Source organism: Dermacentor silvarum, chromosome 4 (assembly GCF_013339745.2).
Source record: "Dermacentor silvarum isolate Dsil-2018 chromosome 4, BIME_Dsil_1.4, whole genome shotgun sequence".
NCBI lineage: Eukaryota > Metazoa > Arthropoda > Arachnida > Ixodida > Ixodidae > Dermacentor > Dermacentor silvarum.
This window is the reverse complement of record NC_051157.2, coordinates 150,307,717-150,451,895: the sequence shown is the minus strand read 5'-3', so window position 1 is coordinate 150,451,895 and position 144,179 is coordinate 150,307,717. Positions and strand designations below refer to the sequence as shown.

Sequence of the window (144,179 nt, the reverse complement as noted above, 5' to 3'; positions counted from 1 at the left end):
AAGGCGGGCAAACATTGACAAACTCTTCAGGGACACTCTCCGCCTTGCCAAAGACCGCCCTCTGATAATCATGGGCGATTTCAACACTCAGAACACGCTATGGGGGTATCAGAGGCAGGACTGGAAGGGTCTCCAGCTAGAAACACTAATGGAACAGAGTCACCTCACACTGATCACAGACCCGAACACTCCGACGAGGGAAGGGAACAGCGTAACACGCGACACCACTCCCGACCTCACCTTCATCACACAAACCACGCGAGCCGAATGGCTCAACACACTCGAAAACTTAGGCAGCGATCACTACATACTGAACATAACGCTACAAACCGGACGCCTACGCAGGCAGATCGGCACAGCCAAAATCACTGACTGGCGAAAAATTAGGGAAGCCCAAGAACAGGACACAGACACAATCACGAACCTGGAAGACTGGTGCGACAACCTCCGTCGACAGAAACAACACCATACAAAGGAAATTGCCAGAACGGAAGAGACCCCAGAAGTGGATCCCCACCTACTACACCTGTGGGACGCCAAACGAGGTCTCACCCGCCGTTAGAAAACACAGAAGTACAACAGGAAACTGAAGACACGCATAGCACAAATAACAGCGGAAGCAGAAGAATATGCCATGCAACTCGCCTCGGCGAACTGGTATCGATTCTGCGACTCCTTCGGTGGCACCCTGGGTACCGCCAAAACTTGGCACATACTCAAAGCCATCCTGGACCCCACCAAAACCAAAGGAGAGGGGCACAAGGCCCTGGAGCGGCTACTACACACCTACCCAGGCAGCCAACAAGACCTCATCGACGCCATCAAGAACAAGTGCTATGGAGATCCAGCTCCCACGCAACCATGTACAACACCATACATGGGACAACCCAACCCACTTTTGGACGAACCCATCACAGAAAACGAGGTGAGAGCGGCCATCGCAGCCACCACCCGTAACACAGCGGCGGGCACGGACCGTATCACGAACGCCATGATCAGAAACCTTAGCGACAAGGCCATCTCCGCGCTCACGGCCTTTCTCAACCAACACTGGGAACAAGGTACGGTGCCGGCGATGTGGAAACATGCACGCATAATCATGATCCCCAAACCGGGGAAGAAATTGGCAATTGAAAATCTGAGACCAATCTCGCTCACATCCTGCCTCGGCAAGGTGTACGAGAAAATCATACACAAGAGACTACAGGGACACTTAGAAGACAACAAGCACCTGCCAGACACCATGTTTGGTTTCCGCGCAGGCTTGTCCACACAAGACGTTTTACTGCAAATCAAGGAAGAAGTCCTCAGCAACGTTCCCCGCAGCGCCGAACATGCCCTCCTAGCAATCGACATCAAAGGAGCTTTCGACAACGTCAGCCACCAAGGAATCCTAGAAGGGCTCGCCAACACCAACTGCGGTGAGCGAACGTACAAGTACGTTCAGAGCTTCCTAAGCCACCGCACGGCAGAGCTGAAGATTGGGGAGATCCAGACTGCAGTATACCACCCTCCCAACAAGGGCACACCACAAGGAGCAGTCATCTCACCCACGCTCTTCAATGTCGCCATGATCGGCCTCGCAAGAAAACTGCAGGACGTAGAAGGCCTCCGCGACGCCTTCTACGCAGACGACATAACACTCTGGACCACAACAGGGTCCCTTATTGAAAAAGAAGAACGGCTGCAAACAGCAGCTGACCTCATCCAAGAATACGTCAGCCAACGGGGACTACAATGCTCGCCCGAGAAATCTGAACTCATACGAGTCTGGCGAGGCCGGGGTAACCACACAGTCCCCACAGACCCAACACGAAAAATCGAGGTACACCTCAACGGGAGCCTCATACTAGAAACGTCATTGCTCAGGGTGCTGGGCATGTGGCTGCAGTCTAACCAGCGTGCTACACACACCCTTACGCTCCTCAAAACCAGTGTCAAGGCGATATCACGCATGATATCCCGTGTAACATCGAAGAATAGAGGCATGAAGGAAGGGGACACACTCCGACTGGTCAAAAGCCTGGTGGTGAGCAGAATCGCATACAGCCTGCCCTACTACCATCTCACACAATCCGAGACGAAACAGGCCGACACGCTCTTGAGGATGGCTTTCAAGACCGCTCTCCGCCTGCCGATGAGTACATCGACTGAGAAATTATTGGCGCTGGGGTTACACAACACCCTCAGCGAACTCACAGAAGCCCTTCACGTCTCACAACAACAGAGACTTGCGCGGACTCACACGGGCCGGCAGGTCCTACAAACTTTGGGCTTCAAAGCCACAACAACACGAACCCAAGAAACCTGCACGATACCTCGTCACGTCCAGGACAGGTATCACATTGCCCCAATACCACGCAACATGGACCCTAACCTACACTCCGGAAGGAGGAAAGCAAGGGCCCAATACATAGAGAAAACATTCAGGTTCGATACCACGGCCCGTTTTACGGACGCCGCTATGTACGGAACGAAGAAAAAGGGCGCAGTGGCAGTGGTATGCGACCGCCGAGGCCACGTCACCTCCAGTGCATCGACCCGCCCCTGCACGATCACGGAAGCGGAAGAACTGGCCATCGCGTTAGCCATCCGCGAAGGTCAACACGCAAGAAAACCACTGACGATCCTCACGGACTCCCAGCAGGCCCGCCGCAACTTACTACAGGGAAGAATCGCAAGACCTGCGGCACAAGTCCTAGCCCAAATACCCAAGGAGGACACTGACGACAACACCATCATAACCATCATTTGGATACCGGGTCACGCTGCCATCACGGGTAACCTGTATGCCGACAGAGCAGCTCGAGAATTTGCATATAACCGAGCACTCATCACGCCGACTGCAGATGACCCTGACCCAGTTGACCCCGAGTATTCAGCAATCCTGAACTACCACAGAGGGAGTCGCTTGCGACATCCCCCACCCCATCGAATACTAAAGACGGAGGATGCCGCTGCCTGGCGTAGGCTCCAGACAGGCACTTACACGAACCTACACATATTACATCGCCTGCACCCCACAGCCTACAGGGACGAATGCCCGTGGTGTGGGGCCACACCAACCCTATACCACATTACGTGGGAGTGCACTCTACACAACATAGAACACCATGACACGAACACCACGAGGGAGCAATAGGAGGCACTGCTGTCGAGCTCGGCCCTCGACGACCAGCTCAAGCTGATCCAGAGAGCAGAGAAGATGGCAAGAGCCAGCGGAGCCCTGGACTAGGGGCCCCGACCATTAGCGATGCCCCATTGGGGCAAGACAAAACTATATTTGAATTAAAGTTTATTTATCTATCGCTTGGCTGCGTGTAGGGTGCGCGCCAGTGTGTTGTGTTGGTTGATTCTGGTGTTCGTCTCGTCGAGGAGATGCTTTAGGAGGTTCCAAGTTCCCCCGTTGAGCTTCTGCCCGTCGATCGAGTTGCACACCTCATCCCATTGCTGTTTAGAGAGGGCTTTGCAGTGTTCCTCTATAGTTCTGTTGATTTCGGCGATCTTTTTTCTGAGCCTGTGGTTGAGCCTTTGTCCCTTCCACCTGGCGAGGAGGGACTGCTTGGCCTCCAACAGGTGAGCCAGACGATTATCCATCTTTTCCACCGGAAGGTCGGTACAAACCTCTTTGGTGGTAGCTTTGATGTCGTTTCTAACCTGCGCCACCCATTTTTCGAGGCTAGGCTTGTTCTCACTCTCCGTTCGCTCTTCCCTAATTTTGCGAAACTTGTCCCAGTCTGTGTACTGGAACATGCGCTGTCTCTTCTGCTCGACCAGCCAATATATAATGGTCGCTACCAAAGTCTACTCCGAGGTTCGTCCACTTGACCACTGCTATGCTCCTGACAAAGGTGAGATCCGGTGTCGCGTCACGGCTCGACGATGTCCCGCATCTGGTGGGGAATGCCGGGTCGGTGACTAGCATCAAGTTTAGGTTTAGAGCCTTACGCCAGAAGTCCTCCCCCTTGTTAGTGTTGTATGGGTAGCCCCAGGTGTGGTAGGGGGCGTTGAAGTCACCAGCTACGATCAAAGGGGAGTCGCGCGCTGGTTGCGTGGCCTTGGTGATTAGATCTTTAAAGCGTTGTCTTGTGTTTTTGGGACTACGGTAGACATTTAGGATGAATATACTTGCGCGGTTTGCTGGGCTGGGGATGATTTCTATCATTATATATTCCACTCTACTTCCGGTCATCCTAAGGTCGTGAGTGATGTGGGTCACCTTGTTGCCAATCAGTACGGCGACCCCCCGTCCTTCTTCGTGCTTCGCTACGGGCCTGTAGCCGGACAGCGTGACGTTAGATGTTAGTGTTTCTTGTATAAGGATAAGATGTGGCTTCTCTGTGTCTGAGCAAATATATTGTTGCAGGGGAGCCCTCTTGGGAAGGAAACCTCTGTAATTCCATTCCCACATCCTGAATGCGGTAGTTTCAGTGGCCATCGTATTGCTGTTGAGTTGCTGTGCTAACCATCATACCGTATTGGTGAAGCAGCGCACTGACAAGGACAAAGTGACAAAGTGGAGAGACACAATAATACATGACACTCGCTGCACTCTCAACTATTTTATTTTAGAACGAACACTTCATCTTTATATACCCGCTCACCCTCCAACGTCAAAGATGTGCAAGGTCAGATTAACAGCACTTTTCCAAAATGTCGCAGTTTCGCCCGAAAGGCGAAGCATCGATTGCGATAGCAAATTAGTAGAGAGCTATTCGGAGTAGGGATAGTAGTTTTATCGGCTGCATAAACTTGGACACATTGGCTTACTAACTGGAATAACAATCGTGGTGTCAGTGCGCACAAGCAAACATGAATAGATCACACTGAATGACCGCAGCCAACGACTGTCAAAACACTGGCAGCAAGCGCAGGTTCACGCGGTCTATCGCTTCAACGTAAACTGAGCGGCGAATGCACAGCGCATACAAAGGTCAGAGCCGTGTGGAGATAAGAGACGGTGCGGGCTACCGGCACCGCCGGGCAAAGCGCCGAGGAGAAGTTGTTGGCAGAGGAGAAGTTGCCCCCCCTCCCCCCCCCCCCCCTTTTCCCGCTGTGTTGCTTTCGGGTGGGAGATATGGCAAGATACGCCTTTGGTGCCAGAGCACAGCGCCGCCTCGCCTCCCTCCCTCCCATACCCCCATGGCCTTTCGCGCGACGGTCGCGTTTGCTTTCCGCCGTGCGTTCGCTCTCCGTGATAGCGCGCGGAGGAGTTCGCCCTCCGTGATAGCGCGCGTCCCCCGCGCGCTTTCGCTCGCGCATACGGCGCGCGGCGACGATTTTATCGCCCTTGAAATCTATACGGATCTGAACCTCACGGCGACGTCGACATCAGACATCCGGTTGAAGTGTCCATATAATTGCTATCGCAGTAAAATATTAGACTATTAGGAAGAATAATCTCAAAACTAAAAATATAAAACTATTAATAAAATAGTATTTAAAAACACACATCATTCACATACTGCGTTTTTTAACGAAAATTATTACTGAAAAAAAAGGTGCCTTCATCAAATAGTCAAGGCCTTCAGCAAGTGCCCCCCCCCCCCCCGAAAAAAATTCCTGGCTACGGGCCTGACATGCATACGTACATACATACATACATGCATACATACATACATACATGCATACACACATACGTACGTACATACATACATACATACATACATACATACATACATACATACATACGACATAACCAATCAAGTTAATCACCAAATTTGACAAACAATGAAAGCAAGCAAGAAAGAAGGAAAAAAACGTACAAAAATAGTTGTATACGTACAAAAATCATCATGGCATCAGGTAAAAATTGGTGTGTACATTGCACGAAATGTGCTCCGTGTGCAATCAAATATACCTCTATTCATGAATTGATAAATATTCAAGAAGGTACGCGCTGGGGCCACCCACTGTCTCACATATCGCCTTGTTTGGTAGTGCGACCCCCTCTCATGCGAATTCGTAATTTCTAACTTTAGTTGAAACTTAAATGTCACGCGTGATCTACGGAATTGTTAGGCAGTTGGGGCGGAAGGGAACGGTAGTTTGTCGGCGGTTGGACAAAAATAAATATTGGATATAACATGTTATTTACATGAAAGAACGGATTACACTTGAAATCGCTTAACACGTGCGCTAAAGCCGGATGACTCCATTTCCGCACGAGGCAGCTGTACTCAATAACGCACGTTAATACCGGTGAGAAACGATGCCTCGCTTTGTATTAATGCTTGGAGCCACGGTCGACGTGCTGTCAGGATGGCCGAGCGGTCTAAGGCGCCAGACTCAAGGTTCTACCTTTCCTCTCATAGAGGATTCTCGAGGCTTCTGGTCCACGAATGTGGGCGTGGGTTCGAATCCCACTTCTGACACATTTTTTAATTTCTGTTTCCATGATGCACATGCGCTTTTTTTTTACACCAAGGAATTTTTCCTCAGTGTGCACAAACAACAATGGCAGAAGTTCGAATCCGGCTTTGAACAATACGTTCCAAGATTTTTTGACCTCCCCTTTTTCTTTCTTTTTCTTTAAAGTATCGTTAACTCCTACAATAACTATAACTTTCTGAAAGGGTTTTTGGATATACAAGGACAAGTAGCCTCACAGACGTATTGTGTATTACTGGAAGACTCTGTTCCCCTCCTTCTCGTTTATCAGCCTTTCAGGTGGTAAGTGGCGTCGTGTCTGTTCGTGTTTTATATGAACACTTCTTTTTTATATCACAGTTATTTACAAATTGTGAACAATTCCTCACAGAAGTGTGTCGTCTTCACGTCATGTCAAGCGCCGCGTTTGTGCAACACACGCGGTAGCCTCCGAGCCTGCCGACGTCGGCTGCTCGCCGCTGCCTCCGTCAACTGCGGCGCTCGGTGTTTCGTTAGTGGAAGACAGGTGGCGCCACCAACGCGCTATCGGTAAATACCCTGCAGGGGCTTTAGCTATCGGTGAATGAATGGGGCTTTAGATGACTTTAGCTAGCGGTAAACTAGTGGGCGGAATGACGAAGTCAAGGTTATCAAAGCGTTGAACCGTTGAACAAGCATGCGAGATAACTCCACTGGCCAAAGTGCTGGCTTGGCAGCTGCACGCCGCAAGTCAGCTCGTTCCCATGTTATCGAGCGCCAGTTTTCTCACGTAAGCAAATATCCAGCGCAAGCTGAGAGTATGACTAGAAAAAAAAATGTCGCAGTTTCGCCCGAAAGGCGAAGCATCGATTGCGATAGCAAATTAGTAGAGAGCTATTCGGAGCAGGGATAGTAGTTTTATCGGCTGCATAAACTTGGACACATTGGCTTACTAACTGAATTAACAATCGTGGTGTCAGCGCGCGCAAGCAAACATGAATAGATCACACTGAGTGACCGCAGCCAACGACTGTCAAAACGCTGGCACAAGCGCAGCTTCGCGCGGTCTATCGCTTCAACGGAAACTGAGCGGCGAGTGTACAGCGCATACAAAGGTCAGAGCCGTGTGGAGATAAGAGACGGTGTGGGCTACCGGCATCGCCGGGCAAAGCGCAGAGGAGAAGTTGTTGGCAAAGGAGAAGCTGCCCCACCCCTCCACCCCTCTTCCCGCTTTGTTGCTTTCGCGTGGGAGATTGAGTGGCAAGATACGCCTTTGGTGCTAGAGTTACTGTATATGCTCCCTACGGGAGCAGAGTTGCGCGTAGGTCCGCCGTCTTGGCTGGCAGGCAACCAAAACTATGTGGCGAAGCCGAACTCTGTTTTTGCAGGCGACATGCCTACCGTGTCGTCGGTCGACCGTGGGTGCTTTTCCATCGCGTGTGGACCGCTTTCCCGTCTAATCTAAAACAAAGCGCATGGAAACAGCTCACTAGATAAAATAGTCAAGAAGAAAAAAGGTGCTGCTGATTTTTAACGCGCGGCGTGAGATGCAGCGCGAATATTATTAGTTGTTTTTTGGACTTGTGCGTTCACCTGTGCAGCTTCTCGGAACTTTCCGCTTTCCGGGCGATTGGTGCAGTTGGGAGCAGAGCACCCGGTAAATAGAGAGGTTTAGCTTGTCCGGTAATTGGGTAAACGCAGGCGGAGCGGGCGTTGGGGCATGTTGGCGGAACCGTAAACGTGAGCGGCCTGTATGGTGATGCCACCTGGTGGCGCAGAGCGCAAACAGACAAAAACAGCTAATATTGCAGTAACAAGGTGTATTTTACTTCGATGCTGGCGTAAGTTTTCGGCAGCAACACGATTACGCCACTGCTCACGTTTACTGCTCCGCCAACACGCCCCAACGCCCGGTCCGCCCGCGTTTACCCGATTACCGGACAAGCTAAACTTGTCTATTGTATCACTCCGATGGAACTGCGATGGAACACCTGTGAGATCTGCTGCGCACGTTGTGTTGTTCCGCAGCTGACACGCACGTAACAGCGAACGCCAAGATAGACCGGATTAGCTTTGAACTTGGCTAGCGTTAACTTGCGTCAATCCAGTTCGCTGCAGCGGCGGCGTCGGAAAATACAAAAAGTTGTCGCAGTTTCACCTGAAAGGTGAAGCATCAATTGCGATAGCAAATTTGTAGAGAGCTATACGGAGTAATGATATTAGCTTTATCAGCTGTATAAACTTGGACATGCAGCAGCACCGGCAACGCGCAGAACTGTTGTCGACGCCGTCGGCGTTTTGCCCGCGTTCGCTCAAAATGCGTGCGGCGTTGGTGAATGTTGCCGGAGCCTCTGATATAAATAGGCACTTGGTGCCGCAGCTAAACGTCGCCTCCCTTCCCTCCCCCTTCCCCCCCTCCCCCACGGCCTCTCGCGCGTCGGAAGAAGGCGCGTTTGCTCTACATATATGGTGATTGTAAAGGAGGAAAGAGACGCCTACTTCTGCAGCCCTTAAGGAAGCACGGCGCAGAACGCGCGTTTGTTCTCCGCCGTGCGTTCACTCCCCGTGAAAGATCGCGTCCCTCGCGCCCTTTCACTCGCACATACAGCGTTCGGCGCCGCGCGGCCACGATTTCATCTCCATTGACGTCATACGGAACCTCACGGCGACGGCGACGCCGACGGCAGAAATCTTCTTTTGAGTGTCCATATAATTGCTATCGCAATAAAAATCTGGCCGGAGCATCAGCTTCTCCTCAGTGCACGGTTGCTTGGAACACACGTGATGGCGTTCGGCCATGGAGGCACGATCGGCGTTTATAAATCAGACGCGCAACTCTGCTACCTTTGGTAGCATATACAGTAACTCTATTTGGTGCCGGAGCACAGCGCCGCCTCGCCTCCCTCCATTCCATACCCCCACGGCCTTTCGCGCGACGGTCGCGTTTGCTTTCCGCCGTGCGTTCGCTCTCCGTGATAGCGCGCGGGGGAGTTCGCCCTCCGTGATAGCGCGCGTCCCCCGCGCGCTTTCGCTCGCGCATACGGCGCGCGGCGACGATTTTATCGCCCTTGGAATCTATACGGAACCTCACGGCGACGGCGACGTCGACGGCAGAAATCTGGTTGAAGTGTCCATATAATTGCTATCGCAATAAAACATATATCCGCGCACACTCGGGCGTCAATGATAGGCAACATATCTTAAACGCTGTGCAATCCTATCCTAATCGTTGTACTCCTAACACATTCCTTTTTACAAATTTAATCTAGTGACCTTCCAAAAAGGCGACATCACTGTGGCTCAGAAGAACAGATGGTTGACTTATACAACTCTCTCTTCTCTTGTAAATGTGAAAGGCTTCCACTAATTCCCTGGTCAGCTGATCCTTATGGTGCGAAAGGATTGTAGTGTCATCGAACAGCGGTGAGCACCCATGCTGTACACAATGCCCTTTAATGGGGGAATAAATGTTGCCCCTTATTAACCTTTTGTGTTCCTCATTGACCTTTAGTGCTGTGCTACCCTTCGGAGGCCCGATCGCCCCCGCGCTGTTACTAGTCGATGCTGTTGCTGGCGGTGTAAGAGCTTTAGGTACCAGCACAGGTACTACCACATTTTCGAAGAAGGATTCAATTTTGCTGATGCGTTGATTAGTGCGCTCCTCCATGGAAGCCATGTTGCTTTGGAAAAGCGAGAACTTTTCATTTATCTCTTTAATGCTGTCACTGTGAGCGTTGAGCATCTCGCGAATCTCCGATTTGGCCCTACCTGATGCTCTTTCTTCCTCATTAGTGATTGCCCTCTTTTTAGCGGGCCTCTCCGTATCGCTTTTTTCAACCATGGGGACTTCCAGAATAGTTCATTGTTGGGCTAGTTGGTTCTGCATAACTGAACAAGTAACTCAGCGCAATATAAAAGAAAGACACAAGCGTCCTAGTTTGTCCCTTTCTTGTGTCTAGCGCTTGTCCTTGTTTGTCCCTTTCTTGTGTCAAGCGCTTGTCCTTGTTTGTCCCTTTCTTGTGTCTGTCTTTTAAATTGCGCTGAGTTACTTGTTCAGTTATCGGGACTTCCATTGGCTGGGGAGAGGCCGGTTGCTTATCTGTATCGTTCTTTTCAGCCATGGTGACTTCCATTGGCTGAGGACCACGTGGCCGGCTGCTTGTCAGCCATGACGGGTTGCCTATTACTGCCCTTCTTAATCTCGGCAACTTCTGTCATGAGTCGAGCTATTGTGTTCTTCATCATCTCGTTTACGCGCTCAAGTTGTGCTAGTCTGTTGTTACCTCTATCATGCTCTGGTGGTGAGCCCCGTGTTACCTTTTCCGGCGTTCCTCAAACTCGGTCGGCCCAGGTCGGGTGGCACTCGGGTCGGCGATCCCTGTAGCAGAACCTCGAGCAGGACTTGAATCGGACTGGACTGCCTCGGCGCCGGGATCCGGATTGACCCCTGGAGCGGGATCTCGTCCTGGTTCTGGAACAAGAGCTCCCTCTGGATTGAGAGCGTCTCCGGGAGCTCCCTTTGGAGCGAGAGCGTCCCCTGGATCGGGAGCGCTCTCTAGGCTCTTGCGGTGGAGGTTGTTGCAACTGATTCTTGATCTCGCTGCAACGGTGACGAAGCCCCATTTCTCGAAGTTTCCACCGTCGCTCTCTTCCATCGTCTCCTTCTGACGACATACGGTATCTGGAATCTCTCCTTACACGTTTTGTCCGCCGTGGGTGTGGGCCCCCGCACAACTCATACTTTGGCGTGCACTGGGGTTGATCGTCCGGGTTGACTGCCCCACATCCCCTGCAGGTGGACTCTTCGGGAGTCGGGCAAGCGTCGGCACGATGGCCGAGCTTGCCGCACGCGTAGCGGATATGGACTTGTTTGCGATTAAGAAAGCACCTCACAAGGATTGGGCCATAGCGCACGAAGTCCGGAACCTTGAGTCCGTCGAAAGCTATGATGATTGTGCCTGTGTTCTTAATTCTCTTGACCGCCAAGGCTAGCGGGTTTCTCTCGTTGGCGATATTGCGATCCAGGTCCGATGGACTGTCGTTGAGGTGGATGTGTCTGATTAGCCCTTTACACGTTGTGTGGGGGGCGGCCTCATATGCACTGACTTCAAACATTCTTCCAGCCCCATCACGTGCCCTGATTCTCGTGTATTTTGAAGCGTTGTCTCGGTTGGGTGTGCTGACCACCATAATGTTTTGTTGTATGTTAGGACAAATGATGTCCGAGTTCATCTGTGTCATGGTAAGACCCGCCGCTTTCACGATCGCCTTACCGATCACGATCGGTCCTGTCTTGGCAATATTCAGCCCTCCGCGGGGTCGTATGATAATTTTGGCATGTTACTTGGACATGGGAGGCATTCGCGACGCCCTGATGATCTTGCTCTTGAGTTTATCTTCATTGTCCTGTGTTATGATTAAGGCGCCGGCATTAGGCCTACTCTCCCATATGCCGCCGCCAGGGCGGTTGGCGGAGTCCACCTTGGCGGACATACGCTTCGAAACTGCCGACTGCCATTCAAATTCTGCCGAAAATTATTCAGGAGGAAGGTCCTCCCCTTCAACCGTCATCAGCATAGTCACTGACATCTCGGAATCGTTGCTGCAGCAACCCTTGGTGGTGCTGATCGGCGCTACGCCGTAAGTCCCTATATAAGAAAAGTACCGCCATCTACTCTTTCCTCCGCCGCCTCCTCTCCTAAAGCGCTTGCTTTTTTCTCTACTTTTTGCTTGCGAAAGCCAAGTCGACGGTGGCGCACCTAGAAAGTCCACGTTGAAGCTTTCAGGCCGGGCGCGCGCCGCCGCCGCTGGCGATTGCGGCTGCGCAGAGGACTTTCAACATGGCTCTGAGGCGGAAAAAAAGAAAATATAAAGAAGTGAAAAGCGCGCGCTATCATCGCCCAATCGGAGATACGGGAGAGAGAGAAGCGGCGTTTATCAAAGGATGGCGGTACTTTTCTTATATAGGGACTTTACTACGCCGGGCTAGGCTTGTCGTTAGGGCCAGCAAGGCGGTGGCGTGGTCCGAGCACAAAAACATTCATAAAATAGAAAAGAGACCACCCAACGGAGAAAGTGTGATATCGATGTGATCTTCTTCCCCTTAGACGTGCGTTGGTACCAACATTTTGGAGATCAATGGAAATCAATAGAAATCAATGGCACGCGAATTTCCGTTTTTTTTGCAACTCGTTTGAACCCGAGTGCACGAACCGGTTCAGAAAGCCCAAACTGGTTCAAAGCGTTTTAATTTTCACTCCGGAGCTGAACCTGAACCGAAACAAAAAGTGTTAACTCGAACGGAACTCGAAAGCGTTTCGGTTCAACACCCTGCATGGTGTCAAATACAGACGTACGATTTCACACAGCGCACAGTACAAGGGCCCGCTGCCTCTTTTATTCAGGTATAAACATGTCGTGAGTGGTGGCAGGAGCTCTAGGTCCAAGAACTACCATGGTCTTCTCGTCAAATATTGCCGCATGCCGAGTCGACAGTGTTTTCGCTCGCTGGTGTTGCATGTAGGATGACAATTAAGTTATCATAGCACCCTAAGGTCAGTGTGCGCTTTTAATTATTGCCTCTCGAAAACACTGCGTAGTAGCTTTCTGTAAGAGCTGCCGAACACACAGAGTGTCATTATCATCATCATCAGCCTATATTAATGTCCACTGCAGGACGAAGGCCTCTCCCTGCGATCTCCAATTACCCCTGTCTTGCGCTAGCGTATTCCAACTTGCGCCTGCGAATTTCCTAACCTCATCATCCCACCTGACTTTCTGCCGTCCTCGACTGCGCTTCCCTTCTCTTGGTATCCATTCTGTAACCCTAATGGTCCACCGGTTATCCATCCTACGCATTACATGGCCTGCCCAGCTCCATTTCTTCCGCTTAATGTCAACTAGAATATCGTCTACCCCCGTTTGTTCTCTGATCCACACCGCTCTCTTCCTGTCTCTTAACGTTACTCCTAGGATTTTTCGTTCCATAGCTCTTTGTGCGGTCCTTAACTTGTTCTCAAGCTTCTTTGTTAACCTCCAAGTTTCTGCCCCATATGTTAGCACCGGTAGTATGCAATGATTGTACACTTTTCTTTTCAACGACAGTGGTAAGCTCCCAGTCAGGATTTGGCAATGCCTGCCGTATGCACTCCAGCCCAATTTTATTCTTCTGTAAATTTCTTTCTCATGATCAGGGTCCCCTGTGAGTAATTGACCTAGATAAACATATTCCTTTACAGACTCTAGAGGCTGACTGGCGATCCTGAATTCTTGTTCCCTTGACAGGCTATTGAGCATTATCTTTGTCTTCTGCATATTCATCTTCAACCCAATTCTTGCACTTTCTCGATTAAGGTCCTCAATCATTTGTTGTAATTCCTCTCCATTGTTGCTCAATAGGACAATGTCATCTGCAAACCGAAGGTTGCTGAGATATTCGCCGTCGATCCTCACTCCTAATCCTTCCCAGTCTAAGAGCTTGAATACTTCTTCTAAGCATGCAATGAATAGCATTGGAGAGATTGTGTCTCCTTGCCTGACCCCTTTCTTGATAGGTATCTTTCTACTTTTCTTGTGGAGAACCAAGGTAGCTGTGGAATCCTTGTAGATATTTGCTAAGATATTCACGTATGCCTCCTCTACTCCTTGATTACGCAATGCCTCTATGACTGCTGGTATCTCTACTGAATCGAATGCCTTTTCATAATCTATGAAAGCCATATAGAGAGCTTGATTGCACTCCGCAGATTTCTCGATTACCTGATTGATGGCATGGATATGGTCCATCGTAGAATATTCCTTCCTGAAACCAGCCTGTTCTCTTGGTTGACTGAAGTCAAGTGTTGTCCTGATTCTATTGGAAATTATCTTGGTGAATATTTTACACAATACTGAAAGCAAGCTAATGGGTCTGTAATTCTTCAATTCTTTAACGTCTCCCTTCTTATGCGTGTACACAGAGTGTACACGCATAATAATGAACAATATAGAAATACGCAACCTTTTGCCCCATTGCGAATGAGAGAGAGTGAGCTATATGCTAGCAAGGGAAGTAGTTGTAGTCCTGATCTATAGTTCCCTTGCCAAAAAGCTGGCTCCAGTGACATTCCTTGTTCAACCACTGTTAATCGTATCCATTTTCCTCTGATCCTTAAGGGTCGTTTATAGTCCGACGTAACGCGATCGCGCGCGCACGCTACGTCACGTTGACGAAGCACCGGCGCAGTCAACGTAACCGGCGGCTTCCGACGCGCCCCGACGGGCCCGGCGCTGAATTGGCTCCTGACCCATTCGCGCGTAGGGCGCGCCGACTGCGTCGACCCACAATGCATTTCGCGCGAAGAAATAAAGGCACCCACGCCCACGGAGAAAGAAGTGCCCACGCCACTTCGCCGATGGTTTAAAGCAGCGCGCGGGCTTGGGATCGTTCTGCGCATGCTCCGAAGATAACAAGCGGCGTAGCGTGGCTTGCCATGAACGACGCTGGCCCGCGCGCCGATAACGTCGGACTATAAACGGGCCTTTAGTATAGACATGTTTTCAGGAACATGAACTCTTCAGGTGGTGTTGGTAGTGTACTACATAATCGAAATCGCAATTTAGTATGTATGACATAGCCCTTACGCTGCCACTGAAGTCTATTCTATATCAATGATGTTGCTGTGTAGCACCATAACGCTACGTTTAGACGTAATTTGCAGTGAAGCACGCCGACACGTGTCAATTTTACTGCAGAGACTCAAAACGCGCCGACCCACCGCAAAGTGTCTCAAAGAATGCTTCGCAGTAATTGATGCCACCTGGTGTAGAATAATCGTCATCAGCCTAATCTATGTACACTGCAGGCCGAAGGCCAGCGGTCTCCAATTACTCCTGTCTTGCGCCTGCAACAACATCCTGCAAATTTCCAAATTTCATCACGCACTTAATTCTTTGCCGCCCTAGACTGCTTGGCATAGAATTTACAACGCTAACCTGGACGCGCCATCAGGTGTGTATGAAAGAACTATGACGTCACAGTTACACACTGATTCCAAACTGTTTTGATTCCAAACTCCTGACGTCAAATTTACGTAACCACCGACGCAAGCATCGGGCGGTGACCCGCAGCGTTGTCTGAACCCAATGAAACACTCTCCTCGTTTATAGTCGGTCACCTTTCTTCGCTTTCAAAACCAATAACATTGTCTAGACTCAGTGCTTTTTCTTATCTAATTGGCTGACAAGAGGCGAGGAGCACGCTCTAGTGGAGAGGGTTTCGATGGAACCGAGCCCAGCACAGTGAAAATAGATAACCGCATGAAGAGGGTGGGGCCGCCTTCTCGGATTGGTCCGCTTCGCCTTACTTAGCTTGCGGTGGCTGGTCGAAAATCGCGGCGGCGTGCAACGGAAGGATAAGAATGCCGCTAAAACGGATCCTCAGCAAGGAAGAGTTGGCAAAGCGATATCGTATGCATGCCGAAAGAGCTCGATAACGTTTTACTGCCACGAAAAAAATGTTTATCGTGCGCAAATAAATACATGCTCACCGGCAGGTGCGAGTAGCGAGGGCCTGAGCGATCGGCGGGCAGCCATCTTCTATTCCTTTCGGAACGGGACAGTCTGTGGCTATTCAGGAAAAATTTTCAGTTTTGTTCGGCATATTAATGCATTTTTTTTGCGTACACGTCACTTTGACGTAGTGAGTTTTCGCGGTGTTGTGAGGTCGCGTGGCAGACAGGCGAAGTGGGCGTAGCCAGAAAACATTGGACCAATAGCAGAGGGCTAATGGTGAAAAGGCGTCGAATCAGGAATTATTATTTTTCTTTTGCGCGGTTTAATCACGCATAATCAGTGTGTACACGTTATATCAGATGGGGAGCTCTCGCGGTTTTCGTGACATCGCGTGACAGACAGGCGAAGTTGGGAGTGGCTCGAAAATGTTTTGACCAATCGTGGAGTCTGTTTGCAGAAATTGGAATCAAAAGTTTGGAATAATTTTACGTTATAGCGGCCCTGCTCGCAACACCAGCTGCGGCGGCGCTGATGCAGGGGCAAGGCGGACGATACGCTGCCGACGACAACGTAGAAAACTCGGAGAGATGGCTAAATAATGCTTCGCAGTAAAAGCATTACCCCGATCGATATCAAAAATAAGCGAGGAAGCAGAGCAAAATAAAATCTGACAAGAAATGTATTTAAAATAAAGCAGACATGAATTAGTCTAATAAAAGTCCGACATTTCGTTAGTACGCATAAGTTGTGGCTGCACGAAGCTCCGCTGTGGAATTGAAGTACCTGCGGCGCCGCTGACTGAGTCGCTATGTCCAAACACTGTAGCCAGCACTATTTCTCACCCGCCGTGGTTGCTTAGTGGCTATGGAAGCACGAGGTCGCGGGATCGAATGCCGGACACGGCGGCCGCATTTCGATGGGGGCGAAATGCAAAAGCGCCCGCGTCCCGTCCGTTGGGCGGACGCGGGCTAAAGATACCTTGGTAGTCAAAATCAATGCGCCGTAGTACACGATTCCATGCACTACGGCGTGTCTTACAATAAAATTGGGGTTTTTGCATGTTAAACCCCAGAATTCAATTTAAGAATCGCACTGATACAAACACCCTTCTTGGTATATGCCAGCTATTGGCCAATAGCAGCCGCGTCTGGGAACCTCCTATATCACGACATGAAGCGTCCAGATAAGAGTGAGGAGCAGGCTTCTGTTGAAAAGAGAGCTTTTGAGAAGAAGGTGACTTCGCGCTTCACTTGCGATCTCCACGCGCCACGCATGTCTGCAGAACTTGGCTATGATGTTGACGGCAGCGTATACGCTATCCGCGGACTCTGTTTCTCTCACCAAGCCCGAGGGGTGGTTTAGGACCCCTTTAATGTAAACTCGGTTTCGGCTCTTCGGGCCGGAGGAAGCAGTGTAATCTTAATGTCCAACAGCGAAAGCCGCATGCTTTGCTTTAGAGTTTCAGATATATTTTTGGTGTCTCTATTCGAAGATCTTTGCCAAATACGCCGTTTCATACACTGTAGTTTCAACAATGTAGTTTCATTGTTTTTCGGTGCCCTTGTGTCGTAGCGTCATTCGCGTGACACATTTTCTAACCTTTCTTTCTTTTCATGTATGATTTATACTTTTAGTCAATATTGACGCCGTAACAACATTACCGTACATAGTATTGACAGCTGGTTTAACAAAGCCATGCATATTTTTGTGGAACTATGATCGAGTAACAGAAATTACCCTCCTTGCAGTCCCGCATTTACCGAACGGGGAAAGCATGGCTAAAGTATGTAGCAAGCATATTGAAATATGTTCTCGCATTTATTTACATCCTATGGCAAGATGCTTCGGTAAGCAAGAATTTTCAAACACCGTTTTAAGTCCAGACTCTTCGCCGCAGGCATTTCTATACATGGTTAGACAAGTTCCTCTCATACCGTCGACTGCAGCTGACTTACTGAGGAGAACCACGCAGTCTTGTCCTGCGAAAAGAAGTGAATATATAACAGTCAGTAAGGGAGAAAAAAAAATTCAGCATTATGATGTTTTGCCATTATTGAAGTAAAAAAATTTCCGCTTTTTCGGAACTACATTTGCGTTTAGTAATACGGTTAGCATTCTTTGCCTACTTCAGCCTTTTTGAACAAGCCTGCCTGCCTGCCTGCCTGCCTATCTATCTATCTATCTATCTATCTATCTATCTATCTATCTATCTATCTATCTATCTATCTATCTATCTATCTATCTATCTATCTATCTATCTATCTATCTATCTATCTATCTATCTATCTATCTATCTATCTATCTATCTATCTATCTATCTATATGCTTCTTGCTTACCGCAGCAGTGGCCTAGCGGTAGAGCATCCGCCTTGTATGCGGGAGGTACCGAGTTGAAATCCCGGTGCCGTCGGGAACCCACCTGTTTTTTCTAATGGGTAGAGATGTTCTCTGGCCTGGCGCTCGGCTCTCGAGGGAAATTACATCTCGAAAGAGGGCCCAATCGAGATTTCAGGAGTTGTCTCTGGGCTCCTCTTGTCCAACCAACCACAGACGGCCTTGTTGAAGAGCATCCGCCGCGGCTGTGGGAGGCAAGTGCTGCCCGCGGGTACCTACCGGTAAAATAGCTACAAGCGCGCTCTCGGCCTGGTGATCGGACATTATTGGACCTCAACGCTTGGAAATGGGTGTTTGTCCTCAACCCGAAGGCGTCCCCACCTCGATAGGTGCATTTGTGGCGCCACATGGGAAACGGCCGCCATGGGAGCAGCCTCAAACATCACTTCTTTCTTTGTGCTCACGAGGGTTTCGACAGGAATTCAGGGCGCAGGCTCCTTTCCCAAGCGTATCACCCTCAAAGCGCTCGTCCGTGTCTCTTCTTGTGTCGTCTGTTTGGCGCTTTAATACTTCAGTATCAGCCCGTGAGGGAAGCCGAACGCGAGGCCGGGGTACGCTTGTGCCCATTTGAAACAGTAGGTGCCCGGTGGCGGTTGGAATCGAACCCACAACCTCCCACAGCCGAGGCGGGCGCTCTACCACTAGGCCACGGCTACCACTAGGTCCTCTTATGCCGACCCAGTGGGCCAAATTGTCTAAAACCTTGGGTATGTGCTCGTAGTTGTGATGACATCGTGGTCGTTCCACTTCGTCATTCCAGCATCGTCATCTGAATTTCCTCCTGCCGCCATCCTCACGCCTTCTACGCCCACTCATAGAGTTGTCTAAAAGCTTTGGCTACTAAGTATGTGGTCATGGTCATGATACCGTCATGGTCGGTGCATCATCGTCATTCCAACTTGGTCATCCGTCTCTCGTCATGCCATCGTCGTCATACAGTCGTCGTCACGCATTCATTGTCACACCGTTGTCGTGATGACGTAGTTGTCGTTCCATCACCTTCATTATAACTTCCTCATCGAACTCTCGTCATGACGCCGTCGCCACACCATCGTCGATGCCGTCATCGCCATAGGGCCTTCGTCATTCTGTCGTAATCATGCTGTCCTCATTCAATCGTGATTATGCCACCATTTTCGCGCGAACGTTGTCAGACAGTCACTGTCACGCATCCGTTGTTATGCCGTAATCGTTATGCTGTCCTGGTCGTGCCGTCATCGTGATTTCGGTTGTCGTCATACTGTCATCCTGACGCCATCGTCGTCATCTCGTCGCCATCATGCCGTCGTCGTGAATCCACCTTTGTCATTCCATCTACATCATTGGTACTTCATAATTACATCGTCGTCACATAGTCATCGTCATGCCGTCATGCTCATAGGCGACCTTGTCAAGCAAGGTGTCACAGCAAAGTGGGCTCACAACGAAGATTGGGTATGCTGCTTAAAACCGAAGTAACGGAAGTTTCAGAATGGCAACTAGTGATTTTAAATTAACACGACTTCATGAATACGGTGTGTCGGTACATTGCTTGAATGCTGATCTCATTACCATCGACAGTCACCAGGAGATGGGCTATGCCGTAACTTATTTGTGATTTGATCTATTGAGCTGCATTTTGATTTTGAAAAATAGAAAAATTGCGTAGCTTGCACTGGTGGTGGTGGTGAACAACTTTTATTTGGTCCTGCAGGGACCTCTCCCGTGGAGGCGGTGAGGTTTTGCCGCAGCGCCGCCTCGCGGGCCTGCTGGACGGCACAAAGCTGGTCGTCAAAGCTGGAGCTGCGCAGAGCGGCGGTCCACCTTGACGGAAGAGTATCGGGTGCAATGACTGTCTTATAGCCTATAACCTCCCATAACATATGATTTATCATGGCCGGGGCCGATTTGCAGATCTCGCATATATTTGTGGTGTATACCTCTGGGAAGATCCTGTTTAAATCGACTGGGTTGGGGTACGAATTCGTCTGTAGCTGGCGCCAAGCGATTGCCTGGGCCCTGTCAAGCTTGGCGTGAGGTGGTGGAAGCCTTTTTCTGGAGCTAGAATACATTTTGGTGATATAATTGTATCTAGTCATACGGTCTTGCTCAGCGCGTCCTCCCCGGCCGATGTTGCCCGAATCCGCATCGTCGGTCATGTCGCGCGCGAGATTGTGCACTACCTCGTTGAGGTTGCGGGGTGTTTCTCCCTCCGAGGTAATGTGTGCGGGGAACCATACCAGAGTGCTCTGGTCTTTGGGTCTATCTAAATCCTTCACAATGTTGTAGGCTGTAGCAGATATCCTGCTTTTGGCGAAAGTGCGGATGACTATTTGAGAGTCGGAGGCGCAATGCTAAAGAGCCAGCGGAGCTGATGGGCACCTAGCTAGTCCTGGCTTTTGGGCTAGGCTAAGCACTACCAATCATCCCCAGCAGACTAAGCTTAAGTAGTCCCAAATATGCTTAGCTACACTTGCCGAGGCTCAGCTTCGCTAGTTCACGGGGGTATGTGCCATTGCGCTTGGACCCTTTCTGCACAACCGCCACGATAGGCCCACATTTTCTGTTCGCATGTTACAGACTAACGCTAGGCTTAAACAGCTCCGCTGTTGAAAAAAAAAATCGCATCGCGCGAAGCCGATGCGAACGGGTGGAGTTCGGCTTCGCGCATCGCGCGAAGCCGAACTCCACCCGTTCATACGGTTTATCTGAAGCGCGGGCATTACTTACACGAGAAATAACAATGTCTAACTATCGGATTAAAATGTTCAGCGAATATCTTTTTAATTATTACGTCCATGGCGCATGCTCCATATGTGAAATTGAAATTGAGCAGTATTGAAGGCATGTCTGCTTAGCAGTAAAGTCACGACATGGGGGCACGGCATCGCACCGATGATGGTGTACTCACTCTTGTTGCTCCTGCAGGCCACTATCACCGAGGTGGTCTTTTCCGCCTTTCTCGAGTGGAAAAAAAAGAACCGCCTGTCGACCAGTTTACGCAAAGGATCCGTCCAGCGTACCAGATGCCGCTTCTGGATGAAAGCCGCTGGCCCACCTGGCAACACGGATCCACTTCCAAAGCGACTGAGGCGACAGGCGGATGATATAAAGAGCCGCTTCCTGCCCTTCACGTTGGGCGCGACATCGCACCGAGGATGGCGTACCCACGCTTGTTGCTCTTGCAGGTCCGTTATTTCAATCGTGCAGCTTCTGTTCAACGTCGCAATTACTGCTTGCTTGTGGTGTCGTGCCCACCATGTCCGAATGACTTGCGTCAACACACAAAAAACTTTTCTCCTGGCATGTGTTGCCTTTTATTTGATCTTTTACTTCTGATTTCGGGTGAGGTGGGATCTAATCCTTGTCCCATGAACAAGGTCGAAGCCGATGCGTTTGCCCCGGCCCTGAACACCATACATAAGCTTGACAATGTCCTTACCGCTCTGTTAACAGAGCTAAAAAGCAGTGCTGAAAAACAGGCTGCTGCTTATGATGAAATTAGGCAACTAAACGCTACAGTGGTGACATTAGAAAATTCTATAGCATCACCGGGCATCGTGGTAACCAGGACGAATGCTGATGCTGTCCGCGTCTTGTCAAACTAAATGACGGCCATTACATCCAAATGAAACGACACGCAAAACAGACTGCGGCATTTTAATCCTGTTTTTTCAACCTAGATTATGATCGCGAGGAGGACTGGGCAGCGTCCGAACAGCACATGATCAAATTTTGCTCAGAAAAGCTGAGTGTTACACTAACAGGCCAGAATTTCGAGCGCGTGCACCGACTTGATAGATTTGTTGCCGGAAAACGAAGGCCTTGTGATAATATATTGCACGCGGGAGTGGCAAACATAAACATATGAAGCCAGCGTGCCGTGCGGTGGCGAAGACGATACTGACTCTTGGCCAGTACCCATGAGTGAGTATGTACTTTAAGGTCGTCATCATCATCATCGACACCAACTGGTGAGCGTCGACAGTGGCACCTCGAAGAGCGTGGCTCGAGAGAGCGTGGCCCGTGGCGTGATCAGTGCGCGAGGTTCGGCGTTCGATGTCGGAGCTTTCTCGCTGGGCGTCCGGCCCATAGGAGCTATCGCCGCCCGCGTCCTTACGTCTGCACCCCAATCAAAGCTGTCACCAGCTGAGAGGCCACCTCGTCCAGTTCTTCCCCTGGACAACTGGTCCAGGAGAGCTAGCGGTCCTGAGCCTGGTTGATCGAGCATTCCGGTGAGCGGTCACAGGGTTACGTCGTCCAGTTCTTCCGCTGGGCAACTGGTCCAGGAGGGCTGGCGGTCCTGAGCCTGGCTGATCGAGCGTTCGGGTGAGCGGCCACAGAGCTACCTCGCCAGCTGTGGACGTGACCTGGTGGGCTGCCGCAGGGTTCTCTGGGGCGCAACCCCGCCATCGGGTAACCGGGCACGCGGAGGCTCCGGTACATCGACTGTGGCGCAGGGCCACCTGAGCTCCACGAGGCGATCTGACCCTGTAGTTAGACCCTGCTGTCCAACCAGCTGTCCGACACTGCTGTCCGGCACCGGTTCCCCGACGTCTCCGACATGGCGACACCTGCTTCTACATGAACTGTAGGCCGACTACCTATATTGTAGGCCGAGTAACCTATATTAGCTGTATATCTTCTAGAACATATTTTGGGGAACTGTTGTATATGTGCTGTTTCAATGTATTACGTGTGTCCATTGTAAGTCTGATGTGTGTTTGTGCTTCTGCGTGCTGCTTCTACCTCTTTCTGGAGGAATCCTGCACCCAATAACATCACAGGCCTGTAATCGCCAAGCTAACTTTCTTCAAAGGTAAAGAGTGCATTTTGTCTTGTGTACCGAAGCTCAAGGGGACAACGTTCTTAGTCTGAGATTTTCCGCCGGCAACTCGGCAGGTCATAGAGAAGCTAATCGAATTCGCGGAATGGGCTCTGCAACCTAAGTCGATGATGGCATCGCTAAGGCTGTCGTCGAGTTAAACAGATATCGCCGTCAAGGCACGTGTGCTAGTTCTCATCTGACGGTAAAGCCAGTTCGTAACATTCCTTTTTTATCAGTGTCATTTGTTAACACAGGTATCCTGATGTTGAGGCGTGATCTCATTTCAAATTATCTCGATGATGCTGACTCCGATGTTATCGTTCTCACTGAGATTTGGCTGTATGCCGCAGTAGCTGACAATAAAATTATTGCTTTAGCAAGTATCTACAATGCATATAGGTGTGATCGCACTAGCAAAAGAGGAGGCAGTGCCTTATTAGGCATAAAGAAAAGCCTTACGTCATTCCTCGTGAGTACTAATTCCGACATTGAAAGTGTCTGGGTTGCCTGCACGGTATTTTCCATCAAGATACTGATCGGCTGCTGTTACCGCCCACCAGATTCCAACAGCCATTGTAATGATCAGTTGTGGAGTAGTATAGACAAGACATCTGAGCTCTTTCTCGCTGGCATTACCTATCTGTTTGGTGACTTCAACTTTCCATTAATTGACTGGGGCAAGCTTTCATCGCCATGCAACATATCGACTGAATTCATTAACTTGACCCTTGACTAGAAGTTCTCCCAAACTGTATCGCAGTGAACCCGTGGCTCTAGCATACTGGACCTTATACTTACAAACAATACTGAAACAGTAGTTAACATCGACCATTGAGATGATTTTAGTGATGATAATTTGCTTAAACTCACCTTAAATATCCATTATCCTGTTTCTAATATTGTTACGCGGAGAATATATATGTATTTACAATATATACAGTTACAAGGCAGTAGCTCAGTGGCCAGGGTAACACCATCTACCGATCTCTGAGACACTTCAACCTCCTCTTCACTCCCAACGTTTGTACACAGCTACACCTTAGCCAGTATAGATGTTCCACTCTATTGGACATTTCATTTAGACCTACCCGGTTCTTGGTCAATCCCCCGGAGTGGGTACGTACCAGTATATCCAAAGGATCTACATCTACAGCGGCACAAACTCGTACGTCACATTAACCCGCGGCGCAAGAAGCATCGTCTCGATGGTTCTTAGGGTGTCGAATCAGTGTGCAAGTTATAGGGCTTTAGCCGCGAAGCGTGCACAATATCAGTTCCTGGTGGGGTAGAAGACTTCGAAGTCACAGGTGATATCTCATTGTGAGGCTGGTGACTTGGCGACGAACTCGGTATGGCCTGACGTATCGCTGCAGCAGTTTTTCGCAAAGGCCGACGCGATGAGAGGGTAACCAAAGCAGGACAAGGGACCCAGGGCTGAAATCGTCCTGACGAAGACTGTCGTAACGGTGCTTTTGAATAGTCTCAGACGCCAGAAGACGGTCACGGGCAGTGCGACGGGCTGTGGCCGCGTGAACAATGGCGTCGTGAGCACAGAACGTGGTAGTGTTGCCATCAGAAGGGAGCCGTGAGTCAAGAGGCAGGAGTGGCTCACGGACATATAGTAGATAGAACGGGGAATAACCAGTAATATTGTGAAGCGGCGAATTGTATGCAAACGTCACGAAAGGTAAGGTGCCGTCCCAATCCCGGTGATCATCAGACGCGTACATGGAGAGCATGTCCGTGAGTGTACGATTGAGACGCTCGGTAAGTCCGTTTGCCTGTAGGTGGTAAGCTGTCGAGAGCTTGTGGAACGTTGAGCAAAAGCGAAGAAGGTCGTCGACAACCTTAGAAAGAAAACAGCGTCCTCTATCAGTGAGTAGCAGACGTGGGGCACCATGATGTAGGATCACTGCATGGAGGAGAAAATCAGCCACATCAGTTGCGCAGCTCGTAGGGAGGGCTCGCGTTATGGCATAACGCGTGGTATATTCCGTCGCAACGGCCACCCACTTGTTGCCAGAGGATGACGTTGGAAAAGGGCCAAGGAGGTCCAGGCCTACGCGGAAAAATGGCTCACTGGGGATATCTATAGGCTGAAGGCGACCAGCAGGAGACAATGGGTGCTTCTTGCGGCGTTGGCAAAGTTCGCAGGCAGCGACGTAGCTTCGAACATAGCGATATAGCACAGGCCAGAGAAATCGTCTGCGCGCACGGTCGTACGTGTGGGAGACCCAAATTACCAGTGGTGGGCACATTGTGTAACTTCGAGAGAATTGTCGAGCGCAGATGCTGGGGAACGTCGAGAAGCAGTTCAGCATCATATGGACATCATATTGCGTCGGTATGACGTCCCGTCCTGGAGAACACACATTTACGGAGAGAAACGTCCTGTTGCTCCGAGGTAAGGCGTTCGGTGATGGATCGCGAATATGGGTCACGACGCTGCTCGTCGGCGATACGTGAGAAGTCGGAGATCGACAAAACGCAGGTACCTGTATCGGTTTCGTTACCGTCGGGTGGGTCGACAGGATAGCGGGAGAGGCAGTCGGCGTCCTTATGTAGCCGCCCAAATTTCTAGGACACGGAAAATGTGTACACTTGCAGGCGCAAAGCCCAGCGGCCAAGACGGCCTGTCAAGTCTCTGAGCGAAGATAGCCAACATAAGGCATGATGATATGTCACGACGTTGAAATGTCGACCGAACAGGTAAGGGTGGAACTTAGCAATGGACCAAACAAGGGCCGAGCATTCACGTTCTGTTGTGTAGTAGTTTCGCTCTGGTACTGAAAGAAGACGGCTAGCATAAACGATCACGCGATTGGTATCTCGCTGTCGTTGGGACAAGACAGCTCCAATGCCAAGGCCGCTTGCATCAGTGCAAACTTCTGTGTAGGCATGCGGATCAAAATGACCCAACACGGGTTGACTGATAAAGCGACGGATAAGAGTTGAAAATGATTCAGCCTGTCGGGCCCCAACGAAAAGTGGTGTCCTTTTTGATGAGGTCTGTGAGAGGACGAGCAATTTCGGCAAAGTTTTGAATAAAGCTCTGAAAATAAGAACACAGCCCTGGGAAACTACGTACATCGGTAGAAGAACGCGGAAGTGTAAACGCACCGACGGCACGAACTTCGTTAGAATCAGGCTGTACGCTAGCAGCGTCAACCAAGTGACAAAGTACTCGTATTTGGTGGCTGCCGAAATGGCATTGAGTTGTAGGCCGGCTCGTCAAAAAACATCAAGGATAGCTGAGAATCAGTGGAAGTCGCTCTCAAACGTCGGTGAAAAAAACGATGACGTCATCAAGGTAGCAGAGGCATGTGGTCCATTTGAATCTGCGAAAAAGAGTACCCATCAGGCGCTAGAAGGTAGCAGGGGCATTACACAGTCCGAAAGGCATCACTTTAAATTGGTAGAGACCATCTGGGGTGATGAAGCAGTGTTTTCGCGATCTCGTTCATCCACAGCGATTTGCCACTAGCGAGAGCGCAAATCAATTGACGAAAAATAACTGGCACCGTGTAAGCAGTCCAGCGCGTCATCAATACGCGGAAGCGAATACACGTCCTTTTTGGTAACCTTAGTGAGGTGACGATAATCAATACAATAATTAGCAGTGGCTTAGCTCGGCTATGCCAGGATATACGCAGCGTGAGCTAAGGTTCAGCTCGTTATTCTTAGCTTTCCTGGTTGTCTAGGATTAGCTTGATTATCATACTTACTGCTGCTTCAATTACACACACACGGTATACGCATTATGTGACACATGTATATTTAGTATTTTTTTGCTCAACGTCTGGCTGCTTCTCTATTGCCACAAAGACGGCTCGGTGGTCAGTGTAGTAACACGCTGCCGTCTCTATGGCTCCAACGCAGTATCTAGAATTGATTGTCTGTCTCTGATACACAATATCAATGGTGGTTCCCTAATGGGTCGTCCGTGCAGTTGGAACACTGGCTAAGTTCATGTTAAACGTGTCCTTCAAAGGAACACCAAGAGAGTCTAGAGCACGATTGAAGTCACCAGCCACCACACACAGTTCACTTGCCGCACGACTAGGTATAGACGTAGCCACTACGTCTATAGTATCTTTAAGTGAATTGTTCGGCGACACGTACACGGTTCTGATGACCACACCACTTTCGTCAAGCTGAACGGCACAGGCTTCACCCTTGGGCACCACTACGTTTGGCAGTTCACTGGCAGCAATCCCATTCCTCACATAGATACAGACTCCCGAGATTCTGGTAGCAACGGAGGCGCACAGCTGGGCACGCACCGGCGCCAGTGCGTCTGCCGCGGCTATGACGTCAGTCTTCTGGAATGCGCAAACCGGTGAGGTGCGCCAGCTGAGCACCGTGTGACGTCACTGCTCCTCGCGCATGCGCAGTACGGCTCTCCAGTAGCCATGCGAAACTGCTCAACCTCGGCCAGTGTAGCTCACGCTACAAAATCTCCAGATATGGTCCTTCTTTTTAAGCAAAACGACAGGTGACACCCATGGACTGCAGGAAGGCTCGATAATATCTTTGGAGAGCATTTTTTCCACCTCCGTATGGATGACCTGGCGTTCAGCCGCTGACACACGGTAGGGCCTCCTGTTTATAGGAGGAGCGTCAAGAGTGTGGATTGGATGGGTGACGACACGGGCTCGAGCTAGCGGGCGATTTCCAAAATCAAAGATGTCTTCATAGGACATCAGAATGTGGCGAAGGGCGTCGGCGTCTGCAGGTCGTAGGTCAGTAGCTATCATTGTAGTAAACTTGTCGTTGGGTGGAGTAAGAGGGGCGGAAGCTGCAGCAGTGTCGAATTGTGGTTCGGGCGTTAGAGCGGCTACTCCAGTCTTCCAAAGGGGTCAGCACAGCGAGAGATATACCCTCAGGAAGCACTTGCAGACACGAACCAATGTTCAGAAGAGGAAGCCACGCTCGATTCTTGACAAGAGTTACAATTGCGTGCTATTTGCGTGCTATTAGTGCTATTTGGCGTGCCAAGAAGACGTCGCAAAGTGGCGATACCACGCAAGGACCACCTCGAAGTGGTGGACAAGGCGACATGAGGACGTAGGTCGCAGCATCAGTTGCAGTCGAGCAAATTCAGTAGAAGTCGGGACTTGTGGTGGTCGCAGTGGCGCACCGACGGGGGGGTTCGGGGGTTGTAACCCCCCCCCCCCCCTGAGGCCAACTTAACCCCCCTCTTTTGTTTAACCCCTTTTCTTTCCTTGCGCATTTGAGTACTGCAACTAAGATGTAAGACGCGCAATCGTCTGCACACTCACAAAAAGCGAATTTTCTTGACAGTTTCCCGTGAAGAAATTGAAATTAGTGCTATATAGATGGTATTGCCAAACTGTCAACCCCCCCCCCCCCCCCCCCTGGCAGAGATCCTGGGTATGCTACTGGGTCGTCGGTCGTGTCGGCAAAGTAATGGGCCAGCTCAAGGCTAAGGGTGCCGGTTGCACAGTCAATAAGTGCTCAGTGGGCAGTCATAAAGTCGATTCCAAGCATCACTTCGTGGGGACACTCGGCCAGTACAGTGAAAAGGGCTAACAGTGTGCGGCCGGCAATGTTAACACGGGCGGCGCACATACCTATCACGGCTGTTGTATTGTCATTAACTATACGGCCGGCAGGCGACTCAGCAGGTGTCAGGACTTTTCGGAGACGGCTGTGAAGATCTGATCGCACACCCGACACCTGAGCACCAGTAGCGATCAGGGTTTTAACGGGTGCACCAACAAAAATTTCAAGAAGGCCCGGTCGAGCAGCAAGGGTCAGCAGACGTTCTGCAGTCTGAGTCGTCAATGCAGCCGGGGGCTGCATTGCTTAGTTTCCCGAGAAGCGGCCCGCGTAGGACGGGGACGAAGGACGTCGAGGTGTAGGCGAACGGTACTGACGGTGTTGCGGCGTATGTTGTCGTGCGTATGGGGACAGTGAGAACTTGGAGCCATAGGCTCAAGTTCGCGACGGATGACCTGTGTCAAGCTTGGCGTTGTTGGCGGGTGAGGCTGGAGGGTCGTTGCAGGAGGAAGTGGCAGTCGTATTCGGAAGTTGTTCGAAGCGTTTTACGATGCGTTTGCTCTTCGCTTGCTCAAAATTTCGGCATTCCTTAATGATGGACTTAACCGTAAAGCAGTTCCTGCAAAGCAGGAGGTTGAACGCATCGTCCGCGATGCCCTTCAAGATGTGTCCAACCCTATCGGCCTCCAGCATGTCCGCGTCCGCTTTACGGCAAAGAGCCAGAACGTATTGAATGTACACGATGTACGATTCGGTTGATGTCTGGGCAGGAGACGTTAGCTCTTGCTTGGCCTCCATTTGACGTCCAACAGGTCCTCCGAAAAGATCGCGTAGCTTTTCCTTGCAGTAGTCCCAGCTTGTAATGTCGGCTTCATGCGTCTCGAACCATACCTTCGCGGTTCCTCACAAGTAAAAGAACAAGTTGACCTGCAAAAGTGTGGCATCCCACTTGTGCTTACCGACGCGCTCATACAACGTGAGCCAGTCTTCGACGTCGACCTTGCCAGTGCCGACGAAGATTCCCGGGTGACGTAGCTGGGTTAGGACTACTTCCGCTGGTGTCTGAGCGGTGGAGGCGGCGTCAGTAGCCATAACAGCGGAACCGATGTGACGCCCGTTGCGAAGATCCAGATCCGGCTTGTGGCGAGATTACCCCGCACGTCTAGCGAAATGTTACGGGGAGAAAATATATGTATTTACAATATATACAGTGACAAGGTTGTAGCTCAGTGGCCAGGGTAACACCATCTACCGATCTCCGAGACACTTCAACCTCCTATTCACCTCCCAACGATCATTTTGTCCACAGCAGCACTAACTCGTACGTGACAATATGTCGCCAAAACTAATGCGCAATCATAATAAAGGCAATTACATCGTCATCACCACCGAACTAAAAACGTTTTAGGTGCATGAGATGCTACCATCATTTTAAGACCGATCAGTTGAAGAAAATTGGTTGATGTTCAAGGAAAAGATGCCCTCGTCAATTGACATATACATTCCCCGCATTAAAATCAGTAATAATATATCGAATCCTTGGTTCACAAAGACCCTTAAGCACATGAATAAAAAGAAAAGAGCAGCTGCGCAAGTACGCCAGGCGCATTAGAATGCCTTCATCGTGCATTGAATACAAAGCCTACCTTGAAACATGTTGCATTGGCCTACGCACAGCAAAGGATAAGTACTTTTCTAACGACCTTCCACAGTTACTCAAGAACAATCCAACAAAGTTTTGGAAAACGATAAGCCCTAGTCAAGGGAGTAAACGCAATTCTGTTAGACGATGATAACGCAATCGCTATTTCTGCGAGTGAGGGATCAACGGTTTTCAATTCATTTTTCACATCCGTGTTCAAAAGTGAGGATAGCTCAAATGTACCCTTTGTATTGATTTCGACTACGATTATATGACACCGATAAACAACATGGTCGAGCCCATTGCTTCGTTAATAAAGAACCTTAAAGTGTCTTGTGGCATGGATGAAATACATTCTAAGATATTAATAAAATACCACTTATATTTGAAGCGTCATCCTGTTTCATATATTCAGGCAGTCCCTAATGTCTGGTACGCATCCCTACGACTGGAAGATAGCAAAAGTTGTACCGATTTACAAAAATGGAAGTGAAAATTCACGTGAAGATTACAGACCTATCTCGCTTACCTGCACTTGCTGCAAAGCGCTCGAACACGTCATTGCTTCGAAAATTTATAATCATCTCGAGTCTAATAGTTTGTCTTTTCGCAATCAACATGGTTTCAGAAAAGACTTTTCGTGCTAGACACAGTTACTCGAATTAACAACAGATATCCACCTTAACATGAATCACTACTTACAGACCGACTGCTTATTCCTTGACTTTTCCAAAGCGTTTGATCGTGTTGCACATTTCCGCCTCATATCGAAACTTTCTGCGTTAAAAGTGACCCCTGTACATTGTCATGACTACGTAACTTGTTGTCTAATCGAGAGCAATTTACCTATGGTAATGACTTAATTCCCCCAAATGTAACGTTAATTCTGGTGTTACGCAAGGGAGCGTCCTTTGGCCTCTGTTGTTTTTATTCTATATAAATGATCTGCCTAACAACGTATCGTCTTGCATACGAATATTCGCCGATGATTGCGTTATCTAAGGTCCAATAACCAACAGTGATGAACATATAGCGCTCCAACGAGACCTAGAGATAGTGAACCAGTGTTGTAATACATGGCTCATACACTAAACGTGCCTAAGTATAAAACAATGTTTTTTACCCGTAAATCCGTTAAATCGCACTTTATCTACCACATACACAATAGCATTATATTCCCGACTGCACAATATAAGTATCTTGGCGTGGACCTTACACCTAACCTAACATCGTCTGAGCACATTACGTGTGTCTCTGCCAATACATCCAAATCATTGGGGTTTTCGCGCCGGAATTTGCGCAGTCTTCCATCTGCATTGCGTAAACTGGCTTATTTAACGTTCGTGCAACGCTAGCTTGAGTACGCGTCTCGCGTTTGGTCACAACATCAGAGATACCTAATTGAAGGGTTGGAAATAATTCAGAATAGGGCAAGCCGTTTCATTACTCCTAACTACAGTGCCCAGTCTAGCATAATGCAGATCAAAGCCAAACTCTCGTTGCAGTCGTTGAATACCCACGGTGATATTACATTGCTGTCATTATTCCATAGATTCATTCACTCTGACGGGTTATTCCTACCATGCTTTAAACACCATGTCTTAACATCGCGCAAATTGCACAATAATTCCAGCTATGCCCGTGTATATGGTGTGACGCAAGCATTTAACTTTTCACCACTGCCTCGCGCTATCGGTCACGGGAATAGCCTTTTGGATAGCATTGCTTTGCTCAGAAATCATGACGCTTCTTGCAGTAATTTTAGCAGACATTTTTCTCGACATTGCGCGAAGTATTTTTTTTTACTGGTTGAGTTTGCACATGGTTACTTATCAACCCGATTACGTTTATATTTTCAATGCATTGTCGCACTTTGATCCTGTGTTATTTTTTTCTTTTTAACATTATGCAATGCAAAGCGTCCCAACGCAATGTGACCTTTGTTTTCTCTTGCTGTTTTAGTGGCACGAGCATCGAGTGACATTCTTGTTTCTTGCGCAGCACTTCCAGTTCACCTCCTGAGACGACCGCGGATGAAATTCAAAATAAATCAGAGAAACATAGTAAAATACTACAGTAGAAAATTCATGAGTTTCAGTATAGATATGATATCAGAGCATAAGTTTAGTTAAAAGTTGAGTTACTGAAGTGTCTGGAATAATTAGAAAAAAAAATCGCAGTTTCTCCCAAAAGGCGAAGCATCAATTGCGATAGCAACTTAGTAGAGAGCTATACGGATTAAGGATAGTAGTTTTATCGGCTGTATAAACTTGGACACATTCGCTTACTAACAAGCATGGTGTCAGCACGCACAGGCAAACATGAATAGATCTCATTCGATGGCCGCACACAACCACTCTCAAAACGCTCGCATGAGCAAGCGCGGCAGCAGCAGCGAGCGAAGGTCCGTGCGGTCTATCGCTTCATCGGAAACTGAGCGGCGAAAGCACAGCGCATACAAAGGTAGGAGCCGTGTGCAGATCGCTTTCAAGATACGCGGCGCGCGACCGCCCGCAGCCGCACAAAGTACAAGTACGCAGTTGCTGACAGAGAAGTCGCCAAACCCCCTCCCTCCCGCGATGCCTTCCCGCTTTCCTCCTTTCGCGTGCGAGATTGACTCTCTAGTTCTCCTTGCGCCTGGTCACAAGATACGCAGTTGCTACGGTACAGTTGGTGCCTCAGCATAACGTCGCCCCCCCCCCCCTCTCTCATCCCCCCACGGCCTTTCGCGCGACGGAAGACGTCACGTTTGCTCTCCGCTGTGCGTTCACCGTCCGTGAAAGCGCGCGTCCCTCGCGTGCTTTCATGCGCACGTACAGCATACGGCTCGTGGCGACGATTTTATCGCCCTTGGACTTTATACAAAAACTCACGGTGACGGCGACGCCGACGGCAGAAATCCGCTTGGAGTGTCCATATAATTGCTGTGGCAATAAAATTAGAAATCACCGGTTCACCTCCTCAGACGACTGGGGACAAAATTCAAAATAAATTAGAATAGAAAAAAGTACTACATTACAAAATTCATGGGTTTCATTATAGATACGATATCAGAGCATAAGTGCTTCCTCCTCACCCTCCCTCGCTCCTTGCCCGCATATCGTGCCAGGGGAAAGACGTTCAATTGCTTGCTTCTCCGAGTTCGGTTCGTACGTTGCGTTCGCCATGGAGGTGGTCGACGAGGAAGCCGTTGGGCCAAGCACAGCCAACCCACAACAAGAAGACCTACAGACGATGGTTCTCTGTGTCGTTCGTTAAGAACAAACACACAGAAAGTTGACCTAAATAACACCCACGCCGAGGTGCGAGTGCCACTAAGAGACACTAAGACGAAGATTAGGGTCGCCTACCGTTTTTTTATGCAATGCTTATCTGTTAATTTCTTTTTTTAACATCTGTCTGGTTTCCGTAATATGCAAATTTACCCTCACCCGATGCCTCTTCATAGGCCTGTCAGATCTTTCTAAATAAAAAAATACATAAATAAAAGACAAGCACCACTGTCGAGATATCCGTCCTTAAAATGTGCCGAAACATTCGGTGGCGTTCCATTACACCGCTTCAGAAAAGACTCTGTTTTGCCAAATTAATTACCCTTTTTGTACAAAATCATCATTTAACGTGTGCTTTTCAATGTATACAATGTAACCACTTTTTTTCTCAAATGTTCCAGTAGTTATTACGTTGCATTGTTCATTTCCGATGTTTATTCTGTTTTGCCAAAATAATTGTTCTTTCTTATAGAAACTTATCGCGTGTGTTTGTTTGCACACTGTACCTACCATTTTTGAAATGTCGTTCCCATTGGTCAATACGTTGATTTTTTCGCTGCGTGACGTACCCCACCCCTTATGTAACACCCCTGAAAAGGGGCCTTTAAGGAAATAAGCTGAACTGAACTGAACTGAACTCTCTAGCAGTTCGGAACGATTTTTAAGGGAACGCTATTGCATTCAAATTAAAACCCAAATAAGAGAGGAAAGCTCATGAAGGTCATTGCTAGAGAACTCGAATATCCCGATTACACGAATTATCTATTTCTGAAACATTATCTTGGTTGTTTCTGATGGTTCGGTATTGGTATCAATATTTCGGGGCTCTCCAGAGACTATATAAGGAAACAGAGAAACTGAGGCGGAAAAGGCTTTGTCTGTTGTGGCATCAAGGTATGTGGTACTGACTGAATTAACTTCGAACTCTTGTTTATTATAAATGTTCGTCATAGCACATCCCCCCAAAGTATTGTATTGAAATCATAATAAAGGGATGAATAAATGTCTGGATTTTTGTACAACCGGCAATTTCTGTCCCAGGTATCAAAGAATCCTTGAGTGTTTTGCAACATTTTCACGGGAAGCATCAAAGTATGAATTTCAAAGAAGTCATTGTTTCCGGAGACAATTGGAAACATAAAACAATTGGCGATTTTTGAATGCAGCACGGTGTACGCCGGCACGGGAAAACATACATCAATAATATTCCTAGCCAATGCCTTGCGGCTTGAGCTAAATAGCTTGGTAAGCTATTGAAAACATGGGTTGAATAAAGTGGCCTCAACTATTTGCTTTTAGAACCTGCGCAAAGTACAATGTTCCATAAAGAAGAATACAAAAGTAGGCTAATGAAATTATATATGCGGATGAAAAACATCACGTAAGAACGGGTAGATAACATCGTGAAAGAATACAAAACGGGGACAAATTTTCGCATAAAAAAATGTGCAGGGCCAGCACCACTCCTGTAAGAGGGAGAAACAAGCTATAGCGTCGCATCAGCGCCCATACAAAGCGCCAGAGGAAGCGGGCTAAAATGGTGTGAAAGAATTGAATATTTTTTCGCGCACAATGAAGGACTTGAAGCCCGTAAATTAGCTAGCCTGTTAAGAGAGCTATTGCAGACGGCACTTCTTGCAAAAATGAATAACTAACTTGCACCGAAGCTAAACATTTCGACAGAATTACCTGTCTGGTTGGGAAAATTGATTGAGACTTAGAGATTGACTCCAACCAAATAAGGAAATTTACTAGCCCGAGGTTTCGGAACCAATTCGGCTCCTTCTTCAGGGGGTATTCTTCGGAGGTGGCGGTGTGCCGCTTTTAAAAAAGTCCGTCGTAACAAAGGAGAGGAAGGAGGAGAGAGCGTAAGGTGCGGAGACACTTGGCAGGGCACCTGCTCTAGACAGACAAAATAGGTGGTGGGGGTGCAGCTGTGCCGACTGTCCAGCGTCGTACATCGGGGAAACCAAAAATCTAAAAGAAAGAATCAGACAACGTGAAAACGACGTCAGAACATTCAACCGAATACGCAGCGCCGTCGCCGAACATTCCGAAGACGCCGACCACAAGATTTCTTTCCAAGAAACCCAAATCTTTCAAACAGAGACAAACTGGCGAAAAAGGCTACTACTCGAGTCTTGGCACATTCAGAACACGGCGGGTAATATAAACCGCGTGAAGGGCATTCTTCCTGCTTTGTATGTTCATGGCCTTGCAGACGCGACGAAGGGAAGAAAGGACCCCCCGCTCTAGGTCAGCAACACCAAATTAACTCGTCCCCCCCCCCCCCCCCCCTGTCCTTCGTCAACGCATTCCCGCGACTAAAGGGCGCCCAGCATCGGTCAACCCAGCCGACCAGCGACGCCGAAGCCCCCCCCCCCCCCCCCCCACATCATACACATCTGACAAACACATCTAAAATACCAGGGTCCGGAATCCCGACAAGCGGCTATTTCAGCAGCTTTTAATTCCTGTCTGCGTATTTTGCACTGTTCCATTTTATTTCTGCTTTTTTGTATAACCACTATCATTGTATATGAATATTGGATCATTATATTTTAACGTACCATTGTGTGAGAAAGAATGCTCAACAAGCTGAAACTGAAAATCGCGAATGACAGCGCGTGGTCTATTAGCTCGAATGTTAGCAAATATGGACAAAATATCTTAATTGAGGAGTGCATGACGTTCAACGGCGTCTTTAATTTTCTAAATTTGTTGTTAGAGTTGCGACAGCGCGTGCGTCACTCGCTATCACGCCACCTGCTTCCTTGACATTAACGCGCTTGTCCTACTTTTGGCATTGGTGTGGCTTATTGTAAATGAAAATGCCTGTTAACGCGCACTTCGTCCTGCTGCGATAGAAAAGAACACGTCAACTTCGTGCAGAAGCAGCTTGTCGTTGTTATGCTGCGAAGAAAGATGACTTCAGGGTGGTGGAGAGGGGGACCTGATAAGAAGCCTGCAGTGTTCATGAGGGAAGAAGAGAAGCAGCATGTGCTACGCCGTAGACGCGAACGTGATCGCGATCTACGGCAAAGCGCGCTGCATATGGCGCTGAGCTTGGATATACTGGGTGTTCATTTTTGAGTATTACGGAATTTTTAGAAATCGCCTGGGGCAGGTAGCATAATTCCTATCATTTAGCTGGGTTATTCGATGAGGCGGACATTACTAGCATGAGAAATCGAAACACATATTCAACGAATGAACAAAAGTTTACTAATTACCTTCTTAGTTATTACTTTACGACTCATATTGCAAATATTGCAATTTACGAATTGTAGCCGGTGAGCTTGTCAGATGTATCCACTTGGAACGAATTTCTAGAGTTTGGAGATATGCGCTATCAAACTCGCCGTGAAAATGCACTGTTGTTCCACTTACTTTTTTAAAACCAAAATGCTGTTTTATACATTGAAGCACAAAAGTGACTGGAACGCCGATGTATTTCGTCCCACACATTGGCAAATAATATCTCGAAACTGGTGTCATCCTGGAAATTCATTTCAAGTGGATGCGTCATTTTAAATTGCAATATGTGTCGTAAAGTAATTAAATGAAGTTCAGTAGTCAATTTTTGTTAATTACTTGAATATGTGTTTCGATTTCTCGTGCTACTAATGTCCGCCTCTTCGAATAACCCAGCTCAACGATAAGAATTATGCTACGAGCCACAGACGATTTTTAAAAATTCTCTATAAGCTCAATTTGGAACACCCTGTATATTATCGTGATCCTCAAGCAGAGATGAGTGAAGAAAATTTGAATATAAATAATTGCCGATTATTTTGAATGTTATGAACAGCTTTCTTAAATTAATTACAGAAAACTACTGAGCTATTCATTCGTGCAGCCTATTTGTTCATTTGTTTCAGTTCACTTGTTCAGCCTATTCATTTCAGGAAGCTGTCAGTTGCTGTCAATTTGTTATCCCTTTATTGATGAGCGTTGCCTACGGGCAATATACTAGAAAAAGATATTCGGCTGAGTTTCGGTATTGACTACGAAGTTTCTGCTAAATGTTTTCGGCCAACACTGAATGACAGGCACCAAGTGTCATTTGTTGTTTTAGAGCAGGAACACTGGACGAGGAAGAAGTTTGGCACGTGATTCACTGTCTTTTGAAAGCAAGTTCACAGGAGACAGGCTGATGCAAGATATCCAGTTGCAGTGGTGTCACACATGTGATGTAAAGTAAATGAAATGTAAACCTATAGTTCACATATGAAATGAGCTGTCTATACAAATTCATAATGAAGCCTCAGGTGGCTTGGGGTGAAGCCAACTACCAGTTTGTTGACTGAGGTTTCCGCCCAATTGATGAAAAAGATTCCGCAAAGTATTCTTTCTTTTCGCTGATTATACTTATCTTCGATGTGTTTTGCACATTCATGTATAAATGAGCAAAATCATATTTTATATACTATATTTATATCGCATCTAAATATGCATATAATTTATGTTTCATATATGTTATATGCTTTGCACATATATACTATATACGTATATGTGCAAAGGGTATTTATGTGCCGTCGTTAAAGGTTTAATCATCGGGAAATTATTTCTGCACGAAAAAAAGCAGAGCAAGAAGGCAGCATGCAGCCCGCTCACTTCAGATGCTCCTTCGACAAAGAGCCAGCGCATATCCTTGCGCCCACTTTACTGTGCAGTGTGGAAGCCTATATCTTAATGTCGATATTTATGTCGGACGCCATTTTCATATTTTATCATATGCTTATCATCTTCATTCCGTGACGCAGTTCATTGTCACCTTTTTATATTGGTTAATCAGTTTTGAATGCATCTTTATGATATGTCTACTGACGATTCGTAACGTAGCACCACTTCTCATTACAATAAACGCAAGCTGTGAGGTCGGAACCGGACTTGCTGAAATCTGTCGCTTAAACATTGTGCTAAGTTTTAGATGCGAGAGCATCTTATGCTCGGGGTAGTGTCCGTTCTGCGGCGTCCGCACCCACACTGCGCATGCGCAACTCTCCCTCATTCTCCTCTCCTACGCAGGTGTGCGCTCTCCTCCTCCCCTCTCCCCTTCTCCGCCACAGGTGCGGCACAGCAAATCATTGCATATAACTCTCTCTCTCTTTAAGGGTACGCCGGTAGGCGGCGCAAGTGTCGCGGCGCAGTATAAAGCGCGCGTTCGCTGTGCTTCCGTCGTTCTCTCTCTGTACAACTATGTGCGAAACGCCATGAACAACGTCAACGTCGGCGCTAGTTGCAGCGGCAGCGCCACCGCCGCGTTGCAGAGGAAGGCTCGGGAAGCCGAACGTAAACGTCAGCGTCGGCAGGTGGACCCCGAACTCGACCCTCTGCAGCAAGACCCATTGACGCTACACTTCACCGACCACAAAGCCATCGTCTTCAAGATACCGCACGCACCGACGCTACGAATCACGTACGATCTCTAAATAAAGACGCAACAACCCCGTACAAACGTCTCCTCTCTTCTCAATAGATTCTCTCACTCTAACTCTCATTGGGTTGTGTTGCCAAGTGAAACGAAACGGAAACTCGATCGCATCCCACCATGGTTGCCCGTAGGGTGAGATGATGTGATTTTTTCCATCTGTCTGTGAAATGACTACGGGAATAAAGACCGTAACGGGCTGTAAGGTGCCTCTTCTTATTTATTCCCAAAATTGGGCTCATACCTGACGTTTGTTGCAATGCTCGGAAGATGGAGCAGCCATAGTAGTTAGAAAATGATAACCTGTATTCCTTATATGCTGTTGAGTCTGCAAGAGATACATCGACATTAAATATAACACTTTCCCGGACAGTCTTTAAGAGCATTTCGGACAGACGTAACCTACGATAAGTATTAAAGTATGGGAGTAGCTGAAACGCATCATGCATAAGTTGTGTCATCATCATCATCAGGCTATATTTTATGTCCACTGCAGGACGAAGGCCTCTCCCTGCGATCTCCAATTACCCCTGTCTTGCGCTAGCGTATTCCAACTTGCGCCTGCAAATTTCCTAACTTCATCATCATGCAGATGAATTTAGGAAATCTGCATAAGTTGTGTACTGAGTGGCAGTTCCAAGGGGGGAGAGGGCGAGGGAGGCGTTGGAGGCAATAGCTGCTGCCCCAAATCGTTTTCGATTGTGTCATGTCACCGTTGCTATTACAACAAATGAGCGCAAGGAGCGCGTCGTTTTCGGAGAAAAGGAGGTATAGAAGTGCTTCCAAGTAGGGAGAGGTTTGCGGAGTGCGTTTGGTCGCAGTTTGGACTGACAAACCATTCATGACGTCGGTGACTGACGAAGAGCGGCGTGAACATTTTTCGCCCATCAAAGACACCTCCTGCGTCGCCCCTGCCGGTTTTGAGTTTTTTGTCGGCATGGAGGGCCTGACGCTGTGCTATATGCTTTGGCCACTTAGGCGTTCCAAGTAAGCAAGGTGCCCTGACTAGTGCAGCAGAACGCAATGCGCGAGGGGCGTGCCTCCCAAGGCACGCCCCTCGCGCATTGCGGATTGCGTTTAACCGGCCGCATCGCGTCGATCAGACGGACATTAGTAGCACGAGAAATCGAAACACATATTCAATGAATTAACAGAAATTCACTAATTAACTTCTGAAGTACTTCACGACACATATTACAATTTAGGAATTGTTCTTTCTGGGGTTTTACGCATCCACTTGGAATGAATTTCTAGAACGACACCAGTTTAGAGATCATGATCATCATCAGCCTATTAACAGCGAAGCTGTTTAAGCCAACCGTAATTTGTGGTGTGTATCAAGAAACTACAAAGGAATAAAATAAAGTTTCTTGCCGAGGCGGGATTCGAACCCGCGTTCCCCCGGTCCCAAGGCGAGCGTCGTAACCGCCATGCTATACAGCCACGCTATGAGAACGTGAATTTATGCGAACCCTATGATTGCGTTAGAGTGTCGTCGTCTTCGTCCACTGCTGGCGCGTTCGTACGCTCGTGCTCTGCGAGGTGAAGAGGTTTTGCGCGCTATGAGAGCGAGAGAGAGCGAGACGTATTCACGGAGCTGGTCTCCTGGAACGCGGTGTCGGTGTTGCAAGCTGCGCTATGCTACGCGCAGTGCCGGCCATAAGTCCGAGGCGCGCGCAAATAAATTATCATCATCATGAGTAATAAGATGAAAAGTTCGCGCGCACTTCCGGAAAATGCTGGGCTATGGTCGCCCAGCTTCGCTGTTTCAAGCGTTGCGCGGCCGAGTGCAAGGTTAAGCGTTGATTTATTTATGTCCACTACAGGACGAAGCCCTCTCCCTGCGATCTCCAATTACCCCTGTCTTGCCCTAACTGATTGCAACTTGCGCCTGCAAATTTCCTAACTTCATCACTCCACGCAGTTTTCTGCCGTCCGCGACTGCGCTTCCCTTCTCTTGGTATCAATTCTGTAACTCTAATGGCCCACCGCTTATCCATTCTACGCATTAGATGGCCTTCCCAGCTTCATTTTTTTCTCTTCATGCCAATTACAATATCGGTTATCCCCGCTTGCTCTCTGATCCACACCGCTACCTTCCTGTCTCTTAACGTTATGCCTAACGTTTTTCATTCCATGGCTCTTTGCGCGGTTGTTAACTTGTTCTGGAGCTTTGCTAGCCTCCAAGTTTCTGCCCCATATGTCAGCACCGGTAGAACGCAGTGATTGTACACTTTTCTTTTCAACGACAGTGGTAACCTCCCAGTCAGGATTTGGCAATGCCTGCCGTATGCACTCCAACCCAATCTTATTCTTCTGTACATTTCCTTCCATGTTTAACTCAACCCTGATCATGAGTTTGGAGATATGCGCCATAAAACTCGCCGTAAAAATGCACTGTTGTTCCACCTACTTTTTTACCAAAATGCTCTTTTATACATGAAGCACAAAACTAACTGGAACACCCATGTATTTCGCCCCACACTTTGGAAAATATCATCTCGAAACGGGTGTCATCCAGGAAATTAATTTCAAGTGGATTCGTCTTGCAAACATACCGGCTGCAATTCGTAAATAGCAATATGTGTCGTAAAGTAATTAATTAAGAAGTTAGTTAGTCATTTTTGTTAATTAATTCAATATGTGTTACGATTTCTCGTGCTACTAATGTCCGCCTCTTCGAATAACCCAGCTGAACAATAAGAATTATGCCATCTGTCACAGGCGATTTTTAAAAATTCCGTAAAGCTTTATTTTGAACACCCTGTATATGCCTAAATACTACAAGATACATTGCATTGTACTGCAGTTTTTTTTTCTGCACGACATTACTTCTTACTCTTGGCTGGTATTACGAGGAAATTATAAGGAAGGTTGACAGCGTTTCGCAGATTGACAATGATCACTCAAACAAACAAAGAAGAGTTGTGTTTTTACCTTGGTCGTCTTTAATTTTCACGCAGTTGGGATTTATACGATCTGTCTGAGAAACTCCGTACGTTTGATCAGTGCATTCGTAAAATGTTCCGTTGAATTCCTTTTCTTTCCTGCTGAAAAATGATAAAATTATGTATTGAAAAAATTAGGGCTGCTCATAGTGTCTACAGCGTTGGATAGTAGAGTTATTTAAAGTGCTATTATGTTTAAAGTGAAATGTACTACCTGTTGTAGAAAAGATTATAGGCCTTGCTTGTGCCAAGTTACTGGTGTGGACAAAACGCCGTAGTTTCGCCCGAAAGGCGAAGCATCGATTGCAATAGAAAATTAGTCGACAACTATACGAAGTAAGAATAGTAGTTTTATCGGCCGTATAAACTTGGGAATATTCGCTTACTAAGTAATGTAACAAGCATTGTCTCAGAGCTCACAGGCATACATGAGCACATCACACTCGATGGCCGCGGACACTCGCTGTCAAAACGCTGCCAATCCTAACCCCAACATGATCCCCCTACCCATCCAACCCCTTAGAGAGCGATGGAAGATCTTGCTGTCCAGCACCGCCCTGGAAGACCAGCTTTGGCTCGTAACCAGGGGCCATGCGGCGAGAGCAGCATATGGATTCCCGTGAAGTGGGAACCACTTCCATCCGGCGCATGCGCTGAAAAGCTCGTGAAATAAAGTTTTTCATTCATTCATTCATTCAAAACGCTTGCATGAGGAAGCGCGGCGGCAGCAGCGGCCGAAGTGACCTTCGTGCGGTCAACCGCTTCTAAGCAAACTCAGCGACGAGAAGACCGCACGCATATGGTATGAGCCGCCTGCAGATCGCTTTCAAGATAAGGCGACTGCGTGCGGCCGCGCAAAGTACGTAGTTGGTGCCGCAGTAGAACGCTGCCCCCCCCCCCCCCCCCCTTCCTCCCGCGTTGCCTTCCAGCGTCCCTACCTGCGCGGACGCGATTGAGCCTCGATCGTCGGTTCCCCATGCACGTGGTCGCAAAATACGCAGCTGCTGTCTGAGAACGACGCCTTCCCACTCCCTCCCATCTCTTCACGGCCTTTCGCGCTACGAAAGACGGCGCGTTTCCTGTGAGCTTCTCGCTCTTGCGCGCGCCAGATTGAGCCGTGATCGTTGGTTCCCCCCTCGCGCGTTTTCACTCGCACATACTGCATACGGCGCGCGGCGACGATTTTATTGCCGTTGTACAATATACGAAACCTCACAGCGACGACGACGGCAGAAATGCGCCTGGAGTGTCCACATAATTGCTATCGCAATAATAAGCGTTATGACAATGCTAGAAACTCGCATGTCGCAATAGGACTGCTTCTTGAGCGTGTGAATTACGAGTATACTTTATAGCATTTTGTTGAATAAGTGTGGGAGTATGCAGTGGCATATCACGCGCAATTAAAATGTATTCTGAAGTAGAATGTCTGCCTTTTAAATCTATAGAGGGTAATCTTATAGTACAAATAACTAGTTGTTTACTGAAAAAAATGAAAGAAAACGAAGGGGAAAAAATCACGGCTGCCCTCCCTACCCGAAGGCCGTCAGTGTTTGGACGAGGGGCGCCCACAGACCTCGAAACAGTTGTAGGGCCCCCTTTCGAGATGTGAGCTGGCACAAATGGGTGAGTACCAGGCTAGAGTTGTCACTGTGGAGGTGGCGCTCAAGCTTGTTGCATTTTTGGTGAGAAAAACAGCGCTAAAAACACGGACAGAAGACAGAACACAGTACGAGCGCTGGCTGCCAACTGTTGCTTTATTGTGCGTGCAAAAATATGTAGCTCGAAATAGGAGGCAGAATGAGGAAAGGAATGAAAAAAAAAAGGTGGGCCGGGGAAGGGGTTTGCATGCCAGTCGCGCTTGGGTCTGAAGGTAAACCTAACAATCACATAATGATTAGTCAAGTAGATATTTGTATTCCTTGTCGGTGAGGACGAGTGAAGGGGAGCTGACGCATAACGCGCCTATGCGCATCATCCTGAAGGTTTAAAAAGTGTCACGTGCTCGAGTCTCTCCATAACGGCGCAGTACCTTAGTGTTATGAAGCACCGGCTTGCACCCGCAAATGGCGCCGTGGATAGCGAGGTTGCTTCCACGCGTTCTTGTTTTTGACTTTATATGCAGTTTTTCAGGCATGGAGTGGCACCTGACACTGGCAAAAAATATTGCCTAGAGCTAGTGGGGCTATACTAGTCCAGTTGCAACGAAATGAGGAAGGCCCAATAAGCTTCAGCAAAGTCACTCCCTTACCAGAAGAAGAATTATCTACCCTGGTCCAATATTCGGCCACTACCTCCCTCATGACTCCTGCAAATAACTCATAGCCCTCAGACCCTAGCGCCTGCGGAGCACCTGACCAAGGCGGCGGTCAGACCTGCGACGCGGTAGAGGGTGCTAAGAATCTCTGAGTCCGGACAGCTCGCCACTGGAAACTGAACCTGACAACGTTCAACACGCGCACCCTCTCGAGTGAGGCTAGTTTAGCAGGACTATTTGAGGAATTGTCGGGCATTTCCTGGGGTATTATTGGCCTTAGTGAGGTTAGAAGAACTGGTGAGGCTTACACAGTGCTCACTAACAGGCCACGTCCTCTGCTACAGAGGTCTTCCAGATAAGAGAGAATCCGGGGTAGGACTTCTAGTCCATAACAACATAGCGGGCAACATTGAAGAATTTTACAGCATTAATGAGAGGGTAGCAGTCGTCGTAATAAAGCTGAATAGGAGGTATAGAATGAAGGTAGTACAAGCCTACGCCCCAACCTCCAGTCATGATGATGAAGAAACAGAAGTTTTATGAAGATGTTGAATTAGCGATGAGAAAGGTGCAAACTCCGTATACTGTAGTCATGGGCGACTGCAATGCAAGAGTGGGGAAAAAGCAGGCTGGTGAGCAAGCAACTGGCCACTACGGCATCGGTTCTATGAACTCGAGGAGAGATGTTGGTAGAATTTGCGGAAAGAAATAGACTTCGAATAATGAATACCTGCTTCAGGAAGCGCAGCAACATGAAGTGGACCTGGAAAAGCCCTAATGCAGAGACAACGAATGAAATAGATTTCATGCTGTCTGCTGATCCCTGCATAGTGGAGGATATAGAAGTGTTAGGTAGGGTAAACGTAGTGACCATAGGTTAGTGAGGTCTAGGATTTCTTTTAATTTGAAGAGAGAAAGAGTAAAATTAGCCAAGAAAAACAGACCAACGTAGACGCAGTAAGGGCAAAAGCAGACCAATTCAGGCTGGTGCTCGCAAACAAATACGCAGCTTTCAAACACGATGAAGAAAACATAGAGCTAATGAATGAAGCCGTAACTAGGCTGATCTCAGAAGGAGCAATTCAAGTGGGAGGTAAAGCACCAAGGCAACCACTAGCTAAGCTCTCCCAAGTAACAAAGGAGCTAATAAAAAAACGACAAAGCATGAAATTGTCAAACTCAATGGATCAATAGAATTCGCTGAACTGTCAAAACTGATCAACAAGAAGAAAGTAAGGGATATTCGAAATTATAACGTGGGAAATATTGAGGAAGCCGTCAAATATGGACGCAGCAAGAAATCAGTTAGAATAGACTTGGCGTAGTACGAGGCAAGGTGTATGCACTGACAGATAAGCAGGGTAATATCATGAGCAATTTCTATGACGTTGTAAAGCATCGAAAGTATTCGTACCACTGTTGTTGAAAAGAAAAGCGTACAATCATTGCATTCTACCGATGCTAACACATGGGACGGAAACTTCTAGGTTAACAAAGAAGCTCGACAACAAGTTAAAGACCGCACAAAGAGCGATGGAACGAAAAGTGTTAAACCTAGCGTTAAGAGACAGGAAGATAGCGGTGTGGATCAGAGAGAAAACGGGGATAGCCGATATTCTAGTTGACATTAAGCGGAAAAAATGGAGCTGGGCAGGCCATGTGATGCGTAGGATGGATAACCGGTGGACCATTAGTGTTACAGAATAGATACCAAAAGAAGGGAAGCGCAGTCGAGGACGGTAGATAATTAGGTGGGGTGATGAAGTTAGGAAATTTGCAGGCGCAAGTTGGAATCAGCTAGCGCAAGACAGGGGTAATTGGAGATCTCAGGGAGAGGCCTTCGGCCTGCAGTGGACATGAATATAGGCTGCTGCTGCTCATACGATGATGATGACGATGCATGTTCCCGCAACTTTTCGTTGAGACACCGTCCGGTCTGGCCGACGTATGTTCTGCCACTTGTGGTGGGGATCTTCGCTGCACTGCACTGGGCGCGAGGTGTGATTCTTACTGCAGGAAGTGTTGTAGGGGTGGCTGGCATTCACTTTCCTGCATAATGAGCCCACCTTGTTGGGGGCCCAGAGTACCACGTCCTGCTGCTTTTTTAGATTCTGTGACAAGCATCCTGCACGAATGGGAAGTTATCCCAAACGTGCACGACGTTTGGAAGTTATCGAAACAGTCGAGCACGTGAAATTTTTGCAACCTTCACGATAATGCTCATAGGCCCGTTATGCCCCTCTTCACTGGTCCTCACCGACAAGGAATACAGATATCTACTTGACTAATCATTATGTGATTGTTAGTTTTACCTTCCGACTCAAGCGCGACTGGCATGTAAACTCCCTCCCCCCCACTTCTCGCTTCTATCCCCCACATTTCTAGCTGTACACTGTTTCATTTTAGCTGCACCAAATTTTTTAAAATTGCCTGTGGCAGATAGCACAATTATAATCCTTGATATAAACTACTCGATGAGGCGGCGATTACTTCCACGAGAAATCAAAACGCCTATTTGAATAATTAGGATTATTAGGCTAAATAACTTTATAATTAATTATTTTACGGCACATCTTTCAATCTACGAATTATAGCCGCTGAATTCGCAAGGCGTATCCACTTGGAACAAATTCTCAGGACTGAACCAGTTTCGAGATATTAATTTTCACAGTGTATGACAAAATGAATGGGCGTTCTGTCGTTAACTTTTTGAGGAAAACGCTGTTTTATGCATTGAATCACGAAGTTAACTCGAACGCCCATGCATTTCGTCGTACACTTTGAAAATTAATATCTCGAAACTGGTTCAGTCCCGAGAATTCGTTCCAAGTGGATACGCCTTGCGAACTCAGCGGCTATGATTCGTAGGTTGAAAGACGTGCCGTAAAATAATAAATGAAAAAGTTAATTAGCCTAATTACGTTAATTATTCAATTAGGCGTTTTGATTTCTCGTGGAACTAATGGCCGCCTCATCGAGTAGTTTATATGAAGGATTATAATTCTGCTATCTGCCACAGACAATTCTTTAAAATTATGGTGCAGCTAAAATGAAACACCCTGTATATTTGTGCACGCAAAATAAAGGAACCGGTGGCAGTCAGCGCTCGTCCTGTGTTCTTCCCTCTCTCCGTGTTTTTAGCGCTGTTTTTTACACCATGGAGGCAAACCAAGGAGCTCGCCTTCAAACCCTTTCATATGTGCAGCTTTTGGTAATAAAACACCGGTAGTTTGATGCACTCTAAATAAAGCCCGTTTCACATCGGGTGATTTTCGTCTTTCTAGAAGTGCATGCGACGGAAATCGCAGTCGCCGGCGTCGAACCCCCATCTGCGACGGCGACCAACCGGTTGGGCGCTCGTCACACTGATTGCTGCGGTGTGATTTATTTATTTATTTTAATTTTGATTACATAATACTGCAGGCCTTGTCAGGCCCAAACAGGAGCGACAATTTAACAACCACAGCAAAATAAAAAAAAATGAAAAAGCAAAACGCACGCCTGACTCAGAAACATATATGCAACGGGGTTATATGGAGAGAAGTAAATAGTTCAATATAACCGCATCAGGCAGAAAGCAAGCATAGATATTGTAAGACGACGCCCGGTACGAAGGCAGAGCCCTTGTATCTCAACGCAGCGCGAGACAGCTTGCGAGCACCAAACCGGTAAGAGATGATGATGGTTATGATGATGGGTATATACAGATGCACACGATGGGGAACTGCACAGTTAGCGCTCACACTAACTTCCCGCCCTCGCGAAAGCGGCCGGTAAGGCAGCGAGTCAGAAATGGCAGGAACGCTGAAGTTACGGCTTCAGGCGAGAGACGTGAACGATTTCGGTGCTGCGGCAACGGTGGTCAGTAGCCGTGCTAACAGGAGTGACGCGATAGTTCAAGGCAGATGTTCTTTCAGCACGGTCTACGGGCCGAGATACCTGTGAAGAAATTTTTTGCAGAGCCCCGGTACTCGAACAAGTGTCCACAGTAACACTTCGTCGCCTGGGCGGAAAGAAATGACACGACGTGTCGCATCACAACGGACTTTCCTCTTGTGCTGAATGGTCGCGGTGTTGGCGCGCGCAATTTCACGGCAGTGGGCGAGGCGGGCGACGCGGGCGGCGAATTCCTCTGATAGAGATGCGGATAGAACAGAAGGCGTGGAGAGAAAGATGGTGTCCAAAACAAATGAAGGTGTACGGCCGTACACGAGGAAAAAGGGGCTGTAGTTTGTTGTGCGTTGAACGGCCGTGTTATAAGCAAACGTGACGAAAGGAAGTATAGTGGTCGGGTTTAACATACATGGAGATCATGTCGGACAAAGTTCGATGGAAACACTCGGTAAGACCATTGGTCTGGTGATGGTACGCAGAGGTGGTCTTATGAATGGTGTTTGAGGCTTGCAGGATGTCAGCAAGAACACGGGAAAGAAATGTCTTGCCATGGTCACTTAGAAGAACACGAGGGGCACCGTGGCGCAAGACAATGGCTTGTAGGACAAACTCGGAGATCTCATAGGCCGCACCAGAAGGAAGAGCTGCTGTCTCAGCATAGTGAGTGAGATGGTCCACGGTGGTGACAATCCATCGGTGACCCGCGGGTGTAAGCGGAAGGGGTCCGTATATATAAGTCGATACCCACGAATTCGAAGGGAACGGACGGGCAATGGTTGTAAAGGGCCGGCGGGAAGAGAGGTCGAACATTTTCGGTGTTGGCATGCGCACACGAACCGACGTACTTGACAACACTAGTGGACAGGCCAGGCCAAAAACAGCGAGTCTTAATGCGGTCGTTGGTTTTGTGAAATCCTAAGTGGCCAGCCATTGCGTCGTCGTGAAACGCTTAGAGAACTTGCAGTCGAAGTGAGCGAGGGACGACTGGGACCCATCGTTGACTGGTAGGGTGGTAAACTTGCCTAAATAGTGATCCATCATGAAGTTTAAACCGTTCAAGGTGTTGTCTTAAGCGGCGGTTGGGAGGACGGGATAAGCCAATGAGTCGGTCGATAATTCTGCGGCAATCTGCGGCAATATGAGACGAGGGCTTCTGTGTGACAGAATGTTTACCGAGGTCACGAACTGTACCGGGGCCATCGTCTTGGTAGGTTGGCTGGGCAGTGCCGAACAAATGGAAGGTGAGGCATGGGCATTTGGTGACAGCGGGCGGCGACACAAAGTGTCAGCATCTTGGTGTTGCCTGCCAGACCGATATGTGACAGTATACTCGTACTCCTGTAAACGCAGCACTCAACGGCAGAAGCGTCCGCACAAATTCTTCAGGGAGGACAACCTACACAAAGAATGATGGTCAGTCACAATTGTGAAATGGCAGCCATATAAATATGGCCGAAAATTTTGTATGGACGATACGATGGCAAGGCATTCTTGTTCAGTGATGGTATAATTTCGCTCAGTAGGAGAAAGAATACGACTCGCGTAGGCCACGACTTGCTCTTCAGACGCGTGGTTCCGCTGCAGCAGGACAGCGCCGATTCCGTTCCCACTGAAGTCAGTGTGTAGGATAGTAGAGGCTGTCGGATCAAAGCGACGAAGTACTTGTCCTGTCGTGAGACATCGCTGGGAAGTCTGAAAGGTAGCTTCACATTCATCCGTCCAGGTTAAGGGTGTGGTCGTGGTCAGAAGTTTACGAAGGGGAGCTGCGATAGTCGCGAAGTCATGTACAAAGTGGCGAAGTACGACGCTAATCCGAGAAAGTTGAGAAGGTCTGTAGATGTAGTTGGTTTTGGGAAATGCAGTACAGCAGCGACCTTGTCGGGATCTAGCTCAATGCCGTGCTTGCTGATGACTTCACCTAATACTTTGATGCTGCGCCTCAAAAATGGACACTTCTTAGTACTGAGCTAGAGACTGGCCTTGGCAAGACAAGTGAAAATGTCGTGCTGGGAGAAGCTGGACGAAAAGATGACAATGTCGTCCAGGTAACAAAGAAAAGTTTTCCATTTTAGGCCGCGCAGTACAGTATCGATCATTCGTTCAAATGTGGCTGGCGCATTGCACAGACCAAAAGGCATTACATTGAACTTGAAAAGGCCATCAGGTGTTGCAAACGTTGTCTTCTCTTTGTCGGGCTCATGCATCAGGATATGCCATTAGCCAGAACGCAAGTCGAGGCTCGAAAAGTGTTCGGCACCTTGTAAGGTACCGAAAGCATCGTCAATACGAGGCATATGATAGACATCCTCACGGGTAATATTGTTTAGTGCCCTATAATCGACGCAAAGGCGTACCGAACCATCCTTTTTTTAAACTAAGGCAACATGAGAAAGCTAAGGGCTTGCTGAAGGCCTTCTAACGTTCCGCGCGAGCATGTAGTGGACTTGGTCTTCTATAACCTTGCGTTCAGCAGACGATACACGGTAAGGGCGGCGACGAATGAGGCGGGATCCGTCTGTTTCGATGCGATGAGCTGTCACGGTTGTTTGACCCAAGCGATCTGAACAAACGTCAAAGCAAGTTTGGTATTTCCTTAAGATGGGCAGCAAGGCATCAGTCTGGGTGGAGCAGACATCTGAACTCACAGTGGCGCCGAGAGCACAGGGTGAACCGTCCGTGGGCGTACACTGTGCGAAGGATGAAACAGGTGAAGCAATGACGACACATACAGGAGCTGTGCCGGTAAGGATGACAACAGTGGACCCCTCCAGCAGACAAGTGGCTCTGATGTGTTGTAGGTGTCAGACTGGCGCAGCCGTGTGAAAAACGCACTACACAAGAGACGATGGCGATTCCCACAAAAATGCAGCGCTGATAAAGGGAAACCACTGCGTCGCCGTCGATATTCTCTCTTTTATCCAACGGTAAGAATGCGGGCTTGGCCGGGAGGAAGGACAGAATCTGTCGCAGTGACAAGGTGGGGCGGCGAGGAATCAGCAACGTCAGAGAGCTCGGTGTGCGTAATCTGTATAAGTGGTTGTTTGCACGAAATGAAAGCAGATTGCAGCTGACAAGAAATCCCAGCCTAAGATGATCGGATGAGCGCACGACGAAAACACAGTAAGCTGTACTCGCATACGATGGCGAATTTCGCCGATGAGCACACGCGCGGTACACTGTCCGGTAAGATAAATCGGATTCTCATTGGCGCCACCTAAGACCGGGCCAATATGCGGAGTTTACACTTTTCGGAGACGGAAGCATAGTGCGCGATGAATAACAGAGATGGCAGATCCAGTGTGTATAAGAACGCCAATGGAAACACCTTCCACACAAACAGCGAGTAAATTTGTCGGGTGAGCAGTAGGAATTGTGATAGTTCGCGAACAAGCAGTTTCTCCCCTGGAAACGGCAGCTTCTAGTTTTCCGAGTGGTTGTCAAGCGAATTGGGCAAGGCAAGGCAGGACGCAAGGGCGATCAAGTAAGGCGGAATGGTGACGGTGAACGACGACGGGGTGAGCGAGAAGACCGGGACATGCCTTGGGACAGCGGAGGTGAGGGCGAGCGATGTGACGAGGATATATAGGGTCCTGGAATGTAGGCGTGAGATCTGGGCACATAGTCTCACTCATAGGCGGAATAGCCACGTCGTTCATCTTGCTGCGCCGGTGGCAGAAACGAGATATATTGACCACGTATGCCACAGTAGAAACATACTGGGCGGGAAGGGCGCCAGGTAGAGTCGTATTGTTGTACGCATAGAATAAGCCCAAACAATAGGCAATAAAACAGTAATAACCTCACTAACACGCCCTAACATCGTAATTTACAGGTATCAGGAAACCATACAGGTTCATTATAATTGACCAAGTTCAATTGTTTTTTTTTGCTCTTTGTGAAGGCGGTTGGTATTTTCGTCCCGTTACCTATTGTACGCCAACATAAAAAATAAGGAAGAAAAAAGAGGAGAGAAGATCTGTCGAAATTGCGCCGAGACCTATTTCGCGTTTTTTACAGCGAAGCTGTTAAGGGCTCAGTCTTCGATGGTCGCGTCCGTATGTAGAAAAACACTCTCATTGGCCGTATGCTGTATGTGCGAGTCGCGCGCTTTCACAGGAAGCGAACGCACGGCGGAGAGCAAACGCGACTTCTTCCGTCACGCGATAAGCCGTGGGGGGACGGGAGGGAGGGAGGGGAGGCGACGTTTAGCTGCGGCACAAAATACGTATCTTGCGTCCGGGCGCAAAGGGAACTGGCGGCTCAATCTCCCACGCAAAAGGAGGACCGCGGGAAGGCAGCGCGGGAGGGAGTGGTGGCGGCTTCTGCTCTGCGAGCAACTTGTACTTTGCGCGGCGTCGGGCAGTCGCGCGCACCGTATCTTGAAAGCGATCTGCAACACGGCTCCTACCTTTGTATGTGTTGTGCTTTCGCCGCTCAATTTCCGTTGAAGCGATAGACCGCATGAACCTTCGCTCGCTGCTGCTGGCGCGCTTGCTCACGCCAGCGTTTTGACAGCGGTTGTGTGCGGTAACACAAACAACGCGCAGAACTGCTGTCGACGGGGGCGGCGTTTTGCCCGCGTTCGCACCGAGCGCGTGCGGCGTTGGTGACGTGTTTATGAAGAATGTGCCAACTTTTGCCGTACACCCTATGGCGGTGTACTGTAGCGACCATAGGGCCATGGTCCCTCTGGTCATTAAATAAATGAAAATCACCGGATCATATATTTTTCTCATTCTTTAATAGTTCAAATAACCAATTACACCATCACATCTTAATAGTCATAATTGGAAATACATAATTCCCACCATAGTACAGCTTCGCCGGTCTTCCATCTCCACCCCAGTGGAAGGGCTGACAGTCTTTGGTTATGGAGGTTGTGGGAAAATGTCTGTCGTTCAACAAATCCGGAAAGTTGCAACTAATTGTGCGCACCCACGGATTGCGCAAGCGATATGTACTGCCAGCACCAACGCGCGAGCAAGGCGCATAAAAACTCGGTCAGATTCAGTTCTGTGATATGTAAGTGTTGGTTGACACGCAAAACGTTGCTGATCAAGCAATGTGTTTTTATGTTTTTTCACGATGGCTTCGAGTGCTGATAATACGTACTTCTGCGTGCCTTTCTGTTATTTACAAGCACTGCTAATTGTAAATACTACGAAGTGTCCCTCACGAGAAGGATGTCATCTTAATCTTCTGATTTGTTGCGTACAAGCTACTCACGACATACGAAAACGCCACAGTTGTAGCGTGGTTTTCCTTTTACGGCCATATGAATTATGTTTAAATATCACGTGCGCGTACGGAGCCATTTAAATAATATGCAACTATGCTCAAATGCTGTATCCAGGGGATATGATATGACAGCATAGTATACGACGTTTCAACGTCGCACTATACGCGCGACAATATTCATTTGCAGTCTGTTCGTGTCGGTTTTCACGGAATAAACTAGGATTCAGCACTAGACTAGTAATAAACAGCATCGTCAATTTGCTTTCGAAGCGGTAATGCGCGATAAGCATCATTTAGGCAGCTTTATCTTTTTTATAATTTTTCTTTCACAAAAACCAATAAACATTCATTGTGTTGCTGACTTTGTATTCTTACTGCACCTGTATTAACCCTCACTTTAAAAGGTAATTGTATATCGCACTTACTTGAGTGCAATGGTTTTCTTTTCTTTATGTGATAGTTATTCTAAAAAAACTACTTCGCACCAAACATCGCTGCCTGTCCTTGCTTCTTTCTCTATAACTCGCGGAAAACACAGGCTACACTGTGTAAAGCAGCCAATCACTTTTTTATAAACATTAGACAATACATTAAATAAAAGCAAATGAAATCGTACCGTGAAGTCAGACGATTGTATCCTTTCCTGCGAATGATCGCATCCTTCCAAGCATGGACGGTTGTTGCACGTCCACAGCTAATCAACTGTTCAGGCGTATCACGAGGCATAAGCCATGCCCAACAAGACAGAAGCAGTGTCTCATGGGTTTGAAATTATATGTATTACTGCATAAACTCATCACCATACCCTGTTATTACTGCCTTTATATTTAAAGTATCATTTAAATAACGTGCAACTTTCATCATATACAAAGATAGCATGATATTTGTGTATCTGAATCTTCTTTTCGTTAGATTGCGAGATGCAGTAGCTTACTGATTCATTCCATGGGGTGATTTAATAGCGTGTGTGTGCAGACTCTACAAAATTCTACTCGGCCTAGCTCACGTGGACTCAGCTTCAGAGGTCGGTCCAAATCTTAGTGAGCTGACTCTTGAGTGAGTTCACCGACCTATGTATACATTACATGGCATTAAAGCTGTGACTTGTGCAGTGCATAAGCAAGCATTGCATTGGAGCCCGTGCCGAATCGGATGAAAACAAGAAAAACTGTGCACATTGCAGTTAGTTTCATATAATTTAACGGACCGTTGCAAGAAAGCATCGCCTCATGTTGATTCCAACAAGCGCAAGGGATTTGCATCACATTTTTCGACAATACTGCTAGTTATCTGGGCCGTTACTGGGTAGCCACAGTTCGTACATTTCAACACAAACTTGAAGAAATGACTGAGGTGCAATATATCAAAAACCTCTTACATCCCTGCAAGTACAACAATCACACACACACACACGTAATACAAACACATGCGCACGATAAGATGTACATGTACAACACATGCGCATGATAAGAATACATGTACAGACGGAGTCCCGCTTAGACTGAGTTGGCCGCCCTCTGTCTGAAAAATAAGAACAGCACAGGCCAAGAGTGCCATACGCTGCAATGAGACTATGCATGAGCATGCTGCTGGCCGAGTGCGCCGTGGGCTATAGGAGAAACATACGTGGAACCAAGCAATTAACGTGAGGTAGCAGCTACGGACGCTGGCGCAATCTGCAGCCGGCCACTCGACAACGTTAGACAAGCGTAATTCCCACTGTCTTCTATTCAGGCGCACGATTATTGTCTATGTCTGGAGCTTTTAACGTGGTCTCCTCATATATTTCACAATGTTTGGATGCTGAAACTTGCCAAGGTAGACAAATTTATAACATTACTGCTCATACAGATAGCACATGCAAAAACTTGGAAATATTGTGAATGCGGAACTTTCATTAAGAACAATATGTAGTATGCTAGCAAAATTCAAGCAGCTTTCTAACAGGAAAAGAAAAAAATTCAAAGCCCTTTCTTAAAAAAAGATGGTTGAATGCGAAGCTTTCTCCCATGCAAACTGAATCAAAGTCAAATCCAAAGCCAACAACCACGCAACGAACCCAAGACATGCTGAGCGACCCGATGCGATGCATATAAGATTTGATTGCCTGTTTAGGATTGTATTTTTCGAACATTGAAGTTGAATGAAGGCAAATTTCGTTAAGTTGCATAACCTTTATATTCGATAATGCAGCCGTTCATTACACGCAAACACTCACGGAGGACTCTACACTTGCACAGTACTGCTTTGGAATGGCTGTTGTATACATAAAGGGTCAGAGGCTTTGCCGTTACCGATACACGGGATCAGCCTTACGGGCACGATCGCGCTCGTGCTTAGGTTCGCCTACGGCAGCCTCTTCTGCCGTGCGCTGCACCCGCGGCCTACCCATGGTGACGGTTGGGAATGCATTGCGTGGCGCACGTAATGCAATGCAGATATATAGAGTCCGTCTGGGTGGCGTGGCGTTGCAGTTACCATTGTTCTCATCGGTACAACTGTGAATGTAAACTGTACTGTTGATCTACGATACGTATGTCGTGCGCCGTTGTTCTATTGTGTGCGCAGATATGCAGTCGTTGTTCTATAGTGTGCGCAGATGCACACATAGTTCCATTGTGTAAGTTGGCTTTCCTGCAGTGCGTTTTAGGCACTCACGGACGAATCAGTGAGACATAGAAAGGCTCGCTTTAATGCAATAGAAAGGCTCGCCTTAAAAAAAAAAATCAGTCTCCCCTGTTTAGAGCATTGCGTTAATGTTGGAAATTCCAGCAGGCCTAAAGCTTTGCTAATAAAATCCGTTCGGGAATACCTAATTAGATTGTACCTTGAGGATTTCGTTGCACTTTGGTTCTTATTGGCTCCTATTAGCGTGTATTAAGGCTGACAAGCTTAACAGGTTGGGATTCTTGCTTTAATTTCTAGTGGAGGAACAATATTATCTGGTCCAGGTGCACATCTGGTGTTTTCAGACCCACTTTAATCAGGTAAGTGATCTGCTGAAGCATGTATAAGCACACGAATGTCAACGAAAATGGCCAATAGTTCCGATAGTTAAAATTGAAGCAAAAACAAGACATCCACCCATAAGGTGAATGTCTGCTTGAGGGATGTCTCGATGTTTCCCTTTAATTGCTTCTCCCCACCTAGCGGGTTTTCGCTGAACTGTTACGTCATTGTTCTGATAACTTCGTACTTTAATTGTGCCTCTACGAATACGAAAATTGTAGCGCTATACGTTTTTATTAAACAAACTATTGCACTCCTAACGACAAATTTCATGTTTTCCCTGGGGCTATGTTGCAGTACTACGTATTGCTGCCTATTGATTTAAGCTTCTTGGTACAGATTCACATCATACTAAGTTGGTACTTGCTGCTGCATGTGGTGCCAGAATATGGCTACGAGAGGGCACTGTTTATGCGCAATTACGAGCAATGTACATAAAACATTTCTTCTGAAGCTGATGCTAAGCACGAGTAGAGTGAGGATCTCTCGGCGCTGATACGATGACTTCGCTGCGGCGGAATTCCGAATACTGACTATGCGATGAGGTTAACTATATTGGCTTGTTGATACGTGATCTTCTAATTTGTTCTAGCGCAGGCAGAAAACAAGACACAACATTGAACGACCAGCTACGAGCGGCTGTGAACGTCCATGTCTTCTGTTGGGAGTCGGGTAGCGTTTATGCCGGTGATCCTTCAGCCAAAGGGATGAGTACGTCCGGGAGTAAGAGCGAGAGAAAAAAGTTTTTTTTCTACGTATTTACAGTGGCTTCAAATATGGAAGCCTACTCCATGGGGGAGCACTTTGAAAGTCTCAGCTCAATACATGTCTGATCACATATCAGAACACGTCAGGACACACCACTGCACCCAAGGTGTCTGCTTATAAAGCAGTAGTGTTTCCTAGTTGACCCGACTAGGGAATCTGATGACCTTGGTGCGGCCAATCAGAGCGGTCGTATTGTTCACAGAACTTCACCTCTGATGTTGCACATTCGAAGCAAGGACGAGGCAATATGGAAACAGGGGATTCACACTCCTTCCACGATAGTCGTCGACTTGGTTTCTATCTCTCAGTGACGTTCGTCTTGCCAGGGTCGGGAGAGCCACCTTCACGCTTGTCCCCGCTTCCACGAAGGGTGGCGGTTGTGGTCGCTTCGTGAGCTTCTTTGTCATTGCGTCCCAGCCGGTGTCGGGCCACGTCGCCAGGTAGGCGGCCGCTGATGAAGGGGGTGGCATTGGGGGAAACACCCAGACGATGCGCACTGACGATTTGGGATGCTTGTTTGCCCGTCAACGTCGGTGTCGGGCACTCTCGCCGTCTGGGCGACGCTTATGAAAGGGCCTGCCTCCATGGAAACAATCTAAGAATGCCCCCGGCCGATTCGGGACGCAACACTCCTCGAACTGAACTTCAGGAACCGCGGTGGCGCACTCCAAAACAAATTTAAGCTTCAAGGCGTCCTTAAGTGACAAAACTCGTGTATTATTTGCTCTTATCAAACATACGTTGTTAATATCATAACGCACAGGCTTGTCGTAACGGCTTATCATGACGCGCAGTTTCGCTTGTCGATGCTGTAGTAGACGCCCGGAAAAGGAATTTGTAGAATCGGGATGGTGTAGTGATATGCTGTAAGAATATAGCCTCAACTGCAGATGCATGATATGCGATCATGCCATTAGTTGGCCGCGCCTATTAAAGCGAAGCTTTCGTCCGTGAGCGCCGAAAACGCACGGCAGGAAAGCCAACTAACACATTGCAACCATCTGCGCACACAATAGAACGGCGCACGACATACCTATCGTACAACACTACAGTTTACATTCGCAGTTGTACTGATAAAAACAATGAGAACTGCAACGCCACGCCACCCAGACGAACTGTATATATCTGCATTACATGACGCGCGTCACGCAATGCATTCCAGACCGTCACCATGGGTAGGCCGCGGGTGCAGCGCACGGCAGAAGAGGCTGCCGCACGTCAACGTAAACGTGAGTGCGATCGTGCACGTAAGGCTGATCCCGTGTATTGGCAACGGCGGAGCCTCTGACTGTCCACCACAGCAATCACAAGGCAATACTGTGCAAGTGCAGAGTCGTCCGTGAAAGGGTGTGTGCGTGTAATCACCGGCTACATGATCTAAAATAAAGGTGATGCAACTTGACGAAATGTGTCTTCATTCAACTTCACGTTAAAAAAAAAAAACAATTCTAAACAAGCAATCAAATCCCATATGTATCGCATCGGGTCGCTCAGCATTTGTTGGGTTCGTTGCGTGGATGTTGGCTTTGGACTTTGACTTTGATTCAGTTTCCATGGGAGAAAGCTGCGCGTTCAGCCATCTTTCTTGAAGAAAGGGGCTTTGATTTTTTAATTTCTTGTCGTTTAATCCTAGCTTTGCTTCTTCTTCATACTCATACTGCGCCGTAAGCTAAATGCGCTGCTATTTCGGTTGCACCCTTATCTTAACGTAGGAACTTTTTGGCTGAGAAATTGCGAATAAACGGCGCAGCTTAGTCAATTCCGCCCCAGACGCGCAAGTGCGCAGTTACGTCACTATTTTAATATTTCACGGCGTTGTTCAGAGCCCGGTCAAAAGTAACACATAGCAAATTGCGCCATAAAAACAACTTTATTGGATACTTTCGAAGACGCTCGACATCTTTCAAGTATAACTTATACCTTAAAACGAAAATTGAAGAAAAATTTATAATTAGAGGTAACTAATAAGCTAATGTTCGCACTTCAAAAGTTGTCTGGGGAACTCAAGAGGACCATGAACGATGTATTGTTAGCGTAATTTGTCTAAAGGCACTATTGCATTCCTAAAGTTCGGTTCAAGTTACATGTGTCACGGTTCGTTCATGGAAAGCGACTTGAAGTAATGTCGCTATCCGTGTTTTCTATTCAAACGAAGGATGAGAGCGTTTGATCTCAGAAGTGAAAGAGGAACGTAAATTTGCATAAAGAAAGCAAAAACATAACACACTAAAACAAAGGATAAAGAAAATAAAGAGCGCTCTACACTGCTTGTAACAAAGACGGTTCTCACAAATTAAAGTCACCGCAGTTCTAATGCTACAGTTGTTAGGCGTGTCCGACTACACAAGCACAGTAGAATGAGAGCGGGGTGCGGCTCACCAACAGTTTGGGGCATATGGTCACGTCGATGAGGAACGCCGAGCCGTCGTCAAAGGAAGGCACTGGTCGCTCCTTGAGCGAACTCCAGTTGTCATGAGAGGGGACCTTCTGCTGGCTCAGGAGGATAGGCAGTCCTGGTTCTGCCTGTAGAATCTGGAAGCTCGAGCCCGTGGCCCGACAGCTCACTGCAGTCACGCGGTGGGACCGTGTCCTAGCTCCGGAGGCTAGGCAGACAAGGTTCTGCCGGTAGGAGTCTGGAAGCTCGGGCCCACGGCCCGACGGCTTACTCCAGCTACTGGCGGACGTTAACTTCGGTGCTCGTTTGCGTCCGAACACAACCACGCCGTTCTCGGGTCTCTTCCACATCTCTTCTTCGTCCTCCCTTTTCGCTTACGTCACCCATCGTGTACGGCCCTTAATGGTCGCTTTCTTTTTAGTATTTGTTTTGACGGTGCGTCAAATTTCACGCGCTTCGCTTCTTCGTCGTCTGCTGCTTGCTCTCGATGTTCTCTTCGCCACACCCATTCGCTGTCAATGTTGTATTCACCGCACTGCTCTCTTTATCTGCTACACTGGCTTCGCGCACTGTCACAAGAGTCCCTGTTTTGAGAAAGTTTGTTTTTCGGAGAAAAAGAAACTGCAGTTCAGTGCGCGACAAGACACTACTTTGTTAAGAAAAACACAGGAGGAAAAAAAACAACCTCCACAGTCGAGTGGTCACGAGGCAACTTTTACAAGATGACATTTTCATAGCCGACTCATGTAATCCGCACCAACATTTTCAGAGCCTTTAATGTGCTCTACCCTAAACGAATATTCTTGTAATGCAAGGCTCCACCGCAACACTCTACTGTTCGAGTGCTTCGCTTTTAAGAGATACTGTAAGGGCTGGTGATCGGTTTGTACCACGAATGAGGTTCCATAAAGGAAGACGTGAAATTTCTCGATCACCCAAACTAATGCCAAACATTCCCGCTCGATTGCGGAGTATCTCTTTTCGCGAGGCTGAAGTTGACGACTGGCATACGACACAGGGTGGAGGAAACCATCATGGTCTTGCATAAGAATAGCGCCTATACAGGAGTCTGAGGCGTCTGAGCGGAGCACATATTCGTTTTCAAGGTCAGGTGCTTTTACAATTGGGCCGGAAGATAGTGCCTTCTTGAGCGATTCAAACGCTTCTTCTCTTTCCCTGTTCCAAGTCGTTTTATGCTTCTCCATCTTCTTGGTCATCTCGGTCAGGGGCTGTGCCTTTTCGTCGTGCTGAATCTCCTCGATACCATCTCCGATTGTTATGGAGTGAGGGCCACAGCTGCCAAGGACCTCGAACGTAGGTAATGGCTTCTCGGACTTCTCTTCCTCGACCACCACAAAAGATGATGTCTGAGGAAACTCTTCTAGCTGCCGTTCTTCATATTTTTTAGCATGTTCATATGAAAAAGCCTTTTGCTGTGTCCCAGGTCAAGCCAATAATCTTAGTCATTCTTCTTTCCTGTGACAAGAAACGGCCCTTTCCACTGCATTAGTAATTTGTTGTTATTTGTGGGAAGCAGAATCAGGGCCCGGTCACCAACTTTGAGTTCTCGCTGTTTGCTGCGGCGGTCATAATACTTCTTTTGTGACTTCTGTGCTCGGCTCAAATTTTGTTGTGCCAGCTCCAACGTCTTCTCCAGACGTTCTCTTAAATCTAGGACGTATCCATATGCCGTCTTGATTTCTTCATTCTCTTGCTCCTGAGTCCAGAGCTCCTTCATTATGCTCAGAGGTCCTCGAATATGTCGGCCATAAATGAGTTCAAACGGCGAAAACCCGGAACTCGCTTGCGGGGCTTCACGATATGCAAACAAAAGAGGTGCAAGCAAGCGATCCCAAGATTTTGGCTGTTCTTGAACCCGCTTCCGCAACATCTGTTTCAAGGTTCCGTTAAACCTCTCGACCATCCCGTTACACATAGGATGATACGGAGTGCAACTAAAATGCTTGATTGCCAACAATTCATTGACTTCCTTCATGAGCTCTGATGTAAAACATGAAGCTTGGTCGCACAGAACTTCGCGTGGGAAGCCAATGCGAGAAAATATCTCGACGAGTCCTTCCGCAACTGTGGCTGAGTCGATTGCTGTCAAAGGCACAGTATCTGGGTAGCGAGTCGCAAAGTCCACAAGGGTAAGTATATATCGATGGCCGCTTGCGGAAGTGGGAGTTAGAGGTCCAATGATGTCAACCGCCACACGTTCAAAAGGGGTGTCAATCAACGGCATCCGTTCCAACGGCACCTTGCCCACCTTGCTTTTTGGCGAAGTCCTTTGACAGGCGTCACAGGATCTGACGTATCTGCGGACTTCTTCTTGTACGCCAGGCCAGTAGAACGCCTCAAGAACGCGATCCGTCGTCTTCTTGATACCCTGGTGTCCAGACATGGCATTCTCATGAGCCAAATGCAACACTTGGCCTCGCAGCGACTTCGGGACTACTGCTTGTTGAAAACTTTTGCCAGGAAATAGAGAGTAGTGTCGATATAAAATCCCTTTCTTGATGACAAACCCAGAGGTTGTTGATCCTTTGCCAACAAATTCCTTGCCCACTCTGGCTCTACATACATCGAGCGTCCCGTCTTTGTCTTGTTCTTCCCGGAAATTCTTATGAGATATTTGCTAAGGGAATTTAGCCGACGGCAATCTTTGCAAGTTCTTCGTGCCTTTTATACCAACTATAAGTGAATTTGGCCGGTTACCGTCGTCCACAGAGTGAACTTCCTTCTTACTGGACTTACTTCGAGAAGAAAATTTCCAGGAGTCATCTGGGTCATTGGCCTCACGCGACCCAGGTACATTTCCCACTATTACATCGTATAGCGGTGTTGTCATACACTTGACAATCAGTGTCCCAGAGAAGTAGGGAGACCTAATTTGCACCTTGGCCTCAGGGACTACAATGCTACTTCCATCCGCCAACCACAAAGTAGCCATAGTACCAGTAAGAGCTTCATCTGGCACGAGTGATCGGCGAACAACCAAAGTATTACTACCGGTGTCCCTTAGGACGCGAACTCTTTGTCCATTGACTTCGCCTGGCAAAACCGGCATGCGACGTGTACTAGATAGCGGTTGCGTCTTCACCGTACCAGTGATGTCCTCATCTTGATTCAAGGCGTCGCAATCGTCAGTGGGTTGCTGCGTACTAGTCTCGTCCTTGGGCAACAACAGACAAGAGGTAGCTGGCCTTGATGTGCTGTTCTTTTTGGTACAACTCTTGGGTTCATGTCCAGTTTTGCGACAGTATGGGCAATATAGTTGCTTTCCCTTATTGCGACAGTCAGAAGCCTTGTGTCCCGTACGCCCACAAACGAAGCATCTGATCTCCACCTTTGAACCCGTGTTATCTCCTTCCGCCTTTAAACTTGTGTTTTCTCCCTTATCTCGAACTATTAGTAAGTTCCGTAGTCTTTTCGCCTCCATGAAAATATCAGCCGCTTCTGCCTTGGTTTGAAGAGTCTTGCAGTTCTTCTGTCGTAAGAAGAGCGCCAGCTGACTGTGACAGTTGACCATCAATTGCTCGGCCACAATTAAGTCACGGACAGAATCAAAGTCCTTCCCTGTCTGGGGCATTTCTATCCAGCGGTCGAAAAAGCTTAGAAGCCTTGTGGCATACTGCCTTCCAGTTTCGTAATCTTGAGGCTTGCTTTTCCGGAATTTCTCCCTGTAGCCTTCAGCCGTGAAACGAAAACTTTGGAGCAATGCCAACTTAACTTTGTCGTACTCCAGAGAGTCATCAGGGGACAATCGTCCAAATACTTTCAGAGCTTTGGCGCTTACGCATAAACTAAGAGCCATTGCCCACTTTTCCCGAGGCCAGTCTTGACCTGTCGCCACCCTCTCGAATCTCTTCAGATAGGCGTCAAGGTCGTCTCGGTCCTCATTGAAAACCGGTATAAAGCTGTGCGGATTCACGACTGAAGACGCACCTCTTTGGAGCCCAGAGTCAACCACTGTTCGCTCCGCGGCACCAGTCTCCGCTACTCTAAGGCGCAGTTGAAGCGTCCGTTCTTCCAATTCCAAGCGTCGCTGACTTGCCTCTCCGCTATGGCCTTCCGTTTCTGCGACTTTAAGGCGCAACTGTAAGTTAGGGCCCTCCAGTTCCAGCTGGTTCTTATTCGCCTCTCTCTCCGCAGCTCGTTCCTCGCGCGCTCGCGCCTCTTGCTCATTGAACCATGCTTGCAGTGCCGGTCCTTCCAACCCCATGCGTTCTGCCAGCGTCATTAACTCTCGCGTGCTCATTTTTTCCTTATGAAAAACAACAACTGTATCAAACGCTCAAGTCCTGTCGCGGACGCCAATTTGTCACGGTTCGTTCATGGAAAGCGACTTGAAGTAATGTCGCTATCCGTGTTTTCTATTCAAACGAAGGATGAGAGCGTTTGATCTCAGAAGTGAAAGAGGAACGTATATTTGCATAAAGAAAGCAAAAACATAACACACCAAAACAAAGGATAAAAAAATAAAGAGCGCTCTACACTGCTTGTAACAAAGACGGTTCTCACAAATTAAAGTCACCGCAGTTCTAATGCTACAGTTGTTAGGCGTGTCCGACTACACAAGTACAGTAGAATGAGAGCGGGGTGCGGCTCACCAACAGTTTGGGGCATATGGTCACGTCGATGAGGAACGCCGAGCCGTCATCAAAGGAAGGCACTGGTCGCTCCTTGAGCGAACTCCAGTTGTCATGAGAGGGGACCTTCTGCTGGCTCAGGAGGTTAGGCAGTCCTGGTTCTGCCTGTAGAATCTGGAAGCTCGAGCCCGTGGCCCGACAGCTCACTGCAGTCACGCGGTGGGACCGTGTCCTAGCGCCGGAGGCTAGGCAGACAAGGTTCTGCCGGTAGGAGTCTGGAAGCTCGGGCCCACGGCCCGACGGCTTACTCCCGCTACCGGCGGACGCTAACTTCGGCGCTCGCTTGCGTCCGAACACCACCACGCCGTTCTCGGGCCTCTTCCACATCTCTTCTTCGTCCTGTCCTTTCGCCTACGTCACCCATCGTGTACGGCCCTTAATGGTCGCTTTCTTTTTAGTATTTTGTTTTGACGGCGCGTCAAATTTCACGCGCGTCGCTTCTTCGTCGTCTGCTGCTTGCTCTCGATGTTCTCTTCGCCGCACCCATTCGCTGTCAATGTTGTCTTCACCGCACTGCTCTCTTTATCTACTACACTGGCTTCGCGCACTGTCACACATGAAACACTGGTTATGTGATAGCAGCGGCTCCACCCAAAGTGTCATGTTTACGCTTTAGAGCACTTCATATAGATGTTACGGAAAAAAAACCACAAATGGTATTTACCGGTACTTACGCTTCACTATCCTTCTTGAACAAGGCTGTCAAGTATACATGTTCATTTGTTAAGCCATGCTGTTTAAAATGAATGCAATGTAGTCCTTCAACGCTCGAGCTTCCATAGCTGAGACCGTACAACACCATTCTTGGTGGGTACTGAAAACCTGAAAGGCAATAATGCATGCAACTGGAGCAGAATATACTAGTAAAACACACGATTCTTTATCGTATTGTAACGAGATAGCAGTTACACGTACACGGACACACACAAGACGAAAATATGAAGTAAAAGAAATGCGCTGATACAACGAACATTTGGAAATATGTGAAGACAGGCTTGCGTAAAGCGATTAAAGAAATTATCTAAAACAGCTCATTTCATTCCAGCATCTTTGGTCTAAGGGAGACTGGTGCGCGCGCATGTCATCTCTCGTTCCCGCGCTATGCAAACTAACAACTCTTATATAACCTTCTATTGCTTCATTTCTTAATTATTATTATTTTAAAGATTATCGCCCACTTTTTGGCCCAACCCTGCTGTGGCTATGTGCCAAAGTATAAAGGCCTTCATCATCAAAACGATGCAATCATATCCAAGAGCTTATTTGGTGTTGGCACGATAGCATTATTTATTTGTTTGTACATACTGCAGCCCCATCGAGCTAGGGCTGGAGAGGGTGTGAAAAGCAGAGGAATGATAAATAATAAATAATAAAGGCAATACGAACAATACAAACCAAAACTATTCAATGGCTGCCAAGAATAAGTTTAAAGGAAGAGAACGAGTAGGACCAAGCAAACAATTCCAGTGTTCAATTACACAGGGAAATAAACTGTATTTAAAAGTGTCCGTACGGGCAAAATAAGGCGCAATGTTTAGGTGATGGTAACTTCTAGTATTAGATGGTTTTGCAGGAGTTAGGTAATTATCTGGAGATATACGGCAAGGTGAGTTAATAATGCAATGCAAAAACTTCTGTGATTCCGTGCGTCGGCGATCTGAGAGCGGTTGTAAGCCTAGGCATAAAAGCGCTGTAGAGGGTGAAAAATCCCTGTCGTACCCACGGCTTATGAAGCGGATCGCTTTTCTTGGATGGCCTCAATCTGAATAATGTCGCATTGTTCGTGCGGATTCCAGACAGGAGAAGCATACTCTAGTATAGGCCTGACTAGCAATTTATACATTAGTAGTTTAGTATCCCTTGGGGCGGTGGTCAATGTGCGGCGCAGATAGGCTAACTTTTTCAATGCCTTTGAGGATATTAAACCTATGTGCTTCGACCAAGAAATACTTGGTGTGAAAACAAGACCAACGTATTTATATTCACTAACGCTCTGAATTGGAGTAATGTTAACTTTGTAAGTGAAAACGGAAGGCGTCGTTTTATTAGTGAAAGTCATAACAATGATTTCACGGATGTTAATAGTCATTTTCCAGGTAGCGCACCAACAGGTAAAATTTGAAAATGACTTTTGAGGCTGTAAATGGCGCTGAAAGCAGGAAACTTTATGGTATAATACACAGTCACCAGCATACAAACGTATATTTGAGGTTATGTGACGAGGCAAATCATTTATAAAGATCAAGAAAATCAACGGACCCAGCACGGAACCATGTGGCACTCCTGAGGACACCTCTGTCACCCTAGAATTAGCTTTGTTAAAGGACACAAATTGAGATCGACCGGAAAGAAAACTAGAAATACAGCTGAGAAGGCGGGGATTATTAAGGATGACGTCAAGTTTATACATCAATTTGGAATGAATCACTCTATCAAATGCCTTTGAAAAGTCAATGAAGATTGTTTCAGTTTGGTTGCCCGTGTCGAGGTTAATACAAATGTCATGTGTAAATTCACTTAGCTGAGTTAATGTGCTGAACTCGCGTCTGAAGCCGTGCTGGACATTAGTTAGTGATTTATGTGACTCAAGGTATTCCATAATGTGTTTGAAATAATGTGCTCTAATATTTTATACGAATGAGAGGTTATAGAAATTGGTCTTTAATTAGATAAAACGTGTTTGTCACCGGTCTTGAATAAAGGAAGAACTTGAGCCATTTTCCAGGATGAGGGTACTATAGAGGGTACTTGCAGGGACTTATATGACAGTGAGGTAGCGACAGGTCCATAATGAGTACCGTACCAAAAACAAGTTAGGAATGCCATCTGGCCCAGCAGACTTCTTAATATCGAGTTTCAATATTAAGTTCAACACACCTTCTTCGGTAATGTTAATTTCATTGATGGATACGTCACTACGAGCAATGGTGTCTGTTTGGATGACGTTGTTGTCACGAGTGAAAACTGACTGTAAATACTGATTAAACGCGTTTGATATATGAAAAGGATCTTTGGTAGAATCATTGTTAATCACCTTAGGAGTAGCCGTCGTATCACGTGGCAAGACAGACGACCAAAATTTACGCGGGTTGGTTTTTAGTAGGTCCTGCAGCTGCACACGAAAGAAGAAATTCTTAGCGCCGTTAATTTTCAGTCTAAGCTCCTCTTTTGCTTAATGAAATTCATCATGGCTGCCCGATTGTTTCAGCGCCTCTTACACCTTAGTCTACTTAGACGACCTGTCAGATGTAATATACCTCGCGTCATCCAGGAAATTTTCACACTTTTCTTCTTTGTTTTGAAAGGAATAAACACTGAATACTTTTTCTAACCAAGCATTCGAAATAAGTTACCAATGCGTTAACATCGCAAGTAGAACTTAGTGCAAGGAATTCTTCAATACCATCAGACAGGGTGTCCACTATTGAAACACCATCAGCGCGTATAAAATCTGGAAATGTAGGGAAAACAAAATTATGCTTAGAAACCGAGAAATTTAAGGAGACAAGAACGGCCTGGTGATCAGAAATTCCCTGAATGACATCACTTCTGTAGCCCTTTGCAACAATGTTAGAACTAATGAAAAACAAATCGAGCAGAGCACCGCATCGTGTAGGTTTATCGGTAATCTGGACAAGGTCGAATAAAAGGGAAAGGGCAACTAGTTCTCTATTTATGGAAGTCTCTTTCACAAGTGTTAAAGTTGGTCAATGAATGCCGGGGCCATTAAAGTCACCCATGCAATTGAGGTTACCCGTATTTAGCTGCTGCTCGTTAATATAGCGACTAAGAGTTAGAACGTGGTCCACAGAGGAACTTGGTGGACGGTAAACGACGCCTATCACGACATGTGCTTTGTCTAGATAAAGCTTAAACCCCACTGATTCTATGTCACCTGGTGGTGACAATCGTGAAAACTTGAGATCCGATCGAAAAAACAACGCAACGCCGCCACCTTTAGAATGACGCCGATCTGCGCGAACCGAAACGTAGCCAGGAGGAGTAACCTCAGAGTCTAGTATATCATCATGCAGCCAAGTCTCTGTGATACCAACCACATGAGGCGAGTGCGCAGAAGTTAAAGACAAAAATTCTGCGAACTTGTTAGTTATGCTCCTGGCATTGAGGTCTAAATTTAAAGATTACAATTGGAATTACGTGCGATTGTGGCCTAGTGGTTAGAAAATCGAGCTTGGGCTCGATGACTATATTGATCTCGTAATTTCATTTTTTACATGCCAAGTGATCCTATTTGGTATGACGGTTGGTTTCGAAGCCGGTTCCCTCAGCACAACAAACTGATGCTCCACCCATTCAACCATGGACTACCGAGAGACCCAAATTGTAGCTATTCGGCAAGACAGCAGCAGCACCCATCCAGCAGCCACAGTCGGGAAAGTCTGAGAGGGTTCGCAAAAAAACGTTCGCTTTAAAAAAAGTCGCAGTTTCGCCCGTAAGGCGAAGCATTGGTTGCGATAGAAAATTAATAGACAACTGTACGTAGTAAAGATAGTAGTTTTATCGGTTGTATAGACTTGTAAGCATAAGCTTACTAACTACATTAACAAGCATGAGGTCATGGGCCCACAAGCAAAGATGAACACATCTCACTCGGTGATCGCGAAAACTCGCTGTCAAAATACTTGGGTGAGGAAGAGCGGCAGCAGCAGCGAGAGAATTGACCTTCGCGCTACCTTTCGCACCAACGCGAGCTAAGCCGTGAAAACACAGCGCGTGGCGGACTCTGTCCTCGTCGCAGATGGCTTTCGAGATAGGGCGGCGCGCGCGGGCAGCCCTTACGCAGCAGCGATGATGATGATGATTATGATTGAATGGCATCCTCTTTGAAACGGGGCGGTGACAAGTAGTCACCAAGCCTGCTTGATCTAATCAGTTATGCTATACATGCTTTTTTATCTAGCAATTATGTGTACATTTCATTAATATTTTTTTTCGTCTCAAGATCTACCTTGTACCGCTACATATGCGTGTTAGAGATCAAATTATGTCTTATTAATGTCTTCCCTGCTTTTTCTCCACCAATACTCCAAACGTCTCTTGCTTATATCAACTGTTGACCGGTTGGTGCCTCCGTCCACTTTAAACCCAAGCACTTCCGGAAGGTGTGCATTACCTACTGTTCTCACTTGGTTAATCCCTTCGCATTCCATTAGGATGTGCTGAGTGGTCTCCGGATCTTTGCTGCAGCATACACATGCCTCACCGTGTTACGAATATTTGCTCCGGTATATTTTGGTCCTTATAGGCAACGGGCGCGAGCCTCAAATATCAAGGCACTGTCCTTACTATTATCGTACATATTTTCCCTTCTAATTTCTTCTTATTCTTGCAGATCTCCATGGTCCTTTTATTGCGATAGCAATTATATGGACACTCTAAAGCGGATTTCTGCCATCGGCGTTGCCGTGAGGTTCCGTATGATGAAATCGACGGCGATGAAATCGTCGTCGCTCGCCGGAATCTGTATGTGCGAGGGAAATGGCGCGAGGGATGCGCGCTTTCACGGGCAGTGAACGCACGGCGGAGAACAAACGCGCGTTCTACGCCGTGCTCCCTGAAGGGCTGAAGAATTAAGCGTCTCTTTCCTCCTTTACAATCCCCATATATGAAGAGCAAATGCGACGACTTCTTCCGACGCGCGAAAGGCCACGGGGGGGGGGGGGGGGGGGGGGAAGGGAAGGGAGGCGACGCTTATCTGCGGCACCAAATGCCTATGTATATGAAAACGTGAGGCAAGAGGGTGGTAAAGACTTCCGACGCTGCTCGACGAGTGTCCCGTTCTGATCTCGTTGAAAACCTACGAGCCGCCCCCAGAGACACAGGCAACAGTCACCAACGCCGCGCGCGTTTAATGCGAACGCGGGCAACACGCCGACGGCATCAACAACACTTCTGCGTTTGTCCAAGTCCAAGTTTGCCCAATGTCCGAGTTTATACAGCTGATAAAACTACTATCCTTACTCCGTACAGCTCTCTACTAATTTGCTATTGCAATTGATGCTTCCCCTTTCGGGTGAAACTGCGACAACTTTTTTGTTTCCATTCTTAGCATCCAATTCACTCTCTCTATTTCTCTCACTTTCTTTTTGATGACTCCTGGTTGACTATTTACAGTTTAAATTGGGCTGTACTTGGTTGCCACCTTTCTTGACCTCTTGCTCCATTCTGTGTTGACGCTTTTCACGTACAGATACTTGTACGCTTTAGCCGCCCATTTATTTTCATCCATGTTTCTAAGTCTTTCTTCAAAAATAATTTTGCTCAGTGCTTCTCTGACTTCAAAAGAGGCCCGACCCAGCTGTCGGAGTAGAACGCGCCGCCCCTTCCCGGAGTCTTGCGCGCGACGGAAAATGGCGCGCCTCCTCCCTGCCTTCCTCCCTTGCGCGCGTTAGGTTGAGCCGCCATCGTCGGTTCACCCTTGCACGCTTTCCCTTGCACATACAGCATACGGAGCGCGGCAACGATGTTATCACTCTTGGACTTTACATGGAACCTCATGGCGACGGCGACGAAAGAAATGTGCCTGGAGTGTACATATAATTGCTATCGCATTAAAACAAACGTAACTGTGTATTGGATTAACTTGTTACAAGTAAGTAAAGCAACACTCATATATGAGCATGCAGGGTAGGTGATTATCGAATTGAATCCAAATGCAGTTCTGTTACCTAGTTGTACATCAACCATCATTTGCATGGTTCACTATGAATGCTATTAGCATTCCTTGGGAACTTCCCCCAGTTCGCGTGCTATCTATCTATCTATCTATCTATCTATCTATCTATCTATCTATCTATCTATCTATCTATCTATCTATCTATCTATCTATCTATCTATCTATCTATCTATCTATCTATCTATCTATCTATCTATCTATCTATCTATCTATCTATCTATCTATCTATCTATCTATGCTTGAATGCATGCATGCATGCCCGCACCTGACGTTTTTCTTGCCAACCCGGTTTATGGCTATCGTGGTGAAATGGGTATCATCGGGCTGGTGTGCTGAGGGAACCGGGTTCGAAACCTATCACTGGAACAACTTGGGTCGCTGGGTATGTAACACTAGGTACGCATCCCTTTTACGCCAAATAGTGTCACAGGGTAATTGCCAACGGGCATGTGACGCTCTTCAATTAAACTCTTTGACGCCAACTTGAATCACCAGGTATGTAGCGCTAGGTAGGTGCTTCTGTTTCATTAACTTCTTTGACGCCAACTTTGCTCAATAGGTATGTGCCCCTGGGTACGTGCTATTCAATAGGTAGGTGTTACTCACAAAGCAAAGTGAGCAGAGGATTTCAGGGCAAAGTCGACATAGGAGCTTACCCTCCAGAAGCTCCAATTTCTAGTTTTCCGGCTGGGTGTCGGCGGGAGTGAACGGCGAAGAGGAGCGACGGGGCTGGGGCGAAGGAGACTGGCGACATCGGGGCGACGGCGATCGGCCGTAGCGACGATTCGGAGCAGGGGCGTCAGTGGCAGCACATGATCCTGGCGAGTGTCATAGGGAGCAGTAAGTCCGGAGTTACGGAGATAAGCACTGCCCTATGTTGGTCATGAGTTGCGGCAGGGACGAGCGATGTGGCCAATGCGGCAGCTGGGGAAGCATAAGGGCGTGTCGCCAGAGGTGCGTCATTCAGAGTGGTTGCGCGATGCGGTGAGAATAAATTGTCTGGCATGAGGAGGACCACGAGAAAAGTGCTGCACGCATGTGGGTCGATGAGCACCCAAAGTTAAAACCCATGACCCATGCTTTCAAGTTCCTGTCGGACAGAAGCTTGCAATCGTGGCTAGTGATGGATCCGTAGGCGTCGCGGAGAAGCATGGCGAATAGGCGGCCTCGAGCTCGCGGCGAATTTTGTGAGTTATGCTGTCACATGTGATTGGCAAACGGGGATGGTCCTTACAAGTCAAAGCAGCAGCGGAAATTGGCAGCCGCGTGACGTGGGGCGCGATATGCCGTCTCTTAGCTTGTGCGAAGCGGCGAAATTCTTTGATGATGGTGTCAATAGTAGAGAGGTCGGCAAAAACATGCAACTTGAAGGCGTATTCTGCGATACTCTTTAATATGCGCGCCACTTTGCCTGTTTCTGACTTTGCAAAAGCAGACACAGCTTGGCGAGTGGTGTGGTAACATAACTATAAAACAGCGCCAGGGTAGCAGGTAGCGGAAAGAGACAAGACGGTGCGCTGACTCTCAACTGCAGATTATTTAAGAAAAGCAAAATATTGTCGCGACTCACTGGAGACAAGGCCGGAGAGCCGTATCTAATCGAGACAATTAGAACAAGACTCAGTTCAGGCTTCTTCTCTACCACCTCGCTCGCACTCTCGAGGTCGTCGTCTTCGTCGTCAGCGTGGTTGGGCACAGATATATGGACGCGGCATTCGCCCCCCTCCAGAAGGAGCATTTCCCCGATGCTAGGCGGGTAGCACCCGGTATCCAGCAAACCAGGACGTGTCCACGTCATTCAGAAAAATAGGGTTTCATGCGCACCAAGTGCAATGTCTCAGGCAGGTCCTGACGGCGCCTCGAGCAGGATGAGCTGGCAGGAACGACTTCATAACTGACTTCGCTAAGGCGTCGTAGAACCTTGTACGGTCCGAAGTACGGGTGTAGAAGTTTCTCTGAGAGGCCTCGGCGGCGTACTGGAATCTAAACCGAGAATCTTTGGCCAGACTGGTAGACGACGCATCGATGGTGTTGATTGTAACGTCGGACATCACTGTCTTGCTGGCTAGTTATGCAAACACGCGCGAGCTGTCTTGCTTCTTCGGTGCGCTCAGTAAAATCTGCGGCGTCAGTCTCTGAATCACTGGAATCATGAGGCAGCATAGCACTCTGCATTGTAGTCACTTCTCGACCGTGGAGGAGACTGAATGGCGTCTATTCTCGTTGTTCTTTACCGAGCCGTAATACAAGCAAACGTTACGTCGGATAATATTTTGTCCCAGTTCTTGTGTTCCACATCGACATACATACACACATTGTCTGCGAGAATACTTTGGAGGTGCTCCGTAAGCCAATTGCTTTGCGGGTGATAGGCTGTCGTCCTTCCGTGCGCTGTGCCACTGAGCGTGAGTACAGTTCGCAAAAGTTCAGCCGTGAACGTGGTTCCCCTGTCGGTTACGATGACCGCTGGAGCACCGTGCCTCAGGACGACGTTTTCGGTGAAGAATTGTGCGGCCTCGGCTGCTGTGCTGTTGGGAAGTGCCTTAGTTTCCGCATATTGCGTCAGTTAGTCTGTCGCACCTATGATCCACTTATTTCCGGCAGCAGATATTAGGAATGCTCCCAAAAGGTCCATCCCAATTTGTGCAAACGGCGTTTGCGGCACTGGAACGGTATGTAATAATCGGGCAGGTTTCGCAGGTGGCACTTTTCGTCGCTGGTACTCATGGCACGTTGGAACGTAGTGCTTCACCTGTGCGGCGCTAGCCGTGGCCAATAGTACTTCTCTTGCATCCGTTCTAATGCTCTTGTGCAGCCTAGGCGGCCTGAGGTGGCGTAATCGTGACAGGCTTGCAAGATTTCATTGCGGAGAGTTTTAGGGACAACTAGTAGATACCTCTTCCCTTTTGAAGACAAGTATTGTGGCCTTCTGAGAGATCAATTAGTGAAGCGAGCTCCTGGTCCTCTCGCTGTTGTTGAGAAATGGTGGCCGTCTCACCAACTCCTAAAAAGCCTATGGATTTGTTATCATCTTCACCTGACGAATGGATCGGCGATCTGGAAAGAAAATCAGCATCTAAGTGCTGCCTTCCCGATTTGTAAACCATTGTTATGTCGTACTCTTGAAGCCGGCTTCCGCGTGCCAATCGTGCAGATAGATCTCTCACGTTGGTCGACCAACAGAGAGAATGGTGGTCAATTATCACTTGAAATGGGCAGCCGTATATGTACGGGCGGAACTTGGTAACTGCCCATTCATTCTCTTTGGTGGAGAAGTTCGACTCTGCACGTGACAATGTTCTACTCACGTAAGCAATGACTATCTCAGCGCCATCTAGCAGCTGAAGAAGGACGGCGTCTAGACCCACGTTGCTGGCATCGGTGTGGATCATTGTCGGCGCATCCACGTCAAAGTGGGCAAGAACAGGCGGAGTTTGTAGATCATGCTGCAACTCGTTAAATGCCGCTGCCTGCTCCTCGCCCCTCACAAATGTGACGTCTTCTCTTGTTAGGCAGGTGAGCGGTGACGCAATGTGTGCAAAACCCACAATAAATCGCCGGCAATATTTGCAGAGGCCCAGGAAGCGTCTAACTGCCTTCTTGTCCGTAGGCCTTGAAAACTTTGCGACGGCTACGATTTTGTCAGGATCAGGTCTGACACCTTTGTGACTTACAACGTGACCCAAAAAACTGTAGTTGGGTCAAACACCAGTGACCAAACACCGCATCATTATGCAGGACACAGTCTTCCACGGAGGACACAGCAAGTCTTTCACTTCATAGAACCCATCAGGCCTCGCAAAAGCAGTCTTTTCGTGATCCCACTTTAGACAATTAGAACAAGGCTCAGTTCAGGCATCTTCTTCTCCAGCATCTCGCTCGCACTCTCGAGGTCGTCGTCTTCGTCGTCAGCATGGTTGGGCACAGATATATGGACGCGGCAATATAAACCTTTCAAAAACGACACTTGGCAGACCGATAACATGAACGGCATATCAAAACAAAAAAGTAGAAAACAGGACAAGAAAGAAACAAAAGAAACGAAAAAGGAGCATCTGCTACATTCTCGCGCCTCCTAATCTTGTAGTTCATGTGACCATATGAATTCCTCTTTACATTGCCCTTACTCATGGCCCTTTTTACAGCGAAGCTGTATATAGCCAGGGTTCTATGCACTTTAGTTCTACGTCAGGAAAAAATCAGCAGCCCCTCCGCTGTCGAGGAAATGGGGGTAAGGGAAACTTCTCGTGTTTTTCTTCGGCATTCCTCGGAACGAATACACTGACGGGTACCACGTTGTGCTCGAACCACAACCGGTCACACGCACTGCAGCTGGTTCCGAAGTTCCGGTTCAGAAACTCGCGTTGAAACCTGGCCGTCGCACCAAGGAAGTTGAAGCTAGCGTTGCCGAGGCGTGCACCACCGTTGTCGGGTTCCTGCAGGGCAAGATGACGCTGACGTTTCGCCTAGGCTTCGGAAGCCCTCCCGCTAGAATCGGCACGTCGACGACGAGCCCTTTCCCGAGTGAGTTCGCGACGTCGTTGGTCAAACGGAGCCAGCTCTTAGGTGAAACACACCACGTAAGGCCTTCCCATCCGGTGCCGAAACTGATTTGAGGCGAGGTAAGTCCGGCGGCGCGCTTGCCAACCTTCTTTCCTTCCCTTTACCTCCCCGTAACATACCAAACGAGTCTGATTGGTCGCGCACGTCACGTGATCCGTTGCCGGCGCAGCTTTCCCCGCACCTGCTCTTTCGTTCTTTCCTTCTTTCTTTCTTGTCCCTGGCTCATACGGGCATATCCAATGCGCGTATTCGCTACACGTAAGTTTTTGCGTGACTACAACGCCACCAAAACTTTAGCCAATGCAAACTTCGCTTGAAAATGTGGGCTGATCCTGGTGATTATGCTGAAAGGATCCAAGCGCAATGTCACATACCCCTGGGGCCTCCGGGTGGTGGGCTCCAGGACCTGTAACGCACCCTGGAGCTAACCTTTTCATACCTGGGACCCAAAGGCGTCTCAGGCACAAGGGTTAGAACAGAAGGAGAAAATAAACATTATTATAAAGAATGGGCATGCAGTTTGGTTTTGGTGGCCTTAGGTGGCGGCTCGAATTCATTTTACTCGGGCGGCATCTTCAGCTTGCCGGACGGCCTAGAACTGGTCTTCCAGCTCCGAACTTTTGAGGGCCGCCTCTCAGCGGCGGCGACGCCGACGGAGAAGGTCCTCGGCGGCCCCAGCGGCCGGGACAATGGCGGGACAGAGTGAGCTCGAGGCTTCCTTTAGACTAGTAACGCCTGCCGTTATGGGCGCGCAGGAACGGCGACGGTTTCAGTACCGTTGTTACCGGCACATTCCCAGAGCATGTGTCGCAGCGCTGTGCTGTGTCTGCACGCTTTACAGGCATCGGTCGGGTATAAGCTCGGGTAACAGTGGCGTAAGACGGCCGGGCTAGTGTGTGTTTGTAGTAAGCATAAGGTTACGGCCTCGTTCCTGTTTTATTTAATGTGTGGTGGCGGGAATTTCCGTCTTTCGAGTCTGTGGTGTTGGGTGAGGCCTCAGAATGTGGTCAGGCAATCGGCCCAGGACTTGTAGGAGGCCCGTCGAGGCCTTGTTAGGAGATGGAAGCGCTAAAAACATAACCGCAAACTGAGACTACGTATATCTGAACTCACGGCAACCGCACAATTTTATGCTGGGGAGCTCATCCGTCACAACTGGCGACAACTATGCAACAAGTTGCAGGGCACCATTTGCACGGCCAAAACATGGTCGCTACTACGGAATCTTCTTGACCCCACGCAATGCAAAGCAGTCAGTCAGCAAACAATTCAACGTCTCCTCCACAACGATCAGGGTTCTGACGACGACATCCTGGAAAAGTTGAGGGTGTGGTACATAGGAGATTTCAAACCCACACAGGGACAACCTCCCACGTACAGCGGAGGCGACAACCACGACCTGGACAAGCCGATCACCATCTCTGAGGTGCAACAAGCAATCCATGCACTCAGACGAAACACCACCCCAGGCAAGGACAAAATAAATAACAAGGTCCTGCGCAATCTGGATGACGGCACCATTCAATCCCTTACTGACCTATTTAATCATCATTGGGAGGCGGGTACTCTACCAGCGGATAGGAAGCACGCGGACATCATCCTCATTCCAAAGCCAGGCAAACCCTCCAGCTTAGAAAATCTTAGACCAATATCACTGACTTCATGCCTATAGGTAAGCTTCTGGAGCACGCCACTCTGCACCAACTTCAACCTTACCTAGAATCGAGTGACTTGCTGCCCGAAGCGATGTTCGGATTCCAGCCCCACCTTTCTACCCATGACGTTCTCCTTCAACTGAAGGAACAAGTCCTTGAACACATTTCACCACACAACACCGGAGTGATCTTAGCACTAGACCTTAAAGGCGCTTTCGACAATGTGGCTCACAATACCATCGTTACAAACCTAAGTCTTACCAATTGTGGTCGTAATACTTACAACTACGTACGCGCCTTTCTAACCAACCGCACGGCCACAGTAGGCATTGGCTCACTCAGAACCCTGACGTTACCTACTCGCAACAAAGGAACCCCACAAGGTGCCGTTCTATCACCCACCCTTTTCAACATTGCTATGATGAAGCTAACTGATAAACTCAATGCAATACCAGGAATCAGGCACTCAATGTACGCTGATGATATCACTATCTGGACCACCACTGGTTCTGAAGGAGAAAAATAAGACGCACTCCAACAAGCGACTGACGTCGTGCAACATTATGCAAGAAGCAGCGGTCTCCGATGCTCCCCCGAGAAGTCGGAACTATTAGTCGTTCGACAGAAATCCCATAGAAAACTCAATGAAATACCCCAAATTACACTCACCCTCGACGGCAAAGAAATACCCACAGTAAATCGCGTCCGCGTCCTCGGCCTCCACATACAACAGGACGGTGGAGGCGCCTACACCATTCAACGTCTCAAGCAGACCACTTTCCAAGTCATGCGAATGGTCAACCGCATCACCACCAAACAACACGGCCTGAAAGAAGATGACGTGACCCAGCTGGTCCAGGCCATGATAATCAGCCGCATCGCCTACGCTGCCTGGTACCTTCCCCTCACTCCCAAGGAGAAAGATAAACTAGACATACTTCTGCGGAAAGCATACAAGCAAGCGCTCGGCCTACCACCAGGAACAGCCACACCCAAGCTCGAAGCCCTAGGAGTCCATAACACAGTAAGATAAATGATAGACGCCCACTTCACAAGCCAACAAGAACGCCTAGCCCTCACACCAACAGGCAAGAAGCTCCTAGCGCGCCTAGGCTACCCAACACAGGGCCGAGGCCACGAAAAATCAATTTATCTGGCCCCCAACATCCGGGAGCATATCAAGGTAGCCGCCATCCCCAGAAGCATGCACCCGTAACATCATGCCGGTCGTCGCAAAGCTCGCGCAAAGACTCTTCAAACAAGATACGGTAACCTCCCCACTATGCTATACGCAGATGCCGCGCAGTACCCCCGAAAAGCAGCCATGGCAGTCAGCGTTATCGACCATAACCTTCAAGAGGTGGTCTCGATGACGGTCCGCACTGCCAACGCCCTCGAAGCGGAGGAGACAGCCATCGCCTTAGCCATCACGTCTAGTCAAACCAAAGAACACGTTACAATTATTACCGATTCCCAAGCAGCTTGCCGTAGCTATGCCAGAGGCAGAATATCTTCCATCGCCGCCCGACTCCTCAAACAAGCCTCTCAATTACCCGACGTTGAAATAGTATGGACTCCAGGACATGAGTCCCTCCGTGGAAATCAGCGTGCGCACGTTGTAGCCCGAGCTCATGCCACGCGGGCGCCACAAGAGAGGGATACGGCCGCATCTATGGAGCCTGTACCTTTACAATACAACGCCATATTAGAACACCACAGATTGAACAGACGACAACACCCACCCACACACAAGACCCTCTCACACGAAGACGCAGTAGCACGGCGACAATTACAAACCAACACATACACCCATTTAAGCAGGTTACACGCAATACACACTGCACTGTACTCGTACAAATGCCCCCTTTGTAACGACTACGCTTCCCTATATCACACCACATGGGCATGCCCCAAAATACAGGTAGCCCCGCATATACCCAACCCCACACCCGAGCAATGGGAGGCCGTGCTGACTAGCTCGCACCCTCATGACCAGCAACAACTGGTGCGGCGGGCCCGGGAGAAAGGAAGAGCCGCAGGTGCCCTGGACTGAGGGCACCTCCCAACACATTCAGGAAGACGCCTGCTTGTTTTTTTTCCTTTAATAAATGTTTTTACTCCTCCTCCTCTCCAGGACCATTGTGAATCTTGTTGCTGCGTGTCTATTGTAATGTCTCGTTCTTACCCTCTGCCGGATCGAGGGTAAGAATAGAATGATTTTTATTTATGCTAATGACAAAACACCATAACTATTGGGTTATAAAACCAAGGAAAGAACCAAATAAAAGTGTATACAATAAAATCCCAACAGAATGTCTAAAGAACTGTAGTTAGTAGTGTTAGTAATTTACCGTAAAATGTTAAAACTGTAGATATGTAAACACTGTAGTGGTTCGAATCTACGATCGGATCTTAGCTCAAACGGCCGACCCGCATGAATTTCTAATAAAAAATTGGCCGTATACCTGCTTCCTTCACTGCAACTGACGTCGAAAGACGATAGTCTTCTGCCGCCCCTGATACGTAACACCCTCGCTACTCCCCCCCCCCACCCCTCACGCTCTTCCACTCCCCTCTAACTCCTCCGCTGATGGATGAAATGGAGGTTTTGCTGAATTCAATTCCAGTTTCCCGCGTTCTCGCTGCTCTCGCGCCATCTGTTGAGACCTTTTATTACTGTTGGCTGAAAGCCGGATGCAGAGCCGTGGCTTCAACCGGCTTCTTTTAACGCGTAGCGTGTCTTCAACACCATTTATAACGCTTTGATTTTACATTTACTAACGCAAAAACCAGTGCAATGTGTATTCTTAATTAAATGAACGCTGCGGATCACGGTTATGTACGTATACTTCGCCTTAAATAGGCCTCAGGTTTCCTTTGCGCTGTATAGTGTTGACGTGTATGACCCCGTGCCACCAGTGCTAGTAGCTTGGTTGGTTTTGGCCGGGCAGTTGAATCTAGTAACAGACAGATTAGGTTTTTCGCGTTTATGTAGCCCACGAAAGACCATACCAGAAAGGGGTGACAGACAGACAGACAGACAGACAGACAGATCAAATTTTCAGCGAGTCAACGAGTCTTCTGTCAAGTGAACGAGTCTTCTGTCAAGTCTCATCTTGGACCCTGGACCCGGCTGTGCTCGGACCTCCTTTGCACTACCCTCGGGATCGGCCCACCCCGGGTGTCTCGCTGGGTTACTGGCAGACTACCTGGTCTGTGGTGCTGACGTGGACCTTACTGGAGAGTCTCGCTGAGTTTCTGGCGGACTATCTGGTTGAGATCACGGATCCTACAGTGGTGCTGACGTGGACCTTCCTGGCCGGTCTGCTGGTGGTCTGCCTTGCTGTGATCACGGGTGCTGCCGAGTACCACCTGCTCGGTTGCACTGCACTCCAGGGGTCTTCCCTGGGGGCTTCAGCGAAGCGGCTGATGAACCTGGCACTGTCCGGGTCTTCATTGGCGCTTCCAGCAACTGCTAAAATCCTACAAGCCTGCCGAAGAGTCAGTTCCCTTCACTGATTCCTGGCTCCACCAGAGTGCAGCAGCGCTCAGCGCCAGCTGCACACAACTAGTGCTACCAGTTCCTGTAACTCCGAGGCAACGAAGCCAGCGACCGCGCGGCAACGTCCTCATCACTATGGATAACATGAGTGAGACACCCACAAGGGAAAATTGTTTCCTTTTTATTGTACCTGATGGCGACATTTCGATTGATGATTTGATTGATGCAGTTGAAGCCACAGCTGGGGACGACAGCGTACTGGCACTGCAACACATGGGAGGTTCCAAGTTTCTAGTATGTACAAGAAACTCAAGTCAGGCAACGAGACTAATGGTCGCAGAAGGTTTCCGGGTGAATCATGTGAAAGTGCCAGTAGAAGCTGTCGGCCCGCCTGTCACTTTTGTTAATGTATACCGATTTCCGGTATACTTGCCTGCCGACACCCTGTCATATGCGTTGCAACCTTATGGCAAAGTTAAAAGTGTTGCTTTCGCGAAGGTAGCAAATAGAAACAATAAGTTGAATGGAGTAAGAGTTGTCCGCATTGAAATGGCTAAGCCCATACCCAATTTCCTTACGATTCAAGGAAATAGGGTGATGTGCGAATACCGCGGCATGCGTCGTGTTTGTGCGAGATGCGGTAACGATAGCCATATGGCGACTTCGTGTACCGCCCCCTACTGCAAGCGTTGCGGTGTGTTTGGACATGAGGAAACCGGGTGTGACGAGGAATGTAGAAAGTGTGGCGGACGCCATGGTACCAAGGCGTGCTTTCGCGGAAAAACATACGCGAAATCGTACGCTGGTGCTGCATGGCAACAACCACTTGCAGAACAGTCACCAGTGGGAAACACGCAATTAGACAAAGATTTTCCCCCATTGCCGTCACTACCAAAAATGCAAGTGCTTCAGCCCCGTGTTTCAAAGTCACCAATCAAAACTCATAATTACTGGGATGGTGAGGTCTCAGTACAGAACGAAGATAGCAGTGAAGAAGCATCAAACAAGGCTACAAAAGAGTCCAGTACAAGCGAACTGTCGTCTGCATCCTACACAGAGAATGCGGACACATCTGATACCGCGGTGTCTAAGGAATGTCCCTTAGTAAACATGTCTGAGACCTCCTCCCGTGACACAGACAACAGCGTATCAAAAAACGCAGTTGAAAAAAAAAACAAACGAAGAGGACACACCTGAGTCACTTTGCCCAGACAAGCAACAAAAAAAAAAAACCCAACAAAATCGGCATTGATTTCCAGCAGTGAAACTTCTAACGGTGAAGCAAGGCAGGTGATGCCCCCCCCCCCCCCCAAAAGATAACCCGAGAAACGTTGATCAAACTGATCCTAAACGAAACACAGCGGTGAGTGAAGATGGACCATTCAATAATGAAACACCCCAAGGGGTTCAATCATCTGGAAAGCAAAGGCACCGCTCAAGATCCAGAAGGAAAGGAGAAAGAAGAGGAGCAAAATCATCAAAAGAACGCAGTAGCCCAAACACGCTTCGGCGACCAAAAGATTAAACGACCAGCAGTGATGGTGATACCAATCAAAAGCAATAAAAAAAAACAAAGAAAACATTCACCGTCGCCTGACTCGTCGGCTAGTGACATGGAAGTCACAGATGCGCGAGCAGGAGCAAAGGGTGGAAGCCCTTTACTCTAAACATATCATTCAAATGATAAAAATATAGAGTGTGGGGAGCAAGTGAGAGAAGCCTTTTACCCTAAAATTAAGATCTCTAAGGTTAAAATTACAACTCTTGCGTACAATAATTGTGACTGTATTAAATGTAATTCTCACTTCAAATGATAGTTGAAAGACTCCATTGCATGTCTTTTAATGTTAGGGGTTTCCGAAATCCAGAGAAACAGAAACAATTGATTAGTTTAGCCCGAGAAAAGGAAATTGATATTATTTTCTTACAAGAAACAAACTTCCGCACGCCACAAGATGTGGCCATTTTTAAGGAAACCAATGGGGTAGAAGGCTTCTTTTCACTAACGAGCAATAGATCATGCGGTACAGGCGTTATTTTCGTCTCAAACCGATACCGGAAAGGGGCATTTTGTACCTACGACTCTGATGGCAGGATAACATGTGTGGATACATTCTTAGGTGGCCGGAAAGTGCGATTTATTAATGTGTATGCCCCTGTAACAAGGAGTTCAACTAACGAGTATTTTAAAAATTTATGGAATTACATGCCTAAAAAACCACCTTGCGTGGTGGTTGGAGATTTCAACTGCGTCCTGGACAGCAATCGAGACATTCGCGGACCAGGACAGGGGAAATCAAACTACCACGCGAGAGAATTAAAAAAATTGTTAACATACTACAATATGTCAGATGCATGGTTATGGTTGCATAGTAACACAATTGAATACACGCGTTCATGCGGAAAAACAAAAAGCAGACTTGACAGAGCTTATATGTCTCCTTGTCTTCTAACAGAGCTGGAGGAAATACAGACTATGAGCGGCCCAGAAGGAACGAAAACTTTTAGTGCCCATAAAGCGGTTATTTTTACACTAAAAGGAAGAGAAGGACCAACCCACACCCCAAGAATTTGGCGTATGGATGCATCAATATTACATGACCAAACAGCATGCGAAGACATAAAAATGAAACTAAAGAAAAGTTTAGACAATAATAACACAAATGAAAACTGGGATGATCTAAAAGAAGAATGGAAAGAAATCCTAATAGAAGCTGGGAAAAACATGAAAAGAAGAAACACTAAGATCCTGAATGAAATATTACGTAGAATACGTATAATAGAACGAGGAGGAGAACAGACTTACTGCATACAAGAATACCTCGAGTGTTTACGTGCCAAATATAAACATCACTTGAGAGAGATAAGACAAAACGGAAAACGTCACACAGAATCACAGCAATGTGATCAAATGAACTTAAGTGAACCAGTTCATGAACTAAAAAAAGACACCGAAGGAAAGAGAAGAATAGAAGCAATACGGACAGAAAAAGGTGAAATCACCACAAATGAAGAATCTATTAAGGAAGTATTCCTTGATCACTTTCAAAAAGTATTACAAGGAATCAACACCATACAAGATAGCAATGCAACCAGATTATTTGAAAACCTTCCACAAGTACAACGAGAAGACCACGATCAACTTGGTGCCCCTGCCACCAAAGAAGAAGTATTTCAAACAATCAAGAAAATGACGCGAGAAACAGCACCAGGACCAGACGGTATTTTGACAGGATTCTGCCTTACCTTTTTCGACATAATCGGACAAAGACTAGTAAAAATGATAAACAATTTTATCATTCAAAAGAAGAAACCTCCTTCTTTCGCAAATGGAAGAATTATTCTACTAGCTAAACCAAACAATGACCCACTAGATGTGAATGGGTGGAGACCCGTCACATTACTAAACACAGACTATAAAATAGCAGCAAAGATCTTAACAAATAGACTAAATGATGTATTGCCAATGATTATATCAGAATTACAAGCAGCAGCAGTTCCAGGGAGATCGATATTCGCGTCTTTGACTTTAACACGCGATATATTCACTTATGTCAAACAAAAACAAATTAAAGGTGCCTTCATTACGATAGATCAAGAGAAAGCATACGATAGAGTGAACCATAATTATATATATGAGACTATGAAACAATTCGGTTTTCCTCAGGACTTCATAGACATCATCAAATTACTATATAAAGATATTACAAGTGAAATACAAATTAACAACACGCTCACAGATTGTTTCTCGGTTACGAGAGGGGTGCGACAAGGTTGTTCACTCTCACCAGGACTCTTTGTATTGACTTTGGATCCGCTACTGAGAAGAGTCGACCAAGAAAAAAGAATGAGAGGTTTCCCATTGCCAGGATTGGGGGAAATAAAAATTTCAGCCTTTGCGGATGATATATCTTTATTTATTAAGGATGAATGCAGCTACCAGACATTTCTGCAAATCTTCGAAGAGTATGCTATAATATCTGGAGCAAGAATTAATCAAAAAAAAGCAAAGCACTGCGATTTGGGGATTTCAGAGAAGAATCACTTGGTGAAGTACAATTTGTGCAAGCTGCAAAAGTTCTCGGATTGTGGTTTCAACCAGGAGACGTTTCGCCAAAAAGTTGGGATGAACCCCTAAAAAAAGCTGCCCAAGTGGCCGAAAACCCACGCCATCAAGATTTAAGCCTAATAGAGAAGGCGGAAGTAGTGAAAACAAAACTATGTTCTCCTGCCTTCTATGTAGCAAGAATCGCAAAAATGCCTCGACTGGTTGCAAACAGACTGACTACCCTCATAGGGAGCTTCCTTTGGGGAAAGAAACCAGCACCAGTTACAAAAACAGTTACGAGAATACCCCCATCAAGAGGGGGTTTAGGGATACCAAACGTTTCTCTAACAGCACGAACTCTGGCAGCAAAAACAGTAAGCTCATTAATTCATGAGAATAACTTCCTTGGAAAACCTTTACTGAGATATTGGATTAGTACTCTTGATCGCTTTGTCACAACAGAGATCTGGAAAGGCCCGAGAGCCGAAATCCCGCTTCAATTTTACAAAGAAGCAGTGAACTCAAAAAAAGCGATCGAGGAACTCTGTCCAGAAACCCCACTAGCAGACATAAAGACCGCAGAAATAAGCGCTACAATGGCTCTGAAGGAGTTGAATATGGAAGATGTACCAAAAAGTCTACCACATAAGTGGAAATTTTGGAAACACACGCAATTACCGAAGGAAGTGAAAGACTTTGAATGGAAAAGACGGTGGGGAGTTCTCCCGACAAAAATAAGACTTGCATGGTTCGGGATCACACCATCAGAGGAATGTCCTAACTGCAAACAACCTGAATCGCAAAGGCATGCATTCAAAGAATGCCCTTCAGCAAAAGTTGTTTGGAAGATAGCCAATACCAAGTTCAGAACAAATCTAGCCAAAGAAGAGAAGAAGAAAAGCCTCTTTGAAAAATTACTGACCATAGTAATAATGTATAATTTGTGGAAAAGAAGAGGGCTTGCTGAAATTAAGAAAAAGCCCCAAAAAGCGGTGTATCCGGTATTAAAACACACCAGAATCATGATGTGCAAAATATTAAATGAAGAGCTAGAAAAAATGGAATAGACAATTTTCTTAAAAAATGGCATACAAAGTTTGGGATAGTTAAAGAAAACACAGTTGAAATCCCACTTATTCCATACTAACACGCCTTTAAATCTTTGAACTTTAGGAAAAAAATGGAATTATGTGACCCCAACAACATTTAAAGAATACCATTTTGTGAGAAATAAAGGGCAGCCTAAACATTGTATAAAAATACAAGGCTGATCCATTTGCAAGTGCATTTTCCAATGTTTTGTGAGTCAAACTAAACATTGTATAACTGTGCAAGGCTGAACGAAAGTACAATATAATAGCCTAAACATTGTATAACGGCTCGTAACTAATCAAATTTTATGTTACAAATGCCTAGTGTATAATTGTGTGTAATAGTGTGTAAACAGATACCAGTATATCAAGAAAAATGAATGGTGTTACACCTGTGAATTGTAAAAAATGTAGAGATGACAATAAACTTCTCCTTGTACCATACCAGAAAGACAAGCTTCGCCATTTTCAATTTCACTTCTCCTCTGTCGTCGTAATGGGGAAGCCGCCTAAAGACCGGAGTCCCGAGGAGCAAAGCGCCTACGAAGAGTGACGTCCTGCATGCGCTAGGCGTTTTGTGCACGATCGTCATCGGTGGTGTCTGCAGCCCGCCGGCGACGATTGCATACTCGTCTCTGTCCCTGCTGTCGCTCTTTGTAGGCACGTTGCTCCTTGGGAATCCGGACTATACGCGAAAATGATGGAATTAATATAATAATAACATAGGTAATACGAGAATGTGTGTGCGTACATTTCGTCACGATGACCACCGATCAAGACAAAAAAGGCGAAAGCGTGCACTAGGCCGCTCAAAGCTCAAGACAAAGCGAAGCTGGCCGATTGATTGTGTCTCTTGCTTGTAGCTAGGTTGAACTTGGCTATGTCGAGGTTTAAACTAGGTTGTAGCTAGGCCTATACTCGTGTACGTCATCTGTGCTAGGAGTGGAAAGGTGCGCCGCGCCATCACGCCACCGCCGCACTATCGCCACCGCCACAGCTGGTATGACGTCATGCTCCCCCGCACCGTCGCGCTGCCGCCGCGCATTTTTCCAGTACTAACGCAGCCTTGCCAGTGCTAGCGCAGATGGCGAACATGAGTATAGACCGTTTCACTGTTTAAAAACATAGGCCCTTCACAGCTTCCGGTTTTGCCCTCTGACGTAGCTGCTAAGTGTAACTGGCAAAGAAGCAACCATGCGTTAAAACATAGAAGACTGATAAGGCACGTGACCGGAAGTTTCTTGGGGGCGGCGCGCTCGCTGCTGTTATCGCGAGCATGAAACCGTCTATAGGCCTAGCTACAACCAAGTTTAAACCTCGACATAGCCAAGTTCATCCTAGCTACAAACAAGAGTCGCAATCGATCGGGTAGCTTCGCTGCGTCTTGCGCTTTAAGCGGCCTAGTGCAAGCTTTCGCCTTTTTTTTTCTCCTGGCTCAGCGCGCCGCGGAGAGAAGAGAGGCGGGGGTCGGGAAGGGAGGGAGCTGGCTAAGAGGAGACCGCGTACGCATGCGCCGCGCCGCCCTCCTGGGTGTCGCTGCCCTCCTGCCTATCTGCCAGGAGTCTGATTCCTCCGATCGTATAACTTAATGCATTACCCCGTGGGCAGCAGGCTTTCGCCTTCACGTGTTACAGGAGTGTAACCTGCTGCCGAACTTTTTCATTAAAGGTACATGACAGGATCCGGTCGGAGCATTGAGGGATTGGCGATCCTACAACAAAATACGTGATGAGCATGAACAAGGAGAAAGAAAAGTAACAGTAAACAGAAAAAAAACGCATCATTATACATTCTCAGTTCGCATAATGCTCGCGGAAACGCTCGCGGTTAGTGATTGAAACAAAGATATCTGGAAGATCGTTCCAAAGTCCGATGGCTTGTGGCGAAACTGATGAATTGAAAGCTTTAGTTTTACCATATATGCGGTTGATGCTCACGTGATTTGAAGGCGCTTTGATGTGCGTAATGGTTTGTCAAGTGAAAGTGTGGAAGGCGTTAAGCTATGAATATATGTATGTATATTAACCATAAAAGAGCAACACAACGGCAACTGAATGTCTAGCTTATTGTTTGTTATACTCGAATGGCGGTCAGTTACGTGAAATGAATGGAGTGGCTGTGTATTGTACGACTTCCAGCATTGAAATTAAATACTCTTGATGAGGCGACCAGGGCCGCTATCTTTTACGCGTTCGAAAAGCCGACGTCCGGTTTCATCTCACGCGATTGCCCAAGCCGCACCGATATTGAGGCCTAGGTCAATATAGGCCAATCGGGTGAGGTGAAACTGAACGATGGACGAAGCAGATGGACGAAGCAAATTCGAGCTGTGGGCGGACGAAGGTTAAATATGCCAATTTGCGTATATGAGCTGAGCAACGACGCATTTTCGTAATTAGCGCGCTGCGTTTGGTGAAAAATTTACGGGCAACACCCACTTCGTATGTCTGACAACGCGTCATAGAAACGGTGAAAACTATCTATCTGTAAAGGACTTATACATACTGATTATGCAGGATGAGGCCCAACAAGAAGTGAAAATTTGGTTTATATACTACGCCTTTGTTGCAATTAGCCCTCCGCTGTCGGTCAAATGTTTTTGGGTCGCGTCCACGTCGCTTGTCTTTCAGGCGACGTCATAAAACCGCGAAAGCTCACCACGTCAAAGTGACGGGTACGCACTAAAATGCATTATTATGCCGAAGAAAAAGGACATTATTATCGCAGACGGCCACGCTCCGAAAGGAATAGTAGGCGGCTGCGCACTGGTCCATCTGGCGCTGGCTACTCAAACCTGCTGCAGAGAAGGGATTTCCTTGCGCGTAATTAAAAAATGGCGTTGCAGTATAACGTTGTCGAGCCTTTTGGGCACGTATACGGCATCGCTATACCAACTCTTCTTCACTAAGGATCCGTCGCTGCGGCATCTCGAACGCCCCGTTGCTCGCCGCTGCAATAGCCGACGAGCCACCTCAAGCGAATCAAGGGGAAGCGGAGAAATCAGAGACGCCGGGACCACTCTCGTCACGTGGTTTCCTCACCCGGTTTCCTTACCCACTTTCACTGCGCTAGCTCTGATCCACGGAAACCGTCTTCACTCCTGCGTGCTCCTCGCCTCTGGCCAGCCAAATAGAAAAGGAAAAGCTCTCACAGTAGGCAATGCTATTTGCTTTTGAACCAAACACGTCATCTTCCACAAACGAGGAAAGCGTTGGATTGGGCTGTTCAACCACGCTGTGGGTCACCGCCCGCGCTTGGATCAGCGGTTGCGTAAATTTGACGTCGGGAGATTGGAATAAAATCAGAAAGAATAGAGAGAGCAGGGAGGTGGGCTTACGTTATAGCGCCATAGTTCTGCGCAGATTCGGCAAGATTAAATGAATGCTTCAGGATGCACTGAAAATCGGTTCAGTCAGGATGTAAAAACCGACCACATATAGACGTTTTCACGAGGGCGCTCCCGACGGTCTGGCGTGGAGAGTATGTGTCAGTGTAGCCTGTTCGGTCTGGACTGTGAGCTTGCCTTGCGCTTGCATTGCGGAGTGGTAGCTTTCCTTCGATGTTTCCGTTTATTTTTGTCACGAATGACTTACGCTCGTAAATAATGGCATATATACTCATCAAAAGGCTACAGGCCAGCACTGTGCAGTTTATGGGTGCACAAACAACCAGCGGAAAATAACGATTTTAGGGACTAAGTGTGTCCACAACACAGCACTCCGCGAGACCACTGCCGCGATGTGGTATGTTCACGCTTCGCCGGTTTCCTGCATCACCTGAGGACTTGGCATTTCAGTCTAATGTGAACCAATGCACACATCAGTAAAATACCGCATTTTGGTAAACTCTTTTCGGCACATTTCCCAACAGGTTGCGAGAATTGTCAGCTCCTCGATGCAATATTTTCTCGTATGTAGTGGCAGAGGCTACATTTGTTATTCTTTCAAACACGACTTCATTCCAGTGCCTAATACGGGGGTCACACGGCGTACTTTTGATCGTGATCGAGCCCGATATGGGTCAAATTTCTTGGTCGCCATTGGATTCTTTGCTCAATCTGCGGAAGGGAGCCAATCGCGGTCGAACATTCCGATCCAGATCGGTCTCGATCGCTATCAAAAGTGGCCGTGTGACACCGGTATAAGACAAATTGGAGCACTCTGCGAGAGAACTAGTCGGTAAATACACTTCGCAACGATCTGGAAAAATCGTGTCCTATGGAAGATGTATGCAGACCCTGTGTCCACCAAAACATCGTCTCTGCGTTCACACGCACCCTACGCGGCCCTGCCGATAAAGGTAATTAACTTCAACAGTGTGGTGCTGCATCGAGCACCCATCTTTGAGCGTTGTCTATGTGCTTGGGCAGCAAGAGAATGCAAAAACGAACGTGTCAACCTCATCAGTGCGGCCTAGCGCCAGTGTTAAAGTTCGGGAACCATAATGCGCTAACTGTGCGTGGCGTAGAAATGCGCGCCCGCGCAAGTAAGAACGTAAAAAAACGGTATTCGCATGGGTGCGCGGACAATAGCATCATGCTTCCAAGAATAACAGTAACGAAAAAAAATTCGCACAGTCGATCAAGTGAAATACTTACGTGCGTGCAGAGATTGCTTCGCTGACCACTAAGCGCTTTTCACTCACAGTCATTAGTGGTTAACAGTCATATGCATATGTATTTATTCGACATTTGTTAAGACTCGACATTACTTTATTATGAACATAGCACAGTGAGACGGTGTAAGGGAAACAAGAGAAAGAGCAGAGATGGCCCTAACGCTGCAATATTAATGGCTTATTTTGCTTCAGAGATAGCGCACACGAACAATTCTTGCCGTACGCGATATCTTCAATACAAACTTCGCGCACGATCTACGTTAAGGTTCACCGTGAGCGAAGCTTGTTCCAAATTCAGACATTCGAAAGAAAAGCCATCCCAGGTAAACAAACGTAAAATATATGTAAACAAATATATCTTTATAACAAGTCCTGTTATAATCCCTATTGGGATTGACAGTATGTATAAATAAATAAATACTAAAAATAAAAATCTAGCACCTGGGCTGTATCAGTCGCGCTGGCATCTGTGATCACTGCCGCGCGTCGGTCGCCACGCTTTATGCTTTGACATATGGTTATAAGCACCCTGCGCCGCGCCAGATCCAATAAATTTTGCATGATTGAGCTCTTCAGTTGCGTCGGAAGCGTATGGAGTAACCACCGCATATCTACCAACCACTGACACGCGTCGTCGGGCTGCCGGCGCCTGGTTCTATAAGCATTGCCCGACAGCTACGTACGCGCCTGCTTTCGCTAAATGAGGCAACCCTCTAATCGCGAAACGTAATGGTGATCAGATTCAATCGACGATACGGTCATATGTGCCCAGCAATAACAATGAAATATACCGCTGATTAGCACGCCAGGTCTCGACGAAGCAGACGCGGCTGCCGCCGCTACCGACGAAGAAACACCACAGCCACTGGCTGGGCTTGCTGTTGCCATGGCACACTAGACTGAGCGCTTACGCGAGCACGTGAAACATGTAACAAGTCAAGCGGCACAAGACAAGCGAAGCGGAAGAAAACAATCGAAATAATGCGCGGCGAAGATCACCCAACCGAAGTGCGGCCGGCCTGCTCTCGCAAGGCGCACAGTCCAAAATGGCGGCGGCGCTAGACGTCGCTCGTGTCGGCCAATGGCGCTGCTCAAACGTCGGTTTGTGAAAAGGTCTATAGGTACATCTGTTAATCTGCAGCAGGCTAGACTATTGCCAGAAGTTCTGGAATCCTGCTTGAAGTGTGTTGGAGTAATGCTGTCTATAAAGAGAATTCGAAATCAGCACAATAATTTAAAACGAAGATTTCTTAGTCTTTTCCTCCCACGTTTCGGGTTTAGGACTCACACTTCCCAATATTTCACAGATCAGGGTAAGGGGCAAAGTTGGCCGAAGGTCATACTTCGAGGATGTGATTTTAACAGACCAACCAGGAAACCCAGTTATCACTGGTGCTGTCTCAAAACTCTTCTCTCTATATGTGCAATACGGGCGCTCTTGTCCGTCGCTCGAGGATCAGTGTGGGAAACAAATTTACGGTCATACCGCAACTTGCTGCTGAAGCATCTCGCCTTGTGCTAGATATTCCCGTTGTGAACGGAAGGCATTGTATTAGGAATGCCTCGTGAGGCACCAAAGAGAATTTTTTTCGCAAGTTTTCATGCACACGCAAAACCTTATTCACGTAGCAGGGAGAGTGCTAATGCGGTCCTTGCTGCAGCAGTCGCTACACCCGCGAAAAAACGGGCAGATATGTGCTGGCGCTAGTCGATGAGAGAAAGAAACAAGCGGTGGTTGGGTGTTGACGGGAGGGATCCAAATACTCATCCGGATCATTAGTTCGTCGAGGAACTTCTGGATGACTAGTGGCACTTTTCATAATAGCCAAAATGCTCACGCCCTCGCGCTCCGTCGACGGACAAGGTACGTGCTGATCTGCTCACGACATGACTCATCTCGCAACGTATCGCCATTAATTCGTTTGCCAAGTAAAAGCACTGACATCAAATTATTTCTACCGACTTCATTAGTAGCGTTCATTAAGCCGCGATGGATATACTTTTCTCCGGTCACTATGCAGTTCATGTACCATTAGAATCGCGAGGTCATGAAGCTGAAATGACGTATATCCGTGAATTGGTTCCAGTCCGCATATGCACATCGAGAGCCTCCTGTAGCAGATTTGTGTGGAATGCCGATTTCCTAACAAAACGTAACAGGCCTGTGCGGCACACGCAGCACAGTCAAAGCGTAAGCTGGTGGAGCGGCTCAAGAGTAACTCCAATTTCAGCACCACGCACACCAGGGTCTTCGCGACAATGTCTCTTCGCCTCGTTTTGACGAGAACGATCTGAACTGTCCGCCCGGCGTCGACGCCGAGCTGCGGCTTGTAATAGTTTCTGCACAGCAGTCATGCTGAGCCCTGATGATGCCTGGTTGTAGCGGCGCTCGTAGCTCTACGATTCGCTTCTTCATAAGCGGTTCGTACCTTGCGAAGAGACGCCATAAAGTGTACCAAAGAGGTATCCAAAATACGTGGCGCACATCTCACATCGGAATCGCGTTGATTGCGCGCCTCGTCTGAATCGCACCTCGTCGTCTGCGCCTGCGCACGCTGCATTTTCAGGCACCATAACTAGATGGCGCCACCATACTGGTGGAGGCTCGGATAGGCACTATACCTGGGGATCGCGTTTTTTTGTGTGTGACTGCGCGCCTCGTCTGAATCGCATCTCGTCGTCTTCGCCTGCGCATGCTGCGTTTGCAGGCGCCTTACCTAGATGGTGCCACCATACTGGCGGAGGCTCGGGTGTCCGCCGGCGGCGGCGGACACCGTAGCAAACCGAAACGGCTACTGGAATGAGCCCATAACAGCTTACGCTGTTCATCTGTTACAGCTGGCAGCGATGATCTCCACCGTACGTTGATAGCGTAATTGCGCAGCTGCAGAGACTAAATGCATACTCAATCCACGCAGTGACAACACTGCTTCAAATATCCCGGGGCCCATCACATCAATGTCGATTGTCTTGATCATGTGCAGAATATATTTACCATTCGAAATTACCAGGCAAACGATGGATCTCCCTGCAGAAATAGGAGCCGACCGCGGTGTTTATCGCCAGAATAATCACATTCTTCAAAGTTTGTATGATTAATTTGAACGCATAGTCCGATGTATCATATCTAAACATGAGAGTTGCCGGAATTACTCACACGTCGCACGTACTCCCCTAAATAAGGCTACTGGGCCCATTGTGACGTATCATCAATGAATTCCAAGAGATAAGTCGGACATGCCTTTAGCCACTGACTTAAATCTATTCGTAGAAATACCTGTCTTACAAAACTTTGTAAATATCAGCAATACCATAGTTTCTGTGCTGTAGCAACATGTCTAAGACTTTGATAATGATGATAATAATTTCTAATGGCATTAACTTTGAATCGGTGTGGTGACCTATGTGAGCTACTTACGCGTTACTATATTATATAGTGTTAATCTGGTATTCTCTCTATCTGGCTCATCTAATAAAGTGATCCATGCCTCTGACGATTCAGTACGCAGTTCTTCCCTGCTTTTTTTTTCGCTTTTCTTCACCAAATACTGTGCAACCAGCGATACTGCGCCTTGCTAATTAGCGGGTTTATAGCTACGAATTTGGTTTTGGCTTTGAATTTACCACGCCGGCAACGCCGACAAATTTGCACCTCAGCGCTCCCGCACTGAAAAAGACAAAGGAAGGCGTAGACACCAACTCAAGCGCTGACTATTGAATATAAAACTGATTGAGGATAAGAGTTGATGCACACTTCAACTACGCTTGCGCCTGCATGGTAACAAATGACCATGACACGTTATTGTGGTTAGATCGTTCAGCTCAAAATAAATGTATAAAAGAAAAAAATGCCACCAGAATCCATCTGACAATGGTTGTATACGTTAAAGTGACTATCATTCAAGATATGTACTGACGCACTGTTGTGATTGATTGATTGATTGAACAACTTTATTGAGAGCTCTGCGAACTTAATTCAGGGTGGGCCTCAGCCCCGGCCTAGGCTTCGGCCGCGAGCGCTTGGGCTCGGGCGGTGAAGATTAATTTATTATGAAACCGTAGGGGTCATTCTGAGATTTCCATTACTTCAGCTATACAGGGCGTTTCAGCTAAGTAGGCCCGACGTTTAAAAAACTACATTTGTGCTACGAGAATGCAACAAGCTGTTCGCTGTCCTCTTGATCAAAAGGGCCTCGAGCGGCCAGTCGCGCGACAATTTTGCATGTATTCGCGGGCTTCTTTTACGCTCGGAAAAACACTTTTATGTAGTACGTATTGAGCAACAGAAAGCTGTATCGGGAGTTTTTCATGTTGCTCTACAATTTTCTCATTGAGACTTTTCATCTAATTATAATGTTCGAGAAGTTGAATAATAAATGAAGACTAATTATGTAATTAGGCGGAATGCAAAAATAATCAGAGTATCTACAAGCGACGGCAAACAACATTACCTTGGTTTTGTTCATCCATGTGGCATTTGCATATTTTTAAATCTTGGTGCATGATAGGATACTGTGATGATGTGCATAGTGGCGTGCGGTGGTGAGAAGACCAGCTTGGAATGGTGGTAACAAGAAGGGAATCGGTGATGGTGATAGCAAAGACGACACGTGCGACGAACAAAGAAGCGGCACGAGAGCACGCAGAGCGTGAGAGCGAGCGGCAACCTCAAACGTCAGCTCGCAGAACGGCGGTTTAAGGCTCGTGTACCGGCGACCGGCTGTCCTGCTACCGTGCGGACCTGGTCGGAGATCCGCTCGTGGCTGGGCTTTCCTGCGCACCAGTGGCCTGCTGTTCATAGCGGCCTGGTGCAGTGCTTCCTGCTGGGACCGGGACGCCTGAGCTACCTGCCTGCTGAGCGAGCCCGAGGACTGGCGACCGCGTGTCCTGCTACCGTGCGGACCTGGTCGTAAGGGATATCCCGCTCGTGGCTCTGCTCTCCTGTGCGTCAGCGGCCTGCTGTCATAGCGGCCTGGTGCAGTGCTTCCTGCTGGCCACCGGGGCGCCTGAGCTACCTGTCCGCCGACCGAGCCCGCTGTTCTAGCGGCCGAGGCGTTGCAAGTCAGACGTTACTGGCCAGTTACAGCAGTGGCCTGGTGCTCTACCGGCCTGCTGTTTCCCTGCTTCGACGTCGCGACAAGGTGCGGCGAGGTGGTGACGGGGTAGGACGTGGCCGTCGCAACATGAAACCAGCTGAGCTGGTGCCCGACAGCAGCCACGCAGCCACAACGACCACCGTCACGGGCACCGCAACGACGATGCACACGGGCGAGTGGTGACACATGAGTGCTAGGCACTTGTTTATATGCAAGGACCAATGACTTCCAAACTGTAGTCCGTGTGAATGTAAAGCGTCTGTATCGTATTATCGTGTCTGTATAAAGTCTGTGTTTTGTGTAAAAAGCTCCCGAGTGCCGTGTCATTATGGAAAGGATCCTGGGCCCTACGGAAACACCGGCAAGCTTGTTGGGTTTCCCATCACAGAGACCCTGTATATGTGTAATTTTAAATAAAGTCAACCATTACTTTGTCATATGAAAATAAGTTGCGTAAATCACAAAGAAATCAAAACTTCTTTATCTGTCACGTATTTATATTACTGTTTACCCTTTTATATGACATAAATATAATTTTTTCAAGTTTTACGTTAATTTATTAAGCTTTTATACTACCGCGCCTCTCCCTTCTAGAATGCGCCTGATAACCACTGTGTCCTCGTCCAGTTCCCTGTAACGGGCGAACCCAAATTTTTTTAGGGAGAAGCAGGCAACGAAAAAAATTAACAGCCTTTTGACCGCCCGATTCATGGCTTATCCCCCGTTGTGGGTTCATAGCCGGAGGAATCGTAAATGAACTCATAAATGAGTTCATAGCCGGAGGAATCGCTGAAGTTCGGTGACTCCTTTTGTTGTGCGCCATTTCACAAAGAAACAAGAGCAAGATTGTGGTCTTCATTGTGGGAGAATGCTGCTGTCGCAGTAAATGAGTTCATATCCGGAGGAATCGCTGAAGTTTGGTGACTCGTTTTTGGGCGCCATTTCACAAAGGAACAAGAGCAAGATTGTGGTCTTCATGGTGGGAGAATGCTGCTGTCGCAGTAAATGAGTTCATAGCCGGAGGAATCGCTGAAGTTTGGTGACTCCTTTTTTGTGCGCCATTTCACAAAGGAACAAGAACAAGATTGTGGTCTTCATTGTGGGAGAATGCTGCTGTCGCAGTAAATGAGTTCATATCCGGAGGAATCACTGAAGTTTGGTGACTCCTTTTTTGTGCGCCATTTCACAAAGGAACAATGGCAAGATTGTGGTCTTCATTGTGGGAGAATGCTGCTGTCGCAGTAAATGAGTTCATATCCGGAGGAATCGCTGAAGTTTGGTGACTCCTTTTTTGTGCGCCATTTCACAAAGGAACAAGAGCAAGATTGTGGTCTTCATGGTGGGAGAATGCTGCTGTCGCCGTAAATGAGTTCATAGCCGGAGGAATCGCTGAAGTTTCGTGACTCCTTTTTTGTGCGCCATTTCACAAAGGAACAAGAGCAAGATTGTGGTGTTCATTGTGGGAGAATGCTGCTGTCGCAGTAAATGAGTTCATATCTGGAGGAATCGCTGAAGTTTGGTGACTCCTTTTTTGTGCGCCATTTCACAAAGGAACAAGAGCAAGATTGTGGTCTTCATGGTGGGAGAATGCTGCTGTCGCAGTAAATGAGTTCATAGCCGGAGGAATCGCTGAAGTTTGGTGACTCCTTTTTTGTGCGCCATTTCACAAAGGAACAAGAGCAAGATTGTGGTCTTCATGGTGGGAGAATGCTGCTGTCGCAGTAAATGAGTTCATAGCCGGAGGAATCGCTGAAGTTTGGTGACTCCTTTTTTGAGCGCCATTTCACAAAGGAACAAGAGCAAGATTGTGGTCTTCATTGTGGAAGAATGCTGCTGTCGCAGTAAATGAGTTCATAGCCGGAGGAATCGCTGAAGTTTGGTGACCCCTTTTTTGTGCTCCATTTCACAAAGGAACAAGAGGAAGATTGTGGTCTTCATTGTGGGAGAATGCTGCTGTCGCAGTAAATGAGTTCATATCCGGAGGAATCGCTGAAGTTTGGTGACTCCTTTTTTGTGCGCCATTTCACAAAGGAACAAGAGCAAGATTGTGCTCTTCATTGTGGGAGAATGCTGCTGTCGCAGTAAATGAGTTCATAGCCGGAGGAATCGCTGAAGTTTGGTGACTCCTTTTTTGTGCGCCATTTCACAAAGGAACAAGAGCAAGATTGTGGTCTTCATTGTGGGAAAATGCTGCTGTCGCAGTAAATGAGTTCATAGCCGGAGGAATCGCTGAAGTTTGGTGACTCCTTTTTTGAGCGCCATTTCACAAAGTAACAAGAGCAAGATTGTGGTCTTCATTGTGGGAGAATGCTGCTGTCGCAGTAAATGAGTTCTTAGCCGGAGGAATCGCTGAAGTTTGGTGACCCCTTTTTTTGTGCTCCATTTCACAAAGGAACAAGAGGAAGATTGTGGTCTTCATTGTGGGAGAATGCTGCTGTCGCAGTAAATGAGTTCATATCCGGAGGAATCGCTGAAGTTTGGTGACCCCTTTTTTGTGCTCCATTTCACAAAGGAACAAGAGCAAGATTGTGCTCTTCATTGTGGGAGAATGCTGCTGTCGCAGTAAATGAGTTCATAGCCGGAGGAATCGCTGAAGTTTGGTGACTCCTTTTTTGTGCGCCATTTCACAAAGGAACAAGAACAAGATTGTGGTCTTCATTGTGGGAGAATGCTGCTGTCGCAGTAAATGAGTTCATATCCGGAGGAATCACTGAAGTTTGGTGACCCCTTTTTTGTGCTCCATTTCACAAAGGAACAAGAGGAAGATTGTGGTCTTCATTGTGGGAGAATGCTGCTGTCGCAGTAAATGAGTTCATATCCGGAGGAATCGCTGAAGTTTGGTGACCCCTTTTTTGTGCTCCATTTCACAAAGGAACAAGAGCAAGATTGTGCTCTTCATTGTGGGAGAATGCTGCTGTCGCAGTAAATGAGTTCATAGCCGGAGGAATCGCTGAAGTTTGGTGACTCCTTTTTTGTGCGCCATTTCACAAAGGAACAAGAACAAGATTGTGGTCTTCATTGTGGGAAAATGCTGCTGTCGCAGTAAATGAGTTCATAGCCGGAGGAATCGCTGAAGTTTGGTGACTCATTTTTTGAGCGCCATTTCACAAAGGAACAAGAGCAAGATTGTGGTCTTCATTGTGGGAAAATGCTGCTGTCGCAGTAAATGAGTTCATAGCCGGAAGAATCGCTGAAGTTTGGTGACTCCTTTTTTGAGCGCCATTTCACAAAGGAACAAGAGCAAGATTGTGGTCTTCATTGTGGAAGAATGCTGCTGTCGCAGTAAATGAGTTCATAGCCGGAGGAATCGCTGAAGTTTGGTGACCCCTTTTTTGTGCTCCATTTCACAAAGGAACAAGAGGAAGGTTGTGGTCTTCATTGTGGGAGAATGCTGCTGTCGCAGTAAATGAGTTCATATCCGGAGGAATCGCTGAAGTTTGGTGACTCCTTTTTTGTGCGCCATTTCACAAAGGAACAAGAGCAAGATTGTGCTCTTCATTGTGGGAGAATGCTGCTGTCGCAGTAAATGAGTTCATAGCCGGAGGAATCGCTGAAGTTTGGTGACTCCTTTTTTGTGCGCCATTTCACAAAGGAACAAGAGCAAGATTGTGGTCTTCATTGTGGGAAAATGCTGCTGTCGCAGTAAATGAGTTCATAGCCGGAGGAATCGCTGAAGTTTGGTGACTTCTTTTTTGTCGACTCTTGGTATGCTTGTCCACACGTCCCGGCCACAAAATTAGGACGATGCCATATTGACAGTAATAAAATAAACCTGTGATTCTGTCGAAAAAATTGCTACCATGCATATTTAGGGAAGCCGTTCACTGCCGTCGTTCGCGGCCATCGGTCAACACGCCAAATTGTTGTGTAGCGGCTATCAGGTAATCCTTGTGCAGCCCTCTGAAAACTTTGCCGTATTTGAAAATGTAATCGCGCCATTGCAGCAATTTTAACTGGCATTCATGCCGCCGTCATACTTATATCTGTTATCTGTCATGTGTAAAGAAACGACAGCTGCAGCGCTAGTTCGTTTCTTGCGGACTGTGACCAGCAACGTAATCCACAGAACAATATTAGGCTTCCATTTCCGCTTTCTTACGCATCTTTCTCCCTTGTTACCTCTTTAAATCTCTTTCCCCCCTCCCTTGTGCACGGTAGCAGACAGATGCTTTCCGTTTGGACCTCCTGTCTTTTCTCTGTTTCTATATCTGTCTCTATGAGTGCATATGAATGACTTGTACGCGCGAATTCGTATAAAAAGGCGCGTTGCATTTGAAATTGTTGCCTTGATAAGACCATAAAAACCATAGTTCACTGTCGCCAGTAACATCTCAAGACAAAGTAACATCTTTTTGACATTACACACGCGCCAACGAAAACAGCCAACGTTCTACCAAATATAATCGCAGAAAACTCGCAATAGTTGACATGATCCCTCTCAAATTTCTATTAAGGTGATTCGCGAAGACACGAACCAACTTGGCAAGGTGAAATTCTACGAAACTAAACATTTCGTTGAAACGACATTGAGTGTTTCACGAGCTGTATGTAGCCGTCACTGAATTACATTTGAAGCAATACGCAACAAGTTTGCTTGAAATACATGCGTTACATTGGAAATTTGAGAAAGTCGCACGTAGCTGCTGAAAAGAACACTTCCCAAACTTTGTGATTTGATGAATTTTTCGGCGACTTGAGTGAGCGTAGATGTGTAAAACAGCTTTAAAGCTCTTCATGCAACTTATGTATAAAAACCATTTTGTGGTGTAGGCTAATGTTGAATACAGAAGTTTATAGAAAAATATTTCGCAGTTACATTATACTATATAATGTAGGGGTTTTAACATTCATATTACGTTGCATAGTTGAGCCCATAAAAAACGTATATTGATGTACATGTTCTTACTCATTTCCCTGTTCTGGTATTATCCTTTGCATGTTTACTGCAAAAATTAACTTCAACCAACGGTAAATGAATCTTCAACTGGTTCGTTTTGGAAACGCTTCAACCGTACTTTGTTAGTGCAATAGGCTTTGGGTTAAATTTGGCCACCTGTGATTCTTTAAGGCGCACCGAATGCACGGTACACGAACGTCTTTGCATTCCGCGTCTATCGGAGTGCGACCGTGGTGGCCGGGTTGCAACCCATGACCTTGAGCTCAGCAGCGTAATGCCATAGTCAGTGGGCTGCCGGTGCTAGTAAAAAAAAAGACAAATACCGGCGCTCATGCATTGTTTAACTGTTTTCCGCCATGCATGTGTAACAAGTTACTCAAATGTCAGTTCTCATGAACGTCACTTCACTGCACACGACAGGACGATGCAATGATAAGTGAAAGCTCCGTGCAAACACGACGGGAAACTACAACTTGCTGCTGCGTATTAGACATTGGCAGCGTTTTCACGAAGATATCACAACAACATTTATTAGCCAAAATGAGACCACTGAGTGGCCTTTTCTTACCTTATGGATGTCTTGATAATTAAAGTAGGCTTTTTCGAAGTCAATGCGGGGTTCTCCACCTCGTGGCGCTTGATAACTTTCGTGCAAGATGCTAGTAAAAACAAATAGAAGTATACCATATGGCGCCGGTGTTCTTCCTTGCACTATTCTCATTTCGTCCGTACATAAATCTGCGGAATAGCTGTTCCGAAATGATGGCATGGCGCTCTTAGTTTTATACCTTGTCAATTCTTGAATACGATGACGTCACATATATCTGGAGCGGCGCTATATGCAACCAAGTCGGTCGGTGTCAGTGATTCCATTGTAGCACATGTGGAGCGATAAAGGTCAGGCTGAACGTCACGCGAACGAATACGAATAAAACATATGGATGTCGACGCCTAATTTTCGTTTGAATGTTAGCGACGATCTTGGTATGCTGGCTACAAATATTTATGTTTAAGGCTAGTCAACGCGTGTGAAACTTTGATTGTGTATTTATGGCGGTTGTTGCGTGCTCCAAAAAGAAATCTGACCTCTCGAACACCACAAACTACATGCTTCATTTCTGTTAAAGACAAATATTTTCTTCTAAGACATAAAAGAACTGTGTACGGTAAGTGGAAGACGTATTCAATGTAGCATAGTGTTTGACACCTAAGAAATAAGGTGGCTGCGCTAGTTGGTGTGATTCCATGGTTTCAGGCCTGGCAAACATGACATAGACACAGGAGCGAGGATCTACAAGCGCTTGCGATTGGTCACTTCCCTACTGGCGACACGTTCGCACTGCATAAAATCATGAAGTCGCACCAAATAGACCGATTGCCTTATTTATTAAGTCATGAACTCAATCCTACATTCAATAGTTTTCTACATTCCTCGTACAATTCCGTTTATTCCAGAAGACATGCTTGTTCTTAACAACAATGAAGCAGGTAGTTTTTGGCATTCGAAAGGAGTCTACACTTGTGTCCGTACCAAATTCGTGCCACTTGCACTAATCTATTCGATAGCTATATTTAAGGTGTGTTTTACGTCGCTGTCTTATGCGGTGTAGAAGGAGAGAATAATTAAATAGTTCAGCGAATGTTTACGAGACGCGGTGGTTGCTACTAGACAGATGTAAAAATTTGCAGAGACGACGAACAAGGTGCGGCGCCTATAAAAAAGCAAGGAAATGAGAAAGGATGCCCATGGATTCCAAAATAATTCACATATTCCATTTACCATGTAGATAGGGTTAAAAGTGGGCGACATATGTAGTTCAAAATTAGCAAAAAGCAGAAACAGCAATCCCTGCTAGAGTAAAGCAACTCCAATTAGCCGGACTACACTTAGTCGATCCTCAGGAGTAAACTGCGGGCACCGGGAAAACTATGAAAGCGTAGCGGCAAATAGAAAATTCTCTCGGTCTGAATTTTGTCCTCTGACCTTATATTTGATGTTTCTGGAAAATTTCACTGACTACTTCTATTTATTATTGCTTATTTACAATATTTTCATAGCGTCACCAACACAGCAGACGGACAGCATGACAGACGACCCCATCAGCGATTCCATAATCGCGGCGTCAGCTGCATAGCACGTGCGACTGAAATTAGCGTTCCACTTCGTCGACACTATTAGAGGGAAGGACCGCGACAATTGTATGTGCCTCCTAATAATGACATCATTGCTTGTGTATTCCGAGAATTCTCGTCGGCAGGCGTAGTTAATTTTCTCTGTATTCTTGTTTCTGCGAATTCTAAATGTCTGAACCATGTTTTTGTGCGACCGTAGATTTTGTATTGCATTCGCTCAGTGGCGTAGAGGGTAGCAGTATTTCTGCGTGCCTGGATATAGTGGTTCCATACAGTCATAAGGAAGCTTGCAAGATATCTGCCCCGACGCTGATTCAATACGTTTGTCAAGTAGAGATATGGTGGTGGTAGCCGATGAAGAGGGTTGTTCCGGCATAGGGAAAAGTACCGCAAGCATTTTTCCTCGAAGGAGCAATTAACAAAATACCAAGCGGATGCCCTTAAGGCTGTGACAGTTGGAATCTGCCTTTTAGGTATTCTTTTTGGCACAAAAAAAACCGACAAGGAATATATAGCTGCATGTGCGATATAATTTAAGAATAATACATGAGAGCATGAATTGTCGACGTCGCGTCAACGCCACTTAATCCTTCGTTCGCGTAGCAATATCTTCAAAGAAAAGCACTAGTTTGTTCTGCCTGATTCCCGGAGGAACCGGGAGATACCCGAAAAAAGCACACCTGTTTTAGTGTCTGTGTCTACAATATCTACTGCTGGTTGTACATAGGCTGATGCGTTGCGTGATTTTCCTGCTCAACTCATTCGCGAAACGATCGGGGCTAAGGTCCGCCTTCACTGGCTCTGCGCCTTGGCGTGACATCGTGTCGTCTATTTCCGGTGTGTTGGATCCAGCTCGCGAAGTCTGTCCAACATCTCCGCTAGCCGCCTGGCCTTCGATCCCCAGCGAGAGCTATCCAAGTAGCGTGTGTTGCGAGTGTTCTGTCGCAGTGCCGAGCGTGTCCGATGTTCTGGCAAATGCGGGCGAGCTGGGCGTTTTGACGGATGGTCAAAGTCGTGAACGTGAGTGGCCTGCGCGGTGCCCAGCCACCGGGTGGCGCAGAGCTCAACCAGCTAGACGCAGTGCTAGTATTGCTGCAACTAACTGTAAAACATTTTAAACATTTAAAAAGATAAAGTGTTCCCGATTACGGGACTGCCGAAAACATACAAAGGCATCAAATTAGAATGCACTTGGTTATTGATGTATTAGCTCTGGGCTTGCCTGAATGAGCTTTCCGCCATTAGGTGGCTGCCCCCTGCAGGCTGCTGACCTTTGCGACTCTAGCCCATCCGGCAAAATGCCCAGTCCACCTCCATTTACCGGAATGCTGAACACGCTACAACTACCTATTGTGGTAGTAATTCGCCTGCTTAAAGTGATGGCCGCAAACGCGTAGATCAGTTAAGGCCCAACCACACGTACCATAGGCGCCGACTATGGGGGAGCTCCGGGGCTCGAGCCCCCTCCGGAGTTTTCCGGGGGGGGGGGGCACTGCACCCCCCCCCCCGGCGATGCCTAAGCCCCCTCCCCCCGCTCCTAAATTGTCATTACCAAAATCCTGTTATCCGAAATCGTTTATGGTTTCTTTTGAGTTGCCCCTATATTTTCCCTTAAAATATTGTTGTGGCTGAAAGCTAACTGCATCATTGTTGACGCGGACGTGCACGGCTTTTATTCCTACTTTCGCTTTATTTCTGAAAATCCTGACAATAGGAAAACAAGCGCATTAGAAGCAGCAATGGCGGCTACTTCATCCATATTTTCTCTCTTCAACATGTTATGTTAATTTCCAGTGTAAACACCAGGCACGGACACATATTTCAATGTGTACACAGGACCAATTTTATTATATCTTTAAAGAGCAAGAGGTGGAACTGATAGTTGGGCGAGTTGGTATGTATTCATAGTGAAGTATTTTGCGCGCTCAATAGACAAGGACACAGTGAAGGCGGACACACGAGCGCTTGTCCTGGACACGGTCACTGCGTCCTTGTCTATTGTGCGCGCGAAATATTTCACTATGAGAAAAAGGTAGCCAACTAACAATTATTTCTAATGATATGGATAGCCTATGTCTAGAGAATGAATATGTTGGTGTATGTTCAACTCGCTACAAATTGCGTTGCGCGCTTTCTTTACACTGAAAAAGACCTGCAGGCTTCAGTGACCCCTTCGGCAGAGTCTTTTATCAACGGTGTGTGAAATGCACGTGAATGATACATATCTCAGCATTGCTTCTCTTTCCAGTAGGTAATGCTAGCGACTCATGAAAAAAAAAACTTATAATAATTTACAACGTTTATCGGGGATAGAAACATCGCAACGTGCATGCAGAGGTCATAAATAAATATAATTAACTTAGTAACCGAAGTGAGGCCAAGCCGAATGCACGCGAAACCAGAATCAATAGCAGCCATGCGCAGCAGAGCTTTTACTAGGACTCAGAATAATAATAATAATAATAATAATAATAATAATAATAATAATAATAATAATAATAATAATAATAATAAAAAGGAGGCTGCAGTTTTGCCATCAAGGTGAAGCAATATTAGTGATAGTGAAGCATAAGCCAATTACACGAAGCAAGATTTTCCCGTATAAATCCGTGTAAGAGCCGCACCCACAACTTGAAAGCTACTATTTTTTTTAATCCAACCGAGAAGGAATCGCGTTCAGCACCGATTCCGATCGCGGTCGACTGTGAACTTTTCCGTGAAATGTACTTTCGCGCGTCGCAACTATAAAACAAAGTCGGTTACAACTTAAGAAGACAGGAGAGGCGCGCCGCCCTGATCACTGTAGCGCGGCAGCCGATTGTCTCCGCGACTAAAGAAATAGTCCCGCTGACGCGACTCGGCCCTGCTCGAAGCGCGAGCTGTCATGTCCTCCGTCGGTGGGGTCACCCGCCGTCCGGCTCATGACGTCGGTCTAGATTGCGCGCCCATTGGTGGATGCTCTTGTGCTTCCACCTTTGAGGGCAAATGCCGCTGTCTTTTGAAGTTGTACACGACTATAGATGGCGAGAGGAGGCGATCGCGGAGGTTTGCGGCGGATTTCACACTTGTAATTGGAAAAATTCGATAAAATGGCCCGGTCGCATGTAAGGCTCGTCAGAACTGCGGCAAAAAAGTGCGGCCCTCACATGAGTATGTACGTTGGTTATATCGCCTATATGAATGGTAGTAACATTTACTTAGTAATTAAAATAACAAACACCGTGCAATGCACGGACCATGTAAACCTGTAAATATCTCGTTGAATGACCACGACCAGTCGCTATCACAACGCTGGAAATATAAAGAATGCCGGCAGCGGGGTCGAATGGTTCGTACAGCGATGCGATTCACCGCGACTCCGAAAATTAGATTCATCATCATCATCTGCATATTTTTATCTGCACTACAGGACGGCCTCTGTCAGCGATCTCTAATTACCGCTGTCTCTTAACTTAGGCTATGTGATGTGCAACACTTGGGGCGGAGAAAAACAGCCTAAGAAGGAAGACAGCGCGCATGAAGTTAGCAGCCATCCCTGCTCGCCCATGATCATTGCACACCCCAATGATTACCAACAATTCGTAGGGAAACAGCGCAAAAAACACAACAAGAAGACAAGAAGGGAGACACACACCAGTATGTACCGACTAGCCCAAGCCTCCACGGACCAACAATTGGATACGGCACGCGGGTCGCGTAAGCGTCAACCGCGCACAGTCATTCGCAGCTGCGGCAGGGCTAGATGAGAAGACGCCTGCTCTCCTACCCATGCACGCATTTGATCACGTGACCTCCAACTAACCCGAATATTGAGCGCGTGGGAAGATAATGTCCATAAAGTGTTACGGCTCAGCGTTAGGGGCTTTTTCTCGCACCCATAGTGTATGGGTCGCTCACTCATATGACTTTTGGACTTTGTACGGAATATCACGGCGACGACGACAGCGAATATTTGCCTGTAGTGTTGATACAATTGCTGTCGCAATAAAAGGAGAAATAGAAACTGGCGTCGAGCTCGCTTCTTCCGCGGCTGCGGACGTTGCAATGTGCACCGGCTACAAACACAGCATGAGCACCAGCGATAAAACCAATAGTGAGCACATTGCTTATCGGTACTTTGCCAGAACCCGTCTCGCGCTGTAAAGGAAGCGTATTTTTCACCGTATAAGCACCAGCGGAAACATAACACTAAGCGCGCGTGGAGACAACGCACGCAAAGGTTCTAGCCATCTCGGATGGCCCAAGTTTGAACTCGGCGGATATTAACTTCAAAATGAAGCGCGTGACCCACATATGTATGGCAGAGGCAGCAAAAGTAGAAGTTGAGGACCCGTGTGTTCTAGCTGCTAGGCGAAAGAAGACTCCACGGCGCTATCAAGAAGGTTCCTCAGCTCACGTGTTTCCAACATCGAGTGACCTGTACCGCCAGAGGTTCTATGAAGTACTTGACACAGTGCTGTCTTTGTTAAACAACAGGTATACACCTGATATGTGGCAGCATACGTCCCACATTGAGCAGCTTGCCATAGGGAAGGAAGACTCGAAGCATATATAACATAGTTCTACGGAGACGACCTTGAACCAGGCCGCCTGATTTTGCACAGAGGTATGCTGATTGACATTTTAAGCCAGCAAAGGTCGGCATTATTGCACACATTTGAGGACGTCGTGCATATGTTTACGGGGGGCTAAGGGCGAACACCTGCGTAACCTTTTGCCGGAAATGACTAAGCTAAAAAATTGCGTTGGCGATATCGGTCTCTTCGACCACATTCGAGAGATCCTTTTCTTCCCTTCGGCGACTGAAAATCTACTTTCGGTCGACGACTGGACAAGCCCGTTTGAACCATCTGGTAATTTTGCACGCCCACAAAGAACTCTCCCGCAAAATAAATTGGAATAAGACTGCCGCGGACTTCATTTCCTGATCAAGTGCCCGAACGAACACTTTTTCAGTGTTGGTGAAATCATCGCATATCAGACAACGAACTGATGTCTTTAAGAGAAAGGCACCAGCTTACAAGTCGAAGCAAACCACCTGGCTTAGAAAACAACGCAGAAAGTTATACAAAGGAACGAAAATGGAGTACATAACAGCGCAAGCAGAGTGAGTCCATTTGGGTAAAAAAAGACGCGTGGTTGCGCTATTTGTAAAACTCCCTAGTCCATGCTGTGCATTTTCCTTATTAATTTTTAGTCATCATATGCGGCATTTGCCACTCAATAACATAATCCACGCTGTTCTCATATTTGCTATCGAGTCCTTTCGCGCTTTTGAGATATCGCTGTCTTATTTATTTGTTCATATGTTTATTTATTTGGCACCTGATAATTTTTACTCTATAATCCTTTATTCTGCCTCCACAAAATAAACCAAACCAGTGGCATAAGGCATATTTTACAAGTAATGAAACTATTGCGTTATGGATTCCGATTGTTCTTATGCTAATAATTATAGTCATAAGTTGTGTTCAGAAATTGTTATATATCGTTTAATTTTGTTATGTCTTATCGTCACAATAACTGACCTTTCGTCAGAAAAATATTGCTTGATTGTATCTTTTGTATTAAAACTTTTATTAGAGTACGTGGCACACGGAACAGCCGACAAAAACTCCTGACGCAGAGAAGCGTTTATTAGCGTCCGCCTCAGCCCAGAACGTCCAAGAACGCTGCTAGTTCCTTCGAACGCGCTCCCGCGCTCTCTGGTCCGATCCTTGTCCTCTTCTTTCTTGTAGGAAGAACGCGGGAAATTCAACACATTCCCGGCCCCGAAGTGCGGTCATGCCTGTAGTTCAAGCGGAAACAGTCTTTGGATGGCCCTTGTCGTCACGAGGCCGTCTTTTTTATCTTGCAAGAGCAAACGTGTCCATCTTCTCCTGCGTAGACTTCAATCACCCTTGCGAGTTGCCACATTTGGCGTGGAAGGTTTTCCGCATGTACAAGTACAACGTCTCCTTCTTTAACACTGTTCTTGCTCCGTGTGTCACAGAAGTGTGCAGATCTAAGTTGGAGCAAGTACTCTTTGGTCCATCGTTTCCAAAAGTTTTCCGTCAGGCGACTCAAGTGCCAAGAAATATGATTGTTGACAGTTTGTTCTTTGGCGAGCTGGTCCTGAAGCGATTCCACTTGCTCGACGAGCCTTGCGCGCATGTCTGAGCTCTTCTGAAGTTCCTCCTTCAGCCGACTTCCCTCGGCAGCATTGTGCTGCAGGGACTCTTGCAAGGCTGCCATAGTTGCTCCCAGTGAAGCCAGCTTCTGCTCCTGCTCTGTCGTCACACTCATGTGTCGTGCAAGCTGCTGACGCAGGCTATTGAGTGTGGCATCACTGCTGTCTTGTTCTTTCTGGCTCTGCTCGGCCTGAATCAGCAGATCAGCGTTGGCCGAGATAAGGGACCGGTACTGGTCCAAAATATCCTCCCTCTCTCGATCCCTTGTACGCAGGAGCTCTTCTATTTTGGCCACTTTCATCACATACTCCTGGATTTGAAGTTCAAATTCTTTCTTCTGTGGTACAGCATTCTCCAAGTCCGATGCCTTGTTCTTGTGCTCTTTCGCCACAAGTGTAAAGTTATCGTGAAGCCTCTGGTTTTCTTGCAGGAGGTGGGAATGGGACTCGGCTGCTGATGCAGCTTCTGCTTCCAACGCTCTCACTCGACACGTGAGCCTCACAAGATCACTCTCCTTGCTGTTTAGGTTGTCTTGCAGCTTGTCAATGTGCGATTCTGTAGCTCGGCATGTGAAGTGGGAAGTCTGTGTATCTTTATCCTTTTCCTTGAGTTTTTCAGTGAGCAGGGCAAGCTGGCGAGCCTGGCTGTCCCTCTCCAAAAGCAAGTGATCACGCTGCTTGAACAGGTTCTCCACTGTGGCTGTCAGCTTGTCGACTTCCCTCTGGAGCAACTCCAGCCGACTCAACAACTGCTCATCTTCTGCAGACGATTGGCTTGCTTGCAGATTCATGACTCGTGAGTTGACTGGCTTTGACGACAAGTGCTCGGTGCTCCCTTGAAAGATCCATCCGAACTTTGAGTTCATAGCGATGAGTGTTTCCTCGTTTCCCGGTCTGGAGAGTTCACCTGTCATCACCGCCCACATCTGGTCTGAGCCAATTAGTACACTTACTCCGTTTTCTCTTTCAATGGACGGGTGGATCAGTTCATCGGCGATATCGTGGCCGGTTCCTTTGAATGATGTGACGAACGAAGAAGTCATCGTGTTAATCGATATGTCTCGGCAAATGTGGGGTATCTCGATGGCTCTCAATGCAACTTCAACGTCGGAATGCTGACTTTGGAGGTGAAGCTCAACAATGCGAAATCTTTTCGGTGTGCAACTGCTCGCACTGGCGAAAGCGTTTGTTGCTATGGTATCAAAGCCAAGACACCTCAACTTTAACCACCTTGAAAGAGCTTCTGTTACGAATGTACGTTCACTTCCTCCGTCGAACACGCCTCTGATGTAACGGCATGAATAATCTGTCACTGCCCATGCTCGGAAAGTCTGTAGGAGCACGCACGTCAAAGCGTCACTTCTTTCGTTGCTCTTAGTTGTAGCTGCGCATACAGTCGTACTGCTGCCTTTCACGTCTTCATGGGCCTTTCGGTTTAGTTTGTCTGGGACGCAAATACTAGACGCATGACGACCTCTGCAGCCGGAGCACGCAATTCTCCGTCTGCAATCCTTTGCACGGTGGCCTTTAATGGTGCATCGAAAGCACCGCATGTCGGCGGCGAGAAGTTTCTTCTTCTCTGACAGCGATAGGTCTGTACGGCAAGACTACGTCAAATGCTGCGTTGACTTGCAGAAAATGCAGCCCGTATCCGGAGGTGTTTTTGAAGCTTGGTTATGAAGCACTGATGACGTTGGGATCGCATTGTCAAACTGGCGGTTCTTATTGTCTCTAGAATGAGTCGCCTCGTCATATACTTTTTTCTCCCCAAAGTCACTCTTTTCAAGGCTTTCCAGTTCAATAGAGACGAACTGCAGCAGACGCTCTAGCTCCGTGGCTTGCTGAATGTTGACATTGGCGGAACTTGCAGCTTGTGTAGCGCAAGATCTGTGATACGCTACAATGTCATGTGGCAGTGCCCTGAGCAGAACGTCGCATAGCATCGACGAGAAAGACGACTTGCTCACGCCAAGCGCCTGCAGTCCCCGCGTGTTAATGAGCACCTGGTCGTACAACTTGCGAAGTTTCGTTACTTCATTAGAAGAACGCACAGGAGTGAGCCTTCGAAGTCTTGAGAAATACTCCTGCTCCAATCGCTTCTTGTCCCCGAAACGTCTTTTTAGCATGTCCAAGGCGTCAACGTAACACGCTTCGGTGGTAGGCAGCCCCGCGATAGCTGTCGCCGCTCCTCCTTTCAAAAATAACCTCAGGTAGTTGAATTTGTCGGTTGCTGTAAGAGTTCCGTTCTGGTTGATGATCTGGTCGAATTGCTCCCAGAACGCGTTCCATTTGCTCAGATCACCGTCGAAAGCATTAATTACCAGCTTCGGCAACTTGACTCCTGGCCTTTCAGAACGCCCTGTGGCCACCGGTATGTCGCGAACATCGACTGGCGATGACAATGAAGTGGTTTCGGACTGCTGGCGGCGTTTGCTCTGGAGCTCGGCTAAGATGCGGGTCGCGTTGTCCTCATACTCAATTACGGTTGCCTAATCCGCCTCGAATGCCTCTTCACTTATGTGGCTTTCTAATTCATCATTGATCTTCTTCAATTCATCTTTATTGGTCTTGAGCCGCTCGTAAATACAGTCGATCTGTCGCAATGTCGCGGCATTGTTTTCTAGCACTGCACTTGCCTCTTGAATGATCCTGGTGTTTTGGGCCCTCCTTGTGGCTCGCTTCAACTTGAGCTTATCCATGGCGGTCCGCTGCTCCATGTACCTCCGTGGTTCGTGGCAGTGGTTCCAGTCGGTAGCCACCAGTGAAGTCCCGTGACGGTAGCTCCCGGCTGTTGCCTCCCGGGTTTCTCGGCACCAAATATTAGAGTACGTGGCACACGGAACAGCCGACAAAAACTCCTGACGCAGAGAAGCGTTTATTAGCGTCCGGCTCAGCCCAGAACGTCCAAGAACGCTGCTAGTTCCTTCGAAAGCGCTCCCGCGCTCTCTGGTCCGATCCTTGTCCTCTTCTTTCTTGTAGGAAGAACGCGGGAAATTCAACACTTTTACAAGGCGTTACATTGATTTTTTTTCATAGATGTGTACTTGTGCGACTTAAACCTACTCTGACGTCTTGCAAGCATTCATATAAGCTCGTCATTTCAGTGAACTATCTTTCGAGGTCACACGAAGTTTCCAGTGGAACGGTTATTAAAGGTACTAATATATATATATATATATATATATATATATATATATATATATATATATATATATATATGAATACGTGGGTGGGGTTTGGAAAGCTGGTCAGGCCCTAGCCCGCCCTCCCCCCCCCCCCCCCCCCCGGAAAAATGAAAACTTGCCACCCATGACACATACCATGGGATACGCGTCTCGCTACGCGTATGCGTACGCGCTTCGAGTGCGTACGCGGGTGATGAAGGGAACGGCGGCCAGCCACACGATGCGTACACAAAATAAAATAACGGACAGACCAGCGACGGCGGCATTCTTTGTGTTTGGGCTTGAGCGAAGTTTATCCGTAATTTCATTTTGGCTAGCCTTTTCTGTTTAATTTATCAATGATAGAGCTACTACATTGTTTTTAAATTGGGAAATGCACGCCATTGCTATGTACACATCGTTATTGTAAGCAAAGCTACATCAGTGACCAACATCGCCACTGATATATGCACGCGCGCGATAGCATCTGCTTTCCCACGACTTGAGTTGATATTTTTGCTGTTGACATTGTTGACAAGTTGGCTTCTCGCACAGAAGTTTTTGCTGCTTCTGTCCGCAGCGCCGTTGGTGGGTACGGCCCGGCCCATCTTTCAACGGCGCAAGAGGGACTTGCGCCGTTACGGCTGCAAGTTACTTCTTTCCTTTCTGTGATCTACAGTGGTCGAACAAGGAGGAAATGCTTCTATATCGGCACTTGTCTACGTCAGGACAGCAATTGATTTCCTTATCAGCGTTTTTCCTTATCAGGCGGAAAGGAAACAATGAAACTTGTTCAATAAACAGAGTCGTCTGTGTGTAAACAGTCGTTCAACCACGAGTAAAAATGGGAAAGCAAGGTTAAGTTGGGTATGGAACGTAGTAATTAAAGGGACCCTGAAACGATTTCGACGATTTTGTACAAACCTACTGAGTCGTTAGAGAAGGTCCTTCTGATCATTCATTGAAGCATCGAAGCGCTCCACGTAAAGCTTGTAATTTATTATAAGGTCTTAAAAAGGTACATCGCTACCGATCGCAGCACGTCAATCGGCTGAGCTGTCAGCCGCCTCTGACCAAGTGACGCGATTTTACCATATCACGTCAGTAGGGCCGAGCTATCTGATTGGCTGCCCAGGGCGTGTCATCGATAACTTTTTCCAACATTATGGGGAACAAATGTTTCTCGTAATAGTTTATATGTTAGTTCATTTGTTGCTATAAACAGAAAGTAACAGAAAGAGAATGCAAAAGGGCGTGTTTCACTACACAAAAAGCACTTCCGGCCCACAGCAGGTGTCGTCTGCTTGTGTTACGACGTGCTCCGTGTTGACGAGAGCTGCGCGGTCAGTGTTGGTCTTGTTGTTTCTTTTCGCGAGAACCATGGTTCGCCCTTGTTGCGTCGTGGGCTGCAAACGTAGCGATCGGCGACATGTCAAGCTGCGACATCGTGCCCCACTGCAAGGCAGCAGACGAGTGGAGTGGCTGCAGCGCATCGGACTGTCGGTATCCAAACAGCCCCCGCATCTACGGGTTTGCGGCCGTCACTTCACGACGAATGATTAATACCACAATAGAGTTTAGTGTGTCTGGTACTCGGGGGTGCGCAAGTGTGCTGGACGTTTTAGGTAATGGACGGAGGCGCAAACACAGAATAAAGAACCAGATTTAGAGAAGGGAAACTGTACCTTTTACAGTGGTACGAAAATAAGAAGCGGCAGCGCGTACAACAAGGCAAGGCATAGGCATAAGACAGATGGCGCTACTCAGACAGGAAGCATTGTAGTTTTTATATTTGAGATCAAAATTCAATATGACAGCTTTTCACCGGTAGCGTACGTTGGTACGCGCCGCGCTCGCCCGGCTGGCGTTGCGGCACGCCTCATCGCCTTGGCTGCCGCGTAGTTTTTGCGTTTTAATTGCCAGGAAACCAAAGAGCCTCTACTGACGCCCATAAAAACAAGCCACAAGTGAGTGAATGGAACGTGCGACTTTACTGGTAGAAGACAAGCGGTGCACCTTCTCGTACAAGAGCAGAAATAAAAATTGCATGTCGAGATACGCTGGAATCATTAACGCGAGCTCGTAAACGGCTCACCTTCGTCGTCGCACATGGCGGTCTGGTAAGGAGCGGCAACCAGCAGTGCAAGCAGATTGGACAGTGTCCCACCTGTTTGCACCGACAGTCGCCGTTGAAGATGAGCAACTTGCATTGCGAAGCAATCGAGTGTCGCAAGCATCTGCTGCCGCAGCCAACACAGCGACATGGACTACCCGGCAATTTAGCGTTACCTCCGTTCCAACCTGCACGTTTCTTTTTTTGTTATTTCGGGGGCCCCGAATGTGTACCTCACACTTGGTGCCCCTCTATCTTTCAATATAGACATGGTCGGTTTCATGGGTATCACGTTCGGCAGCCACTTTTGCTGTCCTTTCAACTTCACACACGTTGGAGCCTGTGACCACGTATGCTGGTGTAGGCCGACCGCCACGAACAGCGGTAAAACAAATTTAAAAACGCAGCGTGGGCCATCTGGGCAGTGGGCTTTCGTCTCGACGGGCTCGTTCCACACCGACGCCACTTGAGTAATGAGCATCGAAGGCTGACACAGAGCGTTATCTTGCACGCATGTGGATGAAACACGCATGTTTGACTCATAACTACCGCAGAGCTTGGGGAGTGTAGAAGACCACCGGCGCTACATTAGCGCTCGCGCTTGACAGTGACGAGGGGCCTCGAACTCCCTTTTTGCGGTGCGCTTTCGCGGAACCGCCGCAGGCGTGCTCCCCGCGCGCGGCAAACACGTAGGTGTGAACAGATTCACAACTTGAGGTTAAAGGAAAACTAGCTCCACCTAGCGGATTTCCGCTGAACTATTACGTCACAACTTGAGGTTGCACCAATTAGTTCATCGCGCGGCCTCCCCTAATGGCGACAAACCACCCCGTCTCCTGTCCGACTTTCGCACCGGTGTTCTGGCGTCGTAGCCTTGGAATAGGCCCAGTTCGGGTCTCGACATGGACAGTTTGAATCGCGCGACGCCGACCGCGTGCGTGGCCACCATTACGTTTTATGGGCGCGCTAACGCGCGCACCGGCGTGTGGTTTCTGAGCCGCATGCGAGCATATCGGTTTGTCTCGGACCGTAGGTGCCGAGAAGATGTTTACTTCGTCTTGAGGTCGAGACACGGGGTCGGAATTCGGCTGGAAAACAGTTATACCGCGCAACTCACTGACAACTTTACTCGAAAACAAGTAGTTGTTTATGTCCCTTGACTGCTGGGAATCTGGTCGCTTCGCGCACGTGTTCGAGGACTGGCGCCATGATTCCGGCTCTTCTTCGCGTCCAGGTTTTGTACATCTGTTTCAATTGCTTGTTATTACTTTGTTGCACCAGCAGGGCTGGCATGTCGTTTTTTGGAACTTTAGACAAATATGGGCAGCGTGACCCTCTCCTATTTGTTGTTGTATATCGTATACTTTGGGTGAGGATTCTACACTGTGAACTGCGCTAAAAAAGTGTTCTAAAATGGTTGGTTGACGGACTGGCCAATTACGCATGGAAATCCTAACGAGTCCAAGGAATGGTTAACTGATTGTCCAGTCACAAAACAAACAGCGATTTGTCAGCAAACATTTTTGGCGGAGCCTTGGGCCTAGAAATTGAGGCCGCAGCGCTCCGATCGAGTAGATTGGTTGTGGACCCGACTTCGGGTGCTAAGCACCATCGGCTCGGCCGAGATAGGGTTGCCCTATATAGTCCAAACCTGTGTAACTCTCTGTAACCAATGTATCACTGCAACCAAGCTTTGTAGAATCGTTATAAATACAAGTTTTCTTTCTTGATACATCAACGTCTGCGTCCTTCAAACTGAACTCACCCGTTGAGCCACCTGTGCAGACCGTCTCTGACGGTGCGTCCCGGACGCCGGGGTGGGGGTGAGAACAAGACATCATCGTAGGAAGACGAAGACACTTTACTGGCGCAGTCGACAGGGCGGCTTCGTTGGACTGAGCGAGACGAGCTGGAGGTATCAAAGAGGGCACTGCCTCAAGTGAAGACTGAACTTGAAGATTGGTGGCACCTGTGATCACCAAGGGTTCAGGTGTCGAGAAGGAACCCGAGCGGAAAGGAAACGAGAACCTTCGAGCGAAGAGCCGACTACGAGACGTTGACAAGGCCTCGACAAGGAGTTCTTCCGTGACGGACAGCACCGTGCTCCGTAGCTCACCCGTCTACAGAACCGTGAGTTCTCTCGTTCTCTTCGTCTTTGCCATTGTTGTCTTTGAGAGGTAGCAGAAAAAAAAGGGGGGGGGGTAAAGAACCGGGATGGCGAGTGAGAGTGGAGATGGTCGGGGCGACGATGTAGAATTCCATTTGCCAGTGGAACAAATGGAATATAACTTGAAAATGGCGGAAGAGCGCCGCCGTGCTCTGTAAATTCAGCTGGAACTGGCAAGGCTGCCCACCGAGGCAACAATGCGAGGGCAGGCCTTGGGCGGTGATTATTTGACGTCAGAGAGGAGTTCTGAATGGCGTTGGTACTCTAAATTATTATCTGGGGCATTTCCTAAATTCCCTAGTGATGCCGAAGTACCTATCTGGTTTGAGTCTGTGGAAGCACACTAGAGGCCTACGGTGTACCTAAGCAGCTTTGGGGTCAAGTCGTGTTCCCGATGATCGCTGAGCGGATGGAGTACATTTCTACTAGGCTAACCGCAGCACAACACCGCGATTACGAGAGCGTAAAGGAGGTAGTGCTCGAAGAGCTTAAATTGTCGCCCGCGGAATACAAAGGGAGATTCCTCGGTGCACGAAAGCGCAAGACGGAAACGTGGAAAAGTTTCGCCACCAGATTGCGCAGCTTCCTCAATTTTTCTTAGCTTCAGAGACGTGCATACGTACGAGAAGCTGGTCGAGCTTCTCGTGGTCGATCAGCTGAAGACAGGTCTGTCAGGGGAGGCGTTGAAATACGTTACCCTGCGTGAGGGGACAACTTGGTTCAGCTCGTCCGAATTAGCCAGGTTATTGCAAACTTTCGATGACACTGCGGGCAGCATGCGAACGCCTGAAGTGCAACCAAGTGGAGCCAAACCGAAGGCTCCACCCAGACCATTCAGTGGCTATGCTAACAGAGGGGCGGAGTTGGGGGGCAATCCGAACACCCGACCAAAGCAGCCGCATTCAGGAGGTAGAGAGAGTAAACCATAGACATGCTTTGAATGCGGGTCCCAGGGGCATAATCGCATTAACTGCCCTCGTCTGCGCGAAAGACGGCCTCAAAATACGGTTAAAGCGAACCGCGCTGACAGACTAACAGCAAGGGTGGCTACCGGATGCAGTAATGAGGGCGAAAGCCGCTTGCTGAACGTGACGTTACGTTGCAAGGGTAAAGAAATAGCAGCAATCGTTGACAGTGGGGCCGAAATTACCGTTGTTAGAGAAAGCGTTGTTCCAGATGAATTAGTGAAGTCGCACGGAAAAATCAGGCTGATATCGGCGTTCGGCGAGGAAGTAGAAGCGAAATTGGCAGTGCTCCCTTTGGCTGTCAGGCAAGGTCGCCAATGGTTTGCTTGCGTGGCGGAACAGACACCACTATTGTGCGCCCTTACTGACAAATTGAACTCACGCACAGACTGTCTTATTTCTGCAGAGGATTGGGGCATTTTGCAAGAACTAAACGATTGTGATCAAGGTCCGATCATAGAAAGAAACGCCCCTGTAATGGTCCCAGCGCTAGTGGGCACAGTAGAAACGGACGACCTGGCTATAATTCCAGAAAAACTCGAGAACGCCAAAAGCAGACAAGAGACAGCGGTGACATCTGAAGGTGTATAATTGAATGCCAGTGAGGATGGCAGCATTGCGATGAGGGACTCCGAGTCATTCAGAAAAGAGCAGGAGGGTTATGACTCTGATGAGACTCTCAAGAAGGTGTGGCAGGGCGCTAAAGGAAGAAAAGGGGGCATGCTTACAGTTGACGGCTTTTTGTTTCACGAGGACCGAATCCTGGGGCTACCTGTAAAACAGCTGGTGTTGCCAAAAGGTCGACGGGCCCAAGTTCTAAGACTCGCTAATGAATCATACTGGGGAGGCTACCTCAGTTTTCGCAAGACTAATGCGAGAGTCAAGCTTAGTTTCTTTGGGCCAGGCGTGGAGAGAGAGATGAGGGAACACTGTAGTAGCTGCCATGGGTGCCAGGTGCGTGCCGACCGAAAACAAACAGATAGGGTACTGATTATTCCTCTAGTTAGACCACAGTTCCCTTTTCAGAAAGTTAATGTAGACGTGATCGGTCCCGTCGATCCCCCAACGAGCAGCGGCTATCGCTATGCTTTATGTATAGTTGATCTCTGCACCCGGTGGTCGGAGGTCGTCTCTCTTAGGTCTCTGTCAGCAAAGACTACGTGTAACGCTCTGTTGACGGTGTTTGCTCGTACAGGCATACCAGAGACTATTTGCTCTGACTGCGGAACAAACTTTTCAGCAGCGTTAACTAATGAGTTCCTCACAAGTCTTGGCTGTTCGCCTCGTTTTTCTACTCCTGATCACCCCGAGAGCCATGGGGCCGTGGAGCTGTGGAACAGGGTATTCAAAAACATGCTTTTTCACGTGATCTAAGAGCACACAAGGGACTGGGAACAAATTTATTCCGTTCTTACTTTGGGCATATCGCGAAGTCCCTCATGACACTACAGGTGTAACACACTTCCGAATGCTATATGACAGGAACCCGGTAGGGCCACTATCGATTTTAAAACGTACGTGGACGGGAGAGCACAGCATCCCCACTAACGTGGCCGAGAGCCTGACAGAATACATGCAGAAACTGAAGGCAAAGCAGGAGATGTTTGCTGAGGCGGCCGATCTGGTCAGCACAAAGCAGCATGCTGGGTACATAGCACAATATAACTTGCGCAGCCGAGCAAAATCTTTTCAAGATGGCTATAAGGTGCTAGTGTTCGACGATAATTGCCAGGGAAAAATGTACCCGAACTGGTTGGGACCCTGTACTGTAAGAGAGCGATACAGGCAACACTCGTATATTACGTAGAGACGAATGAGGAAAGGCGAATGCTCGTTCACGCTAACCGGCTCCGCCCGTATAGTTCTCGCGTTTCGAATATAGCAGTAATCTTCCACGACGACTACGAGCTCGGAGAAGTGGAGTATGCACCGTCGTTAAGTGCAGAGAAAAGCACGGGGGCGTTACCTTCTCCCGAAAAGTCAGCGCACATGAACTCAGATGACGCGAAGGCTGTTTGTGAGGTATCAATGAACACGCGGCGTTGTTCACTGGCCACTTAGGCGTAGCACAGGTAGGCGGGCACCGCATAATCTAATCGAGGGCGCAGAACTTAAGTGCAGCCACCCCTACCGAGTACCGGAAGCTCTTAAGGGCGAGGTAACCAAGCAGATTTCCGAGTTATTGGACCTGGGGCTAATTTACTCGCGCGAGAGTCCTTTTTCACACCCGCTGGTATTGCCCAGAAAGAACTTTTGCTTCTTTCTACGTGATAAACACGTGTTAGGTGCCTTAGTAGTCTATAAGCGCTTATCTTAGCATTTGTATCACACCCCTGTTGAAGGTCGCTCTGTTTTTTTATTTGCTAATGATTTTCGGGTGCACACGTGTGTCTGACATATATATAAGCTCGGCGTTCGTTTCATTAAATGAACAGTTGTCAGTACCGCTTCGTGTTGTCTCTTTTGTGTGTCGTGTGTTATTTGAGGTAACTTCCCAAATCATGAATCACCAACTGGCCTACACCCACACTCTTCTAAATGCTGGTCTACGTTCACGCCAAATCACGGCCGAGGAAGGCCACATGTACAATTTCCCCACAGCTGCAGCAGGAAAGGACGAAACGGGGAGCACCATTCACGGTGCATGTAAATTGGGAGTCCATGTCATTGTGTGGACTGCAGGAGCGAATGCTTACCACGAGAGACTGCTTCCCAATGCAGCTGACTACGCCGCCACATCCGAGAAGCGTAATACGAGAACCATAACCAAGTCAGATAACAGTGAAACAAGACGCTGCAATCAATGAGCGCATAAGGTCCAGACAATACATTTCTGAAGGTGTTTATTCGGCAGAGCTTGGAGCAGCGCAACATAAACGGCAGTAGCGCACCGAGAATCTCTGCCAGGGGGGGGGGGGGGGTTGACTGTTTGCCAATACCATCTAAACAGCACTAATTTCGATTAGTTCACGGGAAATTGTCAAAAAATGCGCTCTTTGCGAGTGTGCAGTCGATTGCGCGTCTTACATCTTAGTTGCAGCACTCAAATGCGTAAGGAAAGAAAGGGGGTTAAACAAAAGGGGGGGTTAAGTCGGCCTCAGGGGGGGGGGGGTTACAACCCCCGAATCCCTCCCCCCCCCCCCCGTCGGTGCGCCACTGGTAAACGGTCAGCGCAGTAACAGCTTTCAAGCACGAGAGCCGTTGCCGATCAAGAGCGCTCGACCCACTAGCGTTTTGATCCAGTAGCGTTGAACCCACTAGCGTCTCTTCGCTACAATCACCCCCGGGAGCGATAAGGGAGCCGTCCGGCGACCTAACAGTTCGTCACAATGAGCGGGTCGTAGTAAGGCTTTAGACGGCCGACATGGACAATGTCTCGTCCACGGCGGCGCATGTCTGAAGATGGCTCGACTAGTTCTGTTCCATATTTCACAGGAGATGCGCGTTCGATGACACGATAAGGGCCTTCATTTCGGAACCAGTTTTGATGAGAGGCCAGGGGCAGTCAAAGGGACTGACGGCCACACGAGCGCTCCCGGATCGAAGGTGAGCGTGAAAGTGGCGTCACTACGAGTGCTCCTCTGGCGCTCTTGATCTTCGGTAGTAAATGCCCGAGCGAGGTTGCGGCACTCTTCTGCATGTCTGACCGTGGCAGAGATAGGCACGAACTCGGATGCATCCGGCCGATACGGCAGAATTGTGTCGATGGTGTGCGAAGGGTGCCGACCATACAGTAAGAAATATGGTGAAAAACCAGTCGTGGTCTGCATAGCGGTTTTATACGCGTAGGTTACGAAGGGTAGGATGGCGTCCCAGTTCGTGTGGTCGGAGGCGACGTACATTGAAAGAATATCACCGAGCGTACGGTTGAAGCGTTCCGTGAGGCCATTCGTTTGAGGGTGGTACGCCGTAATTGAGCGATGAACAACGTGGAACTCTTTGAGGATGGCTTCAACTACCTCCGACAGGAAGACGCGTCCGCGATCGCTGAGCAGTTCTTCAGGTGGACCATGCCGCAGAATGAATCGGCGAAGCAGGAATGTGGCAACGTCGCGCGCTGTTGCTGCCGGAAGGGCGGCCGTTTCGGCGTATCGTGTGAGGTGATCGACTGCAACAATAGCCCAGCGGTTACCAGCTGATGTCAAAGGAAGTGGTCCATACAGATCGATTCCAACACGACCGAACGGCCGGTTAGGGCAGGGTAGAGGCTGCAGACCAGCTGGCGAGAGCTGGGGTGAAGATTTCCGGCGCTGGCAGTCGGAGCACGAGCGAACGAACTTCTGAACGTAGTGGTACATTCCTCGCCAGTAGTAGCGTTGTCGGATGCGCTGGTAAGTTTTGAAAAGTCCCGAGTGTGCACACTGTGGATCAGAGTGGAACGATGCGCAGATTTCCGAACGGAGGCTTCGAGGTACTACTAATAACCACTGGCGTCCGTCAGAGGTGTAACTGCGTCGGTGAAGCAGGTCATCGCGAATGGAGAAATGGCGACCTTGACGGCGCAATGCACGAGTGGTTGGCCGCGATGACGGATGAGCAAGGAAGTCTATGATGGAGGCAATCCAGGGGTCCTTGCGCTGCTCGGAAGCGATGGTCCCAATGTCGATGGAAGAAACGTCAAGCTGGGATAGTGAGCAGCAGGCATTGTCGTCAGGCAAGGGAGAACGTGAGAGGGCGTCAGCGTCAGCATGCTGGCGTCCGTTGCGGTAAAGTACGCGGATATCGTAATCCCGCAATCGAAGTGCCCAGCGGGCGAGACGGCCTGAGGGATCCTTCAATGACGACAGCCAGCATAATGCATGGTGGTCCGTGACGACATCAAATTGGCGACCATACAAATAGGGCCGGAACTTAATAAGCGCCCAGATGATCGCCAGGCATTCTTTTTCCGTGACGGTGTAATTGGTCTCGGCCTTAGTAAGCGTACGGCTTGCATATGCCACAACATTTTCAGGAAAGCCTTGTTTGCGTTGCTCTAGGACAGCGCCGAGGCCAACACCGCTGGCATCCGTGTGTACCTCAATAGGTGCCGTTGGGTCGTAGTGACGCAAAATGGGGGAAGACGTCAGCAAACGACGGAGATTTGCGAACGCTTCGTCGCACTCGGATGACCACGAATGGAGGGGCCCGTTGCTTCCAAGGAGCTTCGTCAGGGGCGATATGACGGCGGCGAAATTACGAATGAAGCGCCTGAAGTAGGAACAAGCCCACGAAACTGCGCAGTTCTTTGACGGACGTAGGTTTCGGGAATTCGGCGACGGCACGAAGTTTGGCTGGATCGGGGAGGATTCCATCCTTCGAGACGACGTAACCCAGTATCGTGAGCTGCCGCGCTGTAAATCGGCACTTCTTTAGGTTCAGTTGTAGGCCAGCGTTTGTTAGGCACGTCAAAACACGCCGGAGGCGTTGCAGGTGAGTGGTGAAGTCATGGGCAAAAACAACAACGTCGTCTAGGTAACATAAACACGTGTGCCACTTCAAGCCGCGCAGAACTGTGTCCATCATGCCTTCGAAAGTTGCTGGCGCATTACAAAGTCCAAACGGCATGACGTTAAATTCGTATAAGCCGTCGGGTGTGACAAAGGCTGTCTTCGGCCTATCGGCGTCAGCCATGGGCACTTGCCAATAGCCGGAGCGTAAATCTAGAGATGAAAAGAATTCAGCTCCTTGTAGGCTATCGATATCGTCATCAATTCGCGGTAGTGGGTATACATCTTTGCGAGTGATCTTGTTCAGGCGCCGATAGTCTACACAGAACCGTACAGAGCCATCTTTTTTCGTAACAAGGACGACAGGAGATGCCCAAGGACTGTTTGAGGGTCGGATTACTTCGCGGTGAAGCATTTCGTCGACTTGCTCACTAATCACACGATGTTCTGCGGCAGAGACGCGATATGGGCGTTGCCGCAATGGCGATTGGGAGCCAGTGTCAATATGATGCGTGACAGCAGACGTCCGGCCCAGGGAAGGTTTCCCAACATCAAAAGAAGAACGAAATTCTTCTAAGATGCGCAGGAGCTGAGAACGCTGAGCTGGGGTGAGACCATTGGCAATAGATGAATCGAACACATCTGTGGCTGTGAGTAAAGGGTCAGACTTAGAGATAGAACCGAGCGTGCTGTAACTGGCTACGGACGTGTCTTCGGGAGCATCCGTAATTTGTACGGCGTCGATCGCTTCCACATAGCCAAGACATTCGCCTTGAAGCAGCATCACAGGGTATGGCAAGGGGTTACAGACAAAAATAGCAGTAGAGCCCTGTTTCACGTTCACTGTCGCAAGAGGTAGCAGCAGACCTTTTCAATTATAAATGCGGCCGGATGGAGAAAGTGGTGCGACGGCGTCGGAGAGGCTGCTGCAATGCATAGCGACAATCACTGACGAGTTGGGAGGCACGTTGGTGTCGTGCTTGACAAGTAGTTTGTTCACAAAAGAAGCATTATCGGCAAGCGTCATATCTGACATCGGCGACAGTTCTAGTTCGGCCCGTGCGCAATGAATGACGGCATTGTGGCGGGCAAGGAAGTCCCACCCCAGGATAACTTCGTGGGAGCACGATGAAATCACAATAAATTCGACGGCGCATACAACGTCCTCGATGAGAACACGAGCGGTGCACGCCGCTATCGGGTCAATACGCTGTGCGCCTGCTGTGCGGAGGGAGAATCCAGCAAGGGGGGTCGTGACCTTTCGAAGGAAGCGACAAAGCTTTGCGTCCATAACTGATACAGCGGCTCCGGTGTCTACGAGGGCATATATGCGCACACCGTCAACTAACACTTCTATCACATTGGTTGGGCTACGTTGAGGACTTTCGCGTTTCGACGGCATCGCAGCCCTTGCCTCATGGACTGCGACGACTAGTTTTCCTCTTCCCGAGCTTCGGGACGAGGCCGCATTGGTGATGGGGAGCGTCGACGTGGAGAAGGTGAGCGGCGGATGGTGGCAAACCGGCGGAATGGTGGTGACGCAGCACGAGGTTCATCATCGTAATATGGGCGCGGTGAATCCACCATACGACTTGGCGCATATGGTGTAGCGCTAGGCGACTGCACGCGACTACAGTGGCGTGCGACGTGGCCTGCGTAGCCGCACGCAAAACATATCGGCCGATTGTCCGCTGTACGCCACCGAGTCACTGCGGCAGGTCCCATCCATGTGGGAGGACGTGTTGGACGGGGCGGCCGGTGAAGTGATTGCATGGCAGGCTGTGGTCGAGGCATAGCGAGGACTTCGGCGTAGGTGAGAGGGCCCCGTTGAGGGAGTTGTTCGGGCTGGGTGACGACTTCCGCGTAGCTGAGGTGGTACAGCCGTCGGGATCTGTCGGGGCCTGGCCATGACTTCAGCGTAGCTGTGAGGCGCAGCCGCCGGAACGTGCTGGTGGTGCTCAGGCAAACGTCGTTGATTTCTTGCGCTATATGGCGCGGCGAAGCGGAGGCGCAAAACTCGGTGTTGGCGCGTGTACCGGCTGCGGCTGTGCAAAATCCGTCAACGAGAGTTGCCGGGCAACTTCCTCTCGGACGAACACCTTCATTTCTTTGAGCAAAGCTGTCTGGTCGGACATGGCAGCCAAACCAGCAAGGTGTTCGTCACGCGGTAGAGATCGACGGGTAAGTGATCGCTGCCTGCGGAGTTCTTCATAGCTCTGGCACAGCATGGTAATTTTGGCCACAGCGCGAGGATGTTCGGCCAGCAACATGTTAAAGGCATCGTCCCCAATGCCCTTCAGGATGTTTTGGAGTCGATCAGACTCCGCCATGGTCGAATTGACTTTCTGGCATAGGTCCACGACCTCTTTAATGTAACTGGTGAATGTTTCACCTGGCTGTTGAGCTCGTTCTCGCAAACGCTGCTCGGCACGCATTTTGCGAACAGCAGGGCGACCAAATACGTCGGCGAGGGAAGTCTTAAATTCGGACCATGTCTCGAACTCTGTTTCATGGTTAAACACAGGCTGGCCACACCAGCGAGGTAGAACAGAACATGGCACAGTTTGTCCGCCGCGTCCCACTTGTTATGGGCGCTTACCCTGTCATACGCCGTGAGCCATTCGTCCACGTCAGTGTCATCCGCTCCTGTGTAGATAGGAGGGTCGCGGTGACGAGGTACCCCGGGACATGCAGTGGGTGCGGGATGACACGTTTGCTCGGAGGCGTCTTGGGCATGGTAAATCGGAGTTCTTGGGGCAGGTACGGGATCGGAGTTCCAGGATGATTGTCTGAGGTTACCCAGCACAATCCACCAATTCTAAAGGTGTTTATTCGGCAGAGCTTGGAGCAGCGCTACGTAAACGGTCAGCGCTGTAACAGCTTTCAAGCACGAGAGCCATTGCCGATCAAGAGCGCTCCACCCACTAGCGTTTTGATCCAGTAGTGTTGAACCCACTAGCGTCTCTTCTTCGCTGCACATTATACATTGGCTAAGATCCATACGGCAACAGTGAGCATTCACGTACATGGGTCGCTTACGGCACATTCAGCTGTCGGACTACAGGCATAGTGCTTGTCTCCATCGCACATGGCGGTCTGGTAACCAGCGACAACAAGCAGCGCAAACAGATTGGGCGGCGCGTACCACCTATTTGCACCGAAAGTCACCGTTGAAGATAAGCAACTGGCATTGCGAAGCAATCGGGTGACGCAGGCATCTGCTGCCGCAATCAACACAGCGACATGTACTACCCAGCATTTTAGCGTTAACTCCTTTCCAGCCGCTAATGTATGGCTCACACTTGGTGCCCCAATTTGTATCAATATAGAAAAGTCGGTTTCGTGGGCATCAATTTCGGCAGCCACTTTTACGGGCCACTTCACCCAGGTGGCTATCAATTTAATGCACCTCAGATCATGTAAACACGTATGCTGGTTCATGCCAAATTGCGGCTCACGAAGGCCACAAACAAAATTTGCGCATGGCTGCAGCAGGAAAGGACGGAACAGGGAGCACCAATCACGGTGCGTGTAAATTGGGAGTCTATGTCGCTGTGCGGACTGCAGGAGCAGGTGCTTACCTTGAGAGACTGCTTCCCAATGTAACTTATCAGGCCCCCACATACGATAAACTTAACACAGCGACCACGACGAAGTGGGACGGCAGTGAAACCAGACTCTGTAATCAATCACTTCAGCGTAGCACAAGGTACACTGAAGTGATCGAGCAAGGAAAGACTACACCCAGGCAAGGCTACACCCAGGCAAGGCTAGACAAGCAGGGCTACACCCAGGCTATCGAGCAAGAAGAGCAATGCTGAATGAGACTAGGAATTAAATAGGGCAATGAGAAAGCTAGCATTCAAGAAAGAAGCCACCGTGCTCTGCAAGCACTGAACGCCAAAAACATTAAGAAAAGTCAAATGGTAGATAGCACACGGTGCAACGGTTAATGCAAGACGCATGCCGATGCTGTATTGGCTATATCAGGAGAGGAATTGCACATCGCAATGTACACTAGGAAATACTGCTACAGATATGATATGCTACTAGACAGTGAATGGTATTAAGTATAAGCAAAGAATCGGTTGACCTTCATGTTTGGATGAGGAAGAAGAATTATCTCTAACAAGAATGGGGAATGAAAAAGCTTGCATTTATGTAAAAAAATGTATACATGGAACAAATGGAATTTGACATGACCAGGAAGCTGATTAAGGAAGGGCAAACTCACGGAACTCTTTTGGCCAGCGTCGTCCGTGCTTGTTCAATGGTTGCAGGTGCATCTTAACATGAAGAATTTCTACAAAGTCTTTGTTGAGGTACCTGGATGACTCGACCAATATCCGTGCTGGTGGAATGATGGCTGAGGCTCTTTTCAGTCTTGACACAGTCCTCCGTAGACTTGATATCCCATCCAAATACTTCTGCGTCCGCTTCTTTGTGGTGTAAAAGCCTTGCAAATTCGGCTACAGCCCCTTCCTGTCAGTGTAGATGGGGGATCCTGTCATGAGGACCAAGGTGTGCTTGGTGCAGATTCTGTTGGGGCAGAACAGTACAACATGAGATAAAGCACAGATTAGCCAAACAGATAGAGACTTTTATTTTTGAACAATTATGCTGAAGCGTAAATATAAAAAAATACATATGTTCTGCCACAAACAAATAACATTAAACGATACGAAAGGGAACCGAGGGGCCGGATTTTTATTAATCATATCATAAGAAGCCAACAAACATTAACACCAAGCACAGCATAGGGGAAATGACTTGTACTTTACTAATTGAATTAAAGAAATGATAAATTAATGGAAATGAAAATGGATGGAAAAACAACTGTCCGCAGGTGGGGAACGAACCCAATACAAATGACATGGCTAGCGAGGCAATAAAGTGTATATCAAGCATATTTATTTCTGAACCTGGTGTTGTTTACCTTGTAGCAGCAGCCAAAATCCAAACAATGGCCTTGTTGTAGCAGGAAGTAGCTTGTCTCTAGTGTGTGGAGTGCGTTGCTTTATACTGGTGCCGTCCTCTTTACTGAATGTGTGGAACAGACATTTTGACTGCGTCCGAAATTGAAAAAGCACAATTTTACAATATGAAATGCAAGGAGCTATTACATACATATGTAATGGTTTTAGACTGCAGAACACATGCAAATGTACACTGTTCTATGGTGATTAAGCAACATGTCAATTAAATAAATATTGCTACCGTCAAAGAAATTGGTGCCATGCCTAACTACAATGCATGTCAACAACTTAAGTATTATTAGAATCACAAATGACAGCATTCGTGCGCTCATTTATACACTGCTGATTCCACAAGCAAATGCACGACAGACATGAAGCTATTAGAACTGCTGCATTCTTTTATGTGATGCATTCTTTTTCTGCACGAACGTGATGCACCACTTCATTATTGAAGAAATAAATGCCCCAAGGTAAATCAAACCGAGCAGCAAAAACACTTGGAACCAACAAGTACGCAATATGAGTGAATGACCATGCGTGCAACAGTTTTATACATTCAATTCAGTACTTTCCCTTCAATTTAACAAAGGGCTATCCCTCTTTGTGGACGAAACAAGGTGCCGGTGGACTTCATATATATATATATATATATATATATATATATATATATATATATATTGCCGTGCCTGTACTCCGATGAAGAGGAGGACTATACGAGCAGGCATGCGCGTTTCTATCAAGGCGCGGAGAAGAAGAAGTCGCAGTAGTGCGCTGTATATTCAAAAGGCGACCTGCTGCTATCCCTCTTGATCAAGGCTGTGCGACCTCTGTTTTTGACGTTGCGACACTGGTGGACGTGCTGGAGCCTTGAACCTCATGCGTTCCACCCCTATCAGGCCCCTTACACCCAGTCCGGAAGCTCCACCTGCTCGTCCTGAGCCCGGAATTCCCTCCTGTTGCGCCTCCCACCAGCATGGCAGTTCCTCTACCATCGGCCACTCTTCCTTCTTCTCAGACGGCGCCGAGCATTTCCCAGGTGACTCTTGAACAGCCTCGCGTTCCCGCAACCTTCCATGGTGATGCTTTTGAAGATGTCGAGGACTGGCTCGATCAGTACGAGCGCGTCGCTGATGTCAATCACTTGACCGAGCGACAGAAACTCACCCATGCTTATTTCGCGCTCGAAAAGTGTGCTCGCACGTGGTACGAGAACAGGGAAGCGAGCTCCCACACGTGGGGCAATTTTCGGCGTCAGCTCCTCGATACATTCGCAATCTCGGACCGGCGCGATTACGTGCAACAACTTATTGAGGCTCGCGTACAGCAGCCGAACGAATCCGTCGTCATGTATGCGGAGGATATGGCCCGTCTGTTTCGCCGAGCTGACCCCGATATGACCGAGGCGAAGTGCGTCATCTTATGCGGGGAATTAAGGAACCGCTGTTCGCAGGCTTTGTACGAAACCCACCCACAACGGTCGACGACTTCATCAAAGAAGCGACTATCATTGAGTGGGCACTTCAGCAATGTTGCCGCCACTTTGACGGCTTACCCAACAACACACTAATAAGCACCACAGCTCAGGGTGTTGACCAGAGTTCTTTATGGGAAATGATTAGAGTCATTCTGCGTGAAGAGCTGCGAGCCCTCGGCATTCCTCCTACGGAGTCTCCAGTCGTTTCTGTTGTCGAAGTTGTGCGCCAAGAGTTGCGGCGAGCCTTCTCCTCACCAGCTCCATGCCCTGTGTCACGTCCATTGAGCTATGCCGACGTGGTTCGACGTCCTCCCTCTTCACCGGAGGTACCGCCATTTCAGCCTCGGACACGTTCCTGTGCCGTGGTGGCAACGGGAGTCTGTGAGACAGCCTCCTGTTCGCCGTAGTGACTTGTGGCGTATGGCCGACCGTCGACCACTCTGTTTCCACTGTGGAAAACCGGGCCACATTGCCCGTTACTGTGCCCATCGTGATGCTGGGATGGCAAGCTTTTTGCCCGCCGCTTCTCTGCGCTTTGACGACCGTTGTGCCCCGAACTGCGATCCCCTGTCGACCAGCCAAGCAGCTTCACCACGTCGTAGCTTGCAGTCCCCGTCACCTGTGCGTTACACATCCCCAAACCGCAAGAGTTTCGCTGACGTCGTCCGGGGTGGTCGTTCCCCTAGTCCGCACCGGGGAAACTAACAGCAGCGACCTCCGGGGGGAAGGTTGCCCTGTGCCGCGACGCCAAAAATACCCCCCACGCTACCCAAGAAGACGATACGACGACTGCGAATACTAACACCGACGACGTTGCCCGTGCCGATCTTAGCATTCTGATCATATCGGAGCACATGTTGACACTGGCGCAGACTTCTCAATCATACGGCAGGAGCTGCCCGACCGCATTCGGAAAGTGAAGACGCCGTGGACCGGGCCACACATAAGTGCCGGTGGGCAGTGAATGACGCCAACGGGAACATGCACCGCTCGAATCCACATCGGTGATTCCAGTTTCGTTGCCACTTTCGTCATTATTCTCGCCGACTGCTGCAGAGACCTCATCTTAGGGATGTATTTTCTGCGAGATCACGGCGCCGTCATAAACATTCCGGACCTCATGGTAACGTTCTCTGCAAGCCCCTATGCCGACACAATTCATGACGAGCAATATGAGCGTCTGCGAATCGCCGTGGATGTGACCATTCAACCGCGTTCTTGCCGCCTTGTATGTGTCTCGTGCCAGAAGCCCTACCATGGGGATGTGATCGCGGAGCAAATCTTTGCACTATTGCTAACCCAAGGCATTTCGATTGCTAGAGGCCTACTCGACATGACTCATGGGCATGCGGAAGTCCTTCTCACGAGCTTCAGCGACGAAGGCCGTCAGGTCCAGAAGGGCACAGCCAGAAGGTCACATCCAGAAGTCTCCCAAGTAAAAGATTGTTTGGCTGTACAACACCAAGAAACGACCGTTCCGGCCTCGACACATTTGTCTTTCGACGTCAGCTCCACCCTGTCACCTTCTGAGAGACAACGCCTCTGGGAGCTGATACACCAGTTCGAAGATTGCTTTTCAACAACGTCAAAGGTGAAACAAACACCACTGACCAAGTACCATATAATCAGGGATGATTCCACGAGGCCGATTCGACAAAACCCCTACCGTGTATCTCCAAAGGAACGTGAAGAGATTCAAAAGCAAGTGGCCAAGATGCTCGAGGATGACGTGATGCAGCCTTCGAACAGCCCCTAGGCGTAACCCGTGGTCTTGGTCAAAAAGAAAGACGGCAGCTTGCGCTTCTGCATCGATTACCGCAAATTAAACCAAGTCACGAAGAAAGACGTCTACCCGCTGCCACGCATAGACGATTCGCTGGACAGGCTGCGCCATGCACGTTATTTTTCATCAATGGACCTGCGAAGCGGGTATTGGGAGATAGAGGTCGATGAGAGAGATCGTGAGAAAACGGCCTTCGTGACTCCCGACGGTCTTTACGAATTTAAGGTACTTCCGTTCGGTCTTTGCTCAGCGCCAGCCACTTTTCAGCATTTAGCACTTTCAGCACTTTTCGGCCTGAAGTGGCAAACTTGCTTGGTCTATAGTGTTCTCAGCTACATTCGAGGAGCACCTAAGCCGGTTACTCACTGTTCTTCAAGCCATACGCTCAGCCGGCCTGACGTTAAAGCCCGAGAAATGTCATTTTGGTTTCAATGAACTGTGCTTCTTCGGCCACGTCTTCAGTTAAGAGGGTGTACGACCTGACCCAGATAAAATAGACGCTGTGGCAAAGTTCCCCACACCGCCCGACAAGAAGACACTGAGGCGCTTCGTGGGGCTGTGCGCCTATTACCGTCGGTTCATTGCGAACTTCTCACGTATTGCTGCCCCGTTAACACGCCTTACACGCGAAGATGTTCCCTTTCTGTGGGGCGAAAATGAGCAAGCAGCATTTGACGAACAACGCCAGCGCCTGCAAACGCCTCCAGTTCTTGCGCACTTTGACCTGGAAGCCCCTACAGAACTTCACACTGATGCGTGCAATGTTGGTCTGGGGGCCGTACTGGTGCAGTGGCCTCCCGCAGGGGCGTCTGCGCAAGCAGGCGTTTGGTGAGTTGCGCCACCACGTACCCAAGCACACGAGGGTTGGACCCTCCCGCGTCTAACCGTGCGCGGCTTAGCCGTGTCCGGGGAAAAGGGGATCCTGGGGGTTGAGCCGAAGCCGGGTGTTTGGACCTTCATGGCCCCTCGGCGGAGGCAACACACCTCTTTGGCCTCCGCTTCCCGTAGACGGCACCCCCGGACTGACCCACCCGGGGGAAATCGGTAGTTGCCTTTTCCTGTTTCTCTCTCCAATATTCGTCTTTCTCTCTCGCCTTTTTATCTTTCCTGTCGTCTACTCTCTTCTATATTACTTCCGACCTTTTTGGCAGCGAGGGTTAACCCTGTGTGAGGAGCCAACCTAGGTTACTTCATATTCGGTTATAGTGGTGACGTACAGTTGGCGTCCGCAGGACTTGTTTTCTATAAGACCTGTGGCGTCCCCTTGTTGGGCTCCATGGTGGGCGGCTGGCGTTACTGCCGAAAACTGCAAATTTGGATGGATAGATCCTCTCCCAAACTCCCTGATCGCCCTCAGAAACGAGGGCGCACCGAAGAAGTACTTAAATTTTTTGGCCGTAACACCGAGAACTTCCCCCGCTATCAAGTAATTCACTGTGAGAAACCAGGAAAGACAACGAGAATGATCTCGCCTTTCCTCGTTTCCAAATGTCTAACTCAGACAATTGGCCCAGGCTATCAGGCATCCAGACTAGCAAGTGGGGACCTTCTTTTGGAACTTCACGACAAAAAGCAACATGAAAAACTATCTAACCTAGTGTCTCTTGGGGACATACCCGTTTCAGTGACCCCACACCGCACCATGAACACCATCCGCGGTGTAGTTTCCGATGTTGATCTCATGGAGCTTACCGAGATTGAACTTCTGGAAGAATGGAAAGAACAGAATGTAATCAACGTAAAACGGATCAGAATGAGGCGTGATGGTAAAGAAATTGACACTAAGCATCTAATACTCACATTCGGTTCCAGTGTGCTGCCAGAAACCATCGAGGCAGGTTACATTAAAATCAGAGTAAGGCCGTACATCCCCAACCCTCTCCGTTGCTTCAAATGCCAAAGATTTGGCCACAGTTCACAGAACTGCCGAGGCCGTCAGACTTGTGCGAAATGCAGTGCGAACGAACACCTCTCTGAATCATGTGAAAACTCTCTCCACTGTGTAAACTGTGATGGGGAGCACGCCGCATACTCGCGGTCGTGTCCTACCTGGAAAAGAGAAAAAGAAATTGTATCAATCAAAGTAAAGGAGAACATATCATTCAAGGAGGCACGTAGGCGGGTATCATACCTGCCCAAAAACACCTTTGCCGATGTGACGCGTCAGGGGGCAGCGACACAACGGTTTCCGGCGGCTGTCCGGCTCACACGCAGTGAGCCGCCAGCGACGCCATCCGCCCCCTCGGCGGCTGCAGCTCAGGCTGCTCCGCCATCTCAGAACACGGGGCCATCGACCTCAGGGCTGGTGGCCTCCAAGGTCTCGTCCCTCGAGACGAGGCCTTCACGTCAAACTAACCGCTCGCAAGAGCGCGTGTCCAGCGCCTCGCAAGATGCGATGGACACAACAACCGGCCAGACGGCGCCACCAGCGCCTAAGGAGCGGCGAGAATCTCTCGACCGCTCCAGGAAAGAAAAATCTCGTATCACGGCGCCTGCAAAGGGCCCCGTGAGCTAATCCTCACCTCTTAAACACACAGCACAAACACATCTGTCATTATGGAGACACAAATACTTCAGAGGAATGTCAGAGGACTTCTTCACAACCTCGACGACATTACAGAACTCCTACACAAACATAATCCAAAGTTGCTGTGTGTTCAAGAGACACATCTGAAACCTACAAACACAAACTTCCTTCGTCAATACACCATCTTCCGAAAAGACCGTAACGAGGCTAACGCCTCCGGCGGTGTAGCAATAGTTGCCGACAAGTCCGTAGCTTGTCGACACGTCGCCCTTCGGACGCCCCTTGAGGCAGTGTCTGTTCGGGCTATCCTATTTAACAAATTGGTCACGGTATGTTCTATTTACATACCCCCAAATCATCACCTCGAGAAAACAGACTTTTATAATCTTATCGATCAACTTCCCGAGCCCTACATACTCGTGGGAGATTTTAACGTCCACAATACATTGTGGGGAGACTCACGATGCGACGCGAGAGGCCGTTTCGTAGAAAACTTTTTAGTAAACTCCGGTGCATGCCTCTTTAATAAGAAGGAGCCAACATATTATAATCCTCACCACAATTCCTATTCATCGATAGACTTGGCGATTGGATCTGCTTCCCTATTTCCTGACTTAGAATGGAATGTAATCAAAAACCCATTCGGAAGTGACCACTTTCCATTAACTCTAAGCCTAGTAACGCAAGCTGACTCCCCTCCACATGTACCTAGATGGAAACTAGCCTCTGCTGATTGGAAACGTTTTAAGGAATCGACTTTTATATCCCGTGATTTTATCAGCGAATTTAGTATAGATGACGCGGCAGCGTATTTTACCGATTTTATCATCGAGGCAGCAAAGAAGTTCATTCCACAATCAAGCGGTCGCTCATCCCGAAGACGAGTTCCATGGTGGAATGATGAGTGCAAGGAGGCGCGTAAAAAACAAAATAAAGCGTGGGGCATACTTCGCCAATTCCCAACTGCAGAAAATTTGATGGAATTTAAAAACATAAAATCACAAGGAAGGCGAACGCGACGGCAAGCTAAAAGGGCAAGCTGGGAGAAGTTCCTGTCCGGCATCAATTCATACACACAGGAGGCAAAAGTATGGAACGGACTAAGGAGGCTTAAGGGACAACAAGTTCATCCGTTGCCCGTGGTGGATAAAGAAGGAAACACGTTGGAAGACCAGGCCAACGCGCTTGGTCAACACTTCGAGCATGTGTCTAGCTCCACCCACTACTCAGCGAGCTTCCTGAAGTGCAAAGCAATAGAAGAATGTAAGCCACTAAACCGAAAATGCAGCCCAAATAACCCTTTTAATCGTCCTTTTGGCGTTGCCGAACCTAAAGCTGCCTTGTCAGCATGTCAGAGCTCTGCACCGGGTCCGGATCGAATCATGTACGATATGATTAAGCACTTGCACCCCGACACGCAAATCACACTACTCACACTTTTTAATACTATCTGGGCCGCTGGGTATCTGCCAGCTAAATGGAAAGAAGCTATTGTCATCCCAATTTTAAAGCACGGTAATGATACATCATTGGTGACCAGCTACCGGCCTATAGCACTTACGAGCTGCCTTTGCAAACTTTTTGAGAAAATGATCAATCGCCGTCTTGTACATTTCTTAGAGTCTAACAAAATGCTTGACCCATTTCAATGTGGCTTTAGGGAAGGCCGATCTACAACCGACCACCTCGTTCGCATCGAAGCAAACATCCGTGATGCTTTTGTACACAATCAGTATTTCTTGTCTATATTTCTCGATATGGCAAAGGCGTACGATACGACATGGCGGTACGGTATCTTACGAGACCTGTCGCACATGGGCATTCGAGATAATATGCTTAGCACTATAGAAAGCTACCTGTCTAACCGTACTTTTCGAGTCAGAATCGGCAACGTATTGTCCCGCCCATTTACACAAGAAACTGGTGTACCTCAAGGAGGGGTGCTCAGTTGCACGCTGTTCATTGTTAAGATGACCTCGCTCCGTGCATCACTACCTCCAGCAATCATCTATTCTGTCTATGTAGACGATGTGCAATTAGGCTTTAATACCTGTAACCTCGCAGTTTGTGAACGACAGATACAGCAAGGCCTAAACAAAGTGTCTAAATGGGCAGACGAAAACGGATTTAACCTTAACCCCCAGAAAAGTTCCTGTGTCCTTTTCACAAGAAAGCGAGGACTAGTCCCAGATCCCAGTATCGAAGTGTCTGGGCAACGAATACCTGTGAACAAGGAGCACAAGTTTTTAGGTATTGTACTTGATGCAAAATTGACCTTCATTCCGCACATCAAATATCTGAAGGCAAAATGCCTAAAAACAATGAACTTAATGAAAATTCTCTCTCATACAACATGGGGAAGTGATAGGAAGTGCCTAATTAACCTCTATAAGAGCCTTGTTCGATCACGTTTGGATTATGGTGCCATGGTATACCACTCAGCCGCGCCAAGCGCGCTAAAAATACTGGATCCCGTCCACCATCTGGGTATCCGATTAGCCACAGGCGCCTTCAGAACAAGCCCTATTGAGAGTCTATACGTAGAATCAAATGAGTGGTCCCTTCACCTACAAAGAACATACAGCAGTTTCACATATTTCTTCAAAGTACAGTCTAACCCTCGACATCCTTGCTACAAACATCTTAACGATATGGCATCTGCTGCACTATTCCATAATCGACCCTCAGTGAGAGAGCCTTTCTCAATGCGGGTCAGAAAACTTTTCGATGAAATGAATGTCCCAATCCTCGAAAATTGCCTGATGGCTCCACTAAAGCTGTTGCCGCCGTGGCAATGACAAATCGTTGAATGCGACACATTATTTGTAGATGTAACAAAACACGCCCCAGAGGCGCACATACATATGCACTTTCGAGAGCTTCAGTCGAAGTACACCTGCCCAGAGTTTTACACGGATGCGTCGAAATCACAAGCCGGCGTCTCTTACGCGGCTGTTGGCCCATCGTTTTCTGAATCTGACGTTTTACATCCTGAAACCAGTAACTTCACGGCAGAGGCCTATGCCTTACTGTCGGCTACTAAACACATCAAGAAAGCCAAGCTCCCAAAGGCCATTATATTCACAGATTCCTTAAGTGTCGTGAAATCTTTGAAATCTCTACGAAAACAGAAAAATCCTGTTATAAATAACCTCTATTCATTACTCGGCAATATGTATGCTTCTAATCAACACGTTGTAATATGTTGGGTGCCTGGGCACAGGTATATAGAGGGTAACGAGCTTGCCGACAAAATGGCAACTTCCATAGCAACAAAACCTAGCAATTTTTCCATACCCGTCCCTGCCACAGACTTAAAGCCATTTCTACGCAAAAAACTCAGAAACTATTGGCAACACTTATGGGATGAACAAACACTGAACAAACTCCATGTAATTAAGCCCCTTTTGGGCAACTGGCCATCATTAACAAAGTCACGACACACTGAAGTTCTCTTTTGCCGCCTTAGAATACGACATACATATGGTACACATTCATATATTTTAACTGGTGCTGAACCTCCCCTCTGTGGCAGATGTGGGGAAAGGCTGACCGTACTCCACGTCTTACTGGAGTGTCGGGAAGCCGAAACAGAGAGAAGGAAACATTTCCCTGTAGCATACCACTATCATATCCCTCTTCATCCTACGATGTTTATTGGTGAAGAACCTCTTTTTAACGCCAAAGCAGTTCTCCGTTTCTTGAACGATGTTGTACTACACGTTATTAGCCCAATAAGTTCATAGCGCATCCTCTCTCCAGAGGATGCTGCTGTGATAGTTTATTTTTATAGCACGTGCCTTCAGACCCTTGTGTTTCAAGGGCTTTGTTTAGGCAATTGTGCTTCTGGCCAATTCTTGCATCTGTTATATTTTGTAAATCGTATCATTCTCCCTCAATGCATTCTTCATTTTCATAGCACACCTCATTAGCCATTGCCATGATCTTAATACATGTATGTTTTACGCACTTTACAGCGACTATTTTAGGCCTCTTTACAGCCACGCCTCATCTATTTCTCAGAATTCATCGCTCCACTGCAAACTCACAAACACTGGCATGGCGCTCTTTGGCCATACTTGGCCCTTGCGCCATTAAACACCATACATCACCATCATCACTGGTGCAGTGGCAAGACGGCTTCGAAAAAGTAATAGCTTACGCCAGCCGAACTCTATCTCGTACGGAGGAAAACTACTCGACTACCGAGGAGGAATGCCTCGCCGTGGTGTGGGTGGTTACCAAATTTCGCCCGTATTTGTACGGCCGTTCATTCAAGCTTGTCAGCGATCATCACTCTCTTTGTTGGCTGACTAACTTGAAAGATCCATCTGGCCGTCTGGCGCGCAAACCTGCTTAGACTTCAGGAGTTCGACATGACCATAATTTACAAATTTAGGAAAAGGCACACCAACGCCGACTGCCTTTCGCGGTCACCCATCGAGCCCGCAGGTACCGATGACGTGCACGTGGACGCTGCATTTTTGGGAGTCGTCGACGCCGTCACCGTTTCACAGGAGCAGCGCCACGACCCAGAGCTACTGCCACTCATTGATTTCTTGGAAGGCCGAAGTAAGGAGGTCCCGCGACTCTATGCCAGGGGACTGCCGACGTTTTGTCTGCGGAATGATGTTCTCTATAAGAACTTTTCTGCCCGCGGCACCACGTACCTGCTTGTCGTACCGGCATCACTTCGCAAAGAAATACTAACAGCATGCCACAATGAAGCCACCTCAGGTCATCTAGGCTACACGAGAACACTGTCCCGACTCCGACGCAAGTACTATTGGCCAAAGCTACTAGCTGCTGTGAAACATCATGTACAAGCATCTTCCGACTGCCAAAGACGCAAATCACCTCCAGGCAAGCCTGCAGGTCTCTTACATCCAGTCGAGGTACCAGGACAGCCTTTCACCCAAGTTGGAATGGATTTCCTGGGTCAATTTCCAACGTCTCCAGCCGGCAACAAATGGATTATTGTCGCAACCGATTACCTGACGCGCTACGCAGAGACTAAATCTACGCAGCGGGGCACAGCAGCCGAAGCGGCTCATTTTTTCATCGAAAACGTCGTCCTTCGGCACGTTGCCCCAAAAGTAGTCATCGCAGACAGGGGAACTGCCTTCACTGGAGAACTTCTTGATTCGGTTCTCACACTAAGTGGCACAAGCCACCGGAAAACAACCGCATATCATCCCCAGATCAACGGACTAACCGAGCGGCTTAATAAGACCCTCGCAGACATGCTATGCATGTACGTCGACGTGGAACACAAGAACTGGGATCAGATTTTGCCTTGTGTGACTTTCACATACAGTACCGCTCGACAAGAAACTACTCGAGTGACACCCTTCAGCTTGTTCCACGGTCGCGAAGCCACGACGACGTTGGATGCCATGCTGCCTCACGAGTGTGACGCTATACCTACCGACGTTGCCGAATTTACGCAGCACGCCGAAGAAGCCAGACAGCTTGCCCGCGAACGTATCTGCTATCAGCAAGGCCAAGATGCAAAACGGTACGATCTTCGACACAGGTCCGTTCTCGACACTCCCGGCGATAAAGTATGGGTTTGGATACCCATACGCCTTCGTAGAATTTCTGAAAAACTGCTAAGACGGTACTTTGGGCCGTACAGAGTGATTCGATGCCTGAGCGACGTGACCTACGAGGTCGTTCCTGACAGTGACAGTAGCTCCAGTCGCCGCAAGAACTTACCCGAAGTTGTGCATGTGGTGCGGATGAAGCCGTGTCTGTCGAACTAAGTTTCGTTTGTTCTTTTCTGTTGTTTCTGTGGTTTTGTTTTGCGCGTCTTACTCTGTGCCATTTGTGCACCGCCCTCATATGCGCATCAGGACGATGCTTCCTTCGGAGGAATGCAAATGCCGCGCCTGTTCTCCGATGAAGCGGAGGACTATACGAGCAGTCATGCGCATTTCTATCAAGGCACGGCGAAGAAGTCGCAGTAGCGCGCTGTATTAAAAAGGCGACCTGCTGTTCCTTGTTGCCGGCTGGACGTGGCCGCGCGGTGATCGTTCCAGTTCAAAGGACGCTGCCTTGGTGTGCCCTCATCCGGTTCTCAACCGGGTTTGCTGACAATTAGCCGGCGGTTACTTTTCTTACCTTTATTGTTTTCTTCTTATCCCCTTGAGAGACAGTAATGGTTATTGATAAGGGGATGTCTGTCTCATTTCCAGGCTAGAGGGCTACCCTCTGGTCTGCTTCTATTCCCCCTCAGGATCTACCGGTGCAATGGTTTTTTCGCAGTGGAGTCAGTAGCGTTCCTGTGGCTTTGGTACCTAAGAATGGAGGAATTATCCGTATGAAGAACTCCAAGGCTATTCAATGAGAACTTCGAGCTATCTCATCCCACTTTCAGCAAATCACCGAGGTCAGACAATTTGGACGTAAGGGAATCCTTTGCTCTTCACCAGACCAGACCTTTGTGCAGGATCTACTCAAGTGCACTAACTTTGCCACGCAGCCGGTGAGATCTTTCATCCCTCCTCTTCTAGCTTGCTGCCAAGGCCTAGTCCGTGGTGTGGACATAAGCTTAATTAACTCCACCAGAAATCCTAGAGATATTTTCCGCATCAGGTGTAGTTTCCGTGTACCGCTGTACAAGACTTGTACACAATAAGAGGGTCCCTACAGAAACAATCATAGCGACATTTGCAGGGACGGCTCGTCCATCAGAGATAAAGGGATGGTCATTAATCTATAGGGTTGAACCCTTAGCTCCACGACCATTACAATTTCTCAAGTGCTGGCGGTACGGACACAGCGCTAATGCCTGTCGTTCAAGTGCTCGATGCCGATTATGCGGGGAACATGATGCCAACGATTGCACGTCTCAGGAGCAGTTATGCTGTTTATGCAATGCAAATCATGCTGCAGACTACTCCAACTGCCTTGCCAGATCCAAAGTAATCCAGGTGATTGAAATAATTGAGAGGCGATGGTGGTCTCGTCGAGAAGCTCTTGAAGAAATTCAGAGCAGGACCCAGGATTATGCCGGTGTAACAGCCCGTCAATCATTCGGCATGGATCACTCACTGCCCACTCAATCACAGCAGCAATAGAAAAAGCGATGGAAAAGGCATTAGAAAAAATTCTACTAAATCTCTCTGAATCTTTGGCTACAGTAATATCAACGAAATTGGCTGGTATATCTCAGACACTAACAAACAGTGCACAAAATACGGCCGCCTTACTTGCAACATCACCTAAATATCAGACACCTCTTCCTTCTAACAGTGTGGATTCAGTACGTCCTTCAACTTCCGCTCAGGTTGATCATTAATGCCATTCCGATTCAGACTCTCTAGGCAATCGAGATGTAGATATGGACACTCGAGTTCTTAAGCGCACAAGATCACCTAACAAAATGCCTCGTTCTCCTAATTCCAAAACAAAAAAGTGTGTGAAAGAATAACTTACGAGTTCTGACTTTCTAAAAGACAGTATCCTGGACGAAGCAGTTGCGGCTGCTTGTCTACCGTCAACATAGGGTGCCTAAGGATGCTGCAGTGGAACTGCCGATCTATACTTTCTGCAACTAAAGATTTATTATATTTAATCTCCCAACAATCGCCAGTCGTCATACTATTACAAGAAACTTCTTTGTCCGCTGACCAAGACTTTAATTTAAACAATTACAAGTGTTTTCGATTGGATAGGCCTTCCCGAGGTGGCAGATTAGCTTTTTTCAGTTCGTCTAAATTCTGTCATAAAGCAAAAATTTCTCATCATACCCTATCATCCGAATGTGAAATCTTAATATTAGAAATATCTATACCGGGTTGCACCCCGCTCTCTAAAATTAACTCCTACTTTCCCGCTGGAGTGCAAAACGTACGCCCACTTGTTGTCGCAGTAACATACTGCAAAAAGAACATATTGCTTGCGGGTGACTTCAACTCACATCATGTGTCATGGGGCTTCCGCACAGACTCATCTGGAAAACGTTTATGGGATTGGGCTGATGTTAAAATTTTTACATGTTTAAATGCTAAAGTTGCCACTTTCGTGCGTTCGCAGTCACGATCTGTCCTAGATTTGACATTTGCTAGCTCAGGCATTTCCATTTCTTCTTGGACTTTGGTTGATGCCACCACTAGTAGTGACCACCGCCCGATTGTCATTGAAATTAACAACCCCCTCATTTCTTTAAATAAACATACGCATACATTCGTGGACTATTCAAAATTCAAAAAAAAATTACAGTCAACTTTGTCTTCTAGAACAGATATGGAAACAGATATTAACGCGATGAGCCTTTGTGCAATTCTGAAGGGTACTAGTAAAAAAATCTGAATTTGTAGTGTCATCACCAAAAGAGCGCATTGATTGTCCATGGTGGAATAGTGATTGCGCACGAGATTATCGACGCCTAAAAGCTGTATGGAAGAAACTTATTTCCAATCAGTGCACTACTAATTGGAGTAATTATAAATATGCTGATGCTACGTTTAAAAGAACCGTTTCCTTAGCGAAGGATCATTAGGATGAAAAACGGTACAACTTTTTATCGAAAAGTGATAATAAAAAAGCATTATTTAGGTTTCTTCGCTCTCGTAAGGCCTTTCCAGTGCCCATAAATATTGATTCAGTGGTTCTGTCACCAAAAGAATTATTAGAATCATTAAATAAGATCGCAAAAGCCTTAAAAGAGCATTTTACAACTCAGCTGCAAGTAAACTTCGTAGGGGTTCTATTAGGGGTTGACTTTATAGAGGTATCAATGGAAGAACTTCAGCACGTTATTCGGCTGCTCCCTGGCACAGCTTCAGGTCCAGATCGCATTACGTCAGCATGTTAAAAATATAGTTTGACCTCTCCCCACGAGACCTCTCCAATATCGTTAACTACTCCCTCATGAACGCATGGATTCCTCCTGACTGTAAACTCCCAAAAATAATCCCCCTGCTCAAAAACCAAGGAGCAGGATTGGACCCAGATAATATAAGACCAATCGCATTAACCTCAAATGTTATGAAATTATTATAAAGGGTACTGCACATTCATATTATCAAATTTTTAACGTATAATACATTACTGAACCCATGTCAGATTGAATTTAGACTCGGATGCTCGATATGGTGCGCCCATGTCGATTTAGAGGAACGCATTAAGCTTGCACGGCACAGGCGGCAGTATGCAGCTTTAGTGACCCTTGATTTAGCTAAAGCCTACGATAGTGTAGAACATGTCATACTCCGAAACGTTTTAAATAGCATGGATTTCCCTCGATATACTATAAATTGATACACGAATTTTTAAAAGATAGACCTGGTCTGGCGTATGCAAGAATTTGGCACATGGCACGTGGAATTTTGCACCAACTTACGCGAACATATTTATGGGGACTCTAGAAACGGATTTCATATCTCGCTGAACACACAAGCCCCACACATAGCTACGATACATAGACGACAAATTTATAATATGGGGACCCGGTCAGGACAGTTTAGATAAGTTTGTAATTTTCCTAAATGTTTTTCACACAACAGTAAAATTCACTTCAGAATCTTCAAGTGAGCACAGAAACTTTTTGGACACGCCAATATATATTGGTAATGGGACACTAAAGACAACGCTGTATAGGAAGCCTTCTGATAAACAACAGTACCTAGAATATTCAAGCCACCATCCCAGACATTGCAAACAAGGTATCTTTAAAAGTCAAGTCACACAACTACGTCGCATATGCGTTAAAAACCATGATTACGTCGATAGACTCGATCACCTTAAGGAAACCCTATCAAGCAGGAACTACCCGAACACTGCCCTTCAGAAAGCCTACACTGATGCAACCAAACTTGATCGAGCCGAGTTCCTCAAACCCCGCCCTAAGATCCCAAGGGCAACAACGTCTCTTCTTACAATTAAATTCTCACACTACCAAACGTGAGCAACAGCCCCAGTAAATACTACCTACTTCTCACCAGTAACTAGACACTTAAAATCTTTCCCGACCCGCCCAGAGTAGCCTACGGACGCAACAGGACATTCTTGTACACGCCAGACAAAGAACAAAGACGAAGCCAGGATGTGGTCCCGGTGGCCACTCTAGGTGTTCTACATGCAAACATATTCAATCCTACTAGTATAGTAAAAAGGAGAGCGTCGGATTACCTTCACAAGGTAAATTCGAGTTTCACCTGCACGTCAAGCAAAGTAGTCTGCGGTCTAGAATGTGGCGCTTGTAACAAGCAATACATAGGCAACACTGGGCAAGAAATTCACACAAGAATAAACAGCCATCGCGTAGATACAAACAACAATTTACCTAAAGCAGTAGCCAGCCACTTAAATGAAAGTGACCATATATTCCATGAATCGAGGCTTTATATACTACAAACAAATTTCCGTTCACGTCGCGAGAGGTAGTATAGAGAATTATACTTACTACACAAGTTTGAATGCCTGCACCCGACGGGGATCAATTTGGCACGCGGCAACTTAGAATCGCTAAAAGCTGTAACTTGAACCTGAAATTATTATACCATTCACGAAGGCACAAAACACGTTAGGCCTTCGGCTAATCTCGATTCTCAACCTCACCTATTCCTCCATTTTCAGTTCATCCCTGCGTATCCCCTACCAAACAATTTATTATTGTGTTCCACGTTTTTACGTAAACATCAACCATACGGGCGCTTTTCCTATATACACCTGCCCACTCACTGTTCTTATTTTATTTTTTCTGCTGTCCCCCTCCTAGTCATTCGTCCCGCCCTTTTTTCCCTTTTCCGCCCTTGTTTTTAGAGATCCACACCGGCACACTTCACAAAGTCCCAGACGCCAGGATACCTTTTTCGGTGCCTCGACCACAAATGCTCCGGCCACTTCTGTATACTGCCGTGACGACGCCTCCGGCGAACTACTGAGGCTTAGCTCCATTGAAAGACCGAGCTGCTGCCTTCCAAGTATATCCCCCTCCCCTCCAGACTCCGTGTCGCAATATTAACACCTCCAAAATTACCCGACGCATTGCTGCTGCGCTACTCAAGTCATTCTTTCAACTCGTCTTGTTAC

At 47.9% G+C, this 144,179-nt stretch overlaps 1 long non-coding RNA gene and 1 other non-coding gene across 2 annotated transcripts; one reads left to right on the top strand and one right to left on the bottom strand.

Annotated features, from left to right (window-relative positions):
- The first annotated feature begins 6,255 nt into the window (after nt 1-6,255).
- On the top strand, nt 6,256-6,374 carry Trnal-caa (transfer RNA leucine (anticodon CAA)). Its single transcript has 2 exons — nt 6,256-6,293; nt 6,329-6,374. It is a non-coding gene; the product is annotated as a tRNA-Leu (tRNA).
- Nucleotides 6,375-39,149: 32,775 nt separating this feature from the next.
- LOC125944815 (uncharacterized) lies at nt 39,150-100,991 on the bottom strand. The gene is made up of 4 exons (XR_007466523.1): nt 100,808-100,991; nt 64,748-64,895; nt 41,850-41,962; nt 39,150-39,240 (listed from the first exon to the last, which is right to left on the bottom strand). It is a non-coding gene; the product is annotated as an uncharacterized LOC125944815 (long non-coding RNA).
- Between the last annotated feature and the right edge of the window lie 43,188 nt (nt 100,992-144,179).